Raw genomic sequence first — 144,179 nt, 5'->3', positions numbered from 1 at the left:
GGTGTTGTTGGGACATGATGGTGCCTGCTGAAGGCACACACTTGCAAGGAGCAAGGGAAGGTACAATCGAGGACGCAGTGTTTGTCCCGAGCAATCTGATCTGCTCACAACAGGAAATCATGCCCACAGCAGGAAAATGCCTTGAAAGCATTTTTCAGATACCTTGGGAAGGTGTTTTATTAGTTTTGTGGAAAACTAGTTTATGCTTGGATCTGCATGAGCTTTCGTAACGATTAAATAGGAAAAACATAGTGCTGCCATGCTAGGTGAGGGCTGTCACTTCCTCAGATGTGCTTCTCCTCTCCTTTGTTTTCTTGAGCATGAAGAATTACCACCTGCAGACAGGCTGCCCTTCAACACCTTCAGCTTTGGAAGGCCCCTGCATACCTCCCTGCCCTTCCCCAGTGCCAGCTGCGTGTTGCATGCAGGAACTTTGCTCAGTGTCCTAGGCTGGCTGACCTCGCGGGTCTCACTGGGGTTGGAAGACACGACGTAAACTGGGAAGAGCTCTGGCCCTCTTATACTTCAAGCCATATATCCTCTCCTGCTGGAAAAGAAAAGAAAGTTCTCACATTATCCTGTTGGTAGAGTGCCATTTGGGGTCTGATGATCTGGCAAGCTGTATTTTTCATGGCAGTGATTCTCATGCATTTTATCAGTTTAAGAGTAAACAATGCTGGAGGTTAGTTTGGGTTTTTTTTCCTCCATTTTCCTTGTTTTGCCTTCCTAAAAATTCAATGAATTTTTTTCAAAGCAAAGATAGAGGTTCATGTTTCTGAGACCAACAGTAAGATACAACGGGTCAGTTTTCTTCCTGGTGTATATTTGCTCTGTGGTATGGCAACCACTGCACCACAGCTGTTTCCCAGCACTGCTGCTGCCCAGACTTTCCTTATTCCCGGTTGTCTCTTACTAAAACATCTCATCTCAACAGGCCCCAAAAATGAGAACATTCCCACTATTTTTTTCTCATGTAACTACATGAGGAAGGGCTGTACTTTGGCAGCAAGAGGCTGCAGTGCTACTTCTCAGGAAATACCACAAAGAAGAAATATTTACCTACGTCGCAGACACTGGTGCTCTGTCCTCATCACAGTAGCTTGGGTTGGAAACCAGGACATGGCACACATTCCTTCTCTTCCCAGTAGTATTAAGGTCAGAAAGCAAACTATGAGCTTGAAAATTAAGCTTTGGAAAGAAGGGCCGAGAAGTGATCTTCCATCTCCTGTCCCCGTCCTCTCCACTTCACTATCTGAACACCCAAATCTGCTGTCCTCTGGCTGCAGACCAGGGGGTTTCTACCATTGTGTTACACTTTGGATGCAGTGCCAAGTTAGCTTTCAGCAAGAAGTTATTAATGCTGTGACATTTGTGCTGCAGCTGTTGATCAGCTATGGTGTGATTTTCTTAGCGATTTCCCGGTCAAGCAATCCCTAGATAATTTAAGAAAACATGACATAGTTGTGCTTCTTTTTGCTGCATATGTGACATGATTGTTTTACTGGAAAGGATAAATCAACATCAGAACACACCCATGGTTCTTTGCAAGTTTTGGAGATAGATGTATTTTTGGCCCCTGATTTTTTTTTATTTCACTAACATGTCTATAAAGGCAGGTTTTATTCCCTGGATGCTGTATGTGTTATCTCTCTAACAGATCAGCAGGCCTACGTTACATCTGTGGGTTCGGATCTCAGTCTCACTAAAATTCAGGGCCTCTGGGCAAACTGGGGTTTGGGTTTTTCTGATGGCCCTGCCTGTTTCCCTTTTTAGAGAAAGAACAGCTCAAAATCTATATACAATTTGATTTCCCAGAGCATAGCTTAGCCTTCTTTCCAGTCTCCATGAAAATGGTATTTTGACACTGGATTCTGCTTCTGTTGCAATTCATAGCCTGGAAAACATCAGTTATCTACCAGTGGTCTGTCTTTATTCTTTATTTTGTTCTTGTTTTATTGGACCTCTTTGCATTTGAAGGAGAAAGAAGGTGAGCTTTCAAACACCAGCCAATCTTAACCTTTATTATCCACCTTCACCTTTCATCTGGTACTTTTGGTTTTCATCAAGGGAAGAGGTATAATGTATGTACCATCATATATAAAAAAAGAATCAAGAAGTGGGTGGCAGTGGTAACCTGTAGTCTGAAAATATTTTGGGGGAGTTATGTCCAAGGCAGTGGACATTTGCCTGGGCTGTTTGTAGCAGTGGGCAGAGCTGCGTGGTGGCTGGGACTGGACTTAACATCCTGCAGAAGCTGCTGGTATTCACACATGCGGGAAGAGAAAGTGGGATGAGGAACACCAGCCAAAAAGCTGCAGGGTAGATATCCCTGCCACAATTACACAGCAAACTCATAAATCAAACTTATCTCAGAAATCATACAAAGTGTGCTTAGTTCACAGGTTTCAAGATAAATTATTTCAGCTGTTTAATTTGTTGCTTGTTATTTCAAATTAATTTAAGCAAAGATTTTAATCTGAGGAGCATGCACCATCAAATGAAAGCAAAACTTTACCTAGGTGATTCCCAAGGAGATTGAATGTTTTCCATTTTATAAAAGTACAGTGCTAAAAATGTTCATTTCTTAATACTCTGTTGCCCATAAAGTAACAAACACAGCTATGGTATTTCAAAGTTTATTGCTCTGGGTAGGCTCGGATAAAAGGCCATATGTTTCTAGCAGGGTCTCTTCAGACCAATAAATGTAATGGTGCTTTGCTCATTCAGAGCAGTGAGATTCAACTGTATAACCATTTCAGTTTACTACAGAAGCTTTTACTGTAGAAATACACCTTTATCCATCGGGGTACTTGCTTTGTTTCCATAATGCTAATAATGTCTTCCTTCTTTCTCGGAGTGTTTAAAGATGATTATTACAGCTGGCTGGCACTGCTTCTGAATGCCAAAGCCTTCTCAGCCTTCTGAAAAATTCTGCATTGGGTATTATTCATTTAGTTTTTAATTATTAGCATTTATCTGTTTTTATATCTTTTGCATATCACTCAGCTGTTCAAAGGGAATATTCCCATGCTGCCGGTCTGAAGAGCTGCTGTTTGAAGGCACCAGCAGCCCAGGGAACCCTCCCATATGCTGTCTGTGGCCAATCCAAAGAGCTGGCAATGGGGTTCTGCCAGTGCACATTAAACTGATACCATTTTGGAGTCACTTTATCTGTGATCTTAAAATAATGAGCTCAAAAAGATTATTTCAGTGCCTTTCTATCAAATTATGCTTGCTTTGGTCTCTCTGCTATTTCTTTTTACTCATATACGGCTCATTTTCTGTTGCATATTTACTCTTTATGGCCTGATATTCTGTTGTGATTGCTGTTGTGATTGCTATGGCTGGGAACCTCCTGCCGAGGCTGCTAGAGAGATAAAGTGCAATAGCTGGATAGCATAAAAACTGTGTTAGATGACACCTAGAACATTTTTCAAACAAATTACTTAGCATTTCCATTACCCTCTCCTCCAATTTCTTTTTACTTGGAGAAGTAATTTCATCCATAGCTTAAATGAGATGTAAACAAAGTTTTTGTGACTTTGTCTTTCTCTCTTGGTTTCAGGGTCAAAATTAAATTCCATTTTTTAAAAAGTGACCTTTTGATACATACCTATGCATTTTTAAATTCCCAAGGACAATCTCTCTGCCAAGTCTTGATTTCCACTGTTCTAGCTTATGCTAGCCTCTTTTGTTCTCATTTTCATCTTGTTTTTGAAAGAGTCTGTTCACATTGTACATGTTCATGTTATGTGTACGGGAGATCTAGGAACTTTAAAACCTATTGAACTATTTTAGTGCATATCTGTAAATGCCTACTATCTTCATCAAAATAATTAAGACAGATCCTGGTAATTCCTTTACTGCAGGAACAGTTGCAGTGTTAATTTGTTTTAAACATAAGAGAATCAACATTTAAGTTGTGGGGAAGAGGAAGAGAACTTTTTCTAAAAATTAAAGACTTCTATAAAACTGAAGTTTGCACTGTATTACAAATCAAACAATCCGATCTTCAGTTAGGTTTCTCTGTCCTGTGTATTTTTTATTTTCTATTGGAGATCATATCTTGACTTACATTTTTGCTATGATTAGGTCTTTTTGCTTTTCTTCCTTATGGAATATTTGATATCTAGGCTTGGCTTACACTGCAGCCTTAATATAATTAAGTAAAAAATGTCAACAAACGCAATTTCTTTTGAAAGCAGTCTGTCTTAGTTCCACAGTTCACACAACTCTTTAGTTCCTTCCATTTGGTTTCCAGTTTACTCTAGCCCTTGAATCCTCTAACCCTTGGGTATCTTTGTATCACATTATCATCTGCAAACTAGAAAACCCCTTCTGTATGATAGATATTTTGTTCTAGATATGCTCTTTGACTTGAAAAGTTGAATAGCTTGTCTGATATTTAACACAAGGTAAGTTTCTGCATGGGTGTTACTTCAGAGGAGTTAATGAACCACAAATGTGCACACCTGTATACCAAATACTCATGTGAACCGAACTTATTCTACCTTGCCCCACTGATTCTGCCTACGCGCTTCCCATCCTTCTTCATAATGAAATATATTCAAAACTTAAGTTTATGTGGTTTTTTTTTAAAATGTCTTTCTCTTGTCTGGTAGAAAATTTTTGACCAGCTACACTTAGTGACTGAACTTGCAGAATAGCATACTGCCTGTGTTTTGCTTCTTGCTTTCTTATAGCTTTTTAACCTAACGATACAGTGCTCTATGGGACAGAATAGTACTCTGTGATTTCAGAAATTTTTTTGTGGGTGTTACTGCCTGCTGCAGTTGCTGTGCCTGCATAATGGACTGCAAATGCCCTGCTGTGTGGGTGCAGCATAGGTCAGCAGAATTAGATTTTCTGTTGATGAAGTTTCACTAGTCTCCTGAAAGTAATTTGAACTCATTTCAAACAGTAAGGCTCTGTTGGCTGTGGGGTTTCATTTTTAGGATTTTGTTCCACAAGCACACCTGTGTCAGTAGTATCTTTATGTAGCCTTGCCCTTTTTATTTACTGCCATTTAAATGGACCTATTTATAAAAACTAAACCTAGCTAGAGTAAACATCAGCCATGGCCAATCTTCAGTGCATTCCTTTGTACTCACAAAGGAAACATCGTCAGAAATGCTTAGAAGATCAAAACTTAAAGTCTTTGCATTATGTTACAGATATCTCAGGTGGTTTCATGTTGCTCAGGAAGCTCACAAGGGGTGTTGTGTGGGCATGATCTGCTTGATGGATTGCAAAGAGGCCTGAGTATCTGGCACGTGCCAATGAAATGATATAGAACCCCATGTTTTTTTCTTGAGCCACCAAGTGCTATTTTTGTCTTCACAACAGGCAGGTCTTCTGCTTTTTTGTACATTGTGGAGATAATTTTTCAAAAGAAAGATCCTATTCAGGTGCTAATTGCATTATTTCCATTATTAATTTTATCATCCTATGACATTTTCAAAATGACATTTCAAAATTAATTTGAAATGTTTTGTAACCTTGAGACAAGTGACACTATGTAACATCTTTCAAAGGAGACAAATCAAAAATTAAGTGTAAGTATTAATTTTGTAAAAATAACATGAAATGTTGTTTTAATAGTTTTGGATACATGCTGTTGTTTTTACCTGGCTGCTTTCAGTGGCTGCAATGTCAAAAAGGGAACAAATGTTGAAGCCTTTTTTACAAGTCCTTGAAATCTTTGGCAGTCGTGCCAAACCAGATTATGTAGCAAAAAAAAAAATGCACATGTATTGTACCATATGCTGTCTCTGGTACATATAGACATCTAGCTATAGTAGAAAAGAATGTGTACTTCAAGTCCATACAGTAATGTTTTCCTGAACAGGAGAAATGGTATATAGAAGCATATGGTACTTCCAAGTTTCCACTCTGATATGTCTAATTCCATTGCTGACATTGATAGAGAGGAAGATGGGGAAAGAGAAATTTATGTACCAATCAGGATAGGATATGAAGAATACTGGTATACTGGAGTTTGAGTATTTGAGCTCAGGATACTCTGACATGAGAAAGTAAGAAAGAGATGTTGTACAAAGCTGGTAGAAAGGTGAAAGCCAGCAACACGTAGAAAAAAGAAAATTTATCTTTAGAGGAACTGGTTCAGAAACGTCATTTACTGTGCCTAGTTAACTTACTAGTGCTTTGAAAATCTGAAACATGTGTGATGCACACCATCAAATAGGGGATTTCTTAAATTACAGTTGTATGCTAATTACTCACTTTAGGCAGTGGTTTGTCTGAAGCAGTAAATGATCCTAGACTTTTTGTCTTAGCAAGAAAAAATCTTACCACTAAAATGTTGGGGACTGTTAGTCACCAGTGCAGAAATTGCCACTTTTCTAAACCTTGAATAGAAATGAATTCAATAAAAAGAGACATAATGACAGATTTATAAAAGCAACGTTCCTTTACATAATGGATTTTCTATTCTAATGTTTCTTTACTGTAATCCTTTAAAATTATGCAAAAAATTTATTATTTAAGTGATAGTAAAGAATTCATTAAAAGATTAATAGTTCTGGTTTACCAATTCGCTTACCAGGTCACTTAATTATTTAGTTCATTAATTCTGTAAATGTCAGACTTACCATGAACTCTAGTGATTTGCATAAGTAAGGTTATAGTTCTATAAGCAATTGTCGTCTAACAACTTCAAACAAGAATTTGGCATTATTTTTACATTTCAAATGAAAGAAAGCATTTGTGTCTACACACACACACACACATATATGTAAAGATGGGAAAACCATTCTGGCTAATTGATCTATCAGCATTAAGAATAGCTTGAAGGGGGGGATATTTTTTCCCAAAGCATCAATAAGAGAGTCTCCAAATTAGACTATACGAGTGGGACTTCTTTTAGGAGCCACATTTCCCATTAAAAAAAAAATATATTAGTCTTTGAAGGAAATACAAAGTCTTCTAAAGCTTAATTTATTTATTTATTAAAAAGTATTACTCATTGGAATAGTGACATGATGGTTCATCGCAATTGTCAAAAGGATCCTACTACTGAGGTGACATTTCAGATAAAACAAACATTTACACTATGCTAATGTGATCCCAACGCTAGTACTTACATGTATAGATTTGCACGTATACACACACATATATATGTGCATAAACATGCCTACAGGTACAGAAGAAATACTTGTAAGAACATTGGAATTAGTCTAAGTAGCCATTAGCTGTTATTTAATCTTCAGTAGTAGCCATCAAGGCAAGACACTGTACAGTATGACATGATGAACCTTCTTTTTGCATAGGTGAAGTTTTCCATTCGCTTGGTAAGCCTGAATGGAGAACATCAATAGCTGGTCATTATACACCATGTAAAATAATTTGATGCCCTATGATGCATACAGGCTAAGTAAGGCCATCTTAAATAATTTTTATTGTGGAATGATTTCTTCCATTACAGACTCTATGCACTGTAAAATAGCATGGGGCTGTAACAGTCACAAGCCAGTGTGTACTCATGTATCTTGCTGCAGTGAATGGCTCAATGTGAAAATGAATCCTTTCTGGCAGGCTAAACTCACGGCCCTCTGTAGTAGTGGCATCTGCTCTGGCATGTGAATCAGCCTTACTCTTAGTGGGTGCATGCCAAGCCAGTAGAGGTTTCTAGCGGGCAATACATAATCTATTCAGACCCACTCCTGCAGCCCCCATGAGTAGATCCATTAAGTACAATTAGTCTTGTAATTAAGGGCCACAGTATTAAGCCCTTCAAGTATTATTTTTTTTCTTTTTGACAACACAGAATCAATCTTGTGACAGCTTCCCTGACATACAGTCTTAGATCTTGATAAACAAAGTACGAGGATTATAGCTAAGATGATGTGAAAGCCTGTAAGGTATGAGGTGCTCTTACACAAATTAGACTCATTCCAATCTGTGGAGTAAATAGGTATAAATATAAGGAGAATAGGTCACTGTTATGTATACGTACACAAAGGAGGTATAAAGGTGTAAAAATGTGAGTTTTAGAGACAAGAATCTGGGTATTTTCAGCTAAGACATTTGGATGCGTTGGATATTTCCTGCTGGAATAAATTGCATCTTTTGTCAATAATTTTGGGATCAGCAGCGTGAGTTTTTGTGTGATCTTGAGAAACGCTCAGTAGTTGTAGTACAAAGAAATTTAGAGTGGAAGTTTTGTGGATTAGTCAATTACTATGTGATCTCATGGAATTGTCTGTGTGTGTTTATGGACAGAGAGGTAGAGACTGGGCTAATCTCAGTGACTTCGGGACACAAACAGGCCATAAAACTCCTATGTCCTTTAAAAAGTTTTATTATGTTAAAATGGGATCTTCAAAGGGAAACAGATGAACAGAAAAAAAATCAATGTAATGTCACCTAATGTGACTCACCATAGAGCTGGCTCTGAATAGGACTCAAGAGTTTACAGACATTCAACAATGTTTGCGGACAAACCAAAGTAACCCTCAAAAAATGGCGGACATCCTATAATTTGATCCTGTTTTATTTACAGCTAAAGGTCAGGGTTTTGTCTGTTTGGTGGTACACAATAGTTACTCAAATATTTTTACTAGCTCTGAAATTTTTTGGGGAGAAGAACACAACCCCAACCATACTGAAAAGCATTTGAAAGTGTTCAAACATGGTTACTTATAAAATACAGTAGCCAAAATAGTTTTGAATTTGCTGCCATATTTCATAGTTTAATCAATGCTTTTATTGCTTACTTGGGCACTTGCTTTCAAAAAAAAAAACCTCCAAACAACAAAAATATTAGTGTAATAATGACAAACCTTTGTGGCACTACATTAGTCTTTAAATCCTAGAAGTCTGAGGGCTGGATCCAACCTTAAGTCATGGTATAACAAATCTGAAGATCCTGTACAAATCGACCACAACAGCAGATTGTAAAAATCACCACCAAATCTGATAATGACAGCACTAGTGGTCTTGCCTGAGCTTCTGGTGCTTCACTTCTTCCTGTGTTGTACCTGTGTGAGCAAGGAGGTTCTTTATGTATTCATATGAACAGGGATACAGCTGGTGAATAGGACTGAGTTTGTTAATGCCTGATTTAAAATTAAACTAGCTGCCTTTTCTCAGTTCCTCAATCATCAGTGAAAAGGCAGGCAGAAAGATGGGCTGACAGCAACCTCCCCCATTGAGGTAAGAGAAAACAAGTTAGGTGGGATTGTTGCCTTACCCCACAAAAAGTACCGGCTGATAATGCCCAGATGACTTTACTGATGAGTAGTGTCTCAGTTAAATTTTGTGATTTGTCATTTTCCTACAGGCTTTGAACAATTACATGAATACTGCAAACAGAATGGCAGAATGCAATGCCAAATCCTCAAACTAGTTGCTGTGATGTCCTGTTGCTAATAAACATTAATTTTCTGACTTTACAGAGCTTGCACATTGTAGAAGTTCTCTAATTTTTCCTGACCCCTAGAGCATGTAAGGACAGTGGCATTGTACTTAAATCTGTAACCGTTTGTTATATATTTGCTTTAAGCATGGCAAGGACTGAGGTGATACTGCACATTCAAGAACAGAAACAGTCCAGATATACAGAGTTTGCAAGGCAGCCTCCTAGCTGCTTGCAGATGCAGCTGGTTTGGCTTGGAGGACGCAGCTGAAAATGAAGTGTGGCTGGATGCAGCTTCTAAATATCGGGCCAGAACCCCAGCTGATGTATACTGGCACAGCTCCGCTGAAGAAGTCGTGTTAGTTTATGACAGTTAGGCTCTTGCTTAATAGCTTTTCTGATGTGCTAACTTGGTGTTGTTGGCATTTGTCTTTATTACTCTTCTGATCTAGACAAGATAATCCCGATTTCATAAAAATGCAACATTAGCCTTCCCAATGCAGGGGCTGTTTGCGTGTGTGACATTATCAAAGTAAAAAAAGCTGACAAAACAAAAATGCTATTTCAGTGTAGGAGAAACCTCACGCAGTCACTATGTGTTGAATTATCCAGCTGTGCTGCAAAAAATAGTAGTGTTTGGATTAAGTAAACTGTCATTTGTAGGGTGTATTGTGAAATACAGTGTACTTTGAAGGTGCAGGACATCAACGTGTCATCAGCTTTGTGTTAATGAAAAATCTGGGCATTTCCTAATAACTGTTAATAGCCAATGAGTACATATTCTTCACTACCTACCAGTCAGTAGATTATTATGGAAATATGCTTCCATCTATTTTGGGAATACAGATCAAGTCAAAACTCTGCCTCGTCTGTTACTGTGGTCAGTATTAGGTGTTTCTGATGAACAACCACTCAGGCTTCCCGATTCTAACAGTGCTTTGAAATGTGAAGGTTTAATAATGCTTGTAAATTATGCAGTACACAAACTTCAATGTCATAAATTAAAAACTCAGACAATTTACTGTTTTATAAGTGTCTGTATGTTAACTGTTTACATTTTGTTCTATATCGTCTAAAATGTATCTTCTCAACACGTATTTCAGGTTGTTATTATAAAAGGATTTTAAAATATCTTTTTACTATAAAAACTGAAACTTGAAGCAAAAATATTTGTTCTGAAGAACTGGAAATCTCTGACATTTTCAATTCTATTTAGAATGATAGAGAATCAGCGCTACAAAATAATCGTAGGATTAGTATTCTTCCTGTGACTATTCAGACTACTGCTCAGATAAAATGACAAAAACAAATGTGAAAGTTCTATGAAAAAACATCCAAGGCTGTGAAAATCTAAGTACAGGGGACATATTCTGTAGTATCTATTCCCCATCTTTCTATGGTTTAATCAAATACCATGTTAATAACTCTGATACTGTAAGACCTTTTACTAGCTTGCTCTGATGTTTTTCTGTCAAGGGCTAACTAATAGTTTTAGCTCTCCAAAGAACAACATAACAAAGATAAGGCAAATGCCAGGAAATGTATTCATTAAATAGTCAAGAGAATGCCAAGGACAAGCTCACTGTATAATGTGTTAGGAGAGCATCAATATTTGAGAAAAGGAAGATGCTGCTTTGGTATAACATATTTGTGAAAACTGGAACAAGGATGTTTTAAGCAAGGCTTCTCTTTAATTATTGTCTGAGTTTCACATAAAGTCTGCTTCATCAACTGGATAAATATTTGACTGCTGTTCAGTAAATTGCATTAGTTTACCTTAACTGTATGCTCAGCCTTATTCAGGCATCCTACATTAGGCAATGTAGTGTGTAATGCATCTCTGCAGGTGACCAGAGCTATTCTCTGTATGAGGTAAATTAAAACTCATATTTTAAAAATTAAACATTCTTGCACTTCATGATTTCAATATTTAATTATAACCTGTGTCAGGGCCTAATCTCTGACTGAGTCAGGCATGAAATTAATCAAAAACGAGGCAAAAGCTTAGCAGTTCTACTGCACTGTAAAAATATTTTTTTCAGCAATTCTGTGATTCTTACAGAAGTTTTATCAGAAAGATGCTCTTGCACATGTAGTTAGGGCAACAGTTAAAAGGTTAGTAAGTAGCCAAAATAAAGATGATTTGTGTTGGTTGCCTTGAAAAAAAGCCATCTGAACAGTTTACTCCTGAGATGTGAGTGCACTGAGGATTTTGTAACATTACAGACGTGATCAGGCAAGGAAAGAAATCTTTAACTGTTTCTAAATCTATTTCAGGAAGAAAGCCCTACTACATTAAGAAAGCAAAGCTTTGTCATTCTCATGGAAATTGCATCAGGCTACTAATATAGGAGTAGATTATTTTACATGAAGATAAGTATACTGCAGCTATAGAGAATACAACTATATTTTACTTTGCCAAGTCCTCAGGCAAATTAATTTGCTGTAAATGAACTATTTCTGGTTATATTTTTTTGACTGATGGAAAAAGCTGGTGCAGAGCAGTGAGTTTCTTTTTTACTGTGCATAACCTTACCTTTCCCCCTTTTAATCTACTCTTTAAAACTCAGCAAGTTCAGCGCCAAACTTTGTAGCTGAGAAACAAAGGCAATGGTGAGGTGCTGAAAAAAATTCTTGAAATTTCACAAAGTTCAAGCTTTTTCTGCGAAGTCATGAGATTGCACTTTGATTTTACATGAAAAACATCGGTTCGGCGGAGTTTGGTTTATTTTGATGAATTTGTGTATTTTTTGTGGCCTCAGCACTTCCTGAAATGAATCATCCATAAAAACAGGAAGTGCAGACGCAGCCAACAATAGTGGAAAAATTCCCAAACATGCTCCTAAAAGCTAACTGAACTACTTTTGGCATAACAATGTAAAGTGTATAAATATGTTTGAACATGCAGTGTAAATGGTAACTTTCTCCCATCCTGGCACAAAGCTGTCTGGCTTCTGAAGGCAGTCAGGTGGCAGGACCAGCAATTATTTTATGTAGCTCAGCTCTATATTCTGCTCAGACACAGGCTGCCTTTGTGGTTTTAGGCTAATCATGTGTAACCTCCTTAGCTTTACTTGTTGTAAAAGAGTTCACATTGCTAATGATTTGTCTGAGAATTAGGAAGGTGTTTGGCATATGAAAAAGTTCTTATTATTGCTGGAAGAAAGATTTGGAAGGCAGCAGCTGAGCACGAACTTAACTGCTGGTTTGTTTATTTGGGAGAAGGAGCCATTCTAGCAGGCACACGTCCTGAAGTGTAGCATTTTAAAAAGAAAAAATTTTTTCGCAGAGTTTATTCCTATGAGCCTGCTGCCCGAGATAGCCAAGAGCAAGTCTAGCCCTTGGCGATAGTTCAAGAACCACCAACTTACATCCACTTTGTTCTTTTGTTAAGATTATCCCTTAGCCCTGGAATCACACGGGATCTCATCACTGAGAATGCTTTACACCCATTAAAGTACCTTGGCTAGTTGCAACTAGAAATTTACCTAGCTTCACCTAGCCAAGCTGGTGTTCTCATGGAAAGCCTCTTGCTCCACACATACACGGTATGAGACAGCTGGTGTTGGTACTGTGTCACTATCATTGCTTTAAATGCAGGTGGGATTACTGCTTTAATTCCCCCAAAAATAAAGTAAGTAAATGCAGACTAAATAATTCCTTCCTGTACTCAAAAGCCAATCCAGTTGTCCTTGGGAAGTCAAATCTTGTGAGAGCTGTAATGACTTACCACGTGGGACTTACCAGGCCTAACTGCCTTGTTGCCTGGGCTTAACTGAACTATACCACCTAAACAGGATTTGCAGTCATTACCGTACCTTCTGGTGAATCTACCAATTATCTTAATGCCACATACTCATCCTTATAAGTAATTTAACTTTATGATAACATTTCAAAAATATACAGAAATACTGCATGAAAAACAAGCTATGTGATCTAATACACTGGTAAAATAACTTATTACAAAGTATATTTGTTTTTAATAACGTTGGACAGCTTCCATTATGTGACACGAATATTACATTCGGTCTTTGAGCTGAATCTGTTAAGAAAGGTTTAGCAGACTTTCTGCCTATATATTTTTAGTAGACTGGAGTACAGCACAGAGATTCAGAAGCTTGTTTTTCAGTTGATTTAAGAGCATTTTGGTCATGTTAATATATTTTTCTAATTTCCTTCAGGCTTTTGGGAGTTCTTTGAGATCTGGAGTTTCTGTTGTACTTTTGGTACAGGATAAAATCTGGTTCTTTATACATTTCTAATGTGTAGTGAATGAAAATGATTTAAAGTAGTTTGGTGGGATTATACTAGCCAGCGTTAACTGTTGCTGTCACTTGAGCCTTCAAAGGTTTTCCTCAGAGATGTCTCAGCTGTTGATCAAGTAGAGTCCACACAAACTCTTCAAAATCAGACCACAGATCTCATGCATGCTGCTCCCTTTTCCATGTCAAGGAGGAAGATTTAGACCCAGGTCTCACCTCAGAGAAAAGATATTCTCCAACACGTTGAATAAAAATATCAGTTTAGAACAGGCCCAAATTTAAGTGAACTCAAATAGTTTATTCTTTTTTAACTAATGGATGTTATCATTTGTCTTTAACATTTTTACAGTTGGGTTGATATACTGAAGAGTTATTGCAGAGTACGTGCAATTGCATTTGGTGAGCCTTACACAATTACATTTGTTAAAAATTGTTTTAACTTTTTTCTCATTTTAAATTATATAGAATACTCAGAATGATAGCTGCTTTGCTTCTAAAACAAGATTAATGACAACAAAGATATTTTTATACTTATTGTTATGTGGTAGTAGAAGATAGATGAAAAAGTAACCAGTCTCTTTTTTATGCAATTCAAAAAAGGCTTTTCTTAGCAGCCTGACAGTTGTTTGGTGTAACACCCTATTTACTGGGAAACTTCAATAATTTCCCAATATTTTCATTTCTAATAATGGTGTAAAACAATTACAGTTTTAGGAGTTCTATAGCCCCCACTGCTCTAGAGGTTTTCTAAATATTTTCATTATCTGATAGAAAATGGCTTTCTGCTCAGTATACCATACAAATCTGACCATGAAGTTACTTACTAGGGTAAGTGAAAGGTGTTGGTCTGTGCTTTTATTGCCCTATTTATGGAGTGATTGCTAAACCCAACAGTACCTTATAACCTCATGAATAAATCATGGAATCAGTCACTGTATTTATAAAAATGTCTGATGCTTCTTTCCAGTTTCCAGCATTTGAACATCTTTGGGTGACTGAAATATATAATTACTAAATGGTGAGCAAATGAAGTTATCAGAGCTGGCTTTTGCAGCTCAAAATACTTGCAAGCCAGGGCTCCCCTGAATTAAGGAACTCTGAATGTCAGAGCTAATTCATCTGCATTTACATATACATACCATGTTCATATTTTCCTGCCTGTCTGACTAGGAAGGAGTTCTTTTTGAATGCAGAGACAGCCTTGCACTGAGAGGCAAAAATCAGATTTGAAGCTGTGTCACAGTGCTGTGCTTCCTACCTAACCCTCCCCTCCCTGCACAGTCTTTTGGACCAGAGGACACGAAGCTTATATGCATGAGCAGAGCAGGCAGGTCCTTAGGCAGACCACTGGAGCAGCAAAGCAGTTCCACCACGGGGCAATGACGGCACTGCTGACTGCACACCTGCATGCCGGCTCTGCTGCCGCCTCCCCGGCTCCATCCCACCCAGTGGAGTCAGGGGATGGGAACCAGCAGGGACGGGGATGGGAACCAGCAGGGACAGCACTATGGCTGCTGCATGGCAATACTGCACTGAGTTCATCTTCCTCTTGCCCGGTTGAACCTTTAACTCGGCTCCTTCTGAGGCTTGAGAGAACAGTGAGATATTCTTCCTAACGTCCAAAGGCAGAATCAGAACCATTGCATGTGTTGGGAAATCTAATGGTGCTGTCAGGTCCTGAAAGCTTTATCATGCTCCCCTCGGCACTTAAATATTGATATTACCAGCTATTTTCCCATTGCATGGCTGAGTACTGCAAGAAAATTACTACAGCAACAATTCTCATTAGAAGCCATGCAAACATAATGCTGCATTAGTGTCCCACAGACCCACACACTTCCTTTAAGATGTGTTTTGTGGCTTTTATTTAAAACTCCATCATCCCTGTTGATGACTTTACTAATGTGCTCCAGACAAATGTGGCAATGATTGACAATGTCGTAATTTAAAATGAACTGGCAGTGCTCCCCTGTCTTCTTGTGCTACCTCTTCCTAGAAGACAGTCCCTGAACGCTCAGTGGTCCTGGGGATCTCGCTGAGCCTGGACTTGCTATTGAGTCCTGCAGGTGGTTGGAAAGATGCTGTAAGTGGTGTCATTGGTACTTGTCTTTAGGCACTGATCAAAGAAGCAGTGGATCCTGCAGTTAGGTATCACAAAGCTATTACCAAATCTATCCCTCTTGTTGACGGATCACATACTTAAGACAGTGAAAGCCACCACTTATGCTGGCTCTCTGACACCAAAATATGGGAATGTTGCTGTTGATTCAACTCCTTCACATAGTTGGGCCAAACCCTTGTTAACTCTCCTGTGCCTAGTGGTAAGATCATAGTTTAAAAAGCTGGTTTCATTTATTGAAAGCAAGTAAAAAATCTCGTAAAAGGGACTATGTCTACATGTTTTTTTCAGTGCAAAGGATTCTAGCTGGTTAAGTCTTTGCTATATCCATGTGTGGTAAATATTTGGCCATAAATAGTCCAGTACTGTAAATAGGGAAATGATAAATTAGTTTTCATTTCAATGCAGTAAAAAATAAGTTTAGATGATTTACCTTGAAGGAAGTGTAAACATTTCCATGCAAATTGGGTCAACCTGGGACTCATTTGAAAAGGATATGGGAACATTTATTTCTTTGAATGTCGTAGATATCTAACCAAACAAATCGTAGATTCAGTGCTTCTGACAGGCACAGACCATTCCTTGGGGATCTTGTGAACACTTTCTGTCCATGTCTGACTTGCCAAGTATAATTCCTTATCTATCTATCATCTCCAGCACTCGCTGCATTGTTTCACTCCTTAGGAAACACTTGCTCCGATCCTATTTTGAATTGTTTTATGTCTTCTGTACTATTTTGTTGTATATTTTAGGTGCCTGAAAGTAAATCACCAGGATGCACCTTTTAATATATGAAAGTCTGGGCGTATATATATATAAAGTGCTAAAATTAGATACACAGATAGGTAACTGAAACTCAGACTTTCACATCATGATATTTTTGTGCACTTCTGGCGTATTTTCAGTCCTTTTCAGACCTGACCTTCTGTCTTTGTAAGTAAAACAGGTAGAAATTCAGTGACAAGTCCGCGTTTGTCATCTTTTTTCCCCCCCTCTACACTCTATTATTAAATGTGTACACTCGAATATTAACTCTAAGGACTGATTGTTTTTGGAAGCATTGGCAGCATTCATCTTCCACCTGCTGGTATCCTTTCAGTGACAATTTCTGCTGTAAGCATTTTTGAATAGTTCCTGATACATGAGAACAGAATGGACTCAAAATGTAGACAGTTTAGAATATATGAAAAAGGAGTTGTCTTCATTTGTCAGTTGTTGTCACTTATCAAAACATCAGGAATGTATAAAAGACACTTCTCAAGTAACTGTAGTATTATATATAGGTAAAAGTACAATTTTCCATGTAAATGAGGAAAACAAACCTGTTAGTAGTCTCAAGCTTATTCTCAGATAACTGGAAATCCATTTTCATTTAGATAATTTCAATTACTTTTTAATATCCCATTAATATTTGGAGGGCAGAACCAGTATGAAGGGCAAATATATTTTTCTCAGGGTTTTTCACTATTACTGTCTTTCATCTCATATAAAATATCTGTTGATGAAGGGAAAGGATGATTCAGAAACCAAAAATAGTTTGTACTGCATTTATCTTAAAAAAACGAACTATTGGGTGCCTATATGAAACAATTATCAATCTTTGTTACTAGTTTCTTCCTATGCTAGTGTCCACATCGTGTAGACTGCCTATTACTGCTTTTGGTCTGATTGCCACCTATATCTGCAGTGTCAGTGGAAAGATATAAAAATGAATGAACTTAGGGGCTAAACTCGCTTGTCTCCAGATTTAAGGCATATTGGCAAGGTAATGTGGGTTAACTCCCAGAGACAAATAGACGGTACGTCTGTCATGTGAGGAAAAAAACCCCTAGAAGATCTGATTTTCAGAGCAGTATTTGGGGCAATATTTGGACACTGAGGCACAGGGCTACAATCTTTCAGGGGGATTTTTTTTTCTATGGAAATACAGATCCATGATCAGGTTATCTTACCTGCAGTGAGTCTGATTTATTCTCCTCTGTATGTGGATGTAGAGTTATGTGATTACATCAGGCTATTAGGATTCCCCAAGACCTCCCAACCTTTCTGATATTACCAGACATCTAGAATGTTGGATGAAGTAGATCCTGCCCAAGTAAAACGTAAAGTGGGAAAATAACCAAGACCAGGGAAACACAGACATACAGTAGCCTTATTAAAGTTGTTTTTTCTTCAGAATGTTTCTGGTCAGATACTCTGGTAAGGAAAAATATAGTCTGTGAGATTAACTTTGTGGATAACTTGTGTTGTTTCAAACCTGTGTTATTTTAAAAAGCAGATATCTCTCTATGTAAAGTTAACATGTTGCCTGTATTTTAAACTCCTCGTATTAGCCATAATTGAAAAATTGTTTTCTCTGAGTTAAACTTCTTTCCTCATGTTTATGGTTAACAGAAAGCCAAAAGTGTAGTTACTTTCCTAACATATCTTGTTACTCTACCCTGCTCTCAAAATTTATAATTCACATCATTTTAAATAGCAAAAATTAAAGAAATATGCATTAATATGACTGAAAGAACATTATCCATGATTTCTGGGAGAGATGGCAATCCACAAAACAAAGTTACTATGACATGATGTGGTACTTCATTTCACATATCGAGAACGTTCAATGAATAGTTTCAGAGAGAAGCATTTTTATGTCTCTTTAGCTATGTCCTCTTGCAATGAGTTTTGATTAATATTTCTGCGGTGACTACAACAATCAAGTTTGAAAAAACAGTTCTAAGGAAAAGCTTGTGATGTATGTTTAGTTATGTTAATGCAGGGGCACTGCAATAAACGAGAAGAATCAGGCTGAAAAACATAAGTTGGCATGAAATAGTACTTAAGAGTGTGCAGTGGTAAATCATATTTGCTTTAAAATAACTTATATTTTGCCCCTATTTATTTGACAATCAATGTGAGTAACTTGCTTGTCATACGCAAGGGGTGTCTGGGTTAGAGCAGTGACCTGCTGCTGCTGGACCAGGCGCGGTGGCTGCTGGGGTGGGTGTTGAAGGTGGAGCTGGTGGGCGCTGCCGCCCCTCAGCACTGCGGTGCTCATGCATGTGACCGCAGCCGCTCGCTTACCGTGGCAGGTGCTGCCTGCCTTTGCTGCGTCATTGCTGGCATTGTTTTATGCCTTTTATTTTTCTCTAACAAGTCAGCAAAGACAGGTTTACAGACTGGACAAAACCTGACTCTACACATAAGACATGTAAAGCATAATTAGGCAGTTTCATCAGTGGCCTCTAATTGGCTCCATTTATCAGCCAAATAGTAAGCAAGTAACATGCCGTGGACAAGGTTTTGCTGTTGGCTTTGGTTTTAGCTTTTTAATATATACTGGCATGAAGCACGCCAGAAGACCTTACGGGCTGCCAGACTGGGAATTACTGATCTAATGGTTATAGCAGAGCTTTCAGAAACAGGACATCTGGTGCTTCTTCCTACTATTTTCACCAGCTCTCTGTATGACCTTAAGTAGATGATTTCCATCCTCTCTGTCTTAATTAACTCACCGTCTATATTATAAAGATATTAATTCCTAGCCATCTTGGCATAAATATCAATTATTATTATGCTGTGGCTTCATATGAATGTGCATTTTATAAGTAAGGGATATTTCATAAATAAAACTATTTGAATGCCTTTCTTTTGTTTTGTGCTATGTCAGTTAGATGCTCTCTTGAAATCTGAACATGGTTGATTGTCTCCTATATCTTAAATGATTCTTCTGTCTGACTTAATCAAAAAGAGTTACTTCAGTGATGATTAGAACTCCTTCATTTGTCTCTAATAGGACCATGTTTAAGATTGGAAAAGCTGTTAGTCCCTCTTCCATGAAATCAAACAACCTTTATCTGCCATTTGGTATTCCAAGTAGCAGTTTTCTTTATGCCCAGAATGCACCCAGACGCTTTTGGTACATGAAAGGAAATTTTATCCTGTCCTCCATTTTTTCTGCTTCATTTTCACTGAATGAATGGGTGGGATATGCCCTTGTTCTCACAGAATGGGAGGTTATAATACCAGAACTTTACCCCTTGTATTTCCAAGTGATTGGATCATTTCTTCCATTGTAGAATTTTACTACTCAGGTTTTTGTAATACCATGATACAGAATGGCAAATAAACCACAGGATGCTTTTTTTTTCCCTATTTCAAAGTGACAAGATCATCAGCAACTCAGTAAAGAGACTTTGCAAGGGGGTTAAGAACATGTTTCAGACTATTTCTTCAGGAAGATAAAAGCAACACCCATTTTTTTCATTTGGCTGTGGGTGACCAATTATGAAGACCTGACTTTGGATGAAAGAAATAGGAAAGGTGAGGCACCTGCCTACTTGAATCCACTTCATACAGGAATACTTTGTACTATGTGGATCCTCGGCCTAGCTAGCTGTTCGCTAGCTGTGCAAGTATCCAAGTGTCAGCCAGTGAGCAGGGTGGGGTGCTGATGCTCCTGAGCCCACTTTATCACCTGCCTAAATACCAACAAAATTCTCTAGCTTGAGTCCAAGACACAGGTTCAAATCTCAGAAGTGATGACACCAAACTGGGAGGAGTGGCTGACACTATGGAAGGCTGCGCAGCCATTCGGAGAGACCTAGACAGGCTGGAGAGTTGGGCGGGGAGAAACTTAATGAAATATAACAAGGGCAAGTGTAGAGTCCTGCATCTGGGCAAGAACAACCCCAGGTATGAGTACAAGTTGGGGACAGACCTGTTGGAGAGCAGCGTAGGGGAAAGGGACCTGGGGGTCCTAGTGGACAGCAGGATGACCATGAGCCAGCAGTGTGCCCTTGTGGCCAAGAAGGCCAATGGCATCCTGGGGTGTATTAGAAGGGGTGTGGTTAGCAGGTCGAGAGAGGTTCTCCTCCCCCTCTACTCTGCCCTGGTGAGGCCGCATCTGGAATATTGTGTCCAGTTCTGGGCCCCTCAGTTCAAGAAGGACAGGGAACTGCTAGAGAGAGTCCAGCGCAGAGCCACGAAGATGATTAAGGGGGTGGAACATCTCCCTTAGGAGGAGAGGCTGAGGGAGCTGGGTCTCTTTAGCTTAGAGAAGAGGAGACTGAGGGGTGACCTCATTAATGTTTATAAATATGTAAAGGGCAAGTGTCATGAGGATGGAGCCAGGCTCTTCTCAGTGACATCCCTTGACAGGACAAGGGGCAATGGGTGCAAGCTGGAACACAGGAGGTTCCGCAGAAATATGAGGAACAACTTCTTTACGGTGAGGGTGACTGAACACTGGAACAGGCTGCCCAGAGAGGTTGTGGAGTCTCCTTCTCTGGAGACATTCAAAACCCGCCTGGACGCGTTCCTGTGTGATATGGTCTAGGTAATCCTGCTCTGGCAGGGGGATTGGACTAGATGATCTTTCGAGGTCCCTTCCAATCCCTAACATTCTGTGATTCTGTGATTCTGTGATTCTGTGAAGTGTTCTCAGACCTTGCAGGAATTGGACACAGTAGCAGAAAATAGCTGGAAAGAGACACTGTCTTGGCATGTGTCTCAATATAAAGGGCAGGACCTCCTTAAGATGCTGCAATTAGTGTAATTTGAAACAGAATCTGAAGCCAAATCCTCCACATTTAATGTGGGAACATTCTAATCACCACGCTTCTCAAAAAGGAGGTAGAGCTTCCTTGGTATTTCCTGTTAAGGCCATTAAATGCTGTATTAAATAACTAAATGTGAATTAGAAGAAAGGTTAAGGGAGTAGGAAGCAAGAACATTCTCCTGGGAGACAGGAAACTTATATTCACGTACCTGTTCCAAAGAATGCTTAATTACTTCTATGAAATGCAAGTCACTTGGTAGCGAGACTAAGTTTCACTTAATAACTGTCAGATAAACATACCAAAAGTGGGAAGACTGAGCAGGAGGCACATACATTGCTGTTGTCACTTCAGCCCCCGTGATACTGCATCTGCTTGTTCGGTAGGTGATTTCCTTTTGATAAAATAAATGGTAAAAAATAAGTCTTTTCATATTACCCATTTAAGCTGGAAATGAGTTCTCCCCACCCCCTCTTAGAAACAAAGTAGAATGTCATCCTGGTATTGCATGGAGGGCCAGCAGGAGCTGTGATCTGGTAAACTAATTTCATTCCTATAATTTAAATGTAGTTGCAGCCCCTTATTGTGGAACCGGCACTCCCAGAGAGTAATCAGGGAAAGATGGTTTACCTTTGAGTTTATACCAGTATGGCTTAGGCTGAGTAAATGCTAGGTGTGCAGAGTATCATCTAATTGTCTAGTTTTCCCTATAGGGGTCTATCCGTGTTAGGCAAACGCTGTGCCAGCCCAGCAATGGCTTGAACCTAACCTGGGTAATAAGTGCACATGAAATTTAGTAGCTCAGTAGAACCCAAAGCTTTTGATAATCAAATGGTTAACCCTTTCACAGATGTTTCTTGGGAACTGAATAAATGAGGATATTGTAATGTAAAGAACATTTGTTGGCTGAAGGCCACCATGAGAGACATTAGTGGGGGGTATTAAAGATGAAATTATAAAGTCTCAGTGAAAGAGATTCAGTTGAATTCAATGATAAATGACAGTGAAAGGAAGAGAGGGATATTTCTGAGATGAGCTGTATTTCCCTAAAGAAAAATACTTGTGAGATCAGATTTTTAAAGAAGGAGTATTCTTTTTTTTATTATTGAAAAGGTTAGATTATATCATTTTTGAGAGCTCTGTTCTACTGAATGTAATAAAAATTGACATGAAGTGTTTTAGGTTTGTTGATAATTCCATACTATTCTGACCCACTTTATCTGAATATCTTAAAATTCAATTTCACTTGTAGAAGGTATTCTCATATTATCCTGCTATATAGGCTACAAAAGGCTGGTAAATCCATAGATGTTCACGACCACTCATGCAAAAATGAAATATTTAACTACAAGGGTATCTTGTATTTCAGAAGTTATTTGCTGACACTTCATTCTCTGATCCTTGTAGTCCATACAAAATGATTTGCACATACGAAATATAAGTGAATGCTTTACAAATTGACTTTTTGAATATTTTGTTACTACTGCTAATAGATTTTGTTAAGTGCTTTCTGCTCAGAAATGTTTCAAATGTTGTGTTTTTTTATCATTTAAAAGCACATGGCATGTATTAATCCTCTTAAAGGATTCCTCAGTTTTCCTCAACAAAAACAATAAGAGGATAGGGGTGTACATTCTCATAACAAGACATATGAAAGCTGATGTGTATTAATTATGCTTATTAATGTAACTTTTGTTAAAAGAAAGATTAATTATAATGCTTTTATTATAGGAAAAAAAATCCTTCCATATTTTACCTAAGTCTAAACAGGTAGAAGTCACTGATTTTTTGCTTAGTTCGAGTTGTTATTAATATTGAAATCTAACTAATCTTTCTCCTTTAACATTTAGAACAAATTACAGTGCACATTTCATCAAGTGAAAATGCAGCCTCATGTCATTCTAAATCACATTAAGAATCAGTTGAAGTGGGGGAGGTGGATGTCGAACTGTCAGATTTTAGAAAGAGTGGAAAAACTTGAGATCAGATTTTCAGCCTACAAATTCAGATGGAAGAATTTAATCAGCCACTTTCCGTGTGCTTCACTGACTATCAGAAGTTCTGTCTGTCACATACAGATGTGGATGTGAATGTCTGATGTGTGTTTCCCAGCTCTACCTAATTGGATATCTACAGAACTGGTATTAGAATAGACAGTTAGTAGTCAGACCTGTAAACTGGACAACAGCCAAATTTGGAACGGGAAGGTATACATTTTCGGTGCACCTTCTATGTCAATAAACTGGTAAAAAATATTAGCACTGAATCAACCTTTTCATATTGGATTTTAGGATACGATTTCTACTACAGAAAATAAATTCCCATTGTTTGTTTGAAAGCATAACTCTTCAATTTCCATGTGTATTAAATAGCCCTTATTTTTATTACGTGCAACCTGGAATGGAAGGAGAACAGAATGACCCCTAGGAAATGCTAAGAAATGCCTATGAGCCACCTCACCCCAAAGATTTTCATTCTTGGTCACATGCCCTGGTAATCCATAGGGAATCCCAAAATGTTGCTATAGCCACTGTCATGGATGGCAATAACAACATCACAAATTTTACCTCTGTAAAACACTTTCTGAGCCTGCCTCTTGTGCTATGCAAAGGCTATTACCCCATCCAACTCAGCAAACAGACTGTCTTTTATTATGTGTGTGATAACATTAGCATCACAGACAGTGTTCATTTTCTTGCTGTTTCCCACTACAGGACATGTAGAAAAAAGATTCATGATCGGAGCAGATACTGGTCAGCAGGATTCGAGCATTGACAGAGCAGGTTGAATAGTAACACACGTTTCAAACATTATATTGTAAAATCCCTTTAACACATCTGGTCAGAGCTGTTGCTAGAAGTCATAACCTTATTCCACTGGGCACACCGTTTTGCCTCAGTTCCGTTACTTGCATTTAAATACAGCCTAGGCAGAAGGGAAAGGCAATGAGATTTTTGAATAATTTGCTGGAGGGCTTAAAATATCTTAGCAGAACAAGACGACTATCTAAAAAAAAAATTCTCCTGGGTGGCACAGTCATGGCTTCATGACTAATTTGAGATGGCATAGTTTTAGAGATACTAAGAAAACCTATGACGAGGACAGAGCTGCCGCATCCTAAGATTTCAACCTACTGTCGTAATGTGAGGGTATAAGGACTCTAGAAAGGGCACAATACTTGTCAATTAAATTAGAAGTGCCAGTATGGTTGTCCATGTTGTTGAGTTTCTGAAATGGCAACATGTCTTGTTTTGTTTCAGTTGTTACCAAAATCCATACATCAGCTTTGGGGTGTTTCAGAGTCTCTATGGGGATATACACTTTAACCAAATTGTTAAATAAAGCAGATTAATTGGTTTCTGGTTCCTATTTGGTTTTGGGTAGAATTTAAAGTTTTGGGTTATGCAACCTTAAACAGTTTGAAAACAAATTATTTAGGAGGATTTTATCTCTCTTTGAGATGCTGTGGCAAAACTGCAATTGGAAGGATGTTTAAAATAAAGTTTATTCATATGAACAGGGGATCTGGTACTTGTGTTCTCCAAAGTAGTTCTTCAAACTGGCTTGTTGCCTTGGTCTGAAATAGTCCAAACAGATCAGTTTACTGGAAACACAGGAAGACCAGATCTTATTTAGGTTCTGAGGAAGGCAAATTATGATGTGGAACAGCACTTTATGGTATGACAGAAAACTGGTAGACTTTGTTTGCTGTTTTTTTTTCTCATTTTTTTTTAAAGTATAGTATCACTTACTGACTTCCTTATACCTCTTTTGAAGGAATCGCCTAAAGAATTTTTCTTTTGAGATCAAAACAAAAAAGAGAAAGAAATGTCTAAGTTAGGTGAGGCCCCAAAGTTACTACATTTAAAGTGATTTTATTAAAGGGGGAAGGAGTAAGGGGATTGTAGGCCCTCTCCCCACATTTAGTGCTCTTAGGTATGACACGTACAGTGTCATGGCTGCTTTCCTGTGATGTTCCAGCATGTCCCCTCCAACCACACACTCCTCCTTGTCAAGCACACTCCTTGTCAAGCATCTTGAACATATTCACACTTTACTAGTTGTAAAACTAAATAAACAAAGAATGAAGTTTTTTAGGAATTTCCTGGAAATCCAAAGTGTTCCAGATTCTTAACTGTAATATCATTTGAGAGTAGGGTGTGCCTTATCAAACTACTAATTCTACAGAGCATGTCTGAAATCTTGATACTGAGGCCTTCCAAGATGCAGCTATATTTATACTGCATAGTAATAATAATGATTTTAAAATAATATTCAGCAGCATTGAAATGCTCCTTCTCTGGCAAAAAAATCCTGGGTTACTGTTGGATTATTACTGTTGTTCTGGGGGCAAAATGGGTTGAATGTGTTCTTTTACTGTCTTACCAACCACCAGGACACAGAAATGCCAGATGGCTGGGGTTTATAGCCAGCACTTTATGTACATTAAAAAATATTTAATGACACTCTAATCATGCTCAAGAGTAGCCTGTATTTAGAAATAATGTCTCAGCCACCAATCACCTGCAAACAATGAATAACCCCTGAGAAAGAGTGCCAGAAAAAACAAGAGATTGTTTATACCTTCCTGGAATTATGAACAGATTTCTGACTTGATGGAAATTCAAGTAGTGTCAAAAGTTGTGGAAAGGAAAGGTGTAGAAGGCCCATATATATAACAACCCAGAAATACAGCTATATTATTAGGACAGAAATGTTTAAGTTTAGCCTGACAAGAAGTGTGAAGAAATTGAGTTGAAGTGTAGCTAGATATGGAGATGGTGTCTCACTGAAATTTTTCACCTCGTGCTTGGAAAAGGTCTTTAGAAAGTTCAAATACAAAGCAAATGACACAAATATTACAGTACTTGAGTCACGCCAGATTTGAAGATTACATTTTTATGTCTTCTGAAAGTGTTAGAGATCTTGAAATTATAAGTAAAGAACCAATTGCAGAAAAATAAAGACTGTAGAGTAAGGATAAGTATGGAGGATGTAAAAAAATAAGCAAAGTTAATTATTTTTAAAAAGTTATTTGTGTACAACCTATTTACACTCAAATAGAGAGAGCTCATCAATCATTAAAATTGCTTCACACTTCCCAAAATAAAAGCCCGTTTTCTTTACTTGTAATTTTGCCAAGCCTGAAACATCTGTTCTAAAATTTCCCATACGGACTGAATTTTTGGAAAATTTCAGTCCCAATAGATAAGTTTCTTCCAAGAACAAGATTAGATTGAAAAACGTGATGTCTTACCCAGGGCCACAATGGAAAATTGAAAGAGATGAACTAAGCCTGCACCTTAGAAATTGTAGTGTAGTGTCTCAGTCACAAGATAGATAGCCCTTCTTTACAATCAACATGATACATACGTTTCATATTTCAATACGATTTACTAAAAATCTGTGTCCCTGAAGAAAAGCAGTTGCCAAAGTTATTTTTGTATTAACCCTTCCACACTTTAAACAGGGTAGTCAGGTAAAATTGCAAGAGTGTAACTGAGTAGCTATGTATCTCTTGGCTGCAATACGTTGCTTGTTATCAGGATGTGATAATGTGGAAACTAGAAAAGAGGGAATTGATCTTGAAGTTTTTTTCTTCATGTATATCTCATTATTATTAATTACCATAAATAATACAAATGCATTTTTAATTGTACAGTGTTGGAAAAATAGAAACTGTGTCAGAACATGACAGAGCTGCAGAATTACTATCGGGGACAGTTTTATTTTTCTCAAAAGAAAGTTTGTTACACCAAGAGATTTCAGTTCAGTTGTCAAAAGAGCCATCTAGAGTTCGTTGTTAATAGAATTGGAGAGTAGCCTTATGTAAAAACTGAATTTAGCCCCCTCTATTAGGAGGAAACCTGGATCATGAGCCCAGCTTCACACTTCGGGTCCATTTCCATAAAATTCAGAGGGGTTTAGTTCCACATACACTGTTTAAGATGCACGTAATTCAAATAGCCTTCTGTAGAGAATCTTCAGCGCATTCATCCTTCCACAAAGAGGTTCTCCACAAAAGCTCGCTCTTTCAAGCCTGATAGCTCCTGCACATGAATAACTTTCACCATAGGAACTCACTGAGGCAGCAAACCCTGAACTTAGTGTCTTTTCAGAAATAACAGGCTCTTGGAACAATATTCTTTTAGCTCCCTTCAGAAGCAATTAACTGCTTCAAGTACACCTGGAGCTTATTAAGTCTGGGAGAGGCCTTAAAGCTACAGTTCACATTTCACTTGAGTCTGGTAAGAAATCAAATAAAAGGGTGATTTTAAGAAGTCAGGTAATGATTATTCCATATTTCTGGCAAGCAAAATATTCTATAGAAGGTGCTTGCTTCCTTTGGCAAGAGAAACCCTATTTCCAGCCTGGGAAGCCTCATATCATATGAATATTTCATTTCCCTTCACTTTAACTGGAGAAAACGTACAGTAGGACATTTTAAAGGCTTTTCTCAGTTTCCAGCTGTGTGATCTATACATCCACATAAAGATCTATGGCATCTGCTAAGACTGCCTGCTTTCAGAAATGACATAGGTGTAGCTATGGTCACTGGCTTGTCGGGACTTTGAGATGGCTGATTACAGGACCACAGTATCGAGCTATTAAGTGATAATGATACTTGATGGTATACATTAATTAAAACCACCAAATTAATGACAGCTGTGTTATTCTAAATATTCCCCTTTTGGCTTTGAGTCTATTCTCAGCACAAGGCTGTTTTGGAGAAAAATCAAATAAAATTATTTAGTAATCTCTGTTTGGAAAGTGCATGTATATTCTCTGCTGAAATTTGTGTGCCTCAGACTATACCAATTCACAAAGGGTAGCATTACCTGGATGTGAATTTCCCTTCTGTGAGAGACTGAATAAAACCAGAAAATTGTTTGCAGAAACAAAAAGCAACTAAAGAACGTCTAAGGCTCTAGCTTTCTTTTAAAACTAGGATAAGGTTTTTCGATGGTCCAAAGTCCTGATGGTCAAAGAGGATAAGAAATGGCAGGAGTAAGCACATCTGAGTATCTGGCATTGAACAGACAGACTTCAAATGCTAATCACACCAATGACATCTCCGTCACATTTGATCATGCTCTAGGTAAAATCACAAAGATGTGAATGAGATAAACCTGAAATAAACTGTTTGCTTTCGTAAAGACATCTAGACTCAATCTAATTGGAATCCTTGTCTCCAAATTGGAGTGACATGGACTTGACGGATGGACCACTCGGTGGATAAAGAATTGGCTGGATGGTCACACTCAAAGAGCTACGGTCAACGGCTCAATATCCAAGTGGACACCAGTGACGAGTGGCGTTCCTCGGGGGTTGGTATTGGGACCGGTCCTGTTTAACATCTTTGTCGGCGACATGGACAGTGGGATTGAGTGCGCCCTCAGCAAGTTTGCCAACAACACCAAGCTATGCGGTGTGGTCGACACGCTGGAGGGAAGGGATGCCATCCAGGGGGACCTTGACAGGCTTGAGAGCTGGGCCTGTGCAAACTGCATGAAGTTCAACAAGGCCAAGTGCAAGGTCCTGCATGTGGGTCGGGGCAATCCCAAGCACAAATATAGGCTGGGTGGAGAATGGATTGAGAGCAGCCCTGAGGAGAAGGACTTGGGGGTGATGGTAGACGAGAAGCTCAACATGAGCCTGCAGTGCATGCTTGCAGTCCAGAAGGCCAGCCGCATCCTGGGCTGCATCAAAAGAAGCGTGGCCAGCAGGTCGAGGGATGTGATTCTGCCCCTTTACTCTGCTCTCGTGAGACCCCACCTGGAGTACTGCGTCCAGCTCTGGGGCCTCCTACATAAGAAGGACATGGAGCTGTTGGAGCGAGTCCAGAGGAGGGCCATGAAGATGATCAGAGGGCTGGAGCACCTCTCCTATGAAGACAGGCTGAGACAGCTGGGGCTGTTCAGCCTGGAGAAGAGAAGGCTCTGGGGAGACCTACTAGCAGCCTTCTAGTATCTGAAGGGGGCCTACAGGAAAGCGGGAGAGGGGCTTTTTACAAGGACAAATAGTGACAGGATGAGGGGGAATGGTTTTAAACTGAAAGAGGGAAGATTTAGATTAGATATTAGGAAGAAATTCTTTCCTGTGAGCGTGGTGAGACACTGGAACAGGTTGCCCAGAGAAGTTGTGGCTACCCCTTCCCTGGCTGTGTTTAAGGCCAGGTTGAATGAGGCTTTGAGCAACCTGATCTAGAGGAAAGGTGTCCCTGCCTGTGGCAGGGGGGTTGGAACTAGGTGATCTTTAAGGTCTCTTCCAACCCAAACCATTCTATGATTCTATGATTCTATGAATCTAGAAGAAAGAGTAAAATACTGAAAAGGGTAAAATAGTATAATACTAAAAAAAAAAATTTATAAAGAGCCAAGGCTTAAATGTGAGTATAATGCACTTCAGAATGAATGTGTTGAATCAATGTGGTCAGCTTTATTAGTTAATAGAGGCTGTAGACAGCAGATCAACCCCTTTCTGGAAGGTGGATGTGAACAGACTTGCATTTCACTCTTGTTCCATAGCTTGCTTTCCAACTGGCAAGGAGTGTTTATACGTGTTTAAAGACTAGTGATTTTATGTTGGTGGTCTAAAGGCTCCACATAAAGTCCAGATGATGTTCTGTGAAGTGTAAGATAATGCATGATCGAGGAGCCAAGGACACAGGGATATATGTGAAATTTGGGTAGATAACCTTTCATCTGGTATTCCCTAATATGTGAATCCTCTCTGAAACACTAGCTATTCAACTTTAATTTTCTTTGAACATATTTTAAATAGGCACAATATAAATGATATTCCCTTAAATTGGCACTTCTCCTGGGACTTGCATGCCTTAGAGCATTTTTAATAACTTACAGACATTATATGAATGTAATGGAAAACTGTCTGTTGTTCTTCCTCTGGCCAAGGAGCATTTACCTCAGTAAGAGTACCAGGATGTTTTGTGACTCTCTCTCCAAAAAGCAGTTCCAGCAGGCTGAGAGAAGACAGACAGACTAGGCCGACCATGGCATTGTTTTAATCCTAGGTAATCCGTTAGACTGGGCAAAGACAAAGGGACAGCTCACAATACACACATACATATAGACTAGATGAAAATATCAACCTAGCTCAAAGTGAGACATTTACCTGTGTTCCTATTATCAGTAACTTTTCCAAGATTAGCAAGGGATCGCTCTGTATGATTCAGCACACTCAGGAGAAAACATAGAATCAGTTTGGAAACACTGGTGAGAGCGAGGACATGGGTCTCAAAGAAAGCGATAGTGAAGTTGGGAGGTTATTCCTAGAGCAGGACTGGTAGCTCAAAGAGTAGCATCAGGCTTGTATTTAAATGTTGTCTGTCCTCAACTGTTTATCTGGTGTTTTGATAGGTAGCTGAGCACTGTCATAGTGGAAGTGTCCTGGAGGTAGCGCTTGTCCAATTAACATCTTCTCAATATCTATTGCATCCTAAATTTAGAAAGGATTTTTTTTAGTTAATGTTTTTTAGGATATTTTTAGTGGTGCTGGGTTTTGATTGTATTGATCCTTGTTACTATTTTTTCTTCTTTCAATTGAATCAGTTGTGGCATTAATGATGGGTAATAGTCGAAGGGTATTTTTTTTGGCTGTATAGCACAGCACCCATTATAATTAGGTGAATTAAACCAAGAAAATAATAAAGTAAATAAAAATGGATAATAATTTCTTTTTTTTTTGTTTGTGTCTGATTTATTGGGTAGATAATTTTTGAGACTTACTGTAGTCTTTTAAAAGTTCATTGTTATAACATAACAGGAATACAGTGTAATACTTAGAAGTAGGATTGGAAAAGAGAAGTTGTGTACAAAAAGGAATGCTATGTGAATACCAGAAGAGAAATAAGAGAAACTAGAAGAAAAATATTTCAGAGGTCTGCAAGTTAATTTCATTATGGCTTTGTGAAAAGTGTGTATTTTTGTGGGATTCCATATTCAACAATTGAGACAGAAAGTGAGATCCTACATATTTGACAGTTAGCTTTATCACTTGTATATGCTTGCATTTATAACTTTGAAATGAAGTTTTTCTTTTGGAAGTGTTCAACTACAGTCATTCTTTATGTTCAAAAACTTCATGTTCAACAAGACCAATAAGTTTACATCTTCCACGTAATGTGTTTCTTTCTTTTTTGTAATAGGTTTGCTGGAACCTTCTCCTCCGCTTCCTCAGATTAGTTTATTTCTGTTTTTTAAAGAGACTTTAGCAGAAGAGAGGAAAGCAGTTTAGATCCAGTCTCTGTGAAAGCAGTTTCATTCAGTAAGAAGTTATCTTCTTTTAGCTTGCATTTTTGTACTTACGCCAGGAAGGAAAAGGATGTGGTGTTAGGCTTTGAAGATTATTGCTTTCATTTTGTCTGCTTCATACAATGATGTTTTGTAGCTATATTGAAAAATCATATACAAAATAAAATTGTTTTAGCACTTACTCTTGGTGTTGGTTTTACATCTAAGAGTGTCTAGCAGACACTCTTTCAGTACCAATGGATTTTTCACCAGACTTAGGCTTTAATGCTTCCAGAAGATGCTCTCCAGATAAGTCTCTTAGGCCCTGCTTCTGCAATTAGACGGACTTGGGTGAAATCATGTGAATCACTTCAAATCACTTGCAGGTGCCTAATGTTTTCAGGTCAAAATTTAGATCTCCAAAGACATTGTTCTACTGCTGTTGCATGTGTCCAAGGTACTGTCTATAAAGTACTTGACATACATTTCTGGATATCACAACAGTCCTGGTGGTGCCAAACAGGACAACAGTTAAATACTTGAAGATTTCACAAATCCATCTGTTTGCTTCTTACATCTAATTATGTAGATATCCTCAAGTCATACTTACCTTATAATTCCTTGCATAAAAGAGACCTGCAAAAAGGTTGGTTTTGCTCCCAGTTGCTCTAACCACTGCACCATGGGGAATGCTCTCCAAAGACCTAAGAGACTGAGTCAGTCAGAGGTGGGATTTGAGTGTGGGTCTCCTGCAGTCCCAGGTGAATGTGCCAGTTGTCTCTACTGGGTGTAACACCTACACTCTCTAACTTACTATTCATGGCTTTATGCTGTGGTCATGGGGATCAATCTATGTTAAGCACCTGAAATCAGAAGAGAGTTCACATCTGAGAACCTCAGCAGGCGAAAGAGTCAATCAGTGTCCAGACAGGAGATGAGTGGCTTCCTGCCTGGGAGTGCTGATAGATATCCTTATTCGCATTTCCTACTTTGTGTCATTTCCCTGCCTTCAGTGGATGTTATTCTTACAAGCTTATTTCTTCAGGAACTTCAAGGCAGCAGGAGCCCGTGTGCCTGTCGTGGCATTACAGATTCTACCGAGCAGCAGGGTAATTAGGTTCAGCGTTGCAACAATTTACTTTGAAGTCCATTACGTGGACGTAGCCTTGTTAGTTTATCTCTGAAGACTGGAGAATGGAATACAGGGATAATTATCAAGAACGGTAGAAAAGACAGCCCCAACAAATAATGTCAGGAAAATTAGGAGGTCTCAAAATAAAGGAATTGACCTTGTAGTGTATAAATAATGACAAACAGTGGGACAAAGGTTGCACTTTTATTTTGAGAAATGAGACAAAGGACCTGACAATACTCACAGATAAATAGAAGCATAACATCCACAGCAACCCCAACTGTCAGAGGTCATTCTGGAGTCACATTTTACAAGTCACAGGCTTCAAGCCTTCTTTGGTAATATTTCAGCAAATAAAACAAAACTGAACTTCCAAGAGTTCTCACTACCCGTATCAGCTATTCATCATTCCAAATCTCTACCGGCATTTTCAGAGCTTTTCTGTCACAGCCATCGGAGTGGCAGGAAATTCCTGTACGGAGCATGTCTTTTCACCCAGCAGTTCCAATTACTTCGGTCCTTGACTGCCACTTTGACAGCATCACTTCTGAGCCATCCAGCAGTGTGATAAAAATTAGGAAACAACAAAAACAGCGCATGGCTTTTGAATAGGCTGTTTCTTAAAAAGTGTTTGAATGTGTGTCAGTTAATTACCACGCTCCGTGGTCATAAACCAGAGCAGATTTCACCATTTGTATTTCTTTCATCTGTAGTCAAGCATTTCTTCTCCGAGACCTGTCACAATAACTGATACAGTTTCCCTGTGTCTTCATTGTGATGCAGAGTTGTTTTTTTTAACTATTACTGGAATTATCCTATACTTTATAATGAGTATAAATGTATTTTTAAAAATAACCAAGTATGGTCAGAAATTCCTTGAGGTTTTCATATACAACACTCTTGCATTTTAAATGTGAACAACTTGAGGTATACGTATTGAACTATTTTTAATGTATTAAAAATCTGAAGTAGAAAATAGTACAATTTTCATCAGAAAATACTGTTGCTGTTTCACCACACACTTGCCATTAATTGATAGTCTGTGTTTTGAGTATAATCATAACCTTGCTATTTGAAACAATTCCTTGGGAACAGTCTTTACAATAATAAAATTTATTAATGTATTTGTGTCCACCGGGCTTGTAAAGACCAATTTCTAGGAGAGTCTGAATAGAACTGTGACAGTCCTGCTGAATTCTGTGAAGCCTTAAGACTGAGTTTCCCTTTGTTAAAAATCAAAATGTGTCAGAAATCTACTGATTCAGAATAAAATTGCAGGTTACAATTTCACCCTTGGGCTTAATCAAATATATGGTGTAATATCAAATTTATTGTGTACTTTTGCTTTGAGCTTTGCTGACATTTCAATGCCATCAGCTGTAGAAATGTTGAAATATGTGATTGTCTTTTTCTGCATTTGGTTATGGTGCCACAGCTCACCTTGGCTTTAACAAGTTTCATGATATTGTCCATTTTTAAGCTGATAGTGGCCATTTTAAAGATCATATTTGTGTGTATAAAGAATCTCATATCACTAAGGTTATTATCATGAAAAATTACTGTACTACTTTTCACATGCTACTATATTGTTGATTATAAAGTGCACAGTTCTTGATTACCATATTTATGAATGCAATTCACTCACTATTTTTTTCCTTTCAGATATTCATAATTGTTATATTTTAGCCCCCAAAGTGTTTTTTTTTATCTTTATCAAACAAAGAAATGTAAACAAACCTGTAAGAAATGTATGCATGCAGTATCACATTGCAGGAACACTTTGGTTTTCAAGCAGATAAAAAGCTTTCAAATCTCTAGGACACATGCATTATGCCCATGCATGTGTATAATGTATATATATTGTTTTAATGTGTATGTATATAAAAAGGTATAAATTAAAGTAGAAGTTTGAAATCTTATTCGCTTTCTGTATTAGTTATGTTGTGAAAAATACTGTTCTATATTTGGAATTAGTGTTGAATATTCTGCTATTAATTTCTTATTTTATTCAGACATCTCAATTTTGTGAAGAAATCTTAATAGGGCTTAGAAGAATACCATCTTTCTTGCATTTGATACAGAAATAAAAAAAGTAATTACTCAACAACGCCGTTTCTTCAAGGATCTCAAAGTACCTCATATACCCTGGAAATGCATGTTTGCACACACTGGTGAAGTAGGTATTATTATTGTATTTTAAAAAGAGGAAAGGTGAGCCATGGGAGGACTATATGGTTAGCTCCACTGCATCTCTATGTTGAAAGCCCTCTCAGCTCACATGCCCACATTGGGAGGCTGTGTCACTAGCAGCTCTCCTATGTATGACAAACTCTGCTTGTCCCCACTGCCACTGGAACAGAGGACATAGGGATGGCAACTCCTCACATTGGTGGTGTCTCTCGAGACCCTTTGTCATGAAACCATTCCCTCAACGGCCATCTAATGAAGGTGGTGCTTATACTCTTTTTAATAGAAGCTTCTACCAGCTAAGTTACCTAGGCACCCGTTTTCAAGTACATGCTTGTCTCTGTACTGCTGACCTAGTGGACACCCATCTGCTACAATATCACAAATGAAAAGATGTGTTCAAGCACAGCATTAACGGAGAGCTGATGCAAAATTTGCTTAAGCTTGCACAGGATCTTATGCCATAACAGAAAATGCAGCTCTCCTGAAAGCCAGTGATAAAACTTTAAAGCTGTGTTTTCTTCATGTTTTGTTACTGATGCCCTTTAGGAAACAAAATTCTTTATTTTCTTTCTGTAACTATGAAGTCCATATGAAATGCTACTTATTCAGTGCCATGTGAATATCAGTGATTACCTTTTAACATAAGTGCAACTCAAAAGATTATTACACTCTGATTAGTGCTTGTTATTGTTGTTTGTTTCTAGGCTCCTGTTTTTCTGTAGATCCTCATCTGCTGCCTACAGAGAATGCTGGATAGCACATGAAACAGAAATGAGCTTTAAGTGACATTCACACCTCCTAATCTGAGCTATTTGCAATTATTTTATAATCTTACAAGAGAAGCATCAACAGCTGATTGAGACTACAAATGCTGCAAGTAACAGCCACAAGGACAAGTCATGGAGAGCCTACTGTTGCAGGTCTGGCTGGGATCCTTCAAATTTTAAGCCAGATGTTAAACACGCTCCATGACTGACTAAATTCTGAAGTGCTCTTTGGCAATCCTCCTAAATACAGTGACTTTGTAGCAGTGAGTATTGAAAGCTATCGCATTATCCAAACTTCTGTGTTCAAATTTTATCTTACCCATTAGGCAAATAAAATTCACCACCCTGTCAGGTACTGACCATACTGTAGCACCCCTTACTTTTCTTTAACCATTCTTTATAAAAGTCAATCACCATCTCCGTCCTATTTAACGTCATTTTTGCCAGTGTCATCCTAATTTTCTCTTACTATTTCGTGTTGCCTGTTGTATTTGGTTTAATATTTTGGGCTTTTCCACATAGTCTAATCTGTGGGGATCAGTCATAGTCCCATCTGTGGGGGTCAGAGGCCACTTACGGACTGTTCTACATTGGAGAATCATCTTGACATCTGGACTGCAGGTTGGCTGCCATCAGGTGCTCATGGAAGGCCCAATACAATGGTTGCGTCCCTCACATGCTACTCTTTATTTCTTTTAATAGCCATCTTCTCTGCACCATGTATGACCCATCACCTCAGCAAGCAGCTCTATACAGGGTCTCTGCCTGTCACTGCTGTTCACCACCACAATGACCTGACTGCCTGAGAATACTGTGCAAGAGGCATCAAAAAGAAGTGAAGCTCTGGGAAAGAGGTGAATGTGTTGTCAGGTGAAGCAATATCCCATTGCTCGCTGTGGGACCAATCACCTGTTCTGCTTGGGCCGGAGAACTGCAAAGTGGTGCTGACAATGGTCTCCAGCTCAGCAATACGCATGGGACATTGTCCAGCTGCCACTGGCTGGAGCTGATGTGAAGGTCAGATGCACTGGATCATGCTGGTTTTTGGCTACTGACATTCCCTAGCTTTGGGATGATCAAAAACAATTTTAAATTCCAGGATGCTATCCTAATAGTCTTATATAACAACGTACCACCATTTCTTTACGATGAGCATGCCCTTTCCTAGGTACATCAAGAGTTCATTTAATTTCCTCTACATTAAAATAAAAGGTGTTAATGTAAGTGTTTTTGCAAGCAGAGCTATAGCAGGTTTTAATTTTTTAATCTTGGTTTGCAATCCACACAGGAAGCTTATAATAACAGAGTAGCCATAATGTACTTAATTCCAAAATCATTGCCAGAAAAACAAAGCCAAAAATCCCATTAATTTTGAAAAAGGGAACTATATTAGAATGAAGAAACTTCTTAAATAAGAAATGGGAAAGGACAGCAAAAAGGGTAAAATATAAATTAAGGAAAAACTTGCAAAAGATACACTGAAATAATTTTTTTTTCAAACACGTGAAGAACAAGGCCCTTGCAAGAAGGAAACAAGAGTTTGTAGAGACATTAGATAATCAAAGTATGTAAAAAAGATCTAGGGAAGATAAAGCTGAAACTACAAGCATTTTTTCTGTATCTGTGTTAACTGTGGAGAAACTTGGGTCCCATGTCAGAAGCCCTTGAAAAACATGTTCTGACATCAAAGCATCTGTTCCAACAAAAGAATTCATGGAAAGAAGTTACAAAATTAAAAGATAACCTAGTGTGTATGAAATCAAGAACTTTAGAGTAATTTAGGTATGAGGATGCCAGGTTATTTACTACAGCATATAACCTTTATCTTTAAACTGCTTCAACACCTAAGGAATAGAAGGTGTGTATGTGATGCTGATTTAGCAAAGAAAATTTCCAAAGAAAATCAAGGAAATTGCTTGTTCCCATTCGAACCGAGCAAATACAAATGGAATAGAGGTACACAATTAGTAGACATGTGAATAAATATGATGTATGTATTGTTTGAGGGGAAGCCATGTGGCTTTTGTAAAGCTGTCACATCTAAAAAATCGAGTCTAGCTCACCGGAGGAGTCAGCAATCACACAGAGAAGAGTAATCCAGCTGCCAAAGTTGTCTCACAATTCCAAAAGGCTTTTCAGAATGTTCCTTGTCAAGGACCTGTAAAACAGACTACACTGCCATTGCGTAAGAGGGAATGTTTTTGAATGGATGAATAACTGCTCAAACTGTAGAGAAGAAATAAGTTTACATAGTCAATTTTCTCAGTTGAGGGAGGCTATGAGGAGAGACCTACAAAAGTGTCTGCTAGACTTGTGCTCTTCAACATAGTAGAAAATGAGGTAGCAAGGTGGGTGAAAAGTGAGATGATAAAGTTTGCTGATATTACAAAGTTATTCAGGACAAGAAGGATGAGCACCAGCTGAGAAGAGCTGTAGAACACAATACTTGGTAATAAAAAATCAAGTGAAGTGAAATGTAAATACATGTTAAGTTATGTCCATGGGGAAAAATAACCTCAGCTTTAATTGTATATAAATCTAACTTAACATACACAACCTCTCACTCAGGAATGAGATCTTCAAGTTATAAACAGTGGATAACTGTAGAGAAACAGCTCTATGAAAATGTCAGCTCAAAACAGAATATATCATTTTGCCTCTCTGTAACTCCACAGTGTGCCCTTATCTTGACCACTGTGTGTACTTCTGGCTCACTCTTATCCCTTCCCTCCCCAAGTCAGAAAGATATAGAGAAGGTAACAAGGATGATCAAAAGTATGAAACAGTTTCAACATGATTTTTAATTAAACATCCTAAGACTCTTCAGGCTAGGAAAAAAGACAAGTGAAGAGGGATGTAACAGCAGTTTATAAAATCATCAAGGTTATAGAGGAGTTAAAAAGGGGATGATTGTGCACTGTGTCTTCTGGAGCGAAAAAGTAGCTGTCAGATGAACTTAGAATATGGCAAGTGCAAAACAACAAAAAAAAAGAAATAACTGTGTAATTAAGTTACTACAGGACATTTCTGGTGTTAAAAGTTGATAGAGGCTTGAAAAAGAATTGGAAAAAAAATCCATAAACTACTCAAAAAGGCTATTGAATAAGATGAATTATCTAGTTTAGCTAGTTCTGAACTGCAAATATGTGTGGCCTGGAAGAGTAGACTCAGGAAATATAATTGTTCTTGCATAGGCATCCTCTGCTGGCTAATGTCAGAGACAAGATCATGATCTACTTGGAACTTAGTCTTACCTGGTACAGAGATGAGTTATGTTCTCTACTTATTTTTTCCATTTCATTAAACAAACATTCCTTTTCTTATATATCCCTATAAACAAAATTAACAAGTGCTTAATTATTCTTCATGTTGTAGTTGGTACGGTTTTCTTTGTAGACAAGTTTATTTAAGTTATTCAGATATGCAAATATACCTCAATTTTCATGCTATGGATGGAGCACAGGACATTGCTACTGTAGCCACGAAGAATAGTGACATTTTGGTTTTGAGGGATGCATTGTAAAAATATTATATTGCTATTAATAATTACCTTTTGTTGTGCTAAGTTCTTGCTTAAGACTGCTCACGTTTGAGGAGGCAGGGATTTCTAAGCCTTCCTTTGTTTTAAGGACTCCACTAGCCCCACAAATTAGCATTCAATAATCAAGTGGAATATGATATATGGGTTACACCTATGTAGCCAAGCTGATCATCCTTTGTTTTGCTCCAACCTCACCTAGAAGCACTTTTGGCAGAGAAGCCCAGGCATCAATGAGAGAGAGGTTTAGGCATGGCTCAACACCCGACCTGCTGTAAAGTCATGGAAGCCGTCTTCACCTGCTTGGGCTGAGGCCCACAGAGCACTTTCCACTGTGGATTGGAAAGAGTAGCCAGTCCCTGAGACCCCTTCCTTCCTGCCCTGGTGCATTCTCTGAGGAGTGACAGAGCAAGGAGGTTAAAGTCGACAGAGCCAACCAGGAACTTTCTTCTGAACAGCGTGCTCGCAGCACCGTAACTGCCCTTTGCGCTTCCACCACTAAGATCTGTTTCCCAGCACATTTCATATTTCACATGGCATGCAAATGAATTAATCTTCACAGTGTTCCTATGCAGTAGGTAAATGTTGCCCTTAAATAAAAAAAAACCCAACTTGTCAGAAGACAGGAGCCAGGCAGTGACAGGAAGGCTTCTGAAATTACCCTGCGGCTGGGCTCAGAATTCAGGAATTCTTTTCATTCCTAGTATTGAATTGAGGTCATCTTGCTCTTTGATGTAGCCTAGAAAATGAAATGAGCTATTTAAATCTGGATACATTTCCCCATTAAATTAGAAACATTTACAAGTCCGGCATTGCACATAAAACTTAGATAGCATTTCTTGTGACAAAACCATAACTAGATTTTGTTTCTTGTACATTTTGGATTGTGTGACCTGTGGTCTCTATTTGGCTTGTGGTTTACTTCGTTACGTAATTGTTACATCTACTTAAAGGTCAGCCAAAGTAAAATTATATTTTGTTGGAAGTGAGATGTAAACAAATGTTTGATCTTGCCCTGACATTTTTCTTAGGCCTTTTGCAGAGCTGGGTTATGATGTGTCAGTGTTCATAAAAGGAGGTTATATTTTAGAATCTGTATTGTATTATTCATAAATATTTCAAGGTACCTGCAAACCTAGGTTAAGAGCTATCATGTCTCAGGAAGCTAAAAAGGCAGCTATTGTGCATTCCTTGCATTCTGTACAATACAACCATGTTTGTGCGCAAGTGGACACATATGAATATTTATTTACAATGCCCGCTTTCATCACTGCTTTCCCATCTTAGCTTGAAAGTAATCAACTAAACTAAGAAAAGAAAGCAAGGAATTCTTACAAACCTTGTTGCTCTATATCTAAAATCTAAACCCCAAATATAAATTATTGAATACTTTGCTTTAAGAACTTAAGCATTTGCTCACTGCATTTTTACTTTAAACAGATGCTGTAGATACAGATTGTAGTCTTTTTGCATTTTCATAGGGCTGGTGTTATTAAGAATATCCACATGAGAAAAGGTTACAAAGATGATCCCTGTAAGAAGGTGAATCATATAGCATATATTGTAATACAGAGTACTTTTTGCTGTAGCTGACTGACACATTTAGAAAAGCTGATACTTTGATGAGAAGATCAACTGCACAAGATTCTCCCAGCATCTTCTCCAGAGTCTCAATGCAAACTAACATAAGGATGCAATGTATGCGTCAAGAGAAATAAACACACATTAAACCAGACATTCATTTTCCTCAAACTAAGCTCTGAAAGCATATGCAACAAAATACTGTGAAAAGGTAGAAATGCCGATTTTACAGCAACATTCACATTTCAGATAAAGAAAAGCTTTTATGTGAAGTTGTATCCACAGTCTCTAGCAGAAAATATTAATAGTTCCAGCTATACCACTTCATAACTGAGGAGGAAGTGTACCTAGGAGAGAATAATTTCATTAAAAAAACCCTGCTGTTCAATAAGCATGTAGTATTTGTAATTAAAAATGTTTATCTGTTGGCTAATGTATAAGAACATTGGTGATATGTTTGATGATTTTATTCAGGTGTGTGATCAGAGTTTAACATAAAGCAGCCTCATATAAAATTGCAAAGGACTATTGTTGAGCTCATATACTGAGGCATGAAATGACCTTATTTTTAATAACTTGATCAACCTAAAATGATCTTCCTGTTTTTCGTGTGACGAGAACTCTAGCTAAATGTTGTATTTGTTCGTCCTCTTTTCTTAAAATAGCCTGGGAGGAACTGAATGGCATTGTACTTCCCCTTTCTATATGCTGGAGGTCAGGGATTTTTGTTTTGCACGGGGCACCTCTGCTTTACTCTGCCTCACCCCCCTACAACGTCCAGAAGAGGTGGCAAGCTGCTTTTGACAATGTGAACCTTGCTATGTTCAGTGTGAAAAGGGAGCTGGTTGTGGTCAGATGTGGGCAGCAAGTTGTCATTTAGAAAATAGTTCCCAACTAATGGATAAAGTATTTTTAAGCATGCTGGAATGGTTCCACAGCCAAGCTGTTATAAATGAATAGGTCTTTTGTTGTGAGCCTTGATCTCTTCCCTCCTTCCTCCCTTTCTCCCTCCCCCCACTCTTTGTCAGGATGAGTCAATATCTTTCTAATTGGGTGTCCTTTCTGGACTTTTTTCCCAGGTTTTAGGCATTAAGAAAGTTCAAATCCTTAAACACATAGCCCTGGTGCCCAGAAACCATTTTTTTCCTTTAACAGATTTATTGCTTCAAGAGGTATTCATTTCAGAAGGCTCAACAGTATTGTTACAGGTTTTTTTGCTGCACACAGAAAATGTAAAAGGAACTCAGTTGTACTTCAGTGAAACAGCATTATCATCCCAAGAATGAACAAACTGGTTTGTTATGTCCTTAACAAGAAGCCAGTCAACTTCTAAATAGTGTTGTGGGATTGTTCTGAAACCGTGTCCCAGTATGCTTTCAGAGATAACTACCCTGCTATCTCAGTGGTAGCTCTTATTTTGTCATCACATCCTTTCTGACTGCCTGAGGAAAGCAAAAGCGGGTAAAGCCATATCTGTCAATAATACCACAGGTGAGATAGGCCAAACTTGAACACTGATAGTCGGGCAAGACTGAAAATCCAGTAATGGTGTCTCGTAACGGAGCCTCCTGACATGGTCCTGTGGAAGATGATTGACAGGCGTACTTGCTGGTTTCCCAGATTCCTGAGGTTTTTAACAAACAATTACTGTTTGGAATTCATTGGTACTTGCCGCCCCAGGATCTCAGGCTAATATAACCTTCCTGGGAAGCAAATACTGCCATCCTTAACTCATATATAATAAAAAGAAGGCATGCACAGACGAAGTATTTTGCTTGTAGATACAGTGAAAGTTTGTGGTAGATTTTAGATGAGAGTTGAGGTTTCCTGCATCAATAAAAAGGCAATGGTAGATGCAGAAGAAACTGCGTTTAAAGAAGCTCAGCTGGGACTCAGAATTTAGATGCACTGAGACCGTATTCAGTTTGAGGCTCAAGCGATTTTTAGAGAAAAAAATTGAATCCCTTATCACATCAGAGTGAGATTGTAAACATTTCTTTATGAAGAACCAAATGTAATGATTGAACTGCATAAACATAAGCATAGGGATGGTCTCTTGTATGGACAAAGTCTGATGTCTGAGGTAAAGAAAAAGCAGCTCTTTGCAAATTAGTATAAGATCTCATAGTGTGTAGATGTGAAGGGATTATTCCACACTTATTACTGACTTCTTGTACTTTTCCCTGAAATACCTGGTGTTGCCTGCTCTCTGAGACAGACTGCTCTGGAATAGTCTCTGGAGTGACTCAACACAGCAGTTCCTCGGTTCTCGTCTCTCACCGTGTGAGACTATGTGTGTAATGGGAGTGATAAAGCATCTATGAGCAAAGGGGAGTGAAAATCAGTGCCCCCCTGCAACACTGTGTTCCTCTGTCTTCCCACCTCCTTCTGAAACTACCTAGGGAGAAGAAACTAGACATTGAAATTAGACATCTAGCAACCGTAAATAAAAGCATTCATGTATTTTACGGTGCAGTAAGAGTCCATCTCCAGTCCTTGCTAGGATGCTGTTAAAAAAAGACTATTAGATATGCTCAGAAATTTGGATTTCCTCCCTTTTATCTCTGTGAATCATTGCTAGTGGATATGAAGTGAGAAAGTCAGAAAACTGAAGACAGAAAACTGTTGGGGCAAATGAGGCCTTCTCTTTTTTTCTCCATAACAGTCAGTGAGAAGGACAAACACTTCATGTTTCTTTTCTGACTAAATTCCACTGCTTGCCAGTGGAAGCAGAGTTACCTGCTGTCTGTGTAGTCTTCTTGGACAGACTCTACAAACCTGCCTGCCCAGCTCTCCAGCATCTTCCTTCCACCTTCCTGCTTCATTTCTGCTAAACGAAAAGAGGGTTGAATTTTATACCACTTTAGGCTGATGCATATGAGTTCAAAGGAGTAGGAGGGTGAATGATGATCAGAAACGTCACTGGGCATGTAGAGATTGGTTGCTCCAGTTCTGGAAGTCAACAGATTACAGCCTAACATTCTTGGGTTTAGTAGTTCACCTGCAGAAGACTTTATCTTGTTTTTACAAGAGTACTAGTGACGCCTTCTTTGTAAAAAAATAAAATAACCAAACATTGCTATTTTGTGTACAGCAGGCTACTGTGTGGGATCTGTGAATGATTTGAGTCTCTTGGTTTTCACTGTCTAAATAAATACGGAGTAGTATCCCTGCATTGGCTTTTTGTTTGTGACACACAGCATTAACTAAAAACAAAAATCATAAAAATCCCCTGAACTCAACTCCAACTTCCTCTCCAAGCTCTTATGAGGGTTTTCCACCAGAACCTCCCTTCTCCTAATTCCGTAGTGGCCTCTTCCTAAGGCGTCATTCCTTACTTCATTTATATTTTTGGAGATATAAATGAAACAGGCCTGTTCCCATGAGACTGAAGAATTGTAGCCGCTTTGGACTTGTTTCCAACGTGTGCTAACAGGCCTGTTTGGCAGATGATAATTATTACTCATTTACAGTAGCAATATGAAAATGAGTCATAAATCCTAACTCAAATCATATATGTTCACACTTCAGTCTCAGCCCTCAGTTTCTACACAGGTAACTCCCTCATGCAATTATTTGTCCTTAGTCCTGCTCTTAGGGAGAGAAACACACTCCTGAATTCTATATATGCTTTACCTATACCTGCCCTTCATGGGACACAAATGGGGGTTCTCAACTGCAGTTACATCATAGAATTTCAAACCTTCATTTAGCTAAAAAAATCTGTCTTCTTAATGTTGTTTGTTAAATGTGCTTCTCTTACTGGCTGATGGCAAAAATGTTCATGTGGCTGGAATACTCCAGCAATAACTAGCTCTTGTGATTATCCAATGCCTTGGCTCCATTTCAGCATTTAATCACCCTCAAAAGCCATAAATTGCCTCATATACTCCTCCGCTATGAACATCGTCTCTTAATCAAACTGGATTAATAAGTTTAAGAGACATTACCCATTTATATGTGAATTTTGGTAGGTCATGAGAATAATGAGCCAGATGTACAGGAGATGTAAAGAGCAATATAAGTTGCAAGTCCGTAACTTAAAGCTTATACAACGCGCAGAGAGCAGAAATATGTGACATCAGCAGAGAAAGCTACCAACAGGTTCATGGCTGCTTACGCTTACATAATATATTTATTTACATTCAACATGAAAATGTCTACATTATTTCTTGTCCCTAATGGGGTCAAAGACATGCTTAGACCTGTTGACAAGGTCAGTTTTCAGTACTGTCTGATACTCGGTACTGCCTGTATTTTTACTTGGAAAGAGTTTTGTATCCTGAACCAGAGCTAAAGGTTTGCCCCAGAAACCCTTCACATATTGATTTTATAGTACCATGAAGGAGATCGCTTATTGCCATTTTTTAAGTTTAAATTTACATATCAATTACTGTATATATCTTATTTAACCATATGTAAAGAAAATAGCCCAAATACGTGCTTATTCTAGGTGCTGCAAGCATTCTTACCGATAGCTGTCCACAAACATCTACTGTACACACACCTTACCACTGCTCTCTAACTGTATTAGAAATTAAAGTTTTTAACTGTTTGCTTATCCCGAAGTACTAAAACTCAACTATGTGGGCTATCACAAAGTACAACATAAGCAAACCTGGTATGTGCACTGCAACAAGGAGAGTGTGTGTGTGTTGGTGTGTTTGTGTTTTGAATCACAAAGTCGTAATGAAAATATTCTATGGTAGGATCCTCTCAGTTCAAGAGCTTCAGATCTGTGACACTATGATACAGGCTGTGCTAATCTAAATATGACACTGACTTGGTACGGTAGTGTATGTGTTCACAACTGGAAATAAAAAAGCTAGGTTTTGTTAGGGGATTGCAGGTGTAGCCTGTGGTTTGCAAAGATAAGTGAGATGATATCATAAACTGAACAAATTTAAATCTTCTGATTTTGCACAGAGTATAACACAGGTGAAAACAGTACAACTTTTCCAGTCTTAATAGAGCCACAGCCCCTTTAATTGATTTAGTTATATTATCAATCTCCCAAATTGCACACAGCAAAAAGAAAAAACCTGATTCTTTCCCAACAGTGATATTTTATGAGATTGCCTGTGGATTTATAAATAGCTAGAATGTTTTAAAATTAAACCAAAATCCAAAGACCAAAAGGAAAACTTAAGTAGAAAGAACCTAGTCATAAATTAATGAAATTAAACATTTGTCATAAATTAAAAAATAAATTGTAGTATTGATTAATGCAGTGAACAGCACAATTCCATCCCATTGCTACTATATTATTGTCACTTCAACCTGAACTTGCAATTTTCACAAGTTTCAGCGTTTATCTTTGGAACTGTCACCTGTCATGCTTGATGAAACTAAGTGACAATTGTATTTCTTTTAGTACATTAATATAATCAGGGTTTTTTGAAACCCACTTCAGGGTTAAAATAAATCATAGAACTTCATTAACTATTTCAAGATAAGAAAACCAACTTGCTGACTTTTTTCTAAAGTACTGTAGGTTTGCCTTACTGTTACTTTGTCTCCTTCAATAAATATTAATTAGGATTAAACACTTTATAATATATCTTTTTCCATTCATGAGTTCTAGGCATCTACCTTCACAAATGAGGATAAATGTATAATCTCATGGTCTACTGTAGCATATCCTTTACGGCATACACATTGTGAGTGTAGTTAACTACGGGTGTCTAGACAGATACTTAGACAAATATTAATGTATATGTACAGAAATATGTTGTATATTTCTAAAACCTTCACTTTATTTTACCAAATTCCCAAATTGTGTATTTCCTTGCAAACTGCAGAGCAAATTAATGCAATATTTTACAGACTGCTGTACCCATGTGTCAAGATTCTGACTTTGTTTGCATCAATGTGAGGCCAAAGTCACGCCATTGTTCCCAAGTTCACTCATTTATGTTGAGAAAATGAGATCAAATTATCTTCTGCTTTATTTTAAAAAGTATTACACTGTCTCCTTTGTCACGGAAGCTTGTTGGTGCTATTCACCACTTCTCATTCCATAACAAATCTGATAAAGGACAAGAATTTGAAGTGTGACCAGATATTAGAAGCTGTAAATGTCATAAGAGAGAGTTCTTTTTTTGGTATTATAAGGAAAAAATAGCATATCTTTGTGTTTCTGCTTACCTATGTTTTGTCTTTTCCAGCTACAGTTTTATAAAAAGAAAATTCAATGGCTGGTAACTTAGATGTTTCTGAAGATTTAGGTTTAATGTACTAATTCTTCATATACGGCACAAAGTTTTTACAGCATGAATTACATAATTTTCACATTCTTACAAATTAAAGTGGTTTTTTTTAATTCTTAGCATATTTGATCCCATTACAATGGCAGGCAGAAGGAGATACTTACTGAATATAGGACTTGAGTGCTCCTTCACATAAATTTCTAGATGTAAATTGTATTTTTTTTCCTCAAGAAAATAAGACCTTGGTGATGTTATGGTGTTTTAAGAGAGCACTTCAATAACCCTTTTCTAAATTTTATATGATTCTTTTTCAGAATTACCCATATACGGTAATACGAAGAGGCAAGATATAATTCTGGTGAGAAGTATTCATTGTTTTGGTCTGAGAGCGTGGGGTGACCATATGAGGAGCGCTCCCATTCCCAGCCTTAGAACAGACTGATGCTGAGGTGGGAAAAAATGGAGCGGGCTGGAATGTCTCATATCCCCCCTGCAAGTGACAAATGCCTGAGAAAAAATGACAGTAGCATTCATACTACTCCCTTGATTTACTCCTTAATTATATTTATGCTGTAAACTAATTAAAAGTATACCTTTTACCCTAAAAAAAAGGTGTCAAATCTTCTTCAAACCCAAAATAAAAGTGTGCTTGAAAGTTTAACTAGACTCTGGAGAGTATTGGATCAAGCTCAGGATTGGCTTACCACTATTACATTAAAGGATCTGACTTTTTTAAAAATTTATTTTACTAACATAACAAAATTAGGCAAAAATCAGGGAACTGGTCAGAGATCCAGGACCGGAACAACAGAGATTACACAGTGAAAACTCCCATGCCACAATTGCTTAAATTTTACTTGGGTGTAGATCCTGGTTATCAGAACTTTACTTTCATTATAATAAAGTGTATTACTATACACTTGAAAATCCAAATAATTTATTGAGAAGATGTGAAGCTCACTTTGGAAAACCACAGGAAAGTATTTAAATTGTTTTTGTTGATCATTGATGATCAGGGTAATTTATAGCGTGCTGGCATTTATACCTTGAAACAATCTCTGAGAGTGAGCAGCTAGTATGTTAGAATTATAAAATAATTGAGTACAAACTATCTTACTTTTATTTACAACCATAAAAGAAAAAAACAGCTCAGACCTCAAAATAACTGCTTGTATAAGTTTACAGGAGCCTGTTTACAGCTCTTATAATGTAAAACAATGTTAAATAAAATTATACTTTAACATGATGACTTTTACAGCATTTTCATTAATACTTCAAAATGTTTGAAATAAACCACAGAAAAAGGAAAAGAGAAATGGAGGAATTTGTACAGCGTAATAAGCTACCTCACTAAACTAAAATGTAACCACCCCCTGTGATCGGGTGATAAAAAGCCTCCTGGAGGGCAGGGACCGGTCCCTGGCCAGAGGGGAGGGGGTGAGTCAGCAGTGACTGTCTGTATCCCAGGGCGGGGGAGGCCACAGTCATTTGCAGCTCGTTGGGGAGGGTGCTGACTCCCTCCCAGTGCACAAGGTGAGGAAGGCTCCAAGGAGCTGTGAACCAGGGGTGTCACCAACAGGTATTTCCCAGCTCAGTGAAAGAACAATGGTCTCCACCTGGCGGAAGAAGACCAAAATGGATGTGGGAACCCAGACAGAGCTCCCACGGAAGGAGGCGATGGTGCAGGTCGCAGGCTGCAGGGAATGCTACAGCGTCTCTGTGGTGAAAGGGGGCTGTGTGCGCTGTGAGCAGGTAGATGATCTGCTCGGCCAAGCGGCACAGCTGCAAAGCCAGGTTGAAAGGCTTCAAGCCGAAGTAGAAAGGCTTAGGAGCATTCGGGAGGCTGAAATGGAGATAGACTGGTGGAGCCAGGCTCTGCCTTCCCTGCAACAAAAATGGGAGCACCTGCCGGAGAGCTCCCAGGATCGAGGGACCCCTGTACTCTGCCCCTCTCAGGTGGAAAACAATAACCTAGAGGAAAGGAGTGAGTGGAGGCAAGTCTATGGCCGTGGAAAAAGGCGAGTGCCCTCCTTGCCTACCTCGCCTACCTCGCCTCCACAGGTGCCTCTGAGCAATAGATATGAAGCCCTAGTGGAATACAGCCAGTCCAATGGGGATGTGGTGGAGAGGCAACCTATATCAGAGGTCCCACCACAGTCAGAAAAACCTGACAGGCGTATAGCTACCTCCTCCACAAGGAAGAAGAGAAGAGTTTTAGTGGTTGGAGACTCCTTCCTAAAGGGAACTGAGGGCCCAATATGCAGAGCTGACCCCCATCACAGGGAGGTCTGCAGTCTGCCTGGAGCCCGAATCAGGGATATCACCAGGAAACTCCCCAAACTGGTGAAGGCCACAGACTACTACCCCCTGCTGATCTTCCAGACAGGTGGGGAAGAAGCTGCATCCCGTAGGCTGAGGGGGCTGAAGAAAGACTACAAGGCCCTAGGACGGTTGGTGAAAGAGTCTAGGGCACAAGTTGTTTTCTCCTCCCTCCTTCCATTTTCAGGTGATGACGTGGGATGGAATAATAGGATTCTCTCTATAAATGCCTGGCTACGAGACTGGTGCTACAGGCAGGGCTTTGGGTTCTTTGATAATGGCTGGTTTTATAAGACACCAGGCGTGACGGTAATACATGGGAAAGGTTTATGTCGCCGGGGCAAAAGGGTTCTGGGACAGGAATTAGCAGGGCTCATTCAGAGAGCTTTAAACTAGATTCGAAGGGGGGTGGGGTAGTAGCTGGGCTTGCACCACTGGGACAACGCTCTAGTGTTGAGGTAGACCAGGAGGCCTCCCATCCCCCTGGGGTCAAATCGGCGTGCTCAGCTCGCTCCCTGAAATGCCTGTACACCAATGCGCGCAGCATGGGGAATAAACAGGAGGAGTTAGAAATCCGTGTTCGGTCGGGGGGCTATGATTTAGTGGCAATTACAGAGACTTGGTGGGACGCCTCGCATGACTGGAATGTGGTCATGGATGGCTATGTCCTGTTCAGGAAAGACAGGCCACTAAGGAGAGGTGGTGGAGTTGCTCTTTATGTGAGTGAGCAGCTAGAATGTATTGAGTTCTGTCCAGGGGCGGATCAGGAGTGAGCTGAGAGTTTGTGGGTGCGAATTAAGGGGCAGGCTGGCAGGGGTGATACTGTTGTGGGTGTCTATTACAGGCCACCGGATCAGGATGAGGAGGGTGATGAGGCCTTCTACAGGCAGCTGAGAGCACTCTCACAATTACAGGGCCTGGTTGTCATGGGGGATTTCAACTACCCTGATATTTGCTGGGAGGCCCACTCAGCCGGTCATCCTCAGTCCAGGAGGTTCCTCCAGTGCATTGATGATAACTTTCTGATGCAAATGGTGGATGAGCCAACTAGGAGAGGAGCGCTGCTGGATCTTATCCTCACTAACAAGGAGGGTCTGGCTGAAGAGGTGAAGGTTGAGGGCAGCCTTGGTTGTAGTGACCATGAGATGGTAGAGTTCAGGATCTCATGTGGCAGGAACAGAATAGCTAGCAGAATCACAACCCTGGACTTCAGGAGGGCAAACTTTGGCCTTTTCAAGCAATTGCTAGGGGAAATCCCATGGGACAGGGTACTAGAAGGTAAGGGGGCCCAAGATAGTTGGTTAGCATTCAAGGACTGCTTCTTCCGAGCTCAAGATCAGAGCATCCCAGCAGGTAGGAAGTCAAGGAAGGGTACCAGGAGACCTGCATGGTTAAACAGGGAACTGCTGGGCAAACTCAAGTGGAAGAAGAGGGTGTCCAGATCATGGAAGGAGGGGCTGGCCACTTGGGAGGAATATAAGTCTGTTGTCAGAGGATGTAGGGAGGCAACTAGGAAAGCTAAGGCCTCCTTGCAATTAAACCTTGCAAGAGAGGTCAAGGACAACAGAAAGGGCTTCTTCAAATACATTGCAGGTAAAACCAACACTAGAGGCAATGTAGGCCCACTGATGAATGAGGTGGGGGCCCTGAAGACAGAGGATAAAAAGAAGGCAGAGTTACTGAATGCCTTCTTTGCCTCTGTCTATACTACTGGAGGCTGTCCTGAGGAGCCCCGGACCCCTGAGGCCCCAGAAGAAGTCAGGTTAGAGGAGGAATCTGTCTTGGTTGATGAGGGCTGGGTCAGGGACCAATTAAGCAACCTGGACATCCATAAATCCATGGGCCCTGATGGGATGCACCCGCGGGTGCTGAGGGAGCTGGCGGAAGTCATTGCTAGGTCACTCTCCATCATCTTTGCTAAGTCGTGGGCAACGGGAGAGGTGCCTGAGGACTGGAGGAAAGCGAATGTCACTCCAGTCTTCAAAAAGGGCAAGAAGGAGGACCCGGGGAACTATAGACCAGTCAGCCTCACCTCCATCCCCGGAAAGGTGATGGAACAACTTGTCCTTGGTGCTGTCTCTAGGCACATCAAGGATAGGGGATCATTAGGGGCACTCAACATGGCTTCACCAAGGGGAAGTCATGCTCAACCAACTTGATAGCCTTTTATGAGGACATAACCCAGTGGATAGATGGTGGTAAAGCTGTGGATGTGGTCTATCTTGATTTCAGTAAAGCGTTTGACACGGTCTCCCACAGCATCCTCGCATCTAAACTGAGGAAGTGTGGTCTGGATGATCAGGTAGTGGGGTGGATTGTGAACTGGCTGAAGGAAAGAAGCCAGAGAGTGGTGGTCAATGGGACAGAGTCCAGTTGTACGCCTGTGTCTAGCGGAGTCCCTCAAGGGTCGGTACTGGGACCAGTTCTATTCAATATATTCATTAATGACTTGGATGAGGGAATAGAGTGCACTGTCAGCAAGTTCGCTGATGACACAAAACTGTGAGGAGTGGCTGACACACCAGAAGGCTGCGCAGCCATTCAGAGGGACCTAGACAGGCTGGAGAGTTGGGCGGGGAGAAACTTAATGAAATATAACAAGGGCAAGTGTAGAGCCCTCTATCTGGGTAAGAACAACCCCATGTACCAGTACAAGTTGGGGACAGACCTGTTGGAGACCAGCGTAGGAGAAAGGGACCTGAGGGTCCTAGTGGACAGCAGGATGACCATGAGCCAGCAGTGTGCCCTTGTGGCCAAGAAGGCCAATGGCATCCTGGGGTGTATTAGAAGGGGTGTGGTTAGCAGGTCAAGAGAGGTTCTCCTCCCCCTCTACTCTGCCCTGGTGAGGTTGTATCTGGCTCTTCTCAGTGACATCCCTTGACAGGACAAGGGGCAATGGGTGCAAGTTGGAACACAGGAGGTTCCACATAAATATGAGGAAAAACTTCTTTACGGTGAGGGTGACCGAACACTGGAACAGGCTGCCCAGAGAGGTTGTGGAGTCTCCTTCTCTGGAGGCATTCAAAACCCGCCTGGATGCGTTCCTGTGTGATATGGTCTAGGTAATCCTGCTCTGGCAGGGGGATTGGACTAGATGATCTTTCGATGGGATGTCACTGAGAAGAGCCTGGCTCCATCCTCATGACACTTGCCCTTTACATATTTATAAACATTAATGAGGTCACCCCTCAGTCTCCTCTTCTCTAAGCTAAAGAGACCCAGCTCCCTCAGCCTCTCCTCATAAGGGAGATGTTCCACCCCCTTAATCATCTTCGTGGCTCTGCGCTGGACTCTCTCTAGCAGTTCCTTGTCCTTCTTGAACTGAGGGGCCCAGAACTGGACACAATACTCCAGATGCGGCCTCACCAGGGCAGAGTAGAGGGGGAGGAGAACCTCTCTCGACCTGCTAACCACACCCCTTCTAATACACCCCAGGATGCCATTGGCCTTCTTGGCCACAAGGGCACACTGCTGGCTCATGGTCATCCCGTTGTCCACTAGGACCCCCAGGTCCCTTTCCCCTACACTGCTCTCCAACAGGTCTGTCCCCAACTTGTACTGGTACATGAGGTTGTTCTTGCCCAGATGCAGGACTCTACACTTGCCCTTGTTATATTTCATTAAGTTTCTCCCCGCCCAACTCTCCAGCCTGTCTAGGTCCCTCTGAATGGCTGCGCAGCCTTCCGGCATCTCAGCCACTCCTCCCAGTTTTGTGTCATCAGCGAACTTGCTGACAGTGCACTCTATTCCCTCATCCAAGTCATTAATGAATATATTGAATAGAACCGGTCCCAGTACCGACCCTTGAGGGACTCCGCTAGACACAGGCGTACAATTGGACTCTGTCCCATTGACCACCACTCTCTGGCTTCTTTCCTTCAGCCAGTTCACAATCCACCTCACTACCCGATCATCCAGACCACACTTCCTCAGTTTAGATGCGAGGATGCTGTGGGAGACCGTGTCAAATGCTTTTACTGAAATATTGCTGTTCTCACACAGCAATATAACATACAGTCTTCTGTTCCACTGTATTATTTATTCTATTGCTAAAATACACTTGTTTTGGTATTTTTCATTTTAATATTTTTGGGAAGGATTGACTAGGTATTCTTTTCATATGGAAATATTTTTTTTTTTGTGGAATTCTAGATACGGTATTTTTGCAAACGTCATTTGATATTGGCAATTAGTTTGATACTGCTGAGAAAAGGTAATGTAAATTTCATGAATACTCACAATTGTAAGGATTGTGTATAAAATACTAATGTAGAATAATGCCAGACCCAGATACTGCTCAGGTTACAGAAGCAAAAGGAGCCTTGTTGACCTGAAAAGCAACAGAAATATTTGGCTTAGATTTTTTTTTGCTTTCTATAAATACAGCCTCTAGGATTATTATGACTAAGTGGTTCAGGTAAATTCATTAAGTTATTCTAAATTTACTAAGTATCTGTATAGTTCATGTTACAATATCCTGTGTTCAGTTAGCCACACTTTTTAATCAATATTCCCTTAAACTTCCTGTCCCATTAACGCAAAAGATGCTGTTGTCCATCGTTTGCCTTTGCTGAGATGATCTTTAATGTCGTCACAAATAATCATGAATGCATTAAAAAATCAGTACAGAGTTTGAAACACTCACTTTTGCTGAATTTCAAGTTTATTCTGAAGTTGTAAATAAGTTTTTCGATTAAGGCGCGATATCAACTGCAAAGCTGAATAATTGAAAGGAATATATGCAAATAAATTAACTGTTGCAATCCAGCACACTTAGTTGTAATTGAGTACTGAATATTTCTTCTTGACTTATTTGTAGGAATGTAATAAATTACTAGTTGACATTTTGTTGTGATGAAACGTCATTTTGCATGCCTCAATATATGATGTGTTACTTTTTCATGTGAGATCTATTACCTGCTTGAGTGAGCTACTTGCTTGAGCTTGCTAAGGAATAGCTGAAACTACCATAAACCATGCCATGTGATGTGTTTCGCCTTAACTAGGATAAAGCTTGTTGAGCTGAATTCATCTTCATGCAACTTCTTGGACTTCAGTGAGTTACATCAGAAATAATTCACCTCGGAATATTTTATTTTATTTTACTTCATAATTTATCAATTTAAAAGAAATCTTTGCATCTGTTAGAAAATATTTTACAGAAACAAATATTTCTTATACTATTATACTTACTATAAACAGGAAAATAAAATGGAGAAAAATATCTTTTCATATTTTACATTCATGTTTACACTGAGTTTAATTCTCAAATGTCAGCTTGAGCCAGCACAAGGCAGTCATTAAGCCTCATATTCCCTTTCTCCCCACTGTGCAGTCCATCCTGTGGCAGAAAAATGTCAAACCTGGACAAGAATCATTTACAGTAGAAAGACTTTGTCTTGCTCCCAAGGTAATGTACAACATTACTGGAACCAATTGCTTCTCTAAAAGAGAATGCATTTCTTTATTCCATTTCTGGTTATGGAAGGAGTTAAATCTTCATGTCTCTAATTTCATTATAGGCATCCTACTACTTATTTGTTTCTATGTTTATGCTCTACAGAGGTGGATTTCCTTGGACTAGAAGGGGTTGGTTGCCCTGTTAGGACCAGCTGGTGCCTAAGGCACTATCAGTCCCACAGCACTTCAGTGGTTGTGTTTTACAGAGCACAAATCCTCATCTACAACACAGCCCATCCAGCTCTGTTCTGGCACTTGACATCTTACATGGCTTTTTTTACACGGCAGGATGTTTTGGAGAAGGGTAATATACAAACTAGGCTGTGAACACCAGAAACAAAAACTGCTCCAAATCAGGCATGGTAGTGACCTTCAAATTCCCTTGTACTGTGATTTTATGCATATACTGCATGTATTTCTGCTTTTGATGTAAATATATAAAAAAAATGTAAGCTTCACTTGTAATACTATTATTTTATAATATAATTTAACTTTAACTCCAAGTCTTTTCTTTAACCTTTTTAACTATAACAGTCTTCCCATTCAGTGTGGCCGCACTACAAAATACTTAGGATAGAGATCCTGCCATGATCCTAGTACTGAAAAGAGCTATGAAGTTTAGAGTAATATACAGGTGTTAAAAACACATAATCCAAAGTTGAAAATCATGTTCTTAGACATAGCAGAAGGATAACTTGAACTCACAGGTAATAAGGTACAAGAAATCAATCACAAAAAGATTGACTAAATATTATTGTCCATCTTTCAAAAACATTTAAGTGATCCAAGGTGTTAAGAAGGATGTACAATTTTTCCAGATTCCTCTGTTCCTGTTGATGGAAGGAAGTCAGCATCAGTTAAAGAGTAGTCTTGAAGAGGGAAAGGTTAAGTGTTAGGATGGAGAGAAAATTTGAGTACCTACACCTGTATTGATCCGTAAGTAATAGTTATTGATCACTTCTCTTCACTGTGTAAGCAGTTAATATTTTTAATAAAACATTTTTTATTGGAAAAGTTATGAAGAAATTTTCTACAGCATTGTTGAGATGAGCAACTCTGCTATACAAAACTTCCTCCACAAGAAACTATCTGATATCCAAAAAACCTCAAAGACTAAAAGTTTGCCTTGGAAAATTCAAGCTAGAAATATAGCTTGAGGTTTTAGTAATGTAAGTGAATAACCTTTGTAGCAGTTAATTTCAGGATATTGTGGGTTTACTTTAAATAAATAACTTGTGTCTTTCTAAAACACTTTATTTCATTCAGTGAAAAGTCTGGTTTGGATGGAGGTAATATCTACCATATGGCTAGTGTAGGAGCTCAGACTAGAAAATGGTGATGACCCATTTTGTCCTGAAGACATATGATTATATTCTGCATTTTGTGCACTTCTAATAGGAATCTGTTTTACTGACAATTTTTAGAAGGGAAAAAACTTGGAAAGGTTTTTTTTCTTTCAGGAAATATTTACCTGCCTACAAACTATACCTATTGCCTTTTGGAACTGTTTTGAGCTTCTCTTCACATCCATCCCAAAATCTGCCATTATTGGTCTAGAAGACCATAACTGAATTTTATGACCTAGTAATGGAAGAGTATATTGGAATACATATGTGCAACGGCCTGTAACTCAGTTGCTGTAGTAAGATACAGCAAATTTCATATTTGTAGCCAACTTGAAAGGCTGCTGATGTTATTGTCTGAACTGCTCAGTTCCTGAGAATTTTCAATAACGTTTTAGAATGATACATTTACTTTACAACATAGAATCACAGAATCAACCAGGTTGGAAGAGACCTCTGGGATCATCGAGTCCAACCATTGCCCTGACACCACCATGTCAACTAGACCATGGCACTAAGTGCCATGTCCAGTCTTTTCTTAAACGCATCCAGAGATGGTGACTCCACCACCTGCCTGGGCAGCCCATTCCAATGTCTAATAACCCTTTCTGAGAAGAAATTCTACATGTTTTAAACGAAAGTAATAAACCAATTATTTTAGATTAGCTGTATATTTGTCAGAACTATGTTGTACTGTCAGGAAGTGCTGTATGGTTGGCTTATGCCAATGAAATCTGCATATCTGTGGTATCTCATTAACAGTGACCACATCTGGACCCACCTTTTAACAATCATCACAGTCTTTGGTATGTAATGTATTATGCATTGCACAATATTTTTAATGTGCTATTTCAGTGATTTGTGCTTTGTGTATGTTGAATTCTATTACTTTTTTTTTAATCTGATTTTGCTTAGGCTTATCTCCCACTGCATCAGCTGCAATGCAGCAATATCAGTTGAAGATACTCTTCCATTCATTTACTTACTTTAAACTCTATGTAGGCTGCTACACAGTTGAACCTTGGCAGGGTGAGCTCATCCCATCAGTGTTTTTCAGAAGATAAACTGAACGCCATGAAGTTTACAATGTGGGTTTCATAGATAAGGTTAAAAAAAAAAACAAACACCAACCCTGGATGGTATCTGCTCTTCATAGGCATTTATTATCTAATCAAATATTTTGAAGGCAGGGTGTGGTTGGCTAAATTATTGCTCCTCCCACAGTTCTCTGCTACGATTCCAGTTTCAGAGGGAAAAACACAAGCCTGTACATTGAGTATGAGTCATAACCTCTCTTCTGCTACTGACTCACTAGGAGTTTGAGGTAAGTCATTCTACCTTCTGTCTCCATTGCTCTGCCCCCAGGACAGTGAGGAGAGAAGGCACTATGGAAAGTTATGCAATATTTTCGTAGATGAAAAGTGTAGATATGGAGACCAATATTATTATTATGCAGTACGATAATAATGTTGTGTGCTCAAAATGGATTTTTTACATAGCTTCTTCCCCACATAAAACATTTTGTATTTCTCAGAGGAATGCACCTTTCATCACACTGTTCTCTTTTGCACCAATAATGACCAATAAAAAAGTGATACAGTGGTGCAGAATTATGGATGACTTCTGAAATAGGAGGAAGCCCTGAACTGTGTGGAGTCTCACACAGAACTGGCTCCTAGTCAGGTACTTGTACTATGTCCTAGTTGGTTTGCAAGCATTGCAGGGAAATGTTAAACTTTAAGAAGTGAACTTTTAATACCTGAGCATATTCCTTAGCATTTATGATGTCAAAATAAGTATCCATCAGTTACAGGGTCTTATGTTAGGATGTAGATAGTCTGTAACTTGGCTATTTTGTCTTCCTACTTTTGTTTCCCAAAAAATACCTGGCTGTACACTGTAATGAGACATACTAGTAAAGTATATTTACTAAACCATAATAAAAATTCTGCTTCTAAGTTTTAAGGAAATTACAGCTTAAACATGGACACAGTTTGTTACCAAAAGGTGACATGTGATAGCATAAGCAAAGTAAAGCATGTAGCTTACGGACACCAGCACACACATGAGCAATAATTGCAGTACTCCATGGTGTGGGCAAGACCAGAGCATGAGGCTGTTGATCAGATCAGTCTGTGCCATGGGAAAGAAATGTATTTCCTATATAGAGAAAGCCCAGGGAACACTGCCTGGCAGGTGACAGTGGAGGAAATAGTTTGCTCTCTAGGGCTTAACTTGTGAAAAATGCTTGTTCTGTCCGTCGTGTTCCTTTGCGTGTTTTTGTATGCCCGCTTTGGAGTCCTTTTTGTAGACATACCTGTATGTTACCAGTTGAGGTACACGAGAGGGTTGGGTAGTGTTAAGACCAGACTCCGAGCTGGGCGGGAAGCCCGGGGGGCAGGCGTGGAGGCCTGCGGCGCTTCACGTGCCGCCTGCCCCGCTCCGGAGGCGCAACTGGTTAAAGGCAAACAGTAACGGCAGCAGGCGGACAACTTCTGAGTGCCGAGCCAGCGGCGGCACCAGCCAAAGTGCCCCTGCACCGCTGCCAAGCGCTACAGCTGCAAACCCTGTCCAGGCATGAAAGCCTCCCTTTCAGATTTTTTTTTCCCCCCTCCCTTCTTCTCTGTTTCTGCTTGACGGGTTTCGGCCTCCTGGGGAAATTTCCGTGGCTGGAGGCCCGGCTGGGGGCGGGGGGCAGCGAGGCACCCCCCCCCAGCCGCGGCCCCGGCCCCGGCCCCGGTCCCGGTCCCGGCCCCGCGCAGCCCAGCCCAGCCCAGCCCGCGGGCCCGTCGCTGCCGGGCGGCAGGACCTGCACAACCGCCGCCCCGAGCCGCGGCCGCCGCCAGTCGGAGCGGGATGTTTCATTGTCCGGAAATGATGGAGAAGGAGTGACTGTGGCGGCGGGGGGACAGCGGGTGTGAGTGCCAGCGTGTGCGCGCGCCTGCCCGGGGGGGAAGGCCCGTGGGCGCGGGGCGGGCGGCACGGCGGGAGAGGCGGCGGTGGCCGCCGGGGGAGCCGGAGCAGCAGCGGCGGCGTGGGGAGCGGCACGGAGACTCCCGCGGCGGGGGCGCGGAGGCGGGCCGGGCGCCGCGGCGGAGCGGGAGGAAATGCGGCGGTAGGGCGCGTCGGCTGCCGGCCGGCTCCGCCGCGGCGGACGGGGCCCCCCAGGCACCCCCCCGGGTGCCCCCCGCGGCCGCCCGGCTCACGGCCCGCGGCCGCCCCCGCCCCGCGGCTGCCGCCCCCCGGCCCCGCGGGTGCTCGCCGTGGGGGGCGGGCGGCGCGCCCGCCGGCGCGCCGCAAAGTTGCCGCCGCTTCGTTGCTGTCCCTCCTCAATCTCTCGCCCCCGAGCCGTGAGTTTTCTGCATAAAATACATTAACGAGCCCTTTCGTTTGCTTGTTCCTTCAGGGTCGCGTGTTAGTTTTGCTGGCGGGGGGTGCAGGCTCGTTATTACTCCGAGAGAGAGCTGGCAGATGTCCCAAGTGAGAGAACCTCTTCCTCCGGGGCCTGAAGGGCCAGAGCAAGCTCCGACTGAAAACAGCTCTTTGATCTCTCTCCCTCGAGGTAAGCTGCTTTAAAGTTTCGCTGTAATTGTCGCGCCTTTTATTTGAATGATATATTTACGGATTTGTTTGGTGGGTTTTAACCCCTCTTCTCTTTCCCCTCCCCTCGACCTCCCCTCTTTGGTGTAGCGCTGTAACGCTTTCACTTCCACCTCTTTATTAATAGTTTTAACCAGAAATCCTATGTAGAAAATGCAAAAAAAAAAAGATAATAATAAGAAAAAAGAGGTGCACTGATGTTAGCACTGGTTCTCAGTACTCGAAAAACAGCAGTCTTTCAGAGGCAGATGCTTCTCCTTAAAAATTGCTTTCTTGTTTCTCAGCTTTGTGTTTAGAAGCTCTTTCCTGTAAAGCTCTCCTTCCAGGTCTTGGCAGTAAATTGAGAAAGGTTGATCCAGGAGCAGGAGCGTTGTTCAGGTTGGAGGTCACTTTGCTGTTTTTTTCTTCAGTTACTCTGTGATGCTGCAGCTAAAAGCTGTTTAAGGTTGTTTACATTCATCTTAAAGAGAAATTCTTTAAGTTATGTCTTATTTGCATTTGCACGAAATACATTGACATTTTGATCACTTTCATGTAAGGAAGTTTGACAAAGTGTATTACAGGTTATCCTCAAAATAGGGAAGTATGTTTGCCTCGTGAGTCCTGGTCTGTGAAGATGAGACTTAATTATTTTTTTTTTGTTTACAGCTACAGCTTTGTTTTCCAGAATTCTGACAAGAGTTTAAAAAGTCTCTGAAGAACAGACAAATAAGCTTGTTCAAAAACTGTAACTTTATTCATAAGTGGTTAACTGGAGCAGAGCCTGGTAACACAGTTGTGCAACTGTGGATTAAAGATGCAGTCTTGTTTTTGTAACTTGGAAAATCAATAGCTATGTGAAATCAAAGCTGAAGACTCATTTGAGAAACCAGAAAATATCTGTAGCTAAGTAAAAAATGTTCTGGCAGTGAGACTTTTTAAATTGGCTTATGCTTACTTATTGTTGTTTTTTTTTTTTTGTCCTAGAGAATGACTCATAACTTCTAAACAGTAAAAAATAATAATAAAAATAGATTAGATACAGAAGATCAAGCATGCAGAACTGAAATGTTAGAATTGTGTTTTCTTCAGAAACATCAGTATCTGTGATACATGTTTATTTTCAATGTGTTGTTTTTATCTGTCATGTGATCAGGTGGCCACACTGGTTAAATTCTGCATGTAGGCCATACATCGAAGTTACTGAAGTTGTAAGTCGGTGAACTAACTAGCCTGGAAAGTGGTCTCATTCTTACAGTGCCACTTTAAATTGAGTTTTCACTATGAAATAAAGTCTTAATGTGATTCCATTTTGCAAGATTTTCAATACATGCTCTTCTTTTTGTGAAAAGTAAGGAAACAAACACCAATCTGTCACGGACAAGTTATGTGCAGAAAATCTGAATGACAGAATTACAGCTCAGAGCTGTTGAGGTGGAGTAGTATAGAGTTACTTTCTTAGGGTTCAGTAAGGTACAAACAAGTGTAATATATTGATTCAGGTTTGCTCACTGGCCACACCTTTCAAGGCACGCACTCAATTTTAAAGCATATGTATAGGTCACAGAAAGACAAGGCTGTTTTTTTTACAGAATTCAGCATTCAAATACATAATTTTTATTCTAGTGAACTTAGATTTAAGGATAACTGTGGCTATTTGTTGCTTTTTTCTAGCCTAAGTCTGTTGGGGAAATGGGGGTGGAAAGAGGAAGAGGTGAGTTCATAACATTTCCAGTCCATATTCCAGCATTTCTGTTGTCAGCTTTGCAGTGTGTGGTTACAGTGTAAGGTAGTCCAGATATTCCAGGACTGAAGATCTGAGATAATATGTCTGGGACTTTCAACACCCCCTGCTCTTTCTGTACTACCCCAGGACATCCAAAAGTACACTGACTTCTCTAGAATTTGGTGATAATTTTAAAAGCTGTGGTTGAAATTCATATTATTTCTGGAAATAGGCTAGAGGTATTTGGAAAAATCTGCAATAATTTGAAATAATTACTACTTTACATAGAATCACCTCATCATATTTATGTGATGACTCCATATATTTACAGTGAGAGACTTGAAATCTGTGTCCACCTAGGAATAAAGTTTCCTTAATCAGAAAAAAATGGCTTATGTTGTATGTATAATAAATTATTAAGTGCATTCTAGTGAGAAAGAATTTTTGATTGGTAACAGCATACTTTAATATGCTTTCTATATTTGTTTAACTGGTATAGATACCTTATGTCCTGAGAACAAACTTCTCCTCTTCTGTGAGGTATCATCAAAAAAATCCAGATCTTCAAAGTACTCCTTTTGCTTGCTATCATGTACATTCATATGCTGAAGCCAAATTATATTTTCCATGAAAGGAAAAGAAACTTCAATCAAATTTTAAATATTCAACAAATAGCTATCCCACAACCTAATTAAAAACCAGACAGAAGTAATAACACTTATGCAGATTGCGGGGATACACGTCAGTTGTGGACATGGTAAAAACGGTGGGTTGAGACGTATTTTGGCCTATAGATGTGGCATGCTCTGGCTTTCACAACTTAAAAGAATTTTTGTGTGTTACTTTAACCCACATGTTCTCTCAACATCTCTCCCATCACTGTTCTTCCTTGTTAGTTCATTTTTGAATTAATGCATAAATATTAGTGAGATTATTGGACTTTGCCCCTCCACAATTAGTGTGCTATGAGAGAGAGCAAATGAAATCATAGCGTCTTCTTTTGTGGTAATGTCAATACTCAATTTCAGTCTTTAAACCATTATCTGTGCCAATGGAGTCTGCTGCTCTAAGGTATAGTCTACAGGATTAAAGGTTTAACCTAATTTCTGCAAACATCTAGTTAATTTTTGCCACATCCTTACAAAAGCGTAGCTCTAATCGTACACCCTTCTTCAAGACCCTGGTCATGTCATCTCTCTTCTCCTGTAGCTCCACAGGTCTTAGAATCAAATTATGACCACTTTTACCTATGTGCTGTGTAATGTAGTCAGTGAATAGTGTCATCTCTATGCTCAGACCACTACAATTTGGCTGTGATCAAGTATCTTCTCCACTGGTAGGTACCAAAATGATGTCCCTAAGCAAGGAATGTGACAATTAGTGACCATTAGCCTCTCTGCTTTAAGGAAAATGTTTCATATGTTAGAGGTCATGTCATGATTATTACGTGGAGTACAGGTAGACTTTTTCATTAAATCCTCTGCATTTGAATAAACAGTGGAATACAAGAGAGAAATTCCATGAACATGGAACTATATTTTGAGAATCAGGCCACATTTTAGAAAATGTAGGACTGTCATCTATAAAGTACGTGGGATGCTTTTACCTTTGCTTGTTGATAACTAGATGTAACCTAGAATAACAAGTGAATAATACTTAGCTCTCCAATTTAGAAAGAAAATAAATAAAATAATAACAATAAAAAAACTATTATGAAATTGAGACTGCTAAGTGCACTTCAACTGTAAGAACTTTCTAATAACTCTTTAGATGATGGAAATACACTAGAATTGTTTTTCTTAATGGGATGGGGGAGGAGGATGGAGAAGTCTAGCAGAAATATTAAGGGTCAAGTTCTATAAGTGACCGTTCTCTCTGGTGCAAATCATGTCACTGTTGATGGATGGAGATGCAGTTCTTATTTGGTGTCCAAAGAAACCATATTCAGCAATTAATACTTCCATTCAGAAAAGTACAAAAAGCATGTGCTTCTTTTCAAGAACGTGATTCAAACCTCTTCATGTTTTCTGTGCTTAACTGTTTTCATGATGAGGAACGCTAAAGGAACGTGCTGGCTAGGTGAGATGAGGTGACAGAAGACTTACTACGGGGAATGTTTGGACATTCTTGAGGCAACAACGATTACTATCACCATAATTATTGCAGTTTACCAGCAGTGCCTCATTGTTATGAGTAATGGGTATTTTAACGGTTAACGAGTGCACTCAGATTGCTCAAATTTACCAAATACTTCCTGTGTATTTGTGTTCCTACTTGCAATCTGAGAAGAGTTGTGTGAATCTGTGTTAGTTTGTTTCATCGCTGTCTGTCAGTACTGAGGCCTTTATTGAACATTGCTGACTAAAATACCTAAAACTTTCTTAAATGTCTAACTAGTTTATCATAAAAATATACTCCTGCTTTCAGTTTCACGTGCATGCCATTCCAGTAAAGTGATTCATGTCCACATGGTTGTGATAGACTTGTGTTTCATAGAGTTGACTGTAAAGGTCTTGCATCAAATTTGGAATACTTTTGTTTCATGTCATAGGCTCATTTTATATTAGAATAATTCTTCTGAAGTTCCATTCCAGGCCTTCAGAACTTAGATTTCTCTTTATTTTAAACACTTATTTTTCCTAATAAGTAGGATCCAGCCATGAATGTGTTATGCTAGTGTTTTCATTTGGAACAGCAATGCAGTTTTGAAGTAAATCTCCTGTTCACCCCCGCATTGGTTTGCATTGTGGAGTGATCTTGGGGAGTGACCTGGACTGGATCCCTTTTGGACAAAATAATCTGAAAGATGCACTGCAGGAATGTGCCTAATGCAATCCAGCCACTAATAAGCCTTCAGCCTTTGAGATTAAATCTGAAAGCTAGTCCAAAGTAGAAAGCCCCTGGAACATGTATAATATGGAATGTGTCCTTAAAATCAACTCTTCCACTGTACAGGCCCACTTTTATTGGCCCATGCTGTTGCTAATACAGCCATAGCCACTGACTGTTGCTTAGCACTTACGTGAAACTAGTTTTGTACACATGTGAAACATTGTTGGATGAATGACATAAATTTATAACTGATCACATGACAATTAATATGATTTTTTTTGAAAATAATTTTTCACTTATGTATTTGAACTTTTTAATGCTTTTAATATCACAGAGTACTTATTTGTATGTTGCTATTAATTTTTAATTTATCATGACTGAAATTTGTCCAGGGCTGTCAAACTTGGTAGTACATTCATAGTTGTTCCATAGCTTGCACCTGGAAAATTCTGTGGAAGAGCTTTCCAAGAAGTTCAGTTGAATTGCACTAATTTTAAAAGACTGTTTTTTTCAGTGGCATTTTTGAGGCCATTGAAAATTGCAATGAGACATTTAAGTGAAAGCCACTGAAATGAAATAAAAACAAATCAGTTATTTTAGTTCTAAAACAATCAAACATCTAAATGGAGGCTTCCAATTCCATAATTTGTGGATTATCAACATGAATTAGATTGTACAACCAGTCATTAATGAAATGAGATCGTTTCAGGCAAATAATGAACTGGAATGGGCATTCTGCTACACGAATAGCACAGTTGAACTTACTTTTATGTGAAATGCCTAAAAGTTTTAGGCATTTCATGAAGTAGCTGGTGGGTGTTACTGTTAAAGGTTGCATTTTGAAACCTGGTATTATTGTGGCTCCTTTGTGTTATTGTTGTGAACAGTGGAATTTTTGGTAGGAAATAGCATCCTCAGTGGTTCCTTGCCAGTGAGAATATTAATGAACAAAGGAAGGGTTAGAAATGCAGTGTTTGCCACATGCTCTTCAATCCGTCCCAACTGCTGTAGGCTTAAGACAGTGAACCATTTTGTTATCTTTCCTTTTGGAAACATTCTTCAACTTTTTTGTTCCTCATAGATCTACTTCTGTGTTTGTGTGTTTGTTTTTTTTTTTGTAATATTTCTGTGCTTTGAAGGACAAAATTCCATTTTTTTAAATCTGTGTCTGCTTGTTCAGGGATAACTCAGGCATTCTGAGGATTCATGTTTACATCCCAGCAGCTGGGTCAAATTTAGGGGCCTAAGTAAGCTTTGCTCTGTGCTTCCATCATTCCTCTACCCTTAAACAGTAAAACTGTTGGACTGTTCCTGACTGCATTTTTGGAGGTCACACTGTGCCAGTCCATCCTGCTTTTCCCTCTTTCCTTGATGAGAATGATGCACTCGGGTGTCTAGAAGCCTTTCCCAGCAGTTGCTTTTGCTTTACTTATTATTTGGTGCAGTCCACCACACTGTTGATCAGAAAATTAATGCCTCATAGCAACAAAGCCTTCGGTTGTTGCAGTACCAGGATTTTTAACTCATTTTACAACCACAGTGTCCCTGTGTCAATAGACAAAACTCTAAACCTGTTTCTCAAGTCCAGTTTGTCATGTTGCTTGTCAAGCACTCTTACAGTTCACATGCTTGGAAGAGACGGCTGAGTCAGTATATAAGCTTATGTGTCATCTAATGAATAGAAATCAGCTGCCAGTCACACTCTGAGGACGTGCAACCCACTCAATGTGGGCACTTGTTTCCTTTTTTTTTTACGTGTTCAGAGGTTGAATATTACATAGTTACTGATGCGTTAAGGTATGATGCCACATTTGAACACACTGAGACCCATTGCTGCATAAACTCAAGACGTAGTGGTATGTGTAGGGGTAGCTGGAGTGTGAATGTACAAATGGAAAAGCACTTGGAGAAGAAAAGTTGGTTATTTGTCAAAGATTTGAGCTCTTTGAGGTGTGTCCCGCAAATGTACATCCATTACCTATCTTTTTTTGTGTTTTCTATTAGTTTAGTGTATTAATTCAATGTCCACTCAATAATATTCTTCCACATTGTCATAGAGAAAGATAGAATAAATATAGCTCTGAAAAGAGGGATACTTCACTGGAATGTTCTAAGAAATCTTCAGGAAATAGTTTGATCTATATCCCAACAACTTTATAAAGGCAGAGAAGACAGGATTGGAAGGGATCTGGAGAGATTACCTTGTATACCCTTCTTGCCTAACTATACATAACTCTTTCCTGACAATTCTGGCTATTTGTTAAATTTTCTTTTTGATAGGGCTATTGTAATAGTAGCCTTGTTGCTGACCCAGACTGCTGACACTATTCTGTTGGGGAAATCTTGTAAAATGTCATGATGCAAAGAAATGTATGTAACCAGAGGCACATGCTCCAAACTAAAACAGGAGTTAACAGTCAATGTTGCAATAGTCTCAACAGTGAAAACAAGTTTTGATTCTATGAAATACATGTATTGCTGTGTAATTTTAAAAATAAACATAACAAGATTATGGTAAAATGAATGTATGTACCATAAAAGTGATTTATATATAGTTTAATAATTCCAAATGACAAAAAATCAGGAGTTCACTTTGTTCACATAAATTTAATGAAATAGTAATTTTGAGATGTGATTACCGTTCTCATTTTTTTCACTAAGTGGCTTACCAGTTGTCTCTAATATAAATATGATTTGGGCTGCTAACCATCTCAGTTCTACACTTGGCCGGCATGTTGTATCTCTTCCTTATTTAAACCTTAAACTTGCATTAATCTCTACGCAAGTAGAGTTTGTGCCCATGCCTACCTTCAGGATAAATCACTGGGTACTTTGTGTGGGTGTCACTCCTACGGGGCTTTTGGCTAGAAGCTTTTCAGCCCAGGGACTGCTGTTGGTTTAGGAGAGGTACCTAGCCACATGGGTTGCTGATCTGGGGGCTGAACCCTGGTAGGTAAGAAGACTATGTTGCTTTTGTGACATGACCTAGGGTAATTTACTGTGGTTTTGAAGAGAGATTAGATTTCTGCCCCAGCACTACCAGACACAGAACATAATGAGTCTTTTCTTCCCATTATTTGAACTGCTCTCTTCTTCTTCTTGGCTGTCAGTTTTGGAGGTTAGTCACATGAGAGTAGGTGTACTAAAGGAAGCAGAAGCTAAAATACTAAGGAAGTATTATGTAAAAATTCTTCAAGTTAAGCTTGATTAAAACAGAGATGTGTGATAAATTTATTTGAAGGTGCAGTAGAAAAAAGCCATACCTGTCTATGGCCAGATCCAGGCATTAGTATTTGTGCCATCTGTAGGCTTTATTGAAGCTGCTCTGCCACAAGCATGGCACATCAGAGAAGATTAAGGTCTTTGCATCGATTCTTAGTGGACTCATAAATATGTTATCTTTCATAAACTACTCTTATCACTATTCTTATGCACCTAACACAAAAATAAACACATCACATAAACAAAACAGACTCAGCAGAGTTCTTGAGGCTGTCTTCATGTGTGATTGATTGTAGTTGGTACATTGTAGTTGCACCTCTAGAATAAAAAAAAAGTTATGATCCTGTCATTAGCTGTTTATTATAAGGGAATAATCAAGAAATTCCTTTGTACTAAAGCTGAGACCTAGTGCACATTCAAGAAAAAACAAATAATTAATCAGGACACCAGTGTTCGTCTATTTTCAGTGTTCTGATGCATCAGAAGGGATGTATGAAAAAAATCTTAAATAAACATAGCTTAAAGTCTACCTTTCCTAAAGCCCCATTGTACTAAATCTGGCTGGGATGAAGTTAATTTTCTTCATAGCAGCCCCTGTGGTGCTGTGTTTGGGATTTGTGACTAAAACAAGGTTGGTAGCACACCAGTGGTTTGGCTGTTGCTGAGCAGCACTTGCACAGCGTCAAGGTTTTCTCTTTTCCCACTCTGTCCCCCAGCGAGTGGGCTGGGGGTGGGCAGGGGTGTGGGAGGGAACGCAAGCCTGACAGATGGCTCAGGTTGACCAGAGGGATATTCCACGCCATATAATGTCATGCTCAGCAATAAAAAGTGAGGGGAGGAGGTTTTGGGGAAGGTAGCCATTGCTTAGAGACCGGCTTGGGCATTGGTCTGCTTATGGGAGGTGGCGAGTGATTGCCTTTGCATCACTTTTTTTTTTTCTTCATCTTTCCTTCACTTATTAAGCTATTAGCTCGATCCACAAGTTTCCTCCATACGGCAGGAGTGGCCGTATGGTCCTGAGCTGCTGCCTGGGGTCAGCCCACCACACTCACACAGCAGCATCTGCCAGGAGGTTAGCTGCTCCAGTGGGTAATTCTGGAGGGCAAAGTAAGATACCCAATACATGTTCAGTTGTGTTGGTTTCTGTTGTGCACGTTCATGGGGAAGTCTTCATGTGAATTCAGTAGATGAAAGAACAGAGACACTCAATGTTAATTGTTGTAAGCAAGTCCAAAGAATGGCAACAAAGCTGGTGAAGGGTCTGGAGAACGAGTCTTATGAGGAGCAGCTGAGGGAACTGGGGTTGTTTAGTTTGGAGAAAAGGAGGCTGAGGGGAGACCTGATTGCTCTCTACAACTACCTGAAAGGACATTGTAGTAAGGCAGGTGTTGGTCCCTTCTCCCAAATTACAAGTGATAGGACAAGAGGAAATGGCCTCAAGTTGTGCCAGGGGAGGTTTAGATTGGATATCAGGAAAAATTTCTTCGCAGAAAGGGTTATCAAGCAGTGGAACAGGCTGCCCAGGGAAGTGGTGGAGTCAGCATCCCTGGAGGTATTTAAAAGCCGTGTAGATGTGGTGCTTAGGGACATGGTTTAGTGGTGGACTTGGCAGTGTTAGGTTGATGGTTGAATTAGATGATCTTAAAGGTCCTTTCCAACCAAGACAATTCTATGATTCTATGATTTTTTTTTTTTTTTTTTTTTACTTTTTAATAGTGCCTCTTACTTCTTTCTTGTTAACTGTTAATATCATTTACATGGTTTTGACTTGCTGTTTACCATATCCAGCTAGAATAATAAAAGTAAACATGAAAAATACACATACAACCTACATAGTAAAAAAAAAAAAAAAAAGAGAAGAAGATACTAAACTGAAAACGAGCAGAGGAATGAAAACGAAACCTCATAAATAATGAAGACTGATTGTATTCTGCACTCCTTCAGATTTCTTAGATAAAAATGTGATCTAGAACACTGAGGGCCCAATAATATTAACATTAATATTTTCTTAAAGCCGTTCATTGTTTACTACATGAAATAGTGGGGCTCTGCAAAGCTGTATCCTATACAAGAAAATTGTATACAGTAACTGTGCAGTTTTATACTTCCACTGCTGGGTAGATGTTGTTGTAATCTTGGTGTTGTTACTGCAGTAAAGTAATTTAAGAGCAAAATATCTTAAAATAGCTCATTTAAGCTTACTCTACATGGAAAGCAGAGTGCTTTTACACTAGCTCTCTCCAGGACACTACTTATTTTAATTCAGTCTATTTCAGGGCACTTCTCAAACACTTTTGAAACACATTTGCATCTAATACCTAACTGCACAGGCAAAATCATCATACTTCAATACAGTTGGATTTGTATCTGGTAGATGCCAGGTAGAAATAACTTGTATCTAATTTGTTTAACAAATCTGGGTGGTTTTTTTTGCATAGGATGAGTATCTAGGTGGGATTAAGTCGTCAGGGCAAGATGCAAGACCCATTGAAGTCAATGGCTATCTTCCCAATCACTTCAGTAACTTTATGGCAATCTTAGTGAAACAGTTCATCTCAGGAAGAGCTTGAGGAAATATTGACAAGTTGTTGAAGAAATGATGATGGGAGGGAAGGCTGAAAGATAAGTGCCACGGAGGTAGCTGGGTCAGACATTTCAGAGGCGGAAATTAATAGAAGGGGAGCAGCAGTGCTTGAAGGCACGTGCTACTATACATACGATATGGCATATATTATTTTGAGTGATGTTCAATGCCTCAGTTTAATAGGGTGGATAACAAAGGCAGAAAGTTAGGATTTAGAATCAAACTGCTGTTGGTTACATAAAGAAACTAACCTTTAATATGTCTCAGGAGCAATAAGTGATTTTTCTGTGTCTCATGAATGGCATCATTGCTTTACTAGAGGGTATGGTATCATTACATTGTGATAAGTGGTTTATAAACACGTTCTTTGAAACAAATAGAGCTAACAGACTTTTCAACATGGCTCATTTAGATTTACTGTAAGTATTAAATGTTGTACATATACTCAAAAAATACTTGAGACTGAAAATACCTAGTGTTTTACAGATCCCTCAAGTAAGCGATGTAAACTGATAATCTGTCACTGTGAATAATGAACAAAGTAATTCCCATTTGGAAATGTTTCCTTGAATGCCAGTAGGAAAAACCTGTAGCAATCAAGAACAGAAAGATTTGTGTATGAGAATTTGACTATTAAAACATTAGTGAGAGCGAAAGTGACACGTACCTTAGTTTGAGAAAATGCAGGTCTACATGTGTTAACTGACAAAATCATCAAAACAAGATGATCTGCTATCTTGTGAAATAAGCTTAAGAATCCCTCAAATAACCTTACCGTGGAAATTTCCCTGCATCTTGTATATACTTGGAGAGAAGAAATAATTTTTCCTTTCATCATAGGCTAATCGTTGACTTTTATTCAGGAATGGCTTTTAAAAGGCTATTTTCTTCAATGAAAAATAGGTAATGGTGTTACAATAAATTTTCTGAATTTCTGTACTATCAGTTTTGAAGTTTCAACAATATTTGTCTTTAGTTATACGTTCAATTGTAAATAATAGACAACAGATTTCTGTGGAATTTTTGTGGCTTTTATATGCCAGACCCACATGTACATGGGCAAAAAATAATGTTTTTTTCTGTGACAAAGCAATTCATATTTTTATCTGAAAATTTTGTGGAAGGTAACTAAATATAACAAACACAACTGTAACTTGTTGTTACAAAAGCTGTTGAGGATTATTTTGCATGATTAAACACAATATGACTAACAGACTTTCTTAAAGAGGAATTATTTTGATCTGGACAAGCAAACAAATTGAAAATCAACTTTATTAGGAATTATTTCTAAGGAAACTACATGAGATGCTACAACAAGTTATATTTTATGCTCTCTTGTTTTTAATTTTCAGAGATGAGTTTTATTCACACAGAGGAAAAATACTGTAGAAACTAATGTCTTAAAATTTCTTTTGACTTAGAAAAAACTGACCGAGAGAACACTGCGGCAGGAGACAAAGACATAAAACAGCCTTCCAGTAACGAAAGTATACAACCAGAGATACAAGACCAGTCTGTCTGGGGAAATCGCACTGATGGTGACCTCATCAGAAGTAAGTATTTCCAGAACGAATTGCTGCTATTTAGGCTTGCCTTTGCAGTGTAACGGGATACTGCCTGTTGACTCAGTTAAATGTGTGTCAAATGCAATTGTGTTGCAACTATAACGCATGTCTACCCAATTTATTTCCCGGAACAACTGGTGTCAGCAAGCATAAGCAATGAGTTCAAAAAAAGGTGTGATTTGAGTGGTGTGGTATAAGGTGTGGTGTGGTCTGTAGCATCTACATTTTAAAGCCTTAATGTTGTATTCTTCTCTTATCATTCATAATGGGATCTGTATATTTAGTAAGTCCATGAGCTGCAGTATGCAACTGTGCTAAGTGTCATAGCTTTTGATTTCTCAGGTTTGTAAGTTTTTAAAGAGGTTCGAATGCTAAAGTAGCTAGTCGTTTGAAAACTAGAATGCTGAAAGACAAGGTTTTAGGCCTTAAGTGCTATGGAATTATGTTTTTTTTTAAATTAGTTTTTACAAGTCCACATTCCTGGTATATGTCTTGGATGCTTTAAAACAGAAAAAGGTATGCAAGAGTATTCCCATTTTTCTGTCTTGAATTGAAGATCATATGTTGTCCAAAAGATCATCCACAATTACACCCTCCTGAGGCGAAAATATTTCTGTCAACTGCCAGAGCTAAGACTACTTTAAAATTCTGCGAATGCTTGAATGTCAGTTACTCATGGGAGGGGCAGCATGAGAAACTGCTCTCTAATTATTGGGTGTATTCAGAAAGCAAATGGACTAAATGATGAGTGGTGCTCCAGCTCTCTGAGATAGTTGTCTGACCACGCACTTCAGGGGCAGTTTGTCTTCGCACTGTACATGATACACAGGGGGCAAATTCATGTTTCTGAACCTGCTGTTGCTATAACTGGTGATTTTCTCGGGAGTTATCTGTTTATTTTTAGTGTTGTTTTTTTGAGTTTTTTTAAATCTTATCTGTACGATCAACTTCTCTTGAACTTTGTGTTAGCATTTGAAGTTCTTTTCAAATGTTAGTTATACTTTTTTCTAAGTAATGAATCCCACTAAAAACTTATATCTGTAATGTATTGAATAGTTATCTAGGTCATTTACAGGAAAACTTGAATTTAGCATTTCAAATATTTATCTGACAATTTAAAAATAATTCTTAGGGAGCTATAAAAAGGAGGAATTTTCCTTCACAGTTTGAGAGTTACCTAATTCCAAAAGGTCATTATTTTAGACCTAACTGTCCCTGGACAAGCAATTGCTTTGTGCTTGTGTCGAGGACATGGGAAGGTGCATATGGCATCTGCTGCTTTAGGAGTGGCCTCCTTCTCATTCCCTTTTCCTAGAGGATTCCTTATTCCCAGAGCCATGGGAAAGCAGGTTTATTTGGTAGCAGTTAACAGCATGCCTGAACTATGTAGGAAAGGACAAAGGACGGTAGGGTGGTGCCGTGCTTCCTCTAATCTGTTCACTGCAAGGACATACTGTAGGGGCTGCACGGGGGAAGTGGGAAAGAAAATGGTGAATTTTTCAATGTATAGTAGAAGTTGCAGCAGATTGTGCAAGTCCCTGGCAGTGAAGGAAGGGTAAAGTGACTTGACAGTTATATGCAATTATATGTCTCTGTAATGGGAGGGTTATCTGAATTAAAAAATAATAGCAAAAAGGGTAAAGACAGGATAAAATTCTGAGGTAGTTGTGTATGTATGATGCTCCAGTGTGTGTAACTGTGCTCCTCCTGGAGTCACTAGCAGTTTTACCTTTGACTTTGTGAAAAGCAAGTTTAGGTGAAAGCTGAAAGTTTCTAAAACTCCTAGGCTTAATAGAGTTTTATATAATAGTGGCTTTATTATGAGACATGCTTGAGTAGCTGCTATGCTGCAGTCCTCTCTTCGTTTCAAATTCATGTTTTTTTTTAACCTTTAATGTTCTGACTACCAAAGTCTTCTAGATGGAAGAAGCAAAAATGGTGAAATTAAAGCAGCTTTGTTTTCTTCTTTTTTTTTGGGGGGGGGGGGGCGGGTGGGTGGGCTGTGGCTATGAGTAGGGAAGTCTTATTTTATTTAAAAAAAAAATGAGGAAGAGGAACATTGAGGAACAGTGTTTGGCTGAATTACAAGTATTTGCAGAAGTTTTACAACTTGATCTACCTAGTAACAAAGGTTCGAAAAGTAGAAAAAGTAGAGCAAAGAGAAGCTTGTTTATCACAAACATTACGTAGGTATTTAATCTTAAATAACAAGTATTGTAGCTCGGAATGGCTGTGGTTCAACCAGAACTATTACCCCAGTAGACTAAAGTTTGCAGAATATTGCATATTGAAAGAACTTGAGGTTAGAAATAAACAGTATTTTGATCGTTATGGTCTACTTCAAAACTGTTTCTTTAAATTGTTTTAGACAGGGCATACTTTAATTTTCTCAGGTATTAACAACTATTCACCACTATCCTAATGATTCAGTTTCTTTTTCTCCCATGCGGATTGTTTTCCACCCCCACAGTTGATACACACTCTATTTGTGTTAGCCTTGGTTTTCACTTTATAAGTGTTTCCAGCATTTAATTTCCAAGGTTCTTCTTGTTTGCAGCTGTTTTATCCTGCTGTTACATGGAAGTAGATTAATCAGTCAGTTTTATTGGCACATCAACAGCGAAGTCCAGTGTTAGAGGCTCTGTAATAACTTCATTATGTATGATTTCTCATTTACACTTGTGAACTCAGTTTACCAGGCAACATCAATAAACTAAAATGCTGCCCCTGTTTTCCACAGTAAGATGCTTTCAGTTCACCTTGCCCTTGCAGTCCTTTTCTCAAGTCCCCTTTTTTAATCTCTAGATGATGAGTTTTCCCCCCAGATTAGCCCTTTCCCCACCTCCTTTGGGGCATCCTTTCTCCCCTGAAGGAAAACTTTCATAATATCCTGGGTAAATGGCTAATCTTATGGGAAACTTCAACCAAGGAATTAATTGGTTTTGAAAAGAGCCTGAGAGTCATGGAAGAAGAATATTAGCTTCCAGTGCATCACTGCTTCAAAAGGTGACTATACTGACATATAAACAGCGGAGAACTAAATAAGAAGAAAACAGTTATATTACCTTTCTTTATTAATTGTTACTGCACTTGTGTAATTGTTACTGGAATACTGCGTTCAGTTGAAGAAGGGTCAGGGAACAACCACAAATATCTCAGGAATGACTGGAGTAGTTGAAAACATGCCTTATTGTGGAAAAACTCCTGGAGTTCAATCTGTTCAGTGTTAACAAGGAGGGTAAAGAGGGGCTTGCCTGGTCTCTAAGAAGCATAATACTACAAGGAGCAGAAATTTGGTAAGACAGTTCTTCAACTGTAGTAGACAAAGGGAGAACTAGATGTAATATCCGGAAGTTCAGTTAGACTAGAAGTAAGGTGCACATTTTTTAACAGAGTATTTGAGAACAGGAAGAACTGCCAGATGTTTGGTGGTTTTAGGTGTGTTAAATTGGCTTTACTCTTCCCAAGGTGGCCATTGCTATCCATGTCCTTCAATTTTAGAACCTGAGTAAGGGAGAATCTCTTTTTCAGTTCCCCCAAATTTGGGTAACGTCTGTATTTTTCATTTCAGGTATTCTTCAAAGCAATATTGAGACCTACTCCTTTCCCTTCACAGACACACACGTATTTTGTATTTTATTTCAGGTTGTAGAGGTTCTGCTTTTCGAAAGAGCTTAGCCTTAGAATAGCTCCATCTGCTTTCCCTTCTTCTTCAGCAGTGCATTTTAAATATCTGCAGACACCTTCTGCTTATTTTCATTGTATGATCTGGTGGCCTGTAATGGAGATGTTCTGCTTCTGTTATCACTCACCTTTGGCAAGTGAGAAAGAGTGACTGTTAAAACATGCAGCAGGGTAACCTGTGGCTATGGGAATGAAGCCATAGGAGTTTTTGCTGTTCCGGTTACTACAATGCCTGGCTTTGTTCTTTGGGAAAGGTTGAGTGTTTTTTCCCCCTCTTAAAAAAAAAAAAAGACTATAAAGGTGGATTTTAGAATATTTAGGCAGAATTTTTACTGAGGGTACTAGGTTATCATTAATGTGTGCTGTTATATAGGGGAAGGAAAGTTTAGGAGGGAAGAAAATGCCAGTCTTGAACACTATTTGCTTGTGAGGATTTAATCTTCTTTCTGGTTCTCAAGCAGGACCTTAGCTATGTGATATTTAAGAAAACAAAAAACATCTACCATAGATTCAAATTGTCATGAATAATTGATTAATAATAATCCAATTCTCAAGATTAAATACCTAAAATATGCCCATGTTTTACAGATAGAAAGGTCATTGCTATCCATCATTTCCTAGCTTCAATTGCCTCTTTCTCCTCCATGAAACACCCTCCTGATAAGAGTGGTTCTTCAGAGAAAGGGATGCTTCATTCAGCTCTGTGGGGATTAAACAATTTTGCATGTCCTTGTGCCCACTATTTAATTTACTACATTCTTCTTTATCGCGTTTTGTTTGAAATATAAACCTAGATATTATTTATCTTTTTGTTTTCTATATTTTTATGTTGACATTTTTAATTTACATGACTTTATTTAACATCTGAGGATTCCCTTTTCCTACTGGCTAAGTAAGTGCATGATTTCTGTAGTTTAAATTATGCAGTTTGGGTTTGGGACTTTTTTCCCAACCAGAAGAAGATAATCTGCTGTTATAACTGCTCTTTTTGTTTGATATTAATCCAGATATCTTTTCTTGGCTAATTTATAATGCACAGTCGTCTTAACAGTTACAGTGATTTCAAATGACTGTGTTTATTCTGTCTAAAAAATAGTGCAAAGTCCTTGAGATAACTTAAATTCTCTTCAAAGCTAGAAAGTATCACAGATATACTCTTCTTGCAGTGTAACTGAGTGTGTGAGTACACAAATTGCGCAGAATAGATTAATGGAAATTATTCAAAATATATTGCTGAGTCTGAAATGTGTATTCTTTTAGTTAAAGAAGCAATTTGTACACAGTCTTCCAAATATACCCAGGTATTCGCTTCATCTGGCTGTGAAAAAAGTGTGAGCCTATGAATGAACAAAACTTTGATCAGTCCACTACTTAAATACAGGAATGCAGTATTTGATATTTAGATCCTTCTTTAAAAAAAGATAAATTTTTGAGGAATCTGGCCAGTAAGAAGCAATGGAGGTGTGAAGGACCTCCCTGACAACTCCTCTCCCAGAGAGATTTTCTAATCCTCTTCCCAGCAGACACCCAGCCTGTATTACTTCTGTTTCTCCCCCCTGACCTGGCAGGTCTCTTACTACTTCTGTTCCAAAAGTCCTCAAAAAACTGCTCTCATGCCTATTGAGGAGCCTGATGGGCTTTTTACTTATTCCCAACCAGCTGTAAGATGGCTGAAAATGCATGCATTTTTTAAAACATTCTTTAAAAATACTATGCATCAGCTAGTTCCCTTAGCACAACACAGGAGGTAAAATGTGATTTTATTGTAATGGTTTTGTACTTTGTATTTTGGCTTGGGAAAAGAGTTAATTTTCTTCATTGCTGTGTACCCAGGTTACACCACTGCAAGGTTTCAGCTACTAAGTAGCAAAATAGGACTTTGATTATATACACTGAAGAAAAGCTAAGTAAGCATGTTGTACAGCATATTCAGAGTATTCATGCCAGTCAAGATAAAGCATCTCATAAAGGTGGTAGTGAAAATTACGCTGTTTAACAAAATTTTGGAATTTAGTTGGCTTGAAGGCAGACCAGTGGGTTGTGCATCAGAAGTACTAGGGTCTGTGAAAGACCCATGGATTTACTCCTACTGATGATGCATTAGTTGAAGCTGAGAAGAAGAATCAATAATAGTGCTCTTGCTGAGAAATACAAATGAGAAATCAGAAGCCACTGCTATCAGGATACCAAGAGACCAAACATTTTCAGTATTCCAAATAAACCAATCAGAGTTTGCAGCTGGTGCACATGTATGCAACTGGTGCTCATGTTCACTGCTCTTCACCTGAGTCTTGGTGATTCTTGGGGTTGTTTAGATTTCCCTCCCTCTTTTTTTAATGGACAATGATGATGAACTCTTTCCAGTCTTTACCTGGAAGACTTGTGTAGAAAGATAGGCCTTTTCTTGCTGGAAGTGGATCCATCTTCTTGCCATTTTGATTTCCCTTAGGAATTTCTGGGATCAAACCTCTCAGCTGAGACAATTTTACATTCAAGGAATTTCACACCTCATTGTTGCACAACCATAGCATTTTTATTTAATTTTCGTTTAATCCTCCCGTGGGCAGAGAGGCATTTTCACAGATAGCTGTATCCTTACAGTTACAGTCTTCAGAGTTTAAGACTGGGTCTTCGGTGTTTACAGAAGTCACCTGTGGACCGACCGGAGTGCCGCTGAAGTTAGTAATCCCTAACTTGTAAACAGAGCTGCTGTGGGATGCAGATGGTTTCTGTGTAGCTTATCCCCTTCCACTCCGCTGAATGTTTTGAAGCAATGAAGTTAATGATGGGCTGCGATAGGTGAGGAATTTGTATATTCTGTGGAGAAATAAACACTCCATGTGGAGAAATAAACTTCTTGCTATTGTTGACCAACTTACAGAATGGTAGTCAAACTTCAATGAGAACTTTAAACTGCACCACATGACCATGAGATAGATGCATGTATTCTGCATATCACTAGTAGCCAGAATTACCTGGAGCCTTTCATTTTCTGGTTTACCTTGCTTCTGACTCTCAGAACATCATCTGAATTTATGGTCTGAGGCTGAGGAAGTTTGGATGGCGGTAATCATCAGTACCAGACAAAGGTGAAATTCTTCAAGTAACGTGAAGATTACTGTGCTTGCTGTGTTTGAGCCTGAAGTAAATTGTATCTTAATTTCAGAATATTTTCCTTTGTTGTATTGGTACAGTCTCAGAATTAAAGTGCTATTATGCCTAGATGGGAAAGAATATTTATATTCTTTTCCTGATTAGTTCCTCATATATGGGAAAAAGTAAAATATATTTGGAGTGGTTCCTTAAAGAGGAAGAGTAATAAAACTGACAGTGTTCTATGTGAAATATTATACTACAAACCCAATGAGTCAGTGTGGTTTCAGTCTGCTATTTTCGGTACTAAAGGTATTCAGTTAGCCATTTTTAGCAAAGAAAATACCAAATTACAAAGTGTGTGAAAGAATCATCATGCAAGTTGTACTTTTAGGAACCTGTTTTCTGGCAAAAACGTCTTGAACTTAAACCATGTCAAAAATTCTCTTAGTTTTTCTCTTTTAAAATTTTATTTTATATTTACTGTCATGTGTGTGGAACGCTTGGAGTAAGCTTATCCAGCTGAACAGTAGTACTATATATTGTGTGTACATCAAACTGATTAATTCTTCAAAATTTAGTCAGCCAAAATAGTTTTTAATCTTTTGACTTTTGTATTTACTAATAAAAAAGTGAAAGATGAAGAGGGGCTCCTGGTCACAGCAGAAGGCTTAGCTAAGTAATTATGGTTAAACTTTTTTCTTCTTTAAATAGCTATCCAGAGGAAAGAAATGTCTGAATACTACTTACTTGTTCTGCATTCTGGTAGTATCTGCAGGGCAAAAGTACCCACAAGTACCTTTCCCTGAAGGTATTTTTGTAAAGGACAAGGAAAAACAGGAGCCTATGACCTATTTGCGTGTTGTTGTGGCGGTGGTTTTTTGTTTTCTCTTTTTAAAAAAAAAACCCAAACCTTCATGATCCAAACCCAAAGGATCCCTTTAAAAAACATTCAAATGTCAAACAGCTGTGGTCACTCAGGCTGTTTCTAATATCAGTTCTGTTAACTCATTATACTGATGCGGTAGGCCTCCAGAAATATTGAGTCTTGATTTAAGAGAATGATGAGTTATTTGCCACCTGAGCCTTAACTATTTTTACATGAAGTGTAGCATTCTGGCGTGTGAGAAACCTGTTTTTGTATGGAGACTGCTCTTGAAAATTGTGAACGTGAAATGCAAACCCACAGCATTCTAACACAAGCACTTCCAAATTTTGAGTTTTATGTCTGAACCTATAAAAGTTAGAGACTTACATTTTGCTTTTAAACCTGCTTCCCTCAAATTCTGTGCAGTATCTCAATTATAATGTTTTTACTTTAATCTGAAGCTATAAATATTATGACACTTGTTTAGAGAAAATTGTAAGATTTAGCAATGCTAGTGTTAATTACAGCAGAATTTCAACTAAGAGACTATTTCCTGTTGGAGGGGTTCCTCAAGTTTAAGTGAGTTTTATTGATTTACAGCTCAGACTTAAGGGTGTATGATGTTTGCATGAAATGTTATGAAGTTTTGCTTTTGAGACAGTCAAGTAGAGCCAACTGTTAGGCAAGCCTATAAAATACGTGGCCTGTGAGTCAGATTTGAGCTTCAGGACAAGTTTTAGCCACTGAGAGACAGCACAAGCCATTTGCCCATTCCTCAGTGGAGCAGGAGCAAGGCTGCTTTCAGGTCTGGGTAGCTACAAAATACGTCTTCTTCAAAAATAAAACCCCTTAGCCAGTTAGAAGGCATATGCCTTTTCCCATCTCCCTTTGGTAGATGCATATTTTAACTGCATTCTTTAAGTTGCAAGTTGAAATAAAATTCACGTTTTAACAGAAAAGCAATGAAAGATTCTTACAGTGACCAAAATTGGCCATAAGAGCAATGTCAAACCAGAGTGAACATCCTTTAGGTCTGTACAATTCAGAAATACGTGAGATTAGTGAAAAGTGCTCCTTTTGCTTGAATTTCTAAATGAAGAAAACACTAAGTTTTGGTGAGAAGATTTGGGATCAGCCTGGCTGGAAAGGTTCATCTGAGTGATCAAACTGAGTTTGTCATAGAAGTGATAGAAAAAATATCTGGATGGTGAGGCAGGATATGGAGATAACTTTGGGTAACGCACATATAGTTTTCATATATGTAATTTTATTAAGTTACACCAGCTCATTTAACAATTTAGTATTTCCTAGCTATTTGCTTTGTAACGATGACCTTATAAAGTATTTCCCTACTTCAATATATATTCTTTTTACTGTGTGCTGACTTTTTAGTGGTAATAGTCACTATTGTAATGTAAAATCAATATTGAGAAATATTTTTATGTGGGAATAGCTCTTTCAGCAGACTATACACTAATCACTCTATAAAGTATCTAGCACAGTACATTCATACGTCTGAAGTAGTTATAAAGATCTACATGTTTTGTAACAGTCTTCTTCACAGCTGTTCTGTAAACTGTTTTGTTCTGGATCAAGACTTTGAAACTTGAAACTAGTGTGAGTTTTATATTTACAACAAATAAGACAGTGTTTTACCTTTAAAACATATGGAAGGGAAAAAAAACAACACACAGCAGAGTTTTAAAAGGAGGAATTCTAATAAAAGTTATCTTTTTTCCTTCCTTACCTTCTCATTCATTTCCTTTGACTGTTACTTCATCTGCTTCTCTGTCCACTGGATTTTCTGATTCCCACCTGTAAGGTAGTGTTATGCTTGAGGAATCTTTTCCCTACAATTTAATTGATAAACTCAATCTTAATTTTAAATAAATCACTGTTTGGTTTTGACTGTTTGTATATTACAGTACATCCGCTACTGTAGTGCTGTGAGAAGAACAGCCTAATGGAGAGACCTCATTTGCTGTGCTCTGCTCCCTTCTTGAACAACAGAAATAATCTGCCAAAAGCTTTCTTTTGTTACCATGTCTGCATCCACACCAGGGATTCTGCTGGGGTAGCTGGAATAGGGCAAGAAGTTTAGGTCTCATTATCAATATTTTGTTGGATATTTGTGGAACAGGTCCTTATGGAAAAGGAGAGAAGACTTGTTTGATTAGCACAGGGAAGGTTCTCACGGAATAATCCGCTTTCCTCTCAAAATTTAAACTCAGAGTTAGAAATCCATTTAACAGTGACTATAATGGAATGGCATTTGACAGTTTTGATCATTAAAAAAATCCTTTAGAAATTATGGTAGTTTAGGAAGAAAGTAAAGGATATGGATTGGTGATATGGTAGAAAGAGAAGTAGTGGCTATCATGGTGTACTCAAACTTGGAGGACCGCTGAAGTTTTGTTGTCATTCTTAATAAATTGTGCTGTGTCCTCTTTCCTGTTGTCACGGTTTAAAGCTGGGCCAGCTATTAACCAGGTGGCAGATGCTCTCTGTTAACCCTCTCCCCCCCACCTAAGGGAAAGGGAAAGGGAAAAGGGAGAGAGACTTATGGGTTGGAAAGTTAAAACAGTTTTAATAAACTATAATAATGAAAAAGAATATAATAACAATAATAATAGAAATAACCAAATATATACAAATATGTACAAAACCAAGATCAAGAGCTTGGAAATCCTCCTCAGGCAGAATTGCTCCCCCCAGTACAGGCAGAGGGGAAAAGGCAGTAGCTCCCCCCAGCACGGGCAGAGGGCAAAATGCAAAAGCTCCACTGCCATCACACCTGCAGGCTTTTAACTGGAGATTTGGCAAAGCTGGTACCAATCAGTGGGAGACAGGAGGGCCCCTCCCTCCTGGGCCCCACCTCCAGGAGGCAGTGGGTTAGTGATAAACAGGAAAGTGAGAATGACATGTATGGGATGGAATACCTCGTTGGTCAATCCTGGGTCACCTGCCCCGTCCACTCCTCCCTGCAGGTACAACCCCCTTCAGCTCTTTACATGTAAGCAGTGACCTTGGGTTCTCTAAGACTATTTGGCCTGGTTTGAGCCAAACCAGGACATTCCACCCCTTATTCCATACCATTCATGTCATACTCAGATCACCAGTACCTTTTCATTTTCAAATATATATATACATATCACTAGTCTATGATTCATCTTTATGCGAAAAGTCCATCAAGTTCATTTGGTTCAGGATTGTGGGTTTCCATCTGGTTAGCAGTCTCTCAGCAGTCTTTCTGGCTAGCAGTCTCTCTTTTGTCATGGTTCGTGCCCACGGGTTGCAGGTTAAAGATGTCAGACTCGAGGAGGTTACTGGACGCCACTTGATGAAGCTAGCTCCGGTCTCATCACCACTGTCTTAACCTAAAAGACACTTATGCAGTAACAACATACAGTTCAGAATTAAGTAGTCTCACCCAGAATCAGATCACCTTCAGGGACACATCGGACTTCACCATCTTGCAACATCACCCACCAAGTACATCCAGGTCCCTGAGCAAAAGCAATCCCACGAATGGGTTTACCTTTGCCCGTTACAGGAAGAATCCAGACAGTTTTTCCCAATAGATTCCTTTCATGCACCACCGGGACTTTATCTCCTTCTACTGTATGTAGAAGGTCTGACTGAGCAGGGCCAGCTCGATTGATAGATCCCCTGGTGTTAACTAACCAGGTAGCTTGTGCCAGATGTTTATCCCAGTTTTTAAAGGTTCCACCCCCCATTGCTTTCAGGGTAGTTTTTAACAGCCCATTATACCGTTCAATTTTCCCAGAGGCTGGTGCATGATAGGGGATGTGATATACCCATTCAATGCCATGCTCTTTGGCCCAGTTGTCTGTGAGACTGTTTTTGAAATGAGTCCCATTGTCCGACTCAATTCTCTCTGGCGTGCCATGTCGCCACAAGATTTGCTTTTCAAGGCCCAGAATAGTGTTCCGGGCAGTGGCATGGGGCACAGAGTATGTTTCCAACCATCCGGTGGTCGCCTCCACCATGGTAAGCACATAGCGTTTACCCTGGCGGGTTTGAGGGAGTGTGATATAGTCAATTTGCCAGGCCTCCCCATATTTATATTTCAACCACCGTCCCCCATACCACAAAGGTTTTAACCGTTTGGCTTGCTTAATTGCGGCGCATGTTTCACAATCATGGATAACCTGTGCAATAGAGTCCATGGTTAAGTCCACCCCTCGGTCACGAGCCCATCTGTATGTTGCATCTCTCCCTTGATGACCTGAAGTGTCATGAGCCCACCGAGCTAAAAATAGTTCACCTTTGTGTTCCCAGTCCAAATCTATTTGGAACACTTTAGCAGCTTGATCCGCTTGTTGGTTGTTTCGATGTTCCTCAGTTGCCCGACTTTTAGGTACGTGAGCATCTACATGACGTGCCTTCACGACTAGTTTCTCTAGCCGAGCAGCAATATCTTGCCACAATTTAGCAGCCCAAATAGGTTTCCCTTTGCGCTGCCAGTTGCTTTGCTTCCACTGCTTTAACCACCCCCACAAGGCATTTGCCACCATCCATGAGTCAGTATAAAGATACAGCCTTGGCCACTTTTCTCGTTTAGCAATGTCTAAAGCCAGCTGGATGGCTTTTACTTCTGCAAATTGACTTGATTCACCTTGTCCTTCTGTGGCTTCTGTGACTCGTCGTATAGGACTCCATACAGCAGCTTTCCACTTCCGATGCTTTCCTACAAGACGGCAGGATCCATCGGTGAACAGCGCATACTGCTTCTCATCCTCTGGTAGTTCATTATATGGTGGGGCTTCTTCAGCACGTGTCACCTCCTTTTCTGGTGGCATTCCGAAGTCTTTGCCTTCTGGCCAGTCCATGATTACTTCTAAGATTCCTGGGCGATTAGGGTTTCCTATTCGAGCCCTCTGCGTAATTAATGCAATCCATTTACTCCACGTCGCATCAGTTGCATGATGGGTAGTGGGAACCTTACCCTTGAACATCCAGCCTAGTACTGGTAGTCGAGGTGCTAGGAGAAGTTGTGCTTCAGTACCAATTACCTCTGAAGCAGCTCTAACTCCTTCATACGCTGCCAGTATCTCTTTTTCAGTTGGAGTGTAATTGGCCTCGGAGCCCTTGTATCCTCGACTCCAAAATCCTAGGGGTCGACCTCGAGTCTCCCCTGGTACTTTCTGCCAGAGGCTCCAGGTAGGACCATTGTCCCCAGCTGAGGTGTAGAGCACATTTTTAACATCTTGTCCCATACGGACTGGTCCAAGGGCTACTGCATGCACAATCTCTTGTTTAATCTGTTCAAAAGCCTGTCGTTGTTCAGGGCCCCACTGAAAATCATTCTTCTTTCTGGTCACTTGATAAAGAGGGCGTACAATCTGGCTGTAATCTGGAATATGCATTCTCCAGAAACCCACAACGCCTAGGAAGGCTTGTGTTTCCTTTTTGTTAGTTGGTGCGGACATAGCTGTTATTTTGTTGATCACCTCTATCGGGATCTGGCGACGCCCATCTTGCCATTTAATCCCTAAAAACTGGATCTCCCGGGCAGGTCCCTTGACCTTGCCTCTTTTTATGGCAAAACCAGCTTGCAGAAGAATTTGGATTATTTTCTCTCCTTTGTCAAAAACTTCTGCTGCTGTATCACCCCACACAATGATGTCATCAATGTATTGCAAATGTTCTGGAGCTCCACCCTTTTCTAGTGCAGTCTGGATCAGTCCATGGCAAATAGTAGGACTGTGTTTCCACCCCTGGGGCAGTCGATTCCAGGTGTACTGGATACCTCTCCAGGTAAAAGCAAACTGCGGCCTGCACTTTGGTGCCAAGGGAATAGAGAAAAATGCATTAGCAATGTCTATGGTGGCATACCACTTGGCTGCCTTTGACTCCAGTTCGTATTGAAGTTCTAGCATGTCTGGCACAGCAGCACTCAGCGGTGGCGTAACTTCATTTAGGCCACGATAGTCCACAGTTAATCTCCATTCTCCATCAGACTTTTGCACTGGCCATATAGGACTGTTAAAGGGTGAGCGAGTCTTGCCAATCACTCCTTGATTTTCTAATTGTCTAATCAGTTTATGAATGGGGATCAGGGAGTCTCGATTGGTGCGATATTGTCGTCGGTGCACCGTGGTAGTAGCAATTGGCACCTGTTGTTCTTCCACCTTCAGCAACCCCACAACAGAAGGATCTTCTGAGAGGCCAGGCAAGGTAAACAGCTGTTTAATGTCCTCCGTCTCTACAGCTGCTATACCAAAGGCCCATCTATACCCTTTTGGGTCCTTAAAATACCCTCTCTTGAGGTAGTCTATGCCAAGGATGCACGGAGCATCTGGGCCAGTCACAATGGGGTGCTTTTTCCATTCATTTTTAGTTAGGCTCACTTCAGCCTCCAATACAGATAACACTTGAGATCCTCCTGTTACTCTGAAATACTGATAGGTTCTGCCCCTTTATGATCCGATGGCATTAGGGTACACTGTGCACCAGTGTCTACCAGGGCTCGATACCTTTGTGGTTTTAATGTGCCAGGCCATCGAATCCACACAGTCCAATAAATCCGGTTGTCCCTCTCCTCCACCTGGCTGGAGGCAGGGCCCCCCTAATTAAGAAATGGATTCGTGCTGCTCACAGGGACTGGACCTTCATTTCTCCTATTCACACTTGGGAAAAAGTGATTTGAGGCCCATCTCCCCTGACTGGGGTCCTGCTCACTGGTAACTGGAGCAGCCATCCTCCTAGAAAAATTCTCTCTGGTATTTCTTTTAGCTTGCAACTCACGTATTCGTGCCTGTAGGGTACTGGTAGGTTGTCCATGCCATCTGCTCATGTCCTCCCCATAACCACGCAGGGCAAACCACAGGATACCTCGTGATGTGTTCTGTTTCCTTTGAGCTGGTCCTGTAGGAGAGCGTTTTCTCCTAACGGCTGCAACGCGCGCCTGCGTAGGTAGAGAGTCAAGTTTATTCTCGATCATGGACAGTTTGTCTGACAGTTGTTTAAATGAGTCCTTGTTCTCCTTAGTCAGTTTTTCCACAGCCGAGATGCGTGCCTGCAGTGGGGAAGAAATACTATCTTCATACTGTCGCATACAGTTAGCCATTTCGCCCACAGTAGAATGTGCCATATCATCTTCTCCCCATACTAATATTGACAATGTATGGGTATATGTCGGTGGAGCATTCTTCACAACCTTCCGGAACATGGATCGGTTGCATTCCACTTCATCAGGATCTACAGAATCTACAATGTCCCGTGGGTGTCTATAAATGATCTCTTGCACAGCCAGTTCTCTAAGGTAGTTAATACCTTTTTCTATAGTAGTCCATTTGCTTAGGTGACTCATAACATCATCTTTATAGGGATACCTGCTCTTTACAGCTGACAAGAGTCGCCTCCAGAGACTGATAGTGTTTGACTTTCTTGCAAGCGCCTTATCAATACCACCATCTCTGGACAGGGATCCCAACTGTCTGGCTTCTCTGCCATCTAATTGCATGCTGTCTGCCCCATTATCCCAGCATCGGAGCAGCCAGGTAATAATAGGTTCACTGTCATAACGGCTGAAGTCTTTCCTTATATTTCTCAGGTCCTTCAGGGATAAAGAGTGGTAGGTTATCTCTACGTCCGAGTCCTCCTCTTGTGATAGTTCTGCTTTAGAAGGACCTTTCTTCTGTGATGGGTCTGCTTTAAAAGGACGATCGAGGAAACCCCCATCTGTGTCAGGGCCTATCTCTGCCTGAGAAGGGCCCTCACCTGGGTCATATGATGGCTCTGCCTTAGAAGGCTCCGAGTCATCATCCTTCACTTCACGAGCTGATTTCTTTTGGTATTTCTTCCTGGTTACAGGAGCAATTGGTACAGATTCGATAGATGCTGGGGTCTGAGTAGATGCAGTGGCTGTCGTGGGAGTGCTGAGAGTCTGAGTAGCTGCAGTGGCCATCTTGGGGGGTGTAGCAGCTGTGGTACAGGCTGCCAAGGTTTCAGTGGGTTGAGTGGCTGTAGCAGCAGTACACACTGTAGGATCTGAGGTGGCTGCATAACACCTACAACTGTCCCTGCACCGATATTTAATCTTATCCCACATCAGAAACACATTCAGGACAACCAAAAATAAAAACATGCCACCTAGACAGCACCATCCTAATTTCGCAAAATCTAGTGGAATCAGCTTGGCAGAAAAGGAGAAGGTACTATTTCCCGAAGTAAAACTGGAAGTGTAATCATTAACAGAATCAGCTAAAGGGCGCCTGGAGCGTGCAGATGAAGTTGCTGCTACTGATTCGCGATTAAAGCTGCCCATCATTGTGTCATAGAGATAAGAGATCGGAATATTAACTGCCCAGTTTATCACAGCATAAATCAGTATCAAACCCCATACCAAAACAATACATTTCGACCAGCGCCCACTGCTAAACTGCATGTAAACATTCATAAGAAGCAAGCAATAACACAGTGCCCACGGCAGGTAAGGCATCATTGCAATACTCAATTGTGAAAGAAACTCCATAAAAAGATGAGATAACACAGCATTCAAAAATGACATCACCATCTTCACTATCTGTTTTAACTTTCCAACCCCTCGTAAATCTCAAAGGAAGAAATCTGATATTCTCTCAGCTGAGCTCTCTGGGTCTCCTCCCACCAGAGCCAGGATTCAACTTATCAGAGCAACCTGTTGGAGCTTCTCTCGAGCCCCACGTTGGGCACCAATAAATCTGTCACGGTTTAAAGCTGGGCCAGCTATTAACCAGGTGGCAGATGCTCTCTGTTAACCCTCTCCCCCCCACCTAAGGGAAAGGGAAAGGGAAAAGGGAGAGAGACTTATGGGTTGGAAAGTTAAAACAGTTTTAATAAACTATAATAATGAAAAAGAATATAATAACAATAATAATAGAAATAACCAAATATATACAAATATGTACAAAACCAAGATCAAGAGCTTGGAAATCCTCCTCAGGCAGAATTGCTCCCCCCAGTACAGGCAGAGGGGAAAAGGCAGTAGCTCCCCCCAGCACGGGCAGAGGGCAAAATGCAAAAGCTCCACTGCCATCACACCTGCAGGCTTTTAACTGGAGATTTGGCAAAGCTGGTACCAATCAGTGGGAGACAGGAGGGCCCCTCCCTCCTGGGCCCCACCTCCAGGAGGCAGTGGGTTAGTGATAAACAGGAAAGTGAGAATGACATGTATGGGATGGAATACCTCGTTGGTCAATCCTGGGTCACCTGCCCCGTCCACTCCTCCCTGCAGGTACAACCCCCTTCAGCTCTTTACATGTAAGCAGTGACCTTGGGTTCTCTAAGACTATTTGGCCTGGTTTGAGCCAAACCAGGACACCTGTATTTATTTTACAAAGTAAAAAAGGAGTGAAAGACTGATCCATCCCTATTATAGTTATTTTCTATAATCCATTTTTCTCTTTTCCATTTGCATAGTTTTCTTTAGTCCCCCCCTACCCTCTTTTTGTTTGTTTGTTTGAACAGTCCTTTTCCCTGTTTCCCCACTTCTTTCTCTATTACAATTACATATCTGTAAGCAATGACAGGAAGGTTGTGCTTAGAAGCTGACTGAAAATATTTTTCAAGTGCTTCAGTATAAAGGCCTTTTATACTTTTCAGTATAAAGTACTTAAGCTTCTGTGTGTTAATATCAACATTTAAGCTATTTTGTAAGTATCAATGAACCTTCTTATTAGAATGAGTATTTTGACTATTGGAGAATTAACAGTAAATTAAACATTATGAAAAAGTACTGTTCATTCAGGGAAAAAAAAACCCAGCTTAAATTTTGCAACACACTGAAAATCTCAGCTTCTGGAGTCATGTGATTATGTGAGATTTAAATTTTCATAAAATAAACAAAAAATTAACCTGGTCTTAGTCTGTAGCTACTGACAAAAGCTGAAAGTTAAAGAAAGACTCAAAATGCCAATAAAAAGGATGTATTTAAAAATAAAATATTGATAATTTTTGAGCAGTTTGGCTTGGCAGTACTGCACTGTACAGAAACAAGGAATTTTGTCTAAATGAGCGTAACACTAATTAAATATAAGGTGGTAGGGAAATGTTCCCATTCAAGTTGTTAATTCCAGCAGCCTAAGAAAAAGATACAACACAATAAAATGTAGCAAGTTATGCTGAAGGAACAGTAAAGAAAAGGGTACTGGAATTAACTCCCAAGTGGCAATGCTATGGCAGCAGTGCAAATAAAATGGCAGATGGCATGAATCTTTAGTGGAGTGGGTAAGGATGTATGAAAAGCAGTGCAGTTCTGTCCTTTTGGCAGTTGTTTGAATGGTTTCCTAAGAGCTTTTCTGTTTGGGGCCAAGAAATGCAAGAAGGGAGGCTGAGATGTTTCCCAAGCACGGAACAGCTGCACAGCACAAAGGGATGGAGGCAGGAGTTTGGCTCGCCCATCACCAGCCTGGTCGAGCTGCTGTTGCTGATGATGACATGAATGCTTTTGTGGGGCCGAAGGCTTGTGTGAGCAGTGAAGGAAGGTTGTTTGCATGAGATGTAGTTGCTGTCTTTGCTATTGAGACAAGGGTTGCCACTGTACTTCAGATCCTTTTGGGTAAGAGGGTTTGCTCCCTCAGTTGTGACTTTTTAAACCTCTTGAACTGTTAAAGAACAAAAAAAATTAATGTAACTGTAAATTCTTATACTTTCACTTAACATGCTGTTTCTTTCCAGTGAAACTCAGCAACTTATTTGCAAAACCTTATAACACAGTGTTTTAAATGTATAAACGGACACTTTTCAGTGTTATGAGTAACGTTGACAGAGCATGGATTTCACTGCTGTATCTGCACTCTATTTTAAAAAAAGTAATTGTGATTAGTGTACAGAAGGATTTTCTTTTTATCCTCAAAGGGAAGTATGTCTTCTAAATAAGACAAAACAAGGTTTTCAGAAAAAAGATCCTTGTTGGAAGAAGCACTGATTCAAAGCATGGGCCTTGTCCAAATTTAAATGCTACTTAGACGTATTTTTAAACAATAGGTGAACTAAATAAACTTCAGTGAGCCAAGTTACGTAGTGTTATAAGTTGGAAGAAATATTTTTTATATTTTTAATAGAAAATGAAAATTATTCCATATGTAATGTTGACTGCTTTTAAATATGCTGAAATAAGAATACTCCCTTTCTGTATGTTAGAGATAAAAACCAGTGTTGTGCTGCTATTCAGTCAGTTCTGCAGTATAAGGACTTGCAGGTGCTACTGGTCTCTACTATATTGAAATAGTTTGAGCATAGTAATTCCATAGAAATTTGTATATCATTTCAGAAACGGAGTGGAGAATCAGAATTTTAGCTCAGTTGTGGGATGAAAGAAAGAAGGTGTACGGTTATTTTCATCCCATTAGGACAATTTACCTGTTTCTTCAGATAATCTGGTACTTCTCCTTTGTGTTAATGTGTTTGTTTCTCTGAATTTTTGTGCTTGTAGCTGTTGGTCACTGATGTGACACTGCATTTTTCTAGCAGGACAGATTTGTAACTGTGTAGCTTAGATATCAGAGCTTTCTTGTGAATTGTTTGAGCAGCTTATGCTTTGCTTCCTTTCAGGAAATGAAGTGCATCATTTTTACAGGAAGTTCGGTCTTCACCAGGCGCGGTCAGCAATCTGACTTTTGCACTGCTCTAAGGGATGTGTGCGTGAGCAGCACAAACTCATTTAGCATATTTTTTTTTTTACTATATTGAATTCATATAATGGAGGTCATGTGTGAAAGCTTGGCCAGGATGAGTGGGTTTGTCCAGCTGAGTCAGAAAGAGGACTTCCTAGATCGTTTCAGTAGAATATAGTAAATAAGTATGTAAAAAACGTTTTCCTTTGTGCTAAGTATTGGTGACAATGATTACATGTTAAGCACATTCAGCTTTGAATTGAACACATGAATCTCTTTAGTTTATAAGTTTTTACATTCTGAAATATAACATTGCCTTTCCCTTCAGCATATGAAACTACCGTTTTAGTGTAAAACAAAGTTAAACTGCCTGTGGAATGGGGAAGGGAAAGGGCAGTGAGCTCTGATGCAGAGATGCAGCCTTTAGTCCATGGTTGCTTGCAGTTTTGAATCTAGGGAAGGAATAAAGAGAATTTAGGTTTTTCAAGGACTCTGATAAGAGGATTTTTCAAGGTGTATTCTCAAGAATGTGATTTGTACAGCTTGCAAAAAACCATTTTGGGTGAGATTGTGCCATATTTCTTCAAGGCACACCAAAACAGTAAGTTCAAAAAAAGAAAAAGAGCTCTCATTTCTGGGTCGTCCTGATGCCAGGCTGGTGCATTAGTGGCATGAAGCAACTCAAGAGCCAGCTTTGGTTATGGTAGCTCTGCCTGGACTTTCCATGTGACTGAAAATCCTTTGGTGACCTGGGGTCCCTGGAGTGCTTTGGGATGGGGAAGCCCCATTCATCCAGCCCATGGGCACAGCAGCCAGGTGGATCGGTGATGGGGGTCCTGTGCCCATCTCCTAGACCCTGCTTGGCATGAGGGATTTCCTGAGGCTGAAGGACATCCGTAGGAGAGACTAACCCTTCTCAGTGTGTTTAATGTTGTCCGTGCAGATACATGTTGCTTCCCTTTCTCCTCACACTTTGCATTTTGAGGATCAGGAAATAGATAGACACTTGCTTCACTCTCTACTACGTTTCCACATCTTTTTTCTCCTACTGACAATCACTGTATTAACTATCCGGTCTGTAGTAATGACAAGCTGGGTCATGAAGAATTATTGTTGTGGACCTCAAGTCCTCGCCCTGCTTTCTGACACAGAATTTCCATTTTCCATCATGCTGCTGTTGCTGAATGTGGATGATTTTTGGCCTGGGCTCCAGGAGCCTCTCTGACCTCGAGCAGAAGGGGAACTATGCTTCAGTGCTTGATCACTGTATAAGTTCAATGTGTTTATCTTCGTTTTATTTCATTGCTTATCAACTAGTGATTTATCATTTATCTATTTTCTTACTTGTAAAATCTATAGCGGATACTTGAGCTCTGGTGGGATTTTTTTTTTTCTTCTTCTCTACTCTTTTCTGCCCTCACAGACTGAAGTGGCTCAGCTCACTATGTATTTTTTGCCTTTCTGTCTCCTTCCCCTCTAGTGCTATCTTCTTCTGGGTGGTTGCTGTCTGCTGTTTTACCTTTTGATGTTTTTGCCCTACTATTGTTTTAATAATGTAAAATCCCAAGTTTTAGCCTGTTCCTTGTGATTACTGCCCATTTGCTTCTCCTGTTCCATTTTCCTTGCAGCTGTGCTTTCTCTCTTTCTTCCGTTGGTTTTCTAGTACTTTGTATCAGCTGATGCCAAACTTAGCATCAGCTCTGGGTTGCAAGAAAGAATAGCAGAGAGAAAGTAAGTGCAGCAGAGGGATCAGAAACTCAGTTATCAACGTATGTATTACTGTTTTTGTACTGATATTCTGTGTTTTCCTGCTACCTTTTTACATTACCTTCTCTTTGTTGCTGTCATTCTGGTTTTACTCCAATTTTTTATTTCTGCATCTTGTTAATTTTGTTAATAGTAGCATTAGGTATTACTTAGAATTGTAGAGATGATAAAAGGCAGAGCACTGAGAGCAGAGGGTCAGATTCACGCTTGAGATGGAGCACGTCTTGGAGTCTTCTGAAATTGTCACTTATGTGAGTGAAGGACTAGAAATCAAGGGAGCAGTGAGCATTAGGGGAGTTGCTCATTCCAAGCATTTGCTTTCATGTTCTTTTTAAAACCGAGTACAGCCAGTTTTTATGTGTATTTGTATGAGTTTAACTGAACACTGTAATCGCATCATCTGAAAACTCAGTATATATAGTCAGTGGAGAATAAACCTGACCTCTGAGTATTTTCTGACTCAGAGGTGAACGGGCTAGGCTGAGAAGCTATTTGCCTCACCGTCCCACGTTCTTTCCTGCAGTGGAACAGTGCCTGGTTTGTCAGTGGTCGCTGGGGTTTTGCGGAAGGGAGCAGGAGGTACTGGAGCCAAGAGGGCCTGTTTGTGCACTTGCCCAGGTTACGGCTGTTAATGACATTGATGTTATCTCTCCTGTCTGGTACATCCTGCTGTGCCGCTTATGAGGCAATACCCAGCAAGTGATATCCTGTTGTTTGTAGCTTCTCTTTGATGTTTATTATTTGATTTGGGAACAAGTAACATAATGATGAGGGGCATCAAAACTGTTCCAAATATTTGCCTTAATGTCTTAAGTTCCATGGGACACCAGTGCATCTTTATGCAGTGGTATAACCATATGTTCTAATAGGTACTAATTGCATAAGTGTTGTAATTGTCATGCCAACAGCTTGGATTACTTCTTTGTGTCTAGTGGTTAATTAACCTTCCTTTTAAAATTAGAGCTCCAGAAGCAAAGCATTCTGTTCCTCAGTGAGCGGGGATTGTATTGGGTTTGCACCCCTTTGTATCCTTTGTAGTCTGGGGGATTGGCTTCACATTTATTAAATTACCGATTATTTATATTTCGGAAATAAATCACTTTGAGCACTTTAGAAATTAACAAAAAGCCTAATTCTCTGATTTTAAATCCGTGTATTATTTTGTTCTTATATCCAATTTCTACAAGCCACCTGAAATTAAAAAAAAAATCACCTTCAAAAGTAATCAACTAATGTGTAAAACACCATGAAATGTTAGAATGGTGACCATAAGTTAACCTGCCGTTACACATGTGTGCGATGATTGCCACTGCTCTAAGTAGTTGTAATGCTATGAAACATAAGAGCAAATACACTGCAGTTCTTTTCCAGGCCTCTAGCAGAATCTATGAGGACAAAATGGATAGGTAAATGTTTCAAGTGAAAAACTTGCAGTAAAATTTCCCGCTTTTGAACACAGTTTTATATAGAAATTTATTCTCCAGGCGTCTGAGTGCCTGCTACTTACAACGTCATGTTTTCTGTTTGTCTCTGCTCTTGGATTTTTCATGGTGAGCTACTGCTTGCTCTCAAGAAATGAATAACTGTATGCTACAGTGAGAACTGTATTCCACTTTAAGTAGATGTGGCTTAACAATCATTGCATTATGTGACTCATCTTTATTTCTAACTATATTGTAATCTAGGAAGAATTTCCAAATCATCTTCAAAGTTTATCATAGATGCCAGTTTTCAATCTCACAAAAAAACATTGTTAATGATGGCAAGATTTCTGTATGATAAAGAAGGAGAATTTACTGGTAATCTAATGGTAATTAGGAGAGAAAAGGATATTTGAATTTTGAGATAATTGTTAAAAGATAGGTAATTAAAAATCTTAAGGATTTACTCGGTTTGGCAATGATTAAAAATTTGCTGTTGCTATCATTAGAAAAAAAACAGGAGGCATTTCTTCATTTTGCAAAATCATTTCAGGAAAGTGGATTTGTAAATAGAGAAATTAACTCCACATTTTCAGTGGGATGCCTATCAGCTTTGTAAACCTCTGGCTACCAGCCCTTTTCATGCTTCCCTGTGGTAACTGCTTATTTCTGGGTATGTCAAAGACATCTTTATACAATTCCTGCAGCCCTTCAAGCAGCGTGTAAGGTCCTGCAGTGCTTCCAAAGGAAGGCACTGCAGGTGTCTTTGCACGGATTTAAGAGCACTCTTGGCACCTTCTCATGCACTTGTGTCGCCTTCTCAACCCATAAACACACACACACAGTTGTGTTTGCCATTCTCGTCAGCCCTTCGCCAACTGAGAGCTGATGGGATAACATGTCTTTTCCCTTTGTCCCCTGCCAGCCCTATTTCTGTTATACCTGGTGTTCCCTGGATGTGTTCTCAGACGTATTTTAACAAAGTGTTCTCAGTGTGGGTCCTGTAAAACTCGTACCAGCAATTTTACTACAGTATTTTCATTACAAAGGACATCCTGTTTCATAATATATTGTATTCATTTTGAAGATGTCCTCATGTCTTACAAGAAGCAATTCTAAAAAGGTGGTTGATGCTGTTAGTTGGTACTTTGTTTTCCTTGTAAAGTCAGCATGGTATAAAAAATTCAGTGTAAAAAATTGATTTTAAAAGATAGATTGTACCTTGATGGTACCTTGTTATTTAGTTAATGTATGCCTTCTGTGATATGGAAGCTGCAGTATATGCTATTTATGTCCTAGAAAATATTCAAAAATAATTGCTGACAAAAGCCACTTCAAAGGTTGACTCAGAGGTACATCTTGTAATCTGAATGTTAATATTCTGGATAGCTAGGCAGAGAAAACTATTGATGTAGTTTGAAGATCCACATAGAGACTAGTCAGGATTTTAGTTAGAATAGTGGGGAGGGAGAAAGATTGAGGTATTTGAGTTCTCCCAGCTTCACTGAAATTTTATGCTTATTGAGCGTATGAATGCATACAATTTGTAATATTTTTGAAAAGGTAAGATTTTTTGCTAGCCAGTTTGAAATGTTGACTTTTATATCTTAGGAATTTATGTTTTTTCCAGAAGCAATTTGGAATCACCTTAATTTTACTCTAGAATCCAGGCAGCCCCTGGTTTTACTGTGCAATTCATGACTATCTGTCATACGCTTTATTTTTCCCCTCAAGCTTAGGTCTGTGCAACGAAGAAGCACTGATAAAAACCAGAGGCCTGATTCTTACCTCCCTTGCATGTGGGCTTTCCCATGTGGTCCATGCAGAGCGAGCAGGAGCAGCTACCACCGAGATCAAACAATTTCCCAAGCTCAAATTAGCACATAGATCTTGGCTTTCAACATTAATGGACCCAAGCAGGACCTCTGTATTCCCTAAAAAGAGCTCATCCTCTTATTGTGGTTGCAACTGTTTTGGGAGGCAGGCAAGTGTCTAGGATGTTTTGAACTGAAATGATACTTCGTATTTTTTCAATATTTGAAAATGCCAAAGCTTATAATTTTTTACACCCAGGAGCTGTGCATTTTTATTCCTCCCTAGTCCACCTGCAAAAATACTGCTTCTGTGGTCTGATCTGATGTCATAAACTATTGTGTCATAAATGAAGAAAAACAGCATTCTTACCTCTCTGGGTACGCAGTGAGATGGCCCAGGCTGTGAACTGGAAAGTGTTTTTTGCATCAATGGCATTGCCAAGCCTTGCAAACTCCACGGGCATCTGTATCAGCTGCCTTGGAATTGCTTTTGATATGATTAGGCTACTAATTAGCTGTCTCAATTCTTCTCTCCCTCCTGATGTTTTCTTTTGATTCACTTTGACTCCGAGGAGTCTGTTTTCCCTGTATATTTGTTTTTGTGTTTTGTCAAAAATCCCTAATGAGAGCTTAGACTGTCCTCTTTTGGTTGAGAGTTTCCCGGTGTTGACATACATTTTTCTGTTAAATGCGTGCGTCAGGATTTTTCTCCTAAGAATAGCTGTTATTTTGCAAGGTGTAAACAATGTATTGTCAGTGTGCATATGTATGTGCTTATTCATTTAAACTTAAACATTAAGGATTTTACAGTCTGAATGAGAATGTGCATAGTTACTTCAGAACCATCAAAACCATAGTAAATGTTTAGTACTTGAATATTTATTCACCAGTTAGTAACTGCACAATTAATTTATTATGTAAAGTCACTTAAATAACAGCAGAAGTTATTGTATTAAGGCCCACTTTGCAAGGAAACCAATGACAAGGAAGCAGTGAAACATGCTAATAGATTATATGCTATAGCAATATATTGCCTTTTTATTGCTTTTCCACAGGCAGCAGATTCATGTATAGTTATTACTAGCTACATTATCTGCTAGTTTTCTATCAAAAAAGATTCAGTCTATTGAATCATTAATCCAATATTTATCATTCTTATTGAAAATCCACTAGTGTTAGCACTGTATAAAATATTGACTTAAATCTACGGGTTTTGCTAAAGATTAAAAACATATTAATCTAAAAAGCATGGTATTTCTTAGGACATTTGAAACTATTCATTGTGGATGTTTGAAATGACAATATTTCTATGTTGTGTGAGGAATGATTTTTTTTTAAAATCTTTAACATATAGTAAGTGACCAGTGCCATCCTGATTTGAAGATGCTGAATGTTCATCCAATTCATATTTGAAATTTTGATGTGTATTGCATTAGTTACTGAATATCAAGAATAAAATTTTAGCTCATACATAGAGTGTAAAATGGGATCTTTTGTAGCAGCACACGGCCTGTTTAGAATGATATAACAGGCGCTGAATGTTCACATGTCAAACTAAATGCCATCTTTCTGTAGAAAAGAGGTGTCAAAAAGTTTCTTTGTACCTTTAACGCATGTGATTATGTAGTACAAAATGCAGAGTTTGTAAAATTTCTTGAATATACAGGCAAAAAATGAATAATTCAAAACAACTCATAAGTTCTACATTCTATTGTATCTTTTATAACGCAGGCAGAAGATAGCATTGTGTTCCCAGTAGAGCTGAATTTGCACAAGTTACACCTCTGAAAATGCCAGATGGTCTATGGTCTACTTTTGAGAGCTGTCACATATGTAAAGATTTGAAAAAAGAAAGACAGCTGAATGAGAGCAGTGGATCATTAAAGAGAGAGTGAGAGTCCCTGGGTATCACTGTGTTTTAAGAAGCATTGTGTCATTCCCCATATTACACCTTTTTTTTTTTTAGGATATACACAACGTTTAAAAAATAAGGTAAAAATATTTCTGTTTTAAACTGAGTGGTTGTGGCTTAATCTTGGAACTGTCAATTGCTTTTGTTCTTTATGCTAGAATGCGGTCATATGGTTCCTAATTGGTTTCAAGTGTGTTTTAACCATAAGATTCAAGTCTCCCTAGTGCAAAATTATCAATAAAGTTAAAATAAATTTAAATTGAGATAACTAATCCATTTGGGGTTTTATTCCATTTTGATTTGACCTGCATATCACATGTGAATACTGTAAAGCCAGTCAGCTAAAAGGTTGTATGTTAATGCTAAAAGACTGAAGTAAGAGTACTTTGGGAACAAGATTATTTAATAAAAGATAAAATTAAAAAAAAACACCAAAAAAACCCACCAAACCCTTAGTTAAAATAACAATAAAAGCAAAGCATATAACTTTAGATTCCCCAAGACTTCCCATTCACCCACACTTTGACAGAAACACACCTAATTTTGAAGATGGAATTTTGGATAATTTCTCAAGTTATTGTATTGTAGCAAAGCACCAAAAATATACAAACAGCTGTAAGCTGCCACCACCAATTTAGCTGGCTTGGAAAAGGTCATAACTGTCAGTTTTAGCAACTTGCGTGTCCAGACATACAGAATTTCTAGTATAGTCTATTGCTTTTATTTATTGAGGAAAGTTAACCCCTCCCCAGTAATTCTAGGTTATTGGTACAATTGCACCACTTCACGTCTGGGAATCGTAGGCAGCGGCACAGTGTGAGGAAACGAAAAACACTGTTCTTAATAGTACAATTTACGTTTGAGTGGGATAATGAAAATAAAGCTATGGGGAGCTATGGGTGTGAACACTGAACTTCAGAGAGTAAAAGTTTTGATTCCTGTTGCTCCTAAAGATTTTATTTTTGACTGTAGTTAGGTCTACATTGACTTTTTAAAATTCAAGGATTTAATCAGTTTTTTAACAAAATTTGTTTTGCACACATGTGGAAAGACGTCCTACACAAAGGGTTCCTGGTAGTATACTTCTAAAGAATCCTTTTTGAGGTAGGAGAAAACTCCCTAAAAACTGGTTTTGGGGCTTTTATGATAGTCTGGAAATGCTAGCAGAATATATGCTACAAATGGAATTCCAGAGTGCAGAAAGTACCTTGCTTATGCGGCTCTTAGTAGGTTTTGCAAGCACTAATGCAAAATTGAAAGGAGAAGCAGTTTCTGTACTGCCATTGAAAACTTTGGGCAACAGTTAGTTGTTCAGGTGTCAGTAAGTGTTGTGCTCCTGCTCTGTTGACTTGGAGGCCCGTGAGCAGTTACTGCTGGTAATGGAAGGGAATGATCTTTTGTCTTCTCTGCAGCATCTTTGGGGAGGCTAAAGCATAAACGTTTCCCCCAGCCCTCCCTTTCTTTCCTGCAACACAAAATTATCACTTTTGTAAAGTAGGTTCAATCAGGGTTACTCTGACCTAGATAGATGTGGGTAGTCTAGGGTACCTTCTTAAAATCTTAGTTGCTGTGACTAAAAAAATCAAATGGCAAGAAAAAATGAGCCAGTTGATATTTAAACTATTATGAAAAGTATCTCTTTTTGCCTGTGAACGTGACCAGGACTTAAAGTTTAAGATATATCTAAAGTTTAATCTGGACAAGTTTATGATAGTTGGAGGAAGCAATCTGAGAATGGTATCAGTGTCCTTGATAAAAGGGAAGCATTGAGGGTTTGTTACGCAAATTCAGAACTGAGAGTCTTTTTAGAGGCCATGCTGGTCTGTGTGTCCCAGTAGTATTTGTCTGAATGTTTGGTCACTTGTACCTGAAGTGATCAGTGAAGATGCTTCTTTTAGAGGAAGCTAACTATAATTAGCTACACATATTGTTATCTTGGACACAGTGTAATCTACAAACAAAACTCTACTGTGAAATCATCTGAAAATGGATGTGAATCATCTGAAAAGAGGATGAACTGCAGCACTGTTTTTCTTTACTGCTGTCACTGTCTAATCTCTCTTCAGTTGAGTGTTCAGTAGAATCTGGGCTTTTTCCTTGACATCAGATTTATAAATGGTTGAAGATTGGTGTCCTGGTTTGGCTCAAACCAGGCCAAATAGTCTTAGAGAACCCAAGGTCACTGCTTACGAGTAAAGAGCCGAAGGGGGTTGTACCTGCAGGGAGTAGTGGACGGGGCAGGTGACCCAGGATTGACCAGCAAGGTATTCCATCCCATACATGTCATTCTCACTTTCCTGTTTATCACTAACCCACTGCCTCCTGGAGGTGGGGCCCAGGAGGGAGGGGCCCTCCTGTCTCCCACTGATTGGTACCAGCTTTGCCAAATCTCCAGTTAAAAGCCTGCAGGTGTGATGGCAGTGGAGCTTTTGCATTTTGCCCTCTGCCCGTGCTGGGGGGAGCTACTGCCTTTTCCCCTCTGCCTGTACTGGGGGGAGCAATTCTGCCTGAGGAGGATTTCCAAGCTCTTGATCTTGGTTTTGTACATATTTGTATATATTTGGTTATTTCTATTATTATTGTTATTATATTCTTTTTCATTATTATAGTTTATTAAAACTGTTTTAACTTTCCAACCCATAAGTCTCTCTCCCTTTTCCCTTTCCCTTTCCCTTAGGTGGGGGGGAGAGGGTTAACAGAGAGCATCTGCCACCTGGTTAATAGCTGGCCCAGCTTTAAACCGTGACAGATTTATTGGTGCCCAACGTGGGGCTCGAGAGAAGCTCCAACAGGTTGCTCTGATAAGTTGAATCCTGGCTCTGGTGGGAGGAGACCCAGAGAGCTCAGCTGAGAGAATATCAGATTTCTTCCTTTGAGATTTACGAGGGGTTGGAAAGTTAAAACAGATAGTGAAGATGGTGATGTCATTTTTGAATGCTGTGTTATCTCATCTTTTTATGGAGTTTCTTTCACAATTGAGTATTGCAATGATGCCTTACCTGCCGTGGGCACTGTGTTATTGCTTGCTTCTTATGAATGTTTACATGCAGTTTAGCAGTGGGCGCTGGTCGAAATGTATTGTTTTGGTATGGGGTTTGATACTGATTTATGCTGTGATAAACTGGGCAGTTAATATTCCGATCTCTTATCTCTATGACACAATGATGGGCAGCTTTAATCGCGAATCAGTAGCAGCAACTTCATCTGCACGCTCCAGGCGTCCTTTAGCTGATTCTGTTAATGATTACACTTCCAGTTTTACTTTGGGAAATAGTACCTTCTCCTTTTCTGCCAAGCTGATTCCACTAGATTTTGCGAAATTAGAATGGTGCTGTCTAGGTGGCATGTTTTTATTTTTGGTTGTCCTGAATGTGTTTCTGATGTGGGATAAGATTAAATATCGGTGCAGGGACAGTTGTAGGTGTTATGCAGCCACCTCAGATCCTACAGTGTGTACTGCTGCTACAGCCACTCAACCCACTGAAACCTTGGCAGCCTGTACCACAGCTGCTACACCCCCCAAGATGGCCACTGCAGCTACTCAGACTCTCAGCACTCCCACGACAGCCACTGCATCTACTCAGACCCCAGCATCTATCGAATCTGTACCAATTGCTCCTGTAACCAGGAAGAAATACCAAAAGAAATCAGCTCGTGAAGAGAAGGATGATGACTCAGAGCCTTCTAAGACAGAGCCATCATATGACCCAGGTGAGGGCCCTTCTCAGGCAGAGTTAGGGCCCGACACAGATGGGGGTTCCCTTGATTGTCCTTTTAAAGCAGACCCATCACAGAAGAAAGGCCCTTCTAAAGCAGAACTATCACAAGAGGACTCGGACGTAGAGATAACCTACCACTCCTTATCCCTGAAGGACCTGAGAAATATAAGGAAAGACTTCAGCCGTTATGACAGTGAACCTATTATTACCTGGTTGCTCCGATGCTGGGATAATGGGGCAGACAGCATGCAATTGGATGGCAGAGAAGCCAGACAGTTGGGATCCCTGTCCAGAGATGGTGGTATTGATAAAGCGCTCGCAAGAAAGTCAAACACTGTCAGTCTCTGGAGGCGACTCTTGTCAGCTGTAAAGAGCAGGTATCCCTATAAAGATGATGTTATGAGCCACCTAAGCAAATGGACCACTATAGAAAAAGGTATTAACTACCTTAGAGAACTGGCTGTGCAAGAGATCATTTATAGACACCCACGGGACATTGTAGATCCTGTAGATCCTGATGAAGTGGAATGCAACCGATCCATGTTCCGGAAGGTTGTGAAGAATGCTCCACCGACATATACCCATACATTGTCAATATTAGTATGGGGAGAAGATGCTATGGCACGATCTAGTGTGGGCGAAATGGCTAACTGTATGCGACAGTATGAAGATAGTATTTCTTCCCCACTGCAGGCACGCATCTCGGCTGTGGAAAAACTGACTAAGGAGAACAAGGACTCATTTAAACAACTGTCAGACAAACTGTCCATGATCGAGAATAAACTTGACTCTCTACCTACACAGGCGCGCGTTGCAGCCGTTAAGAGAAAACGTTCTCCTACAGGACCAGCTCAAAGGAAACAGAACACATCACGAGGTATCCTGTGGTTTGCCCTGCGTGGTTATGGGGAGGACATGAGCAGATGGCATGGACAACCTACCAGTACCCTACAGGCACGAGTACGTGAGTTGCAAGCTAAAAGAAATACCAGAGAGAATTTTTCTAGGAGGATGGCTGCTCCAGTTACCAGTGAGCAGGACCCCAGTCAGGGGAGATGGGCCTCAAATCACTTTTTCCCAAGTGTGAATAGGAGAAATGAAGGTCCAGTCCCTGTGAGCAGCATGAATCCATTTCTTAATTAGGGGGGCCCTGCCTCCAGCCAGGTGGAGGAGAGGGACAACCGGATTTATTGGACTGTGTGGATTCGATGGCCTGGCACATTAAAACCACAAAGGTATCGAGCCCTGGTAGACACTGGTGCACAGTGCACCCTAATGCCATCGGATCATAAAGGGGCAGAATCTATCAGCATTTCAGGAGTAACAGGAGGATCTCAAGTGTTATCTGTATTGGAGGCCGAAGTGAGCCTAACTAAAAATGAATGGAAAAAGCACCCCATTGTGACTGGCCCAGATGCTCCGTGCATCCTTGGCATAGACTACCTCAAGAGAGGGTATTTTAAGGACCCAAAAGGGTACAGATGGGCCTTTGGTATAGCAGCTGTAGAGACTGAGGACATTAAACAGCTGTCTACCTTGCCTGGCCTCTCAGAAGATCCTTCTGTTGTGGGGTTGCTGAAGGTTGAAGAACAACAGGTGCCAATTGCTACTACCACGGTGCACCGACGACAATATCGCACCAATCGAGACTCCCTGATCCCCATTCATAAACTGATTAGACAATTAGAAAATCAAGGAGTGATTACCAAGACTCGCTCACCCTTTAATAGTCCTATATGGCCAGTGCGAAAGTCTGATGGAGAATGGAGATTAACTGTGGACTATCGTGGCCTAAATGAAGTTACGCCACCGCTGAGTGCTGCTGTGCCAGACATGCTAGAACTTCAATACGAACTGGAGTCAAAGGCAGCCAAGTGGTACGCCACCATAGACATTGCTAATGCATTTTTCTCTATTCCTTTGGCACCAAAGTGCAGGCCACAGTTTGCTTTTACCTGGAGAGGTATCCAGTACACCTGGAATCGACTGCCCCAGGGGTGGAAACACAGTCCTACTATTTGCCATGGACTGATCCAGACTGCACTAGAAAAGGGTGGAGCTCCAGAACATTTGCAATACATTGATGACATCATTGTGTGGGGTGATACAGCAGCAGAAGTTTTTGACAAAGGGGAGAAAATAATCCAAATTCTTCTGAAAGCTGGTTTTGCCATAAAAAGGGGCAAGGTCAAGGGACCTGCCCGGGAGATCCAGTTTTTAGGGATTAAATGGCAAGATGGGCGTCGCCAGATCCCGATAGAGGTGATCAACAAAATAACAGCAATGTCCGCACCAACTAACAAAAAGGAAACACAAGCCTTCTTAGGTGTTGTGGGTTTCTGGAGAATGCATATTCCAGATTACAGCCAGATTGTACGCCCTCTTTATCAAGTGACCAGAAAGAAGAATGATTTTCAGTGGGGCCCTGAACAACGACAGGCTTTTGAACAGATTAAACAAGAGATTGTGCATGCAGTAGCCCTTGGACCAGTCCGTACGGGACAAGATGTTAAAAATGTGCTCTACACTGCAGCTGGGGACAATGGTCCTACCTGGAGCCTCTGGCAGAAAGTACCAGGGGAGACTCGAGGTCGACCCCTAGGATTTTGGAGTCGAGGATACAAGGGTTCCGAGGCCAATTACACCCCAACTGAAAAAGAGATACTGGCAGCATATGAAGGAGTTAGAGCTGCTTCAGAGGTAATTGGTACTGAAGCACAACTTCTCCTAGCACCTCGATTACCAGTACTAGGCTGGATGTTCAAGGGTAAGGTTCCCACTACCCATCATGCAACTGATGCAACGTGGAGTAAATGGATTGCATTAATTACGCAGAGGGCTCGAATAGGAAACCCTAATCGCCCAGGAATCTTAGAAGTAATCATGGACTGGCCAGAAGGCAAAGACTTCGGAATGCCACCAGAAAAGGAGGTGACACGTGCTGAAGAAGCCCCACCATATAATGAACTACCAGAGGATGAGAAGCAGTATGCGCTGTTCACCGATGGATCCTGCCGTCTTGTAGGAAAGCATCGGAAGTGGAAAGCTGCAGTATGGAGTCCTATACGACGAGTCACAGAAGCCACAGAAGGACAAGGTGAATCAAGTCAATTCGCAGAAGTAAAAGCCATCCAGCTGGCTTTAGACATTGCTAAACGAGAAAAGTGGCCAAGGCTGTATCTTTATACTGACTCATGGATGGTGGCAAATGCCTTGTGGGGGTGGTTAAAGCAGTGGAAGCAAAGCAACTGGCAGCGCAAAGGGAAACCTATTTGGGCTGCTAAATTGTGGCAAGATATTGCTGCTCGGCTAGAGAAACTAGTCGTGAAGGCACGTCATGTAGATGCTCACGTACCTAAAAGTCGGGCAACTGAGGAACATCGAAACAACCAACAAGCGGATCAAGCTGCTAAAGTGTTCCAAATAGATTTGGACTGGGAACACAAAGGTGAACTATTTTTAGCTCGGTGGGCTCATGACACTTCAGGTCATCAAGGGAGAGATGCAACATACAGATGGGCTCGTGACCGAGGGGTGGACTTAACCATGGACTCTATTGCACAGGTTATCCATGATTGTGAAACATGCGCCGCAATTAAGCAAGCCAAACGGTTAAAACCTTTGTGGTATGGGGGGCGGTGGTTGAAATATAAATATGGGGAGGCCTGGCAAATTGACTATATCACACTCCCTCAAACCCGCCAGGGTAAACGCTATGTGCTTACCATGGTGGAGGCGACCACCGGATGGTTGGAAACATACTCTGTGCCCCATGCCACTGCCCGGAACACTATTCTGGGCCTCGAAAAGCAAATCTTGTGGCGACATGGCACGCCAGAGAGAATTGAGTCGGACAATGGGACTCATTTCAAAAACAGTCTCACAGACAACTGGGCCAAAGAGCATGGCATTGAATGGGTATATCACATCCCCTATCATGCACCAGCCTCTGGGAAAATTGAACGGTATAATGGGCTGTTAAAAACTACCCTGAAAGCAATGGGGGGTGGAACCTTTAAAAACTGGGATAAACATCTGGCACAAGCTACCTGGTTAGTTAACACCAGGGGATCTATCAATCGAGCTGGCCCTGCTCAGTCAGACCTTCTACATACAGTAGAAGGAGATAAAGTCCCGGTGGTGCATGAAAGGAATCTATTGGGAAAAACTGTCTGGATTCTTCCTGTAACGGGCAAAGGTAAACCCATTCGTGGGATTGCTTTTGCTCAGGGACCTGGATGTACTTGGTGGGTGATGTTGCAAGATGGTGAAGTCCGATGTGTCCCTGAAGGTGATCTGATTCTGGGTGAGACTACTTAATTTTGAACTGTATGTTGTTGCTGCATAAGTGTCTTTTAGGTTAAGACAGTGGTGATGCGACCGGAGCTAGCTTCATCAAGTGGCGTCCAGTAACCTCCTCGAGTCTGACATCTTTAACCTGCAACCCGTGGGCACGAACCATGACAAAAGAGAGACTGCTAGCCAGAAAGACTGCTGAGAGACTGCTAACCAGATGCAAACCCACAATCCTGAACCAAATGAACTTGATGGACTTTTTGCATAAAGATGAATCATAGACTAGTGATATGTATATATATATTTGAAAATGAAAAGGTAGTGGTGATCTGAGTATGACATGAATGGTATGGAATAAGGGGTGGAATGTCCTGGTTTGGCTCAAACCAGGCCAAATAGTCTTAGAGAACCCAAGGTCACTGCTTACGAGTAAAGAGCCGAAGGGGGTTGTACCTGCAGGGAGTAGTGGACGGGGCAGGTGACCCAGGATTGACCAGCAAGGTATTCCATCCCATACATGTCATTCTCACTTTCCTGTTTATCACTAACCCACTGCCTCCTGGAGGTGGGGCCCAGGAGGGAGGGGCCCTCCTGTCTCCCACTGATTGGTACCAGCTTTGCCAAATCTCCAGTTAAAAGCCTGCAGGTGTGATGGCAGTGGAGCTTTTGCATTTTGCCCTCTGCCCGTGCTGGGGGGAGCTACTGCCTTTTCCCCTCTGCCTGTACTGGGGGGAGCAATTCTGCCTGAGGAGGATTTCCAAGCTCTTGATCTTGGTTTTGTACATATTTGTATATATTTGGTTATTTCTATTATTATTGTTATTATATTCTTTTTCATTATTATAGTTTATTAAAACTGTTTTAACTTTCCAACCCATAAGTCTCTCTCCCTTTTCCCTTTCCCTTTCCCTTAGGTGGGGGGGAGAGGGTTAACAGAGAGCATCTGCCACCTGGTTAATAGCTGGCCCAGCTTTAAACCGTGACAATTGGACTGTCTGAAAACCTCTTTATGTCCAGGCATGATACAGTAGTGTTTTGATTAGGAGAGGTGATTGGGCTGATGCTTTTTGGTTATGAAATCTTGTGTTACTATGTGTATAGTTTAATTAGTTTTTGAACAAAGTCTGCGATTTTTTTCTAAGTAAGAATCTTTATTTGGAAACTACTTTTTTAATTGCAAAGCTTTACATAAAAAAAAATCCTGCGTCTTCTCTTTAGATACAGACTTTAAATACATAGACAATGTATTTTCCACGTTATTAAAAATACGCTCCTTTTTGATACAGTAGCTCAACACAGAATGGTCAGGTTTTGTGCCTTCTCATTAGAATGGGTTTATAACATGTACTCTTGGAGTCTTAACCAGGCTGCTGCAGATTCCTGTCTTGACAGGTTTTGTATTTTTTTCCTTTTGACCATTTCAGTTTGTTGCCATTAAAGCCCTAACTGGCCCATTACAGCAATTTTAAAAATCATGATTCTAAATCAAGGAATATGGGCAGGGGGGCCTCTGGCTTGCCACAGCTGTGTGGTGTTTGAATGCATGTTCCTTCTGGTTACTGGGTCACCTCCTCCACAAACCCAGATTTTGTTTGGTTTTGTTCTTCCCGGCAATCCATGATTTTTATGAATTTAAGCAAAAAGTGTTGCTAGTTACCTGGATGCTCCTGTTCTTCTCTAATATCCTGGTCTGTGTTGGCTCATTGTCGGGAAGCTCCTGCCTTGTCCCTCAGGTTATTTTCTAAAGACTGGCAGGTTGGCCAGCCTGCAGCTTCACTTCTGTTACGCAGTCTGTATCTTCTCTCCCATATCTTTTTCTCTCCTTCTGTTGCATTTCCTTCATTCTTCATTTGGCTCCTTTAATCCAAGTTTATCTCAGTTTTACTACTTTTTCTCCTATTCCTAATTTTTTCCTTCTTCAAATTGCTTTCCTTATTCTCTCCGTCTAATTCACAGAACATTGTGAACCTTTCTGAGCGGTAACGAAGGGGGAATCTAGGCCTCAAACAGACATGAGGCACTTTCTGAATACCTATTAATTATTTTTAATCTAAAGATATTTTTGCTTTTTTTTTTTAGTGGGAGAATGTTAACTTTTCAGTCTATTCTTGGATCCATAAGAGCGATGAAAGTTGCCTTCCCAGTCTAGCCTAAAGTTTTCAGTTTACAATTTAAATTAATCCTTTCTTTCTTTCATTTTAAGCACAACCTCAACGTTTGCCTCAGCCGAATACTTCAGCACTGGAAAGGGGTGAGGAAGAAAGTGGCAAAACCCAAAATGGCCACGTGGGTCTAAGTAATGGAAGTGGAATTCACAATGGGGTCAAGCATGCACCTGCAGACAACAGAAAACTTTTGGCTCCTGTTTCAGAAAAAATGCACAGAAAAATTCAGTCCACCTTGTCTGTCAACAGCAACAGCAGCAAGAAGAGTAAAATAAGCTCTGTGTTTTCTCAAAACCCAGGTACTTCACCTGAAGGTAAGCAGAAATTCTCATTAAAAAACCCCAAACTGAATAAAGACTAGCCAAACCCAATTCTCACTAATAATTACGCAATCAACTGAAAATAATTGAAGAGCATGACTCATGCTCCAGAAGCAAATAGAAATCATTATGATAAACCGCAAGTTACTTCCCCAAAGGAAAGTATTAAGTATTTGAAGGAAATTGAAGCAATGGGAGATTTCTTGCTTTCAAACTTTTGGCCAACATAGTCTGATAATGTTTTAGTCTCTCGAAACTCCTGTCAACATTGTCACATATACACCAGAAAAAAATGTTAAAGCACTAGTTCAAAGCATAATAAATACTTAAATCCAGCAATGGCAAGCTCCATGAGGGCTGAGTTTGCTTTTGAACGCGTTCTGTTAGCAGATATTCTGACTAGCCATAAGGTCTGAACACTAGATAGTAAAATTTGGACCTGTGTTTCAATGCTTAATGTGCCTTATAACTATATTTGGGCTGTAAATAGTTTGAATGAAAAAGCTTCGTACTCCCTACTGAGAGCTTAAATAAGCAAAAGTAAATAATTTCCCTTATGTTTTAGCTGTGTGTGTGTGTTTTCACTGCTTGCAATTACTCTAATGGTCCCAGAGTTCCCGAGCCTCTCGTCAATCCACTGCCTTCCCATTAGCACTAGTACACCTCATGGTCTTTGTTCCTGCCCATTACAAGAAGGGTGCAGAGGCTCTATAAATTTTGTTGGTTTGAGGCAGGCATAGATGTGACTGGTTAAAAAAAACTCCGGGGGGTGGATACAGACACAGGTTCTTAAAGAAAGGGGGAACAGTACTGTTCAGTGAAATGGGGAGGATTCTCAGCCTAGATGAAAGGAAGAGGGATTGGAAGGACTGCACGTAGTGGCCTGAATGAAGCCTACTTATGTCAGTGGACTCACTTCTCTTGACTTCAACTACTTCAGTCAAATCTACTGAGTGAATCTGCGTAGCAGTATCATGAACAGCTTCTCTCAGACTGTGCCATGGGCTGGTTGTCCTTGCTGTGGTTTATTTTCATATTTATCTTCAAGAACGTACTGTTATTTTTCTGTTGCATTTTCAGTCCTCTGACACTTGCTATATTCCCCTTATCTCTTTGTGTTATGTGAAATCCTGTTCACCCTCCAGCCCAATGTTTTTTTTATATATCAAAAACCTCTAAGTCAGGAGACCTAGATCTGTTCGCATGAGTGGTACAAAGCGCAGGCCTCTGCATTTAGGAGATTCAACCTCTGAAAAAGAAATTACAGAATTCTAAAGAGACGGTGCCTGCCTTATTCATGCCCTTATACAATTATTTATGGCAAGCACTTCCTTTTTTCTTCTAAAATTATATTGGAATAAATACAGTCAGTGGGTTTTTTGTTTGTTTTTAATAACGTTGGCAATGATTATGTCAAATTACTGAATGATTGAGGAGAAAATTAATAAGATACCTTCAGATATAGCTGTAATTTCTAATGTCTGATTTTAATATCCAACACATGATTGTGTTAGTTGCCCGAAACTGCCAATATACAATTTTTTATATAGTCAGAAATGTTGATATTTTTAAAGGTATGTCTGATTAGAATATAGATAATTACATTGTGTTGTCACACTAACTTAGACAGCTGACCCACGCTGCTAGTGTCTGCTGCTCTAAGTTTTCTGTTAACCAATCTGAGTGAAGCACTTATTGTGCAATGATTAAAGTATGTCTAGGGTATTTGTGTCTACACATCTGCATGTACACATGTACAAGCCTTCTGACAGTTTCTTCAGCTTTTCGGTAATTTATCCTGTAGGGCTGCATGAGGGAACTATAGGCTATAAGTAATATTCTTACCAAGTTGCTACCTTGCAGGAAGTATCAATATATACGTAATCTGTTCTATCATCCATCAGTTTTTTGATAAGATGCATAATCAGAGACTGGCAATTTCTCAGCTGAAATATCTAAAATAACACAAAGGGGAGACCACTATTTAAGGAAAAATGATTTATCCATAACTTAAAAATAATTGTGTTCATGAATTTAAGAAATGTTAATCCCTTATGACTACTTCTGGAAGGCTACACTTAAAAAACTTGATATAATTAGCCAGGTTATTTGTTCAAAGGAGTTTAATTGCATTTAAACCAAGAATGTATATACTTGGTGAATACATCTAAATATACAAAACCAGAAGAGTACAATAGTAAGTCCTTTGTCTGAGGATTTCATAGACACTCTTTCAAAATAGTATACACAAATTAATTTGAACCTAACTTCTACAGCTTCTTTGTATTATGAATCATACTTCTGTGGGCAAAGAGGCATTTTTGTGAGCAGTTGTCTCTTCTGATCCAATGACATTTCTGTAGAAACTATTGAAAAGGTTTACAGGAAGATGGGAAAGATAGGAAACTATTGGAAATTATTTGCAATGTTGCTTAACTACTTGGCTTTGCTTTAACTTGTACCATGTTAACGTCATAAGCCATTGGTTACTGCTGAAGAGCTGCTGGGTTTGAGTTTGCTTAAAGTGTGTGTTTATGTTTGTACGCTTCTATACAGTATAATAAAATAACTTGTTTGCAGTTTCTTATGTAATATTATGCAGAAAGAGGTAAATTATATTAATTTTTGTACTGAGTATTGAATAATCAATCACCCAAATTAACTCAGCTACTTCAATTTACTATAGTGTCCAGATAATTTTCGTAGAAAGAAATACAGGTAAACTTGAATGCTTTCAGATATTCCAAATCACTTTAATTTTGCTATTCCTTATGTACGATCTTGGATATTATAATCTAACTTATAACTTTTTTTTTTAAAAAAACCTGAAAATACGTGCCATGTATTTTTACTTTATCTGCATTGTGTTCCACCTTGAGTGCTCTGCTCTATTGCCAGTCAAGAGAATGACTGGTTTTGTTAAGTGAAACAAAGTGGCTAGAGAAAAGAAATGGAGTATGTCCTCAGAGGGAAGAAAACTGAAAATTCTGGTCATCAAGCTGAGTTTAGACTATAGAAAAGAGAAAATATTTTTCACTTTCTCTTATTCCCTCCCAAGAGCTGCATTCTTCTTGTTTCTTCTTAAAAGCCAAGATGTGAATATTTCTGGAGCACCACACCTGTTTGTAATGCAAAATAAGTCCAGATCTGGTAGTTATTTTGCTCTAGAACAACTTATCTATTGACAGAACAGAAAACCTGGTAGTGCTTGAAGCAGGGTAGAATCAAGAAACATCCAGGCTTGCCACCTATTCTGCGCAGGAGCATATTTGGGTTTATGCTTATTTAAAAGGTTAGCAAATGCAGTAGCTGCATCATATACTGCAGACTTCAGCATATATACCAGACAGTTAAATGAAGAGCAGTGTTATTTTACCCAGGATATTGCATCTTCCCGTGAAGGAGGTCCGTACTGCTTCTGTTGGTCTCCAAAATAGTAGACAGCCCTAATGCAAGCTATAAATCCCCCCAGACCTCCAACCCACCAAAATCCCTCCACCATAGTTAACAACTCTTCTATTAATTGTTCCAGCTGCAAACTCCACTTGCGCTGTAGATCACATCTTGTGAGCTTTCGGAATTGAAGTTGCTTTAGAAGTGCTTAAAATGTAACCAACATTTTGGTAGCAGCAGTATAAAAGCTTTAAAATCTGCCTTTTTAAATGAGCCTGTAGTGTATGGAGTCATGTCAACATTCCAGAATATGCTGTTTAGAAACACTTTCACATCCAGTGAGGCTTAGGAGGGTGTGAGTGCACTCACCAACTCTGCTCCTCCTCTGCATCTGTTATTAATCCATATTGTCCCTGAAGAAATCTTACTCAGCTCCATAATTTACACTACAAAAAAACAAAGGAACTATGAAATAGTAGGAGTGTCTCTCTTAAAAAGCATTTTTTAAACACTGTTTCAGTTCTAAAGATTTTTCAAAGGAGCTGGTTATGTTTCAGTGCATATGGGGAATAAAAGATTCTGAATAGTATTAAAATTTCTTTGAATAAAAAAAAAATCTTGATGTTACGCATTTTTTTAATCAAAGCAATTGTTTATAAAAATTGAATGATGGAGGGAGGGAATACAGGTTTCAATTCAGTTTTAAAATGGAGCACTCAATCCTGGTTACATTGCTGTGACCTCACAAGTTACTACATTTGTCAGGGTAGTTCCCACAACTCCAGTAACTTGTGATAATTTGACTTTAGGGTGGTACTTCACATACTCAAAAGGCTGAGACTATGGTGAGCGGATCATGAGCCTGCCTCCTGTATGTACAGTGAGATCTTCACTTTATTCCTTCCCAGGCTCTCTAAACCAGAGAGTCACTAGAAGGCATCTCCTTTCCGAGGATTTTTTTCAAGATAGGTCTTAGGAAGTGTAGTAAGGCTAGATGCAGGAGCAAAGTAGGTAAATAAAGCTTGCAGCATGGGGGTGAGGCTCTGGAGAAGGACAGGCAATGTAGACTTGCTGTCAGATTGAAGTTACCACTCGTGCTTTTCCAGGAGCAAGGCCTGAAGCAACCTTCCTTAACCTTCTGGGCTGTGTACCTTGTGCTACTGATCTTAGAGATGCGGTGAACAATCTCACCCAACGCTTGGGTTTTTTAAAATCCAGTGTTCAAAATTCAACATTTCAGGGTGTATTTGAATTAGACTTTTTTCCCCTTCTTTTTAGTATAATGCAACTTCATCTGTTCTAGATGTTGAATCCAGGCATGGGGTTGGTGGGCACTATTTAACTCACGTTGATGACTACATTAATTTGTTAGAGTATCCCAAGTGATATTGATGGCTTAACTGAAGACAAAGCAAGTCCACCAAATAGCCTTTGTGTTAAGCCAGGGTCTTAAGAACCACTAGGTGCATATACATGGAAAGTAGTGAGTAGATCTCTTAGCAGGGTAGCAGACCTCTGTATGAAGTGGGAGTGTCTTTCTTTGGTTTATATAACTTTGTATAAACTGAAAAATAGTTTTCAGTCAACGTTACTTTCCTTTTGGGTATATGATTTTAAGTAGGATTTATTTAATTATTTTTTTTTGCCTCTCGAGTGCCACAAGAGCAGCAGTAACTTTTCTTTTATATACTGTTCTGTCATTGGATTAGTATTATTTACTGAAATTCAGTATGAATGTGCATTACACTGTGAATAGCCTGACATTGCAGAAATACCTGCTCACCATCTCTTTTTTTTTTTTTAAACATACATACACTTCTGAAACCCGTCCCATAGCATTAAGTAACATTTAGGCAGCTACTTAGTTAATATCCTGCAAATCTCTCTACTTGGGCCAAGATTTCCATTGTTATCTTTCAGAACTTGATTCAAAGTGGATTTGTGTCTGAGCATGAATGCTAGATCATTTTTCTCCTGAGGTTATATCTGTAACGAGAGTTTAGAATATAAGCTTTGATGAAAGTTTCTATGTGCTTTGCAGTGTAATTTGCCTGTTCAGGCAACATTTTAATTTTCTTGATCAGTAGAGATGATAGTTTTCTATTTTAAAGTGCCAAAATATCACATATACTATGCTTTTCAACTGTATTTTCCCCTGTCTGAATAAATGTAGCTCTGTTCTCTAGGGTTATCTATACTCCATGCGACAAGTCAGTTTGTTCTTTTCTGCTTTTCTTAGTTTTCCTTGAGCATTTTCCTGGGTGCAGTGAGTTTTCTGGAAGGGGATGGGTAGCAGAGGCTGCACACGAAGCCTGTACGTTGCAGGAGCGGTGGTGTGATGGCATGAGTACCACTGCTCGATAAGTTGACACCCACCTCTGTGTAACATACACCTTTTAGAAACTTGTGCTGGGGTGGTTTCTCTTCACTCGCTGGCTGTGGGCTGTCTCCGCCGTCGGCATCGCATGTTCATCCCTGCCGCTGCCGGTGCGGTGCCGCTGCTGGTGAGGTGCCACCGGCCCGCGGGATGCCTGTAGCACCTGCTGGGGCTTCTATTCAGGGCTCTGCGGGGGCCCGGAGTAAACCCCCACTGAGGACCTCAGCTGCCACTTTGATTGCAGTTTTGCCCTTTTGGATTCTCGCTGTGAGACAGCAAAGCGCCTGGAGATTTGTTTTGAGTTGTCTGAACTCGGTGAATATAGTTAATAAGAAGTTGGCCAGGGTCACCATCCTGTAAGTGAGCTTATTTACCATTGCAGACATGAAAACCTTTTATCATATGTGACCTGCCAGCTTGGTATGAAAGCTTATTCAGTCGGTTTGTGACAGGTTAGTGTCAAACATTGCAAAAGCAGCACAGATCAGCCTGCATGTGTATTTCTCTGTACATTTTTCAGTTTAACTTCTGCATCCCTTGTACAGTTTCAATGGTCGATAGTTCTCTTAAAAGTCTGTTTCTTAAGTAGAGCTGCACCTTTTCATAAAAATGAACAGGAGATGATAAAAGGGAAGTTGAAATAAAAGAAAAATATATTTCAGTTTTTAAAAGCACTTGGATATCAGGGTAATATCTGTATGCAATGATTTCAGAAATAAAAAGTGATGTGCACATGCAAATGTTTGAAGACATGGACAAAAATTAATGTTGTTTTATTGTTAATAGTGTTTCTTCTTCTTAAATGAGCATAGCTATTACAACTGGGATAAGGTATAGAGTGGGCCCTCTGGGCTTTGAGTAACAGTGTGTAAACAGTTTTAAGGGATTTTAGGCTATTTCTTGTCTGGATATTGTCTGTGGTAACATTTATAACCCAGTTAAAGTAGATGTTACATGTACTGTATACCCTATTTGGTTAGATCAGCACAAAGTAGCTCGATGTGCGTGTATGAGATAAGCAGCAAAAACTTGGACAAGTTGGTTGGGTTTCTGTTTGCCTTGGCATTGTTCAACAGTTTTGATGAAGTTCCCTAACAAATCTGTAACTTTTGGGGATGTGCCAGAGGACTAAGGAAACAGATTTACTTACATCGGCATTTAAAAATGCTGCATGGGATGGCCCTTTTAACTTCAGGTCTAACTTTCATCCCACGCAAAATGACAGGGTAATTGAAGATGAGCTTTTGTGTCTGAAAGCTCATTTTTTTTCCCCAACTGTGAGTTGATCTAATAAAATATACTATCACTGCCTACAGACCAAGCGTATCGTAAGTTATACCATTCAGCATAGCTTTTGGGAGCTTGGGTCATAGTCAACAAATGTGATACTGTGTTTTGATGAAATCAAATTCATTTGATAAAGGAACTGAGTCAGATGTACTATTTTGTTTGGTTTTTTTTGTATAAAGTATACCTCTGTAAAGTGTTTGACACCCCACATCCTCACTTTTGTGTAGTGCCGATCTGTTGTGCAGCATTTCTACATTAATTAGAGAAAAGTGTAATAGAAGAATTGAAAAGCAGTGGAAAGACTGGTGTGGTGTGGTGCGGAAGCCCTAAGGAAAAGCTCATCTTCATTAACGGTGGACTTATGTAATGAGACATAGACTAATTTCTTTTTTCCTTTTGAAACTATTTAATGAAACTTAAGCCCCAAGAAACTTGGGAGTTAACTATTTATCAACAGTGCTGCATCATGAACATGAAGGCAGGCCGAATTTGGTCCCTGGTAAAGACATACCCCTAAATCTTAGTTGCATTAGTATATCTAATGGGAAAAGAAGAATGAGAAAACCTCTAATTCTCAAACAAAAAAAAAAAGTAAAGAAATAGATCATTTTAAGCTAGCCTCTCTTTACAGTAATACAGTGTCATAAACGATATTGCCATATCATGTCTTTATCAGAAAAGATTAAAATATATTCAGAGTTTCCAGAAAACATGTTGTCAGACATTTAGATCATCAAATTTACTTTTTTTTTTCCGAATTCTCCCCCAATATATAAATGAAGTTTAGTTCCAGTTGGATTAATGTGTTCTACTAATCACTCATCTGCAAAAGCTATTAGGATTTTGATGTGGTAAGGTCAAAGAGTGGAAGTTAAGTATAGTCTTTATTCTTAAATGTTAAAATAGTTTTGAAATTTATCTTTGGTCTTGAAAGCAGGAAAGTATTATTAGGGAGTCTTGTGCCAGCAGTGAAATATATTTTAGTGGTCTCCAACATGGTAAAGAAAAACCTGAGGTCATCTCTTTTGGAGTGAGTTTTATATAGCGTCTTCTTTGTTGCTGGGTTCAACTGATCATGACACCCTGCAACAGCAACCAAAGGAAGTGGGTTTTAGCTGTATAATTTTTTTCTATGTATGGAACTGACAGGTTGCAGTAGGAATATGGATACTAGAGAAGGATGTGTAAGTTTTGTGTAGCATGTAGATTCGTTATTATTACAAAAAACCACTGTGACTGTATCTTTTCCTTTTCCTTATAATAACATCTGTAGATAAGAAGCTAAGAAGTAGGGGTCATACATGGAAGAAATTATTCTTCCACCCGTTTTGTCCAAATGTATTACAGACCTTTAGAGTCATGATACTGAATTGAGCAAGTTAGGTAGGGTTAAGTAACAGCATGCCTTGTCATGTGTTAAATAATTGCTACCTAGATAGCTATTAAAAGTCAATAACATGAAGAATATAAAGGCATGATTATTTCAGGTTTGTCCTTGAAATGTGGATCGAAGTTTATGTTCATTGTACAAATGAATCATTGAAAAAATGGAGAGAGCAGTAAAGGATATCTCTGTGAAGTGTTTGTGAGGGTTAAGTAAAATCATTATATAAAGATTTTCTAAATGGAAAATTAGTTTTGCAGTCTGGGGAGAAGAAAATAAAAATTTCCTTCTGTGTCTTGGACCATTTTTGATAACTTTTACCTTTGAAATACCTTTATTTAAATCAACACAATGTCTCCTTGTAAGTATTGGTTTAGTGTTTTTTTTGATTAGAAGGGAGGAGTTCTCTTGTGGGTTCAGAACATGCTTTCTGAGTTCAGTCCGTTTTGTTTAATCCATGAACTCTCTCATGTCCATCAATAAATATGTGTATTATAATTTCTGTAAATGTTTATTTCTCTCAGCAATTTTACATACTCCTGCATAAAGCAGGCAAGACTTATTTGAGCATCTTATTTTTAATACTGATACACATGAAGTTTTATTATGATGTTTTGTTTAAAAAAACATTTGTAGAACAAAATTTGTTGTGGTATTAACTTCTTTCATCTGTGTTTTAAAGATGCAAAATAGTGAAAACCTCAGTTCCTCAAAATATGAAGTCTTGTTAGATAGAACTCTTGGCGTCTTTATCTTTTTCCTTCATATTAGAAGAAAATCTGAAAGGAGATTGTACCTGAACAAATTTAACACCATCTCCATGACAACCAGCTAATTAATCGCTGTTGGCCTGGCTTTGGTCCTCTTCAGTGAACTGATACTCCTCAGCTTTATTTCACGTATCTTCTGGGTTTTCTACGAAAGTCATTTATTTAGCGACAGTATTTCTTTGGGAAAAGCAACCTTTCAATACAAGCAACAACTTCCTTTAAAAACAGCTCAGTCTTACCTGTGGTTTCCTCTCAGTTTTGCTTCCTGCACAGTAGTAGGGAGTTTTTGAGGTTAGTGGTGTTTTTTTTTTCCTTCTTGCTTTTCCTAATATTTCCATTTTTTGTTTTGGGCATAAGTGTTCATTATGTATGTTATGACTGTGACCACATTGCAGTACAGGTATTCCCATGCTAAGTTTGGATCTAAGTAGTGTAGCAAGTAGGAAAAATCAATCCTGAGCAGTGTGATGTTTCGCGCGGGCTAAGAGCTCAGGTAGTTACTTTGCTTCTTGGGACAGATTTTGCAAATCTGAGCCTCTGTCACTGCATTGCTCTAAGTATTTGTACTTGCTCATGTAAAGTCATCTCTACAGTATCCTGCAGTCAAAGTTTCTGCAATGTTAGAGGTACTTTGAATCAATCAAGATACTTGCCATGGTTACTCCACCATTTTTGCCATTATAAATAAGCTTAGGAGGTCTGGCAGTTGTATTACTGTTGCAAGTAATTGCAGTCTTTCTCCTATGATAACAGTCTCCAGCCTGTGAACTGTAAGAACATAACGTCTGTAGATGGTCAGACCAAATGCCCAGACAGCTCAATATCCTATCTTTCCTACTGGCCTCTTGTAGCAGATACCTGTGATAGACTGTAGGGACAGGGAAAGGATGAGATGGTGCAGGATTATTTTCCCCAGAACATTTTCCCAATCTTCAGCTATTTGTGGCTAAAGGAGTTCAAGGCTTGCAAGCAATAAAAAGAAGAATGAAAGCTGAGGCTAGGAAAGAACAATATTTTCTAGCATGAACATTTCCTGTATTTTTAAGTTTTCATTTTCTTTCTTTCCACTGCCTCTTCCGAATTACATGCTTTATACAAGTTATGTGCTTGCTATGGGAAGAAAGTAAAAACAACTGAGTGTATCCCTCACTTCTGTGGTCTCCTTTTCACTGGTGCATGTTTAGTTCCAGTCTTTGTGATTGCCTGTTATGACTCATGGATGTATCAATTGTTTGAAGCTATTTCATATATTTACTCTTTGGGTGCCATTTTTTTGCTGACAGTTCATGGGACACTGCCTCAATTACTTCATGTAATTTAGCAATACTTAGATAGATGGATATTGATGTTCAGGTGTAGTTATGAACTCTATTGAAGATTAAAGTAGTACATTAAAAGGATTGCCAAGAGATTGGTGTAGAAAAGCAATAGAAAAATCTGTGTTTTGACTGAACATTTTATATATTGTTTAAAGTACAGAAATACGTATAACATGCTGTTACACTGGTTTTAAAGTGTGCATAAAACTATAAAGAAAGCAAAAATGATATGGCAAGTCCCTTATTTTTCTTCATAACTGTCAAGCCAAACAAAGAAGTTTCAGAAGGGCAAGATGCCCTGGGAGAGGCTGGAAATAGTTTTAGTTTCCTTCATAAGCTGATTTTTTTTTTTTTTAAATCAGTTATGGGCCTGCTGGAAGAAGTTATGACTGAAGATATTAGATATGGATATTTTACATAATAAATGACTGGAGAAATGGATCTAAGCGGATGTTTAGTACTTGGGATTTGCATGAAGCGAAATGGGGAAAAGAAACTTGTGCCAAAACCAATGCTGAGTTGGAGACGAGTTAGACTGTGAAAGTGACCTTGAAGATGGGAAGATGGGAAACATTCTCTGTGGTGTTAGATTATGTCTATTCTGAATCATTGTCTTTCAGCGACTTATTTGACATTGTGATATATCTGGATTTAGAATAACATATTAATGATTTGTTCTTTTTCTTTCCTTTTATTTTTTTGTTTGTTTTGCTTGTTCATATATGACATGCTACTGAACTGGTACGTATGAAGATTGCTGTGTTCACTGTATCCTGGCTTGCTTGTTCTGTGAATTTCTCACCCTCTGTAACATTGTTCTGGGACAAGCATCCTGTGGCATCTGCACATCGGAAGCCTGCTGCTGTTGCTGTGGGGACGAGATGGGAGATGACTGTAACTGCCCGTGTGATATGGACTGTGGCATAATGGACGCATGTTGTGAATCTTCAGATTGCTTGGAGATCTGCATGGAATGCTGTGGGATCTGCTTCCCATCCTGAAATATTTATCCCTTTTTATTTTATTCTCTATAAAACTGGAGAGCTTTTCTTTAAATACATTTGAAGAAATACAAGGTAAGATTTTCACACAACCAACTGGTATTGCACTGTTAATTCCCTATGTATAAATATTTTTTTTAGAAGCAATCCTCAAATCTGTATTCTAACACAAATTGTATAGTTTTGTATGTGAAACTCAAGCTACATTCCAGCTTCCTTTTGGCTTTGCAAATGGAAGACTTTATTGAAACAGAATTATAGGCCTGATACCACAGGCTGTGTGAGGGCAAAATTGCCATTTGAATTAAGTGACAGGTTTTGGTCAGAGAAGAGGCTACAGGGCAAAGCCTTAAGTATTTGCCTTTACCTACTTTAATGTTTAAATGCTCTAATGCCTCCATGCATAACATGCCTTTACAGGCATTCTGAAAAGCAAATTCTTTATTTCAATCTCTGCATTGAAAGCAACTTTGCTCTATTGTTTTAAACTTAATTCAAAAGTCAGCATCAGGAATCTACTGTTAGTTTTGCTACAGTGGTCACATTAGCAGTATTTCTTTTGTTTTGAATATCTCATTGGTTTGAGAGAGATTCCTTGTATTTTCCATTGTCAATATTGATACTATGGGAAGATCTGGCAAACTAAAGTCAATGTAAGTTTTGCCATGGACTAGAGTACCAAGATTTTGTTGTTATCAATCAAGACAGAATAGAGAACTTATATTTACTTCAGTACTAATATTACTTGAAATGCTTCTTTTTAGAAAGAGACTTTGGAAATCTGTGTAGACATGAAATAAATCCTTAGACTAACAGACTAAGTAATAGACTAACAAATCTTCATAATTTGGCTATAAAAGGAAAATTATCAGAAGTTAACTCCAGGATCTAAACCTTCACATTAAGTGGCCTTGTCAGTGTTTGTGGCTTTAGAGCCAGTATCACCTAACTTAGTATTTGTTTCTTCACTGTGTGAGAAAGATCCACAGAGGATGACAGAATTTAAACAGGATGTAAAGACCAGATTAAAACTGACTTGGTGAAGGAATTATGTCATTGAATGCAAAAAGCAAATGCAAAAATGTTTATTCTCAGATAAGTTTTAAGTGTTATTTTTAAATAACTGTGTAAAAAACAAAGAACATTTTAAAAATGTATTATATCCTTTAAAAATAAAAGGATTGTGATTTAAAATGTTTGAAAAATACAGTTAGGATCTGGTGGGCGACTTTTTCCCTATTATACTGTTAAGGTTTTCTGAGAAATATCTCTCTTTGTCATTGTAATTATGAAATGAATTTGATCCAATGCATGAAGAGGTTTATGACATTCCCAGATTTAGGGAATAATGGTACCCATTTGCTTTACCATCTGCTAGTTTCTCCCCTCCATGTCTGTAGCTCATTAACTTTTCTGTCTAAACCACCTACACATCTTGATCTCACATACTTACCTTTCCTACCTACACTCCAGATTTCCCAATTGTAGATTGTTGGATCTTGTAAATTTAGGCCTTGTTATAAGTCATCAAGAGCCAATAGCATATTTCTGTTGAGTGAATTGACCATAAATGTCTCTTTCCACTGTAGTGAATTCAATTTATACAAATGTGACAAACTAAAAACCACAGGAGTATGAAGCTAAGTCAACAAATGGTTTGATATTAACCAAAGCTTCTCCCTGTGGACACTGACTAGTAGTGCCTACTACTGCAAGTTATCACTGAAGGTAACATAGCCGAATCCTCAACTATACTAGGGAGCTGGGAAGTGTTGCGTTTTGCCTTAACATCTGCAATATTGTGGTGTACTCTGATGCAATGTGCAGATTTACTCAGAGGGTTTCTTATCTGTTTTTTAATAGTTACTACAAGAATTGATTCTTAAAATGTTTTTTTTTTTTCCATACATTGGGCCAAATTCAGATCTGTGTTGCATAAACGAGGTGCATTTCCATTAATGTCAGAATTTTCCATTGGTTTAGCTCCAGCTAGAGAGCACAAAGATATTATGGTAATAGGCAGACTAATAAGGAATCATATAGTTAAACTGATAAATTCCCTGAGCTCAGAATCAGGCCCATGGGGCTCAATTATGACTCCTAAAAGTCTGAACCATACTGGGAAGGGGGAAGAGGTGCCTTGGTTGAGTGGCAGTGCCTGGAGGCATTTTGCCTTTGTAAGGCATAATGCCTCTGGGGAAATTGGGGGCATCACAGTGAGCACTGGGACTTGCTGCACCTTGGAAAAAGTCTAGACAGTGCTTCACCCATTGTAGGTCTATGGTTGACACCGTGGTGGTGGGGACATGATCTCTGGGGCTAGGCAGTACCATGAACTGCCCTTCTGTGTATCCTTCTGGTTGTGGAAAGGTGAATTATGGCTGTTTCTTGTCTGAGTGTGCTTTTGGGGACAGGGAAGAGGGGTTCCAGTCTTCTGTCCTGCCCCGACCTCTGTGCCCTGCTGGAGCAGTTCCAGTTTTGTGCTTGGGAAACTGCACATTTGCATATCAAGCTTTTAGTGAATATTGGTTGTTAGTAAAAATTGCTTTTACCACAGGATGATACAGTTTAAAAAAAAAAAGAAAATCCTAATCTAGGGAGTCATTTTTCAATTTAAAAGTTTATCTATACAATTTGCTCTGCACAAATCCTTGTTTCTACTTCCAGGATCTCAGAGGTTTTTTTGATTTATTGAAATGATGAAAACCTGGGAAATGGATTTTCTATTAAGCATTTACTTTCAGTACTGTTAAAATACGAATAATAATTACAAGAACTTTGTTTATGCATACGCATATGTGTACAGACTCTCTCTCTCACACACGTGCACACACACACATATGCAGATATATTATTTCTTTTCCCACTTCATTTGTGAAATACTAGGAAGTGAAAATAGTGTTTATTAACCCTCATAGTAATTAGAAGTGTCAAAGAATTGTGGACAATTGAAAAAAAAAAAATTTTGTGATTTGTTTGACATTTAAATGTAATCTGCTACTGTTGGTCATAGAGATATTAGCACTTTTGTAAAATGTATCTTTGTAGCAGAGAATATTAGTATGTAGTTTAAGGAATTCCTTTCTATATTTATATTCTTAAATTCTGTTTTGTAATTTTCACTATAGGCAATCTTGTAAGCACCTTGTGTAATTAAAACAAGCAGAGTTAGGAGACAAATGTGAAAATATAGTTTGAATAAAATTAAACCATCAGAACGTAACTGTCTATTTTATAATACTTCTTGTGAACTTGTACAGCGTTTCAGTATATAGTTCTGCAAACTGGCCCATTTGAAAAAATGGTAACATGCCATTTGTATTTTCTATCAACTGGATGTGCTATTCTCAAACACTATTTTAAAATAAAGAACTTTATTTTGAAACTTTGGGATATCTTCTTCTTCTAGTCTTGCACTGTTACTCTTCTGAATGGTAATTTCATGTCTTATTTGTGATTTTTCTGTTATAATGCGTCCTGAAGGCTTTGGCCTGTCGGTGGTTTGCACAGAGGGTGAGCCAGTGTAAGTGAGTTGTCTTACAGGTGGAGCTAAACCAAATCAGCCACTGGAAGCTGCGCTAGCATGAATCTCCAACAGTAAAAAAAGTTTGTCATTAAGAGGGCAAATTAATTCCTTAGTGTAACTGTACTTATGAGGTGGAATTCCAGTAATGATTAAATTGGATCTAAATGACAATTATTATAATACATCTGCTGCAACAGTCTTCAGTTTACTAAAAAGAAGTTGAACACAGTGTAGTCGGTTCATAGTATTGCAGTAGACATATTAAGGTCTAATGGACTTTGTGGCCTACGAAATTGAAGGCTTACAGACAGTACCACTATTTTCAAGTAAGGTATGTTTTAAAAATCAGTTAGTTTAAACACAGATAGAGTAGACCACTTCATCTGTGGATTAAGCAAAGATTTTCTTCATGTTGGCTTAAGCCAAGTGTGAACATGCCTATGCTACTTTAAAACTGCAAAAACTGCATGTCTACAGTCTTTTGCACTAATTTTTCTATGTCCGTTTTAAATCTATGGAACGTTCTACCATGTGTGTGTCTGTGGTCTCTTAGAGGGTCTAAAATAATTGTAATATGTCTCCTCTGGGTGTTACAGAGGTAATATGTGAAAACTGACAGAAATTCTGTACTTGAATGTGAACCATGGAGTTTGCCATTGAGACTGTGTGCCAAACTTCTCTTAGAAAATAATTGTTCATTAAAGAGAACTAATGAAAGCATAGACATATAGCACCATTTGAGACTTATTACAGGTGTTTTAGCTGGTATCTATAATACATAACATTTCTAGAAAGAAATGGCTTCTATGAAGAGGGATCACGATCAACATCTGGGAGCTTTTGGATTGAATATTGACTATTAGAACTGTAGTACTTGTGTTAAGAACTGTTTGTTGAGTTTGGTGAATCATTGCTTTTATAAAGTAATCTTCTGAATGAAAAGTTTTTCTGAGCTGTTCTCACATGTTTTAAAAAAATTGTCTTCATTATTGCAGTATTTGATGTATGTTCTAGGAGGGCAATGCCAATTGTATTGATGTATTTCCACAGTAAAGCTCCTTCTGTCAGCAGCCTCATAACTTTTTGAAAGACAGCAGATATATCTGAAATCTTAGTCTTAGCCCCCAAATTAAATTAAAGATTAGAGAAATATCTCCCTGATATCTTCTTTCTGTCCCTCTCTCTGTCTATATGTGAGTGTGCACACCAGCTGTTGGAAGACTTCAGGTAGTGTTGATGGTGACAGTAGTAGCTCTAGAGTCCTACAGGCATTAATCCTGCTTTTTTTTTCTGCCTTCTAACCCTTCTGCCAGTTCTTTTAACTTCCAAAGAGAGCAGGGGGACCTTAGCTGAATTTTAGCATCAGGATATTGAAAGAAGTTAAATAAAAATAATACCCTGCACCCACTTCCATGATGCACTTGTTCACTGTGTTCAGTATACTCGAATGTGAAATTGATTCTTGTACAAAATTCAACCTCCTCATAAGCACTTGGTTATGCTATTTACCAGTGACTTAGTGCTGGTGACATAAAAGGATGGCCTTTCTCTTCTTTAGAAGTCTTTAATATAATGGACTGTTTCTACTACAGTTGGAAAGAGAAATTTCTCTGAGTTTACCATTCTGCAAAACAGGCAGATGTTGAGTTTGATTAGGTGATCTTAATCTCTGTATGGTTTTTAGTATATCAGTTCACCTCACTTAAAACTTAATTTAGTAGAACACTACATGCAATCCTGTTTTCTTTCTTTAGATGTGTGTCTTACAGCAATTGTTAGTACATTACCATTCAATACTCCTAAACATGGGATGTTAGGTGAAAGATTGTACAATACTTTTTATACCTTTAATAGTATCTTACTAATTTTTATTCTGATATGCATATACTATTTTAACTGATGAAATACTCCACTATAATTGAGGCTCTTCATATCATCTCAGTAGGGTATGTAATTGGTGCCCAAGCACTATACAATTCCTCTTCAATCAGTGGTGTAGGCTTCTGCAATTTGTCTCATCTCCAAGTTGCACAAAGTGACCACACTGTGAAGATGCTGTACTCCAACTTGTATGTGTTTCACATTACAATCTTTTTCCACAGTGCCTACCTTTGTTTCTTTAGCTTTATCACTGCTACTTTGGCAGCACATATACTAAAATTGGAACGATACAGAAAAAATTAGCATGGCCCCTGTGCAAGGATGACATGCAAATTCATGAAGCATTCCATATGTTTTTTTTTAGAATGTGCTCGTTTTGGCTGGGATAGAGTTAATTTTCTTCATAGTAGCTAGTATGGGGCTGTGTTTTGGGTTTGTGCTGGATCCTTTCATTGTTACAAACATTCATTACCAGCATTTCAGATTGGTTTAGCCTGCTCAAAGTATGCAAGGCTGAGCAGATTTATTTGGCAGTTCCACAGTTTAAAATCTGGTATGCCACTTAGGTAACTCGGGAATAAGGTTTTCAAAATTGGGTAGGTGAAACGAGGCTCCTGAATTCTTCTTGAAGAAGTGCTAGTAGTTTCTCCATCTGTTTGCTTCAATGGGATACGTATTTAAGTGTCCAAATAATATAAAGCTAGTGGGGGTTGGACTAGATGGTCTCCAGAGGTCCCTTTCAACCCTGACCATTCTGTGATTCTATGTGAAACAGTGTTGATAATACAGGGATGTTTTAGTTACTACTGAGCAGTGCTTACACAGAGTCAAGGCCTTTTCTGCTCTTCACACCACCCCACCAGCGAGTAGGCTGGGGGTGCACACAAAGTTGGGAGGGGACACAGCTGGGACTGCTGACCCCAACTGACCAAAGGGATATCACAGACCATATGGCGTCATGCTCAGCATATAAAGCTGGGGAAGGAGAAGGAAGAGGGGATGTTTGGAGTGATGGAGTTTGTCTTCCCAAGTGACCATTACGCGTGATGAGCCCTGCTGTCCTGGGGATGGCTGAACACCTGCCTGCCGATGGGAAGGAGTGAATGAATTCCTTGGTTTGCTTTGCTTGTGCATGTGGCTTTTGCTTTGCCTGTTAAGACTGTCCTTATCTCAGCCCATGAGTTTTCTTACTTTTACTCTTCCGATTCTCTCCCCCATCCCACCGGAGGGGAGTGAGTGAGCGGCTGCGTGGGGCTTAGTTGCTGGGGTTAAACCGTGACAGGTGGTTTGTTTGGTTTTGTTTTTTTGTAATCTTTGTTGTTCAAAGAGAACAGAAATGGCTTTTATTATGAAGGTCTAGGACAATACCAAGATGTATTTTATGTTGTAAATTGTTTCTTCATCTTTTCTATGTTCACTGCTGTACGCAACTCCTGGTCGAATAGACTTGTGAAAGTGATATCTTTGGAACTTTGGAAGATAACTAAGTAACTGTAGCTCAACAGTGTTTTATGTTTGAATATATGAAGTTCAAAATAGATTGGTTGTATCTTGCTTATTGAAAAAAAGAAATAAAAGTTCTGTCGAGATGGACTCTGCAGGGTCTTGCAAACTGGCAATCTTCAAAATAGTTCTACTGCCAAGAATAAGACCAGTACATTATTTTAAAATTAATACCTTTTACAGTGGCATATATATGGTAGCTTCTAGATTCTGTGCTACTTTCAGTTAATGAAGACTAGTAATAACATGCTTGGGAAAAAAAAATGTATTAAACAACATGGGTTTGCTTTCCTCCCTAGGAAAAGCAACTCCATTTGCCTGTTTCTTCATGTGAGGAGGAGACACCTTGATTACATATTTAATGTAGACTAACAGCAGTGGCTTAGAATGCACAATAACTTCAAGGTCATTCCAAGTAGCGTTTGAAGGATAAAGGGAAACACAACGCAAGGATTCCACTACCATTGACAACTGCTGTCTCTGTATGAGTAATCTGCTTTGCAACTACCAAGTTTTCATGGGGTTAAGTTTAAGAAAATTAAGGTATCCATGGCTGAAATTTTATATTCAGTCTTGCTTCTTCAGAAAGAATAATTAGACATATTTACACAATTACATTTTAGTAAACTATTATGCCAGCTTAACTGTAACACATATTCTGGTAAAAGTACATTAAACAGCAATCCAAAAGCAATTTAGCTGCTGATGGCATTATTTTCTATCTAGTTATTCACAAATTAATGAATAAAATTAAATTCCAATCACTGAAAAAATGAAGCAATGGTGAGAATCAGAACTACAGATTAGTTAAAGCTATGCAATGCATAACAGAATTAAAGCTTTCTTTTATTCAAATTCAATGCTTAAAAAAGAACAAATCCATCATCTTGAAATTTGACTTGTAGCTTGACATTAGAAATAATATGAGTAGAATTTTCAGTGGGGTAAGCACAAAACTAGTTCAAGTAGTGTCACTCTCAATTAGTGTACTCAGGTGGTGTGCCCATTAAAATTCCCACTTGTGGGTTCAGCTCTCTATGCAAATGGGGTCATTACCTGGAGAATTTAATTGGGTATGACACTGGGAGTAGAAATTTTCCTTTCAAAATAAACCTCCTTGCACACATTTTCACTAGAAATTTGATTGTTACATATAGTTCATATTGTTTGGCTCTATAAATATTTACCAAAATTGAGAATGTCTTCACTTATTTATTTTTTTGCAGGTGATCCATAATGCATCAAAATGATTTTTAGATTGTTCCATGTATTGCATATGCAAGTCTTGTTGCAAAAACCTGTGGTGAAAATGTATTTTTTGGTGTCAAAATGATATTTTTACATGGTTCACATCCTTCTAAAGCTCATATTATGTTTTATAGCATCTGAAAGCAGAACTGTAATATTTTTGTAGGATATGTACATATAAATGAAAAAAAGACTATAATACTGAACTTATATCTCACACATTGTTTGGAAAGGACAAAAATACACTGTGGTTCTGAGTAATACTAACTTCCAACTTTTGCTGGAAATTACTTTGCAGAATCATTCATATGAATAAGGCTAATACTGAAAGACATTAATCCAAAATGCACATAGAAATATTGTGGAAACACAGAAGCATGTGGTTAGAAGGAACTTCTAGAGAACTTCTAGTTCAGCAGTCTAAGCTGAAACAGTGTCTGAAAACATGTTCTTGAAAACCTCTGATGAAAGGAATTCTGGACACACTAGAGATAGTGAGCACTAGTGCTACAGTAGTCTTGACAGAAACCTCTGATGAAAGGAATTCTGGACACTCTAGAGATAGTCAGCACTAGTGCTACAGTAGTCTTAACAGACAGAAAGCTTTTTTCTAACATCCCATTTAATCTTACTTTCGTTTCTGCAAGTAAGACTGATGTATCCGTGTTCTATTTCCAGTGGATGTGTAGAACAATCGCCGTTCTCTTGTCATAACCTTTCATATATTAACCTTTCATATAGTTTGTGTACTCCTGCCTAGTTCTCTCTTACCTAGTCCAAAGAAATCCAGTCCGGTTTCTTCAACCTGTCTTCTTCAGTATGACATTCATTTCAGGTATTGTAGACTGTAAGAGCTATGCTTCTCATTTCACAGTATCACAAGTCTGAGGGAACAACTTGTGAAGGGATTTTCTCTGCTAATGAGAAACATAGGTGTTGGATGGTGTGTTGAGATAATAAATGTACTCATTTCTATAACATACATGGATTTCCGTGGCAAGAAAGTTGACAGTATTTCAGTTGCACCTTAACTTCTGTAAAGGAAACAGTCTAAAGAATCAACATTATGATCTCCTACATGAACACTTGAAAGATTTTTCATGGGATTTGTAGAATACTTTTTAAAATTTCCAGGGTGGAGACCTGCAAGTGTTGTCTTAGCAAACAAAAAGAAAATTAATCTACTGTGTCATTAAACCTTATCTCCATTTGTTACTTCTGTATTTTTGCTCCATCAGCTTTCAGCTTGCCATTTCTGTTCAGCACTCTATTTACTAATCCAGCATCTTCCAGGTTTTCACTAAAGCTTCCTCTCCAGTTCTATTGGTGTTTATTGCCTCTTTGATGCCTAATATGTATTTATCTATGCAAAAAAAACCCCTGCTACTGAAGAGTGTTGTTTTGCTTATTAAACTTACCTGCAACTTTGTGGTAGCCTTACAAGATGGTTTTAAGACCTTAGGCAAGAGTGGGTTTTAACATAAACAAACTCCATTTCAGAAGGTTGATGCTATCTTACTACTCTTCACGTTCAAAAATGGTAATTATAATTTGGGGAAAGCTCATTTTATTCTCAGGGAAAATCACTGGAAGATTGATCTGGAAATAATGACAAATTACGGAAAAAGTACTAATACATGTCAATATAGTTTTATGGGAAATACTTCTTGATTGTTATTCACTGATGAGAATAAAAGTTTGGCTGATAAAAACATGTAAAAATGTTTAGCCATAATATACTTGCGTTTTTAACACATTTAACTTAGGACTTGTATGCCATCCCGATTTGCAAGATTATACTTTAATATGTGCAGATGATGTAGACTGAAACCGAGTAACTGATAAGTCTCAAACAGTAGTTGTCAAATGAAATCACTGTTAAAAGGGTGATTTTAGAGAGGTTCTGCGGAAATTGGTACTGTGCCTGCCACTGTTCAGCATTTTTATCAATGATCTGCATTTCTAGCAGAATTTGTAGGTGAATCAATAGTTGATGGAACAGTAAATTGTATCCGTACCTTGTTACAAAGTGCTTATTTAGAGCAATCTGGATGGACGGACCTCAGGTAGGATGGACCTCTTCTGAGAAAATGTTTTTCCATACTATGAGAGGGAAAGGAATTATTTTGAATTTACTTCATAGAAAAAGGATTCATTTTGAACACTTTGAAAAGACTTGAGGATCATGATGAAGAGGGTACTGAACAATGGGTTTCAGTTGAAATGCTGTGGCCTTTCATGGTGACCTTTTGATTTTTAAATGGTCAGTGCAGTGAATGGAAGCAGGGAAGAGTGTGTACTTAGGAAACCCGTTTCAGAACACTGCTTTCTGACCTTAGTGTTTTGAAAAACAGAAATAGTCCAGAACAGAGCCACAGAAATGACTTAGAGGCATAAAATTGCTTTAAAAGGAGAGAACTGCAGAGCTTATTCTACTCAGTTTATCCAGCAGAAGACTGAGATGTGACTTCATCACACTGTACCGGTATCTTCACAGGCACAAATTCCCGCGTTCTGAAGCTTTTCTTATTCTGCCGTAGAGATGCAGAAAGAGCTAAAATCTAAAGCCAAAAAAAAATTGGTGTCCAATTTCTTACCTGAATGTAACTGTGAAGATAGTAATGCGTAGAACAAACTGCCAAATGCAGCATTTGATTACTCACCTCCTGATTGTTTTAGCTCTCAACTGAATGCTTTTCTGAAAGACACGCTTGCCTTTAAAAGGCTGTGTGTGTATATGCATACATACATATGTATATATTGCATATATAGAGAATATATATATAAACAATAAATGATGAACTGGATGGAATTTTCTTTACTTTCATATTGGAGAGTTTAGATGAGGTGGTGCAGTAGTACCTCATGAATTTGTTGTCTAGCAGCACTAACAGATTATTTGCATCATTTGAATGGGGCTCATAGAATTCTTACTTTCGTCAAACATTAAAAAGAATAGAAGGAAATCTTTTTCAATAAAACTTTCATTGGCATAATATCTCTATGTATTCTAGGTGTGTAAGAAAAGTAGGAATATTCTGTACTATTTATCACCTGTGTTCAAAGAAATTAGCTCATGAGGAAGTGATGTTTTCTGGCCTGTGCTCTGCAAGTAAGGTACGTGCATCAGATAAAGCAGGGACAGGTCTCCTGGGTCTACAAGGTGGGTTGCTCCTTGACTGTCTTCCCATAACAGGTTCTGCAACATCTCTGTGGGTTGGGGTTTTATTTGGTGGGGTTTTTTTCTTTCTTTCCTTACCCTTACAGGTAGGAGCATGGGAAGTACCAGTATATGTGTCTAGTCTATTGAAATAGACTTGAAATGGTGCTTTTTTTTCACTAGTGCAGGATCTCCACAACACAAAAATGTAGATCCTCTCTCACAGTAGCTGTCTGGGATAATGTGGCAGTCACAGATGTTTCGAATACCAACATTCAAATATGGTGAGTGCAGGTTACAGTTCTGGACTAATAATTCAGATTAATTTCTATTGCAAAAATGTAAAACACATTAAATGTTAATTTCAATGGCAAAGCTAAACTGAAGTCCCTAAGAAAATACTTTAAATTAGATGAATTACCTGTAAAACAAACATCATAGATAAAAAGTGAATTTACTTAATATAAAAAAGTTAATAAAATGTGCTGTGAAAGGAAGACAAGTGGCAGTGTCCACAGATAAGTAGTCCACTCACACCAAAATAAAGCATGAAAGTTCATCTATGATGTAGAAGTTTACAGACAATACGGTGTATTAAACAAAGAACCACTGGGATTTGTGTGTTGTGAGCTGTCAGTAGGCTCATCATAACCATTACAAATCTACTCTGAAATATTAAAAGAGCAACAATACAGAGCTAGAAGGTTTAATTCCTCTGATCTGGGAAAAAGAAGTGGGTACTGGCCTTTTTTTTGTCCGCTATCCTTCCACATGTTGCTGTGCAGGAAATTATAGAGCAGGTGGAAAGGTCAGGCACGTGTAGAGACTTTACTGCATATTTCACTTCCCTGCTCCTTAGTTACAGGTTAATACAACACTGTGTTAAATTGATTCAGCAACAGTTTTGCGTTCCCCTACTCCAGGAGAAATTTAACTCACAAACTATACCATTAGGTTTGTTTATTTATTTATTTCCCTCAGGCTGCTCCTTTGGTTCTGTGCTGTTCTTCAGGGAGTCAAATGATGAAATGAAAATTGACCCCTATGGAAATCATAAGTAATTTGTTAGACTATATTTTGAGACATACGGGGATATCTGCAATGGCAGAAAGGAATTTTCCCCTTTTCTTAGTCTGGTTTCCAGAGAGAAAAGTGCTTAATAATCCACTGTGATGCATATGCTTGCATGCATGTTTGTCCATTTCCTTATTTCCTACTAATGACTTTTAAGCCTGTTGGTCCTGTTTAAACCAAATGAAAAATGAGAGCAATTAATAAAAAAAAAAAAAATAACAAAGGACAGTGGACCTATTCTTACCCCACTGAGGGGACACTTGCAGAATTGCTCAGCTCTTATAAGCTGTCAGAGGATCCACAGAAGGGAGATGTACTAAAAATGTTTAATTGTGGAAAAACCTACAGCTGAAGTTCACGTTTTATTAAACGTAAGAGAGTCAAGCTGAGAGACTGAAATCACATAAATGAAAATTAATTCCACTACTCATGCAACAAGTTGTTCTGCGTGATTTAAGCTTGACTTCCACAAATATGAATAGTTTAAATTTCTTTCAAAATAAATCCTACTTCTTTGTCTCCTGTTTTTTAATGTTTGCTTTTGGAAAAGTTATGGTATTCTCCTTTAATGATTCAGGGTTTTTTCCCACCAAATAGCTTTCTAAATCTGTTGTTCCAGGGTAGCCTTCAGGAAAAAAACTAGAAATGACTGAAAAAATAATTTGATAATGACTAAGAAAAAAAATCTGAGGGGTTGAAAAAAAAACCCCTCTGTTTTTATTAGCTCATATGCTTATTTTCTTTTTACCAATAACAACTTTTGACTCAAGACTAAATTTTTTAAAGTTTAATGCATATAACATACTGAAGCAACTTTTGTCTATAAAAAATTTCTAATGAAAATATAAATAATATACTGCAGAATTGTGCTCCCAGTTGGCATTAATAAAGTATTGTATGTGTAATTTTTACAACTAGAAATAGCACTGTGGTTGTCACATTTTACTGTACACATAGCTTGATTGTTGCAGAGTAGACATCTGCCAGAAACATTTCAGTTTAGCATGATGAATTTACTGTAACCCTGTCAAAAATCACGTAACAATGCCTAAGTGTAGCTTTGAATATAGGTAGAAAAACAGAAATAAGTCTGTTGAGGAAGGTTTTCAAATTCTCTCAGAACCCAGTCATTACTGGTGTTACGGCTGGGCACGTAGGAACGCTGCTGCTCCGTGGGGGATTCCCGGGAAGTGAACGTTACTTACTTAATCAGGGTAGTGAAAAGCAAGATCCCGTTGACTGTAGGTGCCCTGGGTAGGCTATCAGCACCCCAGCGAGGATGCTGGTGCACAAAGGGCAGGCAATTTGCACAAAAGCGTTAAGACTTGTTGAAGCCCTTTGTTAAAATGGGAAGGGCACAATTTGTTTCTGATGTCTTCTGTGCTGACTGTATGTCAGATGCTTGATTTTTTACTAATTATGTATGAAATGCTGTATGCAGCACTGCTTGGGTTAATATGCTTGTTGAAACCTTATGTCTGAATTAATTGGGCCCGATTCTGAGCTCAGATAAACAATAGAGGAGACAATCAGAGAAAGCACATGCTGTCTGGAGGCTTAATGGTAATTCTCTAGGATCCTGACATTTCAAGAAATAGTGTATTAGGAAAGGTAAGTACTCCTGCGTCTTTGATAAAAGATTCTTCAGTGTAGTATGTGGTTTAAATAAATGTAGGACATCTCACTTTTTTCTCAGGTTACATCTTTTTGTATTTTCAATAGAGGCCAAAGGTGTTCTAGTGTATTTCAAATAGAAGATCAGATATGATCCTGGGATGTAACTCAAACACCACATTTGTATATTTTATAAAACTATTATTTATGAAAGGGAATTGCAAATGTGCATCTGCATAGGCCCACTGTTTGCCTACCTGTATGAATATTACCGTAACCTTCAGATAAATCCTGGAATTAAGGGGATCATATCAATGCGTAGTCTTCTTTAATGGACTTTTAAACCATAAACAACAGAACTGATTGCTCACATATAGATACAATTAGTGTAAATTATTATTTCCTGACATTAATATATTAAACAGCAGACATGCATTGTTTGTTCTATTATAATTTTCTATTGTTAAGCTGATTTCAAACACTGCGTATAAAGGTCTGATGGCAGAGTAGCAGTCTGCTATGGCATGGGAACTTCTGCCTTTACCTATTTGTATAAAAAAAAGGTCACTGTTGAAACCAATATTAAATGGAGGAACCTGCATCTCTCTCTTCCTTTCCCTTCTCAGAAATGTACCTCAGAGTGCTGGGACAGATGGTGTCAGGCAGTTTGAGAGAAAAAAAAAAACATTCCAAACCCCAAACCAAACCTTCAAAACCTCCTGAGAAGTGATAGCCTAGAAAAGTGGAAACCGTGTTCAAAAACATCTAAAGGGAGAATTTCTTTGTTCCTTCAGAGACCTTTGGTGCAGTATGTGGGAAAGTGCCTGTCCTGTGAACTTTCCTTTCAATGTCTACAATCGCTGAATTTATCTCTATAAAATATATTGCTATGTGACTGTAAATGTTAATATTTGTACATGCACATGAGTTCCTCTCTAACTAAAAGTTCTTGCTTGGAGTGCTTATGGCTCACATCCTACTCTGCTGTGCTCCTGTGAATAGCCCAATGCACTGACTGACTGACAAGACACCCTATTCTTCTACAGCGGAGTTAGAGCCGATGCACAGGTTACACACAGTGCTGCCTGACAAATCAAATCAGCTACTCTAAGTGATTTTGCCTGTTTCAGAGTACTGGGAAGCTCAAAGGGCATCAAGTCAAATTACACATTGATCGCAGTTTGCCCTGTAGCTTTTGCACACAGAAGGAATCACATACAGCACTTACAAGATTAGTGGAAGAGACTGGATCAGGGGAATATCCCATGTAAACATGTAGAAGTTGAACTTCTCTGGATGGTAGTAACGTCACAACTGTAGCCATCCAGGAAAGAGCAAAATTTATGTTGATGTGCACTTCCCAAATGACACAGGCATAGACTTCATCATCCCTTCTGTAGACCTGGTAATTCCCAATTTAGCCATACCATAATTCATGTTTGGTTTGTGGTTATTTTTCCTTATTCAAATAAACAAAATGTCAGAATATCACAAGTTAGAGTGATGTCTAGATTTGTTTTATATAGAAATACAAATCCAGATGTACTAATGTTTATGAACTGCTTTGTATTAGAATATCTTTAACCATGGACATCACTGATCTACTACCATATGATCTACAACTATCTGGAGTTTGGATGACAGACCTGTAGTCGGATGCCTGAAAAGACAATTTTTATTTTCAAGATTTTCTTTGGAACCACAGAGGTTAAATGCTTCCTTAAAAAACAGCAGCAAAAATAACTTAAAAGAAAAAATCAAGAAAACAAAGATCCTCATATGAACTGTTTATTCCAATAGCTGAGATTTAAAAGACAATATAAGATACTGTATGACTTAAAATGATATGCCAGGCATCAGCACAAAGGCTTGTCTTTATTTAATTTGCAATGCTTGTGCTAGCTGAGGCCTCCTCCTCCTTGGTATGCTGATGAGAAAATTTTGCACCAACTCACAGCATGCTTCTCAGAGGAGTGTCATCTTGAATTATTACTAAAATAATTTAAATAAGCCTCTGTGTAATGGATCTCAGTTTATTGATCAGTAATTTATGTACGGTAGGATCAGGTTCAGCACAGATGTCTGTGTTTCATCTTTTCTGAAAGGTCTTCCAAGTCCTTTACTCCACTAAATGATTCTGAAGATTTCTAGTTTCTGTTGGTTGCCAAGTAAATTTCTTATTTGTTCCATGTTTTCTTCCAGTTAGCTATTAAAAGCAATAACACCATGTTTCTCAATTTTGTTTCTATTTCTAAGAAACCAGTTACTTGGTCTCTGTTTTTTGTGTTCTCTCTTACAGTTGTAGACCTGGTAAACATACCAAGAAAACATGTGCTATCACTTCTTACATTAACTGAGGCTGCCAGTCAGTGAGAGGTGACAGCAAATGAAAGTGAGGGATTTGTATTGTTGTGTATGTACAAACATTAAGGGCTGTTCCCTTTCACATTCTGTGTTTTGGAAACAACCTTTACTTTTCTCACCTAATGCTTACTACTGAGTCACGATAAATATTTTGGGAAGAATATGCTTCTCCAAACTCTTCCGAAAACAGTTTCGGATTGTATGCTTAGGCTGAAAGCTTTTTTATTTGGTTGGTGCAGTGAATTCCTTCCACAGAAGGAAATAAAATATGCATTTTTAATAGCTTTCTTCACCAGCTGTGGAGGTGGTTTGGATTCAAGGACTGATAGTCTTTTGACTGGACTTAAAAATCACAGAATCACAGAATCACAGAATGGTTAGGGTTGGAAGGGACCTCTGGAGATCATCTAGTCCAACCCCCTGCCACAGCAGATTCTCCTAGAGTACGCTGCACAGGGTTGTGTCCAGGTGTGTTTTGAATATCTCCAGAGAAGGAGACTCGACAACCTCCCTGGGCAGCCTGTTCCATCTACTGTATCTGTTGTTTAAGGTCAAATGTCTCAATAAAATCTTTCCATAGAAGTGACTTGTTAGCTTGTACTTTCATCAGGTCCCTTTGCAATTTTTTGCCCCAGCTTTCTTGATTCCAAAAATGACAATGATGGTATCTGAGTTTTATGGGAATTTCTGCACTGCAATGCATGTTGTGAACAGAGTTTTTTTCTAGTTCTGCTTCTGGGCTCCCTCTGATCTTTGTAATGTAGAGTGCAGTGCTGTCTTCCCTAGGCACTTCTCTTATCATTTTCTTAACTTGTTCTTCTGTTCCTCATACAGGGGTAGCTTGCAGAGCTATGCAGAGGCATCATTCACAATACCGGCTCAACTGCAGAAAAGCATTTATAAGGATTCCACAGAAATTAAGAATTATGAACACTGGCCTTTTTTTCAAGCTCAAAATGAGGGAAAATGAAGATCTCACAACTATCCAAAAAGCTTTTCCCCTTCACCTGCAAAACCCAACACATAAATACAAAAGTCTTACCCAGTATAGATACAACATTATTCTGTAGGAACTGCTTTGCTTAGGACTGTATTAAGATCATAATGAGTAAACAAAAAGACTATTGGACCAAAGCCAAGCATTTGTTCGTAAATGTATATTTTAAAAACCTGAACACCTCTTCTTTCCTCCCCTCCCTGTGCACACCAGCAAATCATCACCTTTCATACAAAGCAAATACACAGCAGAAGTAAATTGCTGTTCTCCCTAGAACAAAGGATATTTCATTTTTTAATAAAATCTGATTATTTTTGTTTTTCTCCATTTTTCAGTTATCGGTAGTATATGAATTGCTGAAATTGATCCTCTTGTTTAAAGTTGTGTGGAGTTTTGCTCCCTGACACAAATCACAGTTGTGAATGCTGGAGCTCCTGTGGGCCAGGTGACCTGCCTCCTCATGTGGCTTACAGCATGCGTCCTACTAGCTGGCACCGAGAGAAAACCTCCTGCTTCTTATCTTCTTCTCCCACTTTGGCTTCCTTGGTACAGGTGCTTGTAAATATTTTCTTTTTATGTTGCTTTGTTTTCTTGTTGTAGTGACTTTGGGCTTCAGACAGTGTTCACTAGCAAGGCAAGAAAGAGGTATTCAGAGATAACATTTCATCTAGAAAAGTAACCAGTGCTCATCCTGAAGTATTTGAATCATGTGCTTGTGGACACAAAAGACTGTGTGCAGAAGCAGCTTATACTCCTACATCTGTCTGCAGGTCTGTCTCCATGAGCTTGATCATAAAGTGATTATTCACTTTCTTTTCTGCTTAATACAAGTGTTTGTTTCTTACCAGGAAATTAGTAGATCCTAATACTGTAGCTGCAATTTGTTTTGCTGTTTATGATGTATAGTGTTGTGTTTATGTATCAGATGTCTTAACTTGTTAGGACCAAATTGGCTGGTACTTCTAGAAGCATTTTTAACATGCTACCTGGTGTTTTGTTATGTCTCAGGATGGAGATTTCCATTACAGAAGTACTGTAAGAGTACTGAGAGTCCAAACTGAGAATCCATCAAAAACTGGGAATTTGTCCCAGTTCTCCTGTGATTTTACTGGTGATTTTAACAGGAATATTGGTGCATTTTCAAACTAGGGAAATTACAAGACTTATGGGGCAGCCATGTACACCTTTCCCCATCATATGAAAAGCGCGTTTTGCCCACAGATGTTTTAACAGTGTTTTTAGTTTTGCTTTTTCCAGTGTAACTTGGCTGTGTCTCTATCATATATGTCTGTCTTTATTTATTTTTCTTTCCCCTTTATCACACTGTGAAGTGTTTTGGCCTGTCTTTTTCACAGCTGTTCATAACAGTCTCTTGTCCATTCATACAGAGCTTCTGCCTTTATTCTTTTTGTCACAGCATGGCTGGGCACCCAGTCTTGCCAGCAGGAGTTAGCTGGAACTTGGGTGCTTTTCCAGTTGAAGGACAAAACTGTTCTTCCTGCAGCCTGTATTTTAACAATGAGTAAAGAGAAGTTTTGTAGTCAACATTAAATAAAAACACGTGGTTTCCTGCAGCTGGAGTCTTAATCTTGCGTTAGGCTTCCCACAGTCAGTGCTGCAAGTGGCAGCCTTTAAAAGCTGGTGATACAGCAGCTCTTGGTTTTGCAATTGTAAAACTCTCCTTTCAGTTAAACTTGAGTTTATGGCTGCTCATCACAAAACTACCAAAGGAGAAAGAGCTTTTGCAGCTTCTTGCTTTTGGAATTGCTGCTGGGAAATCAGTGGAGCCCAGTCCTGTTATTTTATAGGAGACTACAGTTTCTGTACAGAAGGCAGAAAACCATGCTAGACTTTATACAGCAGCGTTGTTCATTTAATTAGACCTTACATCCCTCTGTCTTTGGATATTTACTTTCTGGAATTAGCAGAGTTCTCTAACAGTGGAGTTATATAGCTTGTAAAAATTATGCTAATCTTGGTTTTTTAACAGCGGCATGTTTTGGTGTTCACTTCCTATGTTGTTCTTGTGGAAGGTGCCATAATCTGAAATCCTCATCTGAAAATGTTATGAACCTGTCACTTTTTTTTCCTCTTGATTCACATTTCAAAGAGAACTGCTTCTTTTTATCATCCTGTCTGCCTTCCCATTACAATTTTACATTATGATATTGAAGCAGTCTTTGATCGTTTTGTAGTTTGCGTAGGTCCCTGTGTAATATGTTCACTTGCTTGTCTGGTAGTATGTTCACTTGCTTGTCTAGAACGCTGCATGTCAGTGAGACAACCTGCACAAGCCTAATCTCATCTGCCTTGGTTTTTTGAATAGCTGGCATATTTTGTCTGATGTGCTATAAAAATTGTCTGAGTGTTTGGCTGAGCCCTTTTTGATAATTAATATATTATTCACCAGGGATTTTTATAAATACATTTCCTCCAACTTTCTCTTCTTTCTTTTTCTGAATAATAAGAATTGCATATGCACAGACAGGGTACTGTCACTACATCTTCCCGGTTGCTCCCCACCCCCTTCACTGACACGATTTTACTACGTTGGTAGATAATTTGGTGTTTGTTATGCTACTGATAGTTAGCATATGATAGTGAAAATTATTTTACTGTTGTAAATAATTGTCATTCTCTTTAGACACTTGTGTTCAGCTTTGACATCGCTGTGCAATGACTGTTTATCTTTTAGGTCTTTTGAAACAGAAAGTGTGCTTGTTTTATTGTCAGAGGTCAATTATACTTAAGCTAAAAGTTTCACTGAAACGAAGAAGGCTAATGAGTGAGAAACAAGTGTGAGTGGCAGAATCTATTTCACTTTGTTAGTGGGTGAGTACTGAGGATTCTTTCCTCCTTGCACCCATTAAACTGAGTTTTGGGGAGTAAAGACTGGTAAAGTTTATTTGTGATCACACAGACTGATGATTTGGGACGTTTTTTTTCTTATCAGGAATATGTGTAAAGTGAATTTACATGTATTTTCATGGGTATTCAGAAGGAATTTAAGGGTAATATACATAAGAAACAACATTGCAAGCTTCCAGGAAAATGATTTGGTTTTATTTTATTTTATTTACCTATTCTATTCTATTCTATTCTATTCTATTCTATTCTATTCTATTCTATTCTATTCTACTCTATTCTATTTTTATTTTCCTTTCTTTTTTGTTTTATGGTATTGCGTTAGATGATAAGAAAGGGGAGGACTTATGATTGCTGTATAATACTTGGGACTACTGATGGGAAACGGGGAACAGCTGGTGAAGTTCCTGTTGGGAGAGGAAGGGGAAGGAAAGAGACCTAAACATTCATTTTGGCTGCATTCTGCATAGCCTGAAAGCCTGAGGGAAACTTCGGAGTGTTACGGTAGGTAGGCTACAATGTACTGATCCAGTGTGAAGATAACCAAAGCACAGCTCAGGGTGGGGAGTCTTGAAACTGATTAAAAGTAATCACAGCCCTGTGGCCCGAGGCACGCAGAAAACAGAACCATTAATGCTATCCGGGAATCCATATAATGTCCTACATAGCAATTGCCGGTAAAGAGAAGAATAAATTTCTCTAGCACTTCTTCTTGAAGCCAGGGAATTTCTTATTTCTGCCAGTGTGGTGAATAAGAGCGTTATCCTGGAGTGTCTGGAGTGTCAGTCCTGATGCTGGTGGGGAGGTGAGGTCTCTGCCGCACTGAGTGAGCTTTCTATATCCAAGGGGTGCCTTGACTTTTCGTGTTTCTTAATTTGCAATCCAATTTATGTCCATCTTAATTCATAATACAGTAGAAACTATACTGAGGGATACCAACATCTTATTTTGTGCTCAATATATTGTAATATATAGAATAACAGTGCGAGGAAATTACTGAAAAATAATTGCAATGAGATATTTCAATAATGGCTTATACAGAACCTGCTGGGAATACCTCATATACTGTTGATTTCAATAAGCATATTTACTGTAATAAACACAGCAGAGCTCTATTTTTAGTTTAATATAAAGATTTGTGTAAAAGAAAGATGAATTACATTACTCAGTTGTATCTCTCGAATTATCTTAACCATATGTGGTTGGTCTTAAAATTAACCAATTTATTATTTTCTAAAGAGCAGCTGGGGAACTGTTTAATATATAAAACTGAAAGCAATGTAATTACAAACGGAGGGGCAGAAGTAATATTATGTAGTCACAGTTTAGAAACTGAGCCTTGCGCATCTTAATATATGCCTATGTAAATTATTAGTATTAGCTTGCTTCAGCACTTATCTCAATGGGATGTTTTTGCAATAGCACATTTATTGCACCTGTTGGTAAACCAGTAAACCAGCTCATTCACATTTCTTCTGTGATTTTTTTTCCTTCTCATTTATACCAGTTTCAGCTTGTTTTAAATAAGTTCCCTATTTTCATGCACATATAAAAATGGACCAAATCACAAAGGAAGCTGAGAGCATTTGGAATAGAATTTAAGAAATGTAATTATTAAAAAAAAAGCAAGATGATGTTTCAGGAATTTTAAAAGTACACATGTTTATGTATGCATTTAAAATTATAAAGCTCAGTTAGTCCTTGTGAAAGGTGTTTCAGCATTGAAAGGTATACATGTGTACCCTCTGCATAGGTCTATGACTTTTGTGCTTGGTACACGAAGTAGTTATGTGCATGCTGGGTAACGATGCAACCATTGCCGCTGGACCTAACTGACCTCTATAGATGATGGATATAGTATCTACACTCTTATTTGTAAGGGTTAAAATTATAGAGAATGATATCTTTTTACCCTAGGTGACCACTGTTTTTGAAAATAATGGTCGTAGTTTTAGAAATCAGGGTTTATTCACACTTCTCAGCAGACATAATTCTGTACAAGTGTCATAAATTGTTACTCTTTGGCATTATTTAGAGTAGCTCAGATAGGGTGCTTTGAACTAAAGGATTTTTTTCTCACTTTATTAAGAATACGGAATTTTCCTTACTTTTTCACTGTCATACATTTTATAGTGCTTCCTTATTAATGCCTTTGTTTTAAAAATGGGGCAGAGAGACTCCTGATCTCAGCAAATATCTTAGTGAGTATACTTTTGCTTTGGGGCAAGCACAACTTAATATTCATAAATCTTGGAATGCAGAGGCGGAACGTGAAGAGAATCAATGTAGATTCTCAAGCATAGGTATTGGGGCTAAATCTCTGATGCGAACAACTTATCAGAGGTTTGGCAACATTATTAAAGTATCATGTAAGAGTCAAGCTATTTCTAAATTTCAAAAAAAACATGGAAAGATCCCTAGTACTAGTTGACATTTCAATAAAATATGGTTAAGAAGAAAATGCCTCATATAAAGAGATCTCAACAGACTAACATAAAATGAAACAATAAAGTAGAAGCCAGTGCAATAAAATAAAAATAGGTCCTTGTAGTGATGCTTGAAATCTGAAAATCAATTAAAGCTAGTTTTTTAAATGACAAGCAAGCAATTCACGTTATAAAAGACATAGTAAATCACATGTTGCATGAAGTGCATGTGTGGTTTAAAAAATATTTATTTTTGATTGATGAAAAAGTCTCAATAGGTGCCCATTCCATGCACTGCTTACTCCAGAGCCATATTAACATTAACAGTCATTGTCTTAATTTGCACCATGGATAAAAATTCAAAGGCAAGTATAATAGAAAATAGACCCTAACAAATATACACCCCTCAAACTGAAGCTCAGAGTTGTGCTAAAGATGACCCAAGAGGAAAACGGGCTTTGTTACATATTGAAGACTAAGAAGTCAAGGCTGTGGCAGATCAACAGCAAAAGCCAGTTCCCCTGTCAACATACCCTTGGAAAAATTGTTCTGCCAACAGTTCTCTCTCTTCGATACTATGTGGAGTCTGTGCTCAGCATTGTGGATGATATGGGCACAGGATGGTATGCAGATGGTGTGGGGCAGCCTGGACGCCAAAGCCTCATCTAGACTTGATTATGGGGTTCCCTCAACTGCTTCAGAGACACTGGGGTTCTGGCTGGAAAAGGCCAGTCTCTGATTACGCTTAGGTGACTTTGGGAACGTGAGCTGTTTTTCAGTGCATGATGAGTATCCCCTTCTACGTTTCTTTCAGAGAAAGTACGTGTTGGTTCCAAGTCATTTATGAGGCACCTGTCCTGCAAGCCTATATGCAGGCACAGAATCCTGCTTCTTTAGCACAGTTCATGCCTGGGAAATTCTACATTTAATGACCTATGACAACAAGGCATTTTTTTCATTGGCATTTTAAAGAATTCTATTGAAGATGAACAAGAAGGAACAGAATCCATCTTTCTCAGTTGTGCCGGTTTTGCAGGTCTAGCTGCAATAAAAAACATTAAAACTTTTTTTCCTCCTTACTAAAGTCAGCAGATCCAGCTCAGAATATTCAAAAGGACTGGCTCTGTGGAATAAAACTGTGCTGTTATTGCTCAGACATGGTATCACTTCAGGGTAGGGGATAAAAAAAGAAGTGCAGGACTACTCTGTTTTACCCATGGCTCATTGATGTTAGCTAGTGTACAGTTTCTCAATTTCCTATTCTTTTGGTCATCACTAGTGATCTTTTTTCTGTAATATCTGGCTTTAATTTCTTTTCTTTGTGTAGATATATACTTTTTTCCTTGAAAAAAGAGTGTTTGAATACATTGATATCAAATGACTGATTTTTTTCATGATGCCTTCTTCTCAGTTGTTTATACTTTTAAGATGATAAACTGTAATTACTCCAGTGAAAGCTGGAAATCCCTGAAAACAGATAGGTGACACTTAAATATGTTTAGAAATCCATTTTGCAGCTCTGTTAAAGATCTCTTTGTATTTATCACAAAACAGGTAAGGCAAAACCTACAAAGTCTATGTCCTCATAGGACCCTGCTAGTGATAATATAGCTATAACTTTGTCAAGTGTTTGCAGCACTCTAGGAGTATGACTGCCCCAGACACTCCTAAAAATGAGTGTGTCAATAGTTTACGTATGTATAT

General features: G+C 39.0%; 1 protein-coding gene and 1 non-coding gene across 4 annotated transcripts; both read left to right on the top strand.

Moving 5' to 3' along the window:
- The first annotated feature begins 57,342 nt into the window (after positions 1 to 57,342).
- Positions 57,343 to 123,165, top strand: MDFIC (MyoD family inhibitor domain containing). 3 transcript variants are annotated; one of them, XM_068401952.1, is made up of 5 exons: positions 57,343 to 57,419; positions 59,502 to 59,657; positions 71,460 to 71,591; positions 108,002 to 108,277; positions 119,570 to 123,165. In XM_068401952.1, the coding sequence occupies exons 2-5, from the start codon at positions 59,567 to 59,569 to the stop codon at positions 119,815 to 119,817; spliced, it is 747 nt and encodes a 248-aa protein (XP_068258053.1). In that variant the 5' UTR covers positions 57,343 to 57,419; positions 59,502 to 59,566; the 3' UTR covers positions 119,818 to 123,165. The 3 variants fall into 3 exon arrangements, with proteins under 3 accessions (XP_068258053.1, XP_068258052.1, XP_068258054.1); XM_068401951.1 differs by lacking the exon at positions 57,343 to 57,419 and adding an exon at positions 58,922 to 59,012; XM_068401953.1 differs by lacking the exon at positions 57,343 to 57,419 and adding an exon at positions 59,143 to 59,210.
- Positions 123,166 to 125,474: 2,309 nt separating this feature from the next.
- Positions 125,475 to 125,580, top strand: LOC137664483 (U6 spliceosomal RNA). Its single transcript, XR_011048331.1, has one exon. It is a non-coding gene; the product is annotated as a U6 spliceosomal RNA (small nuclear RNA).
- The last annotated feature ends 18,599 nt before the right edge of the window (positions 125,581 to 144,179 follow it).

This window comes from Nyctibius grandis, chromosome 5, assembly GCF_013368605.1.
Source record: "Nyctibius grandis isolate bNycGra1 chromosome 5, bNycGra1.pri, whole genome shotgun sequence".
NCBI lineage: Eukaryota > Metazoa > Chordata > Aves > Nyctibiiformes > Nyctibiidae > Nyctibius > Nyctibius grandis.
This window is presented reverse-complemented; position numbering and strand designations above follow the sequence as displayed.

Excerpts from the sequence above, each read along its gene's own strand:
- MDFIC (XM_068401952.1), top strand. The coding sequence starts at position 59,567 with ATGTCCCAAGTGAGAGAACCTCTTCCTCCGGGGCCTGAAGGGCCAGAG. Across the intron at positions 59,658-71,459 it reads TTTGATCTCTCTCCCTCGAG|AAAAAACTGACCGAGAGAAC; the intron begins GTAAGCTGCTTT and ends CTTTTGACTTAG. Across the intron at positions 108,278-119,569 it reads CCCAGGTACTTCACCTGAAG|ATTGCTGTGTTCACTGTATC; the intron begins GTAAGCAGAAAT and ends GTACGTATGAAG.